Source organism: Ornithodoros turicata, chromosome 1 (assembly GCF_037126465.1).
Source record: "Ornithodoros turicata isolate Travis chromosome 1, ASM3712646v1, whole genome shotgun sequence".
In the NCBI taxonomy this organism is placed as follows: Eukaryota; Metazoa; Arthropoda; class Arachnida; order Ixodida; family Argasidae; genus Ornithodoros; species Ornithodoros turicata.
In genome coordinates this window covers 161,664,054-161,795,973 of record NC_088201.1, presented here as the reverse complement: position 1 = coordinate 161,795,973, position 131,920 = coordinate 161,664,054, and the positions used below count along the sequence as shown (strand labels likewise).

Sequence of the window (131,920 nt, the reverse complement as noted above, 5' to 3'; positions counted from 1 at the left end):
ATAGTCAGAGCTCTTTGGCTGCACGCATAGCATACGTTTGTATGTGCTCAAACGTCGCCACGCCAGTACTGGACAGCTGTTTCGGCCTTATTTGGCCATCGTCAGCGTACGCAGGCAGTCAACGTTTGCGCAGCTGTCGCCAGAAGGTTACGTAGCCCGTGATTCCTCCCGTCATGGTGAGCTAACTCACGACTTAAAGCCCAGTGCAAAGCCAGTGAAGTATATTGTAAAAAAAATAGTCAGAGCTCTTTGGCTGCACGCATAGCATACGTTTGTAAGTTCTCAAACGTCGCCACGCCAGTACTGGACAGCTGTTTCGGCCTTATTTGGCCATCGTCAGCGTACGCAGGCAGTCAACGTTTGCGCAGCTGTCGCCAGAAGGTTACGTAGCCCGTGATTCCTCCCGTCATGGTGAGCTAACTCACGACTTAAAGCCCAGTGCAAAGCCAGTGAAGTATATTGTAAAAAAAATAGTCAGAGCTCTTTGGCTGCACGCATAGCATACGTTTGTAAGTTCTCAAACGTCGCCACGCCAGTACTGGACAGATGTTTCGGCCTTATTGGGCCATCGTCAGCGTACGCAGGCAGTCAACGTTTGCGCAGATGTCGCCAGAAGGTTACGTAGCCCGTGATTCCTCCCGTCATGGTGAGCTAACTCACGACTTAAAGCCCAGTGCAAAGCCAGTGAAGCATATTGTAAAAAAATAGTCAGACCTCTTTGGCTGCACGCATAGCATACGTTTGTAAGTGCCCAAACGTCGCCACGCCAGTACTGGACAGCTGTTTCGGCCTTATTGGGCCATCGTCAGCGTACGCAGGCAGTCAACGTTTGCGCAGATGTCGCCAGAAGGTTACGTAGCCCGTGATTCCTCCCGTCATGGTGAGCTAACTCACGACTTAAAGCCCAGTGCAAAGCCAGTGAAGTATATTGTAAAAAAATAGTCAGAGCTCTTTGGCTGCACGCATAGCATACGTTTGTAAGTCCTCAAACGTCGCCACGCCAGTACTGGACAGCTGTTTCGGCCTTATTGGGCCATCGTCAGCGTACGCAGGCAGTCAACGTTTGCGCAGATGTCGCCAGAAGGTTACGTAGCCCGTGATTCCTCCCGTCATGGTGAGCTAACTCATGACTTAAAGCCCAGTGCAAAGCCAGTGAAGTATATTGTAAAAAAATAGTCAGAGCTCTTTGGCTGCACGCATAGCATACGTTTGTAAGTGCTCAAACGTCGCCACGCCAGTACTGGACAGCTGTTTCGGCCTTATTGGGCCATCGTCAGCGTACGCAGGCAGTCAACGTTTGCGCAGATGTCGCCAGAAGGTTACGTAGCCCGTGATTCTCCCGTCATGGTGAGCTAACTCACGACTTAAAGCCCAGTGCAAAGCCAGTGAAGTATATTGTAAAAAAATAGTCAGAGCTCTTTGGCTGCACGCATAGCATACGTTTGTAAGTGCTCAAACGTCGCCACGCCAGTACTGGACAGCTGTTTCGGCCTTATTGGGCCATCGTCAGCGTACGCAGGCAGTCAACGTTTGCGCAGATGTCACCAGAAGGTTACGTAGCCCGTGATTCCTCCCGTCATGGTGAGCTAACTCACGACTTAAAGCCCAGTGCAAAGCCAGTGAAGTATATTGTAAAAAAATAGTCAGAGCTCTTTGGCTGCACGCATAGCATACGTTTGTAAGTGCTCAAACGTCGCCACGCCAGTACTGGACAGCTGTTTCGGCCTTATTGGGCCATCGTCAGCGTACGCAGGCAGTCAACGTTTGCGCAGATGTCGCCAGAAGGTTACGTAGCCCGTGATTCCTCCCGTCATGGTGAGCTAACTCACGACTTAAAGCCCAGTGCAAAGCCAGTGAAGTATATTGTAAAAAAATAGTCAGAGCTCTTTGGCTGCACGCATAGCATACGCTTATAAGTGCTCAAACGTCGCCACGCCAGTACTGGACAGCTGTTTCGGCCTTATTGGGCCATCGTCAGCGTACGCAGGCAGTCAACGTTTGCGCAGATATCGCCAGAAGGTTACGTAGCCCGTGATTCCTCCCGTCATGGTGAGCTAACTTACGACTTAAAGCCCAGTGCAAAGCCAGTGAAGTATATTGTAAAAAAATAGTCAGAGCTCTTTGGCTGCACGCATAGCATACGTTTGTAAGTGCTCAAACGTCGCCACGCCAGTACTGGACAGCTGTTTCGGCCTTATTGGGCCATCGTCAGCGTACGCAGGCAGTCAACGTTTGCGCAGATGTCGCCAGAAGGTTACGTAGCCCGTGATTCCTCCCGTCATGGTGAGCTAACTTACGACTTAAAGCCCAGTGCAAAGCCAGTGAAGTATATTGTAAAAAAATAGTCAGAGCTCTTTGGCTGCACGCATAGCATACGTTTGTAAGTGCTCAAACGTCGCCACGCCAGTACTGGACAGCTGTTTCGGCCTTATTGGGCCATCGTCAGCGTACGCAGGCAGTCAACGTTTGCGCAGATGTCGCCAGAAGGTTACGTAGCACGTGATTCCTCCCGTCGGGGTATATTCGACGTTTCGACAGCGGCGCTGTCTTCAAGAGGAGCTCCTGTTGAAGACAGCGCCGCTGTGGAAACGTCAAATACCCCCCTTAGTTTTTAATAAAGTCCCCCTTTTTTATTTTGTCCTGTAGAAGCACTGTCTCCACCTCTGATCCTTACTATATATATATATATATATGTATGTATAACTGAGTACAGATGGACGCGAAAACAAATAGACTACAAGTAATGAAGAGACTTGGGAGGCCGTATAAGGGTTAAAAACACTTGCTACCTTTATTACATTAATAATTAAGGGGGCGCTAGGAATAGATTTACAGTTAGGGGTCGACGTTTCGGCAGTCAGCGCTGCCTTCAACAGAACTAAACTTGGAAATAGGTGACAAGGGCTTATATACAAGGGAAAGGGGGAAAATGAGAGGGGAACAGTGCACGTGGAGCGGAGTTGGTGATGTTGCAGGAGCGTTGTTGCTAATGGTCCATTGAGCACTTGCAGGAGCGTTGGCTGTCTTCCAGGAGAGTACTCCTTGGTCGTCTGATAAACCTGAAAAGATAAGAGAGATACGGCAGAAAGAACGAAAGAGGGTCGGGGGACTTGGTCTAGGAGCTAAGGCTGCGAACTGTAGACAATACGCCGGGGTCTTCGTTTATCGTGGACTGGAATTTGTGGATTAGGAATGATTCACGCTGTTGCCTGCTACGGTCTGAGGGGAAACCAGATTGTAAGATGTACACGTGGATGTCCTTGAATGAGTGGCCGGTTTGATTGAAATGACGCGACACAGGGAGATTTGGTTTCTTTGTAATATCGGACCTGTGATTATTAAAACGAATTCGGAATGATGTTGTAGTTTGGCCGATATATTGTGCTTTGCATGCGTTGCATTCCAATAGATATACTACGTTGGATGAGTTGCAGTCAGAATATATGTATATATATATATATATATATATATAATATATATATATATATAAAGGCGGTGCAATTGTAGTAATCGACAAGAAAGACTATATAGAGGAAGGCCTACGCCTAGCTTGGACAGAATTTTACAAAGCCCTCGATGTTGATCCTACTGCGCAAACTACCGCCGATATTGTTAAGCACTTAAAAGATCTTAAAGCTAAGAAAATCATAGACGGCACCGTATACGATTACTTGCTTCCTAAGGGTACCAGACAAGGCAGGTTCTACATGCTTCCAAAAATTCACAAACCCGGAAACCCAGGCCGCCCAATAGTGTCATGCAATGGGACTGCTACAGAGAAACTCTCTAACTTTGTTGACTACCTACTGAAGGATATACCGCCGCAACTGCCTTCTTACATTAAAGGTCAGCTATGCCGATATCCCAAATAGTCGAAACGGTTGTGATATTCTGAAAGCCCACATCCAGCTCTCCCCAAAATGCACCTTCATTCTCTCAGTTCGGTACAGTACCATGTCAAAAAAATAGATAATTCATTCCGAAACACACATGGGCGCAGACATTTTTATGACGTAGATGCACCCGAACGGGCATTGTGACGTGTACGCGCCTTTGTACTTGTCAGTGGATTTCAGCTACGGCTTCTCACGGCTTCACGTATCTGTGCTTGAAGATGGCGGACAGCCGGGTTCTACCGTTCCGCGATAAGTAAACAGTGCAGCAGCTGCGAACTCATTCGCGAACCAACCTCTGTGCGATGTTGTGACTGGAATTCGTCGTTTGTGTTTTGTGAGCACGTACAATTTGTATCAAGTCGCGTCTGCGTTAGCCCCTTTACAGCACTTGCCCATTGTAGAGACTGACGTTTCGACAGCCGTGTTAGCAAGAAAATGCCGACAGCGTTTTATTCCTGCAGGAAAAAAATGTGCTATGTATTAGAGAAACCGCATACTGCTATGGCGCAAGTTTTACGTACGATTTCTCAATGTGCAACAGCGTCGACGATGGTATGTAACGATGAGAGACGTAAAACGAAATACAAATCACATTTTAAACTTTTTGTGAGATTCTGTGCATTTTCCAGAAGCTTTTTTGAATCACACACTCCCATGTCACGCTGCGTTGTGTGGCACACTACAAACTACTGCATTTTATGTCTAACATCTGTATATTGTTTTTAATGAGCACCGTCGCACAAAAACATGCACACGAAAGCTCCAGTAGCCATGTGGTTGCACATTATACAGACGCAAAAGAAGTACCAGAGCACATATTGCCTCTTAGAAATTGTGTTTTTAGAAATGTGGTGTCTGAAGAGTTAGGGCATAGCATAAATCCTAGAAATCAGGTGCACCTTATCCTTCTGTAGAGTGCTCTTTCAATTCACAATGCAGCCCATGGGGTGTAAAAGTGTAGAGGCAATTATGTGACTTGTCGTCCTGGGTGACATCACTGGCCAGCCTTGGAATTAATTCCGTGCTCAGGAATTATTGTACAAATCGCTTTGTATGTAGGACATGATAAGCAATACGTAAGTTGCAACCTCGTCTGCAGCATTCTCGATTGCCGCTTACCTTTACAGTTAGAGACACGTTACCAAACCATTTGCAAAGGGTACTCCTACAGGGTCCGCGTAACTTGATTTTTTTAGTTATAAGATTTATAAAAAAATAAGTATACAATAAGTAATATAAAATTTATATGAAATAAAAAATAAAATTTATAAAAATAAATGAAAAGGCTTCATGGAAGCAATCCGTTAGCATACCCATTGCACATAAAGTGCAATTATATATGCTTGGACATCATCTAATTAATCTTCTGAACCATATGTGTGGCTGCATACGAAATGTTTTAAGCACGTGCTCTACCTTCCTATTCCTACATGTGCACACGATTAACAGTGAATATATGTGAAGTGGCAAAAAGCAACGCTAGACTCTACCATCATTGTGCACCTTTAACTTTTCCGCATTTATGTCTGGTAAACAGGGAATATCTCACTAGAAAAGAAGACATTTGTGCATTGTTTGGCAAGCAAATAAATATATTTATTTACATTTTCCATCAATCAACAATGTTGTGACCTGGTGCAAATATTAATGTCAACAAGGAAAGTACTTACAAATTATTCCTATGTGCTCAAATGTAGATATGACAATTAGATTTTTGTACCTCAGCACAGCACAGTTTCAAAATTAACAAACTACACAGCATCAGCAATCTTAAAGTATCTCAAGTGGGGAATCACATAAAGCTCCAATAATAGACTGTGCAAACAAAGCTAAAAAAAAAAAGTACTTCAAGAAAAATCTGAATAATCGGTCGCCGTTGTGATATGTACTACTATGCACAGTTCATGAATGGAACATGTTACCTCATTGCATTGCCTCCATGTGAGCACTAGAACAGGCAGCTTTTTAGGTCGTTCTTTTCGTGTTTTTCTATTGTCTTTTTCGTTTTCTGTTTTTGCAATAGCAAGCATGGACAAAGTGAAACACAAGCAGCCAAGGGCAGGATGAGACATCTACAGTGCGACTGCTAGCTCTAAACTGATATATTTATTAGCAGACTCTGGAATATACACATATATGCTGTTAAGCAAATGACAATTTAACCAATAGAATAACAGACAAGAAAAAAGGTTATATATATCTCCCACTCTCCTCATTCTATTTTACAGGCAGCCCTAGTATCATTCTGAGTGTGCCCGTGCGTTCCCTTTGAGATAACGTATCTCGGAGAGAAGCTAATCCAAGAGTGGACTGCTGACACATGCAACTGTCTTGGATTTCTCAAACCATTTGTTATTTAACCGCTGCCTTGAGCTGTGTGTTCTGGAAATTTAGGCAGCATCCAGAGTTCCTGCAATGTGTTGCCATGTTTCTCGAGGGCATCAAAAGTCTGTCCTTGGCTGCCTGTGTTTCACTATGGCTCTCAGATACAAACTACCCCATTTCAACACAGTAGAAAACACAGATTTGTAAATAGCATCTGTTGATTGCACTGTACATACCCCCCATATAAAGGATCATAGTGGATACTACATCTTGTGCGAGAATGTCAGGAACACAAAAAAGCTAGATTTGAAACCACTCTTACGTCGTAGTAGTACTATTTGTGTGAAGCTACGCAATTCCTGTCCTGCAAATAATTTAAACCATATGGTTCATCTGCCAGCGATGATCCCCTGAAAAGCAATTCACACTTGGCGGGAACTACCGGTTCTGAAACCTATCCCTGACATGTGTAGCCATCAGGGAGGAAACCCAAGGGCTGCGGTGGAAAAGACAAACACACATGGGTTGTGTTCTCACTGTGTAAAAGCTGCTCTGGCTACTAAGAAGAACATATTCCAGATTAATATAACATGGCTTGACATGATACGCCGGCAAAAGCTAACCAATAAAATTAGTAGTTAAATGTACAATACGTAAGCACTTGCCATAACATGACAGTTTCCTTCCTGCATTCATGCGCTACCATTCAACCCACATAAGCAGTGTACTGATTTTTTTATAGCATTACACGTCGTTTCACAGAACTTGAACAAGATTATATAGCACACGATAAAAGTATAGTGAACATAATATGCAGAAAAAATGGCTAGGAAGCAAGCGAGCTGGTGAAGATGATGCATATGTAAAACCCCCGAGACTAGGGAACACAAAGGGACGTGTCTGTGTCTGTCCCTTCGTGTTCCCTAGTCTTGGGGTTTTACATCATGCTTAATGTGCAGCTTTCCATTCACGCTTAATGGCCGTAGCAGTAATGCATGAAGGCCACTGCTAAGTTGTGTTGAGAAACACCACTTTATGTTTTTCATGTCTAAATGAAACGTACCTGACCTGATCCAAATTAACCGTTCTGAGTCTGGAACACATAAAGAGAAAAACGCAACACACGCCACAACATTAACAGATAAGCAAATGAGCTGTGGCGAGCTCCACCTTGGGACAAAGTCAACAAGTAATTCACCAAAAGTCAATGAACGCCTGAAATGTAACATCTCTGACTGGTAGCAGGACGGTCCACGTTCAATTCCTGGTGCTAGCACTGACTGGCTTTTTCATGAATTATTTGTTGAAGTTTCGATGTGCTTGAGAACCATTCGCAACCATTGTATCCTCATGAGGTGATGAGGGTTTGTCATCCCGAAGAGACTCCCTTTCTGACATGTGTCCTTATGGATGCTCATCACTGCAGAAAAAAAAAAAAGAAAAAGCATTTAATGACAAGAAATGGATATTCGTATTTACTGTATAATGATTGTGCACAACAGAAAGAAGACTTTCGCACAGAAGGCTGTGCTTCTTCAGGTCTAACATCAAGTTACAAAATTCCAGAATATATGACATGTTGTAAGGTAGAGAATAAGTAGAGTTATTGAGTTGTCGAGTCGAGTTGAGGGGGGAGTTGTACCCCCTTTTATTTTATTATATATGATCGTATAATTATTTTTATGTCTGTACCAACCCTCGCTCTCTACATTACAACATGTTTTATATATTCTGGGATTTTGTAACTTCATGTTAGACATTAACAAGAGCAGCCTTGTGCACGAACGTCTCGTCTCATTAAAATTTAGATGCTCTCAACAGTCTTCTTTCTGTTGTGAATCTCTATCGCAGCATACCTGCACATTGCTGTTCTACGTACTGTGACTTTGCAGTAAGAGTATGGACTTTGGGTAAAAAGACTACACAGCACTGCTCAGGTATTTTTGCCTATCGAACACTATGTATGTATGCAGTATGCACACAGTATTTGTGCACCGGACCACTAAAAATGTAGTGAATGTGGCGTTGCCCACGGTAATGCACCAAGTTCAACACAATTATTGTAGAATCCAGGTATTTTAGCTTACATGTCAAGCCAGTACCACCCAGTGTGAAGTTGTGAAAAATAAATAGTTTCGATTTTTCTAAGCTCTCAGAACACAGACAGTGAATTAATAAGAGTAGACAATGTTAACATGAATTCTGGGCTATTCTTCAATTAAAGGTTCACAGATAGTAAAGGCACCTTCCTCAATGGACGTTGATGACACTGAAAATTCTAAAACGTTATCAGAGGCGACATCAGCTTCGGTGTGCCAAAGGATTGTATGTCCAACAGTAATCCAGCTAACAGTAACAAAAATGTGCAAAAGACAAATTAACTGAACTAATGTAACGTACCTTCTATATCAGACAGTGAAGCTTGTAACACCCCGTCCACAGGAACCAGTGTCCAGACAGCAAAAGTGCTTGAACTGGGAGATAGCAGCTAATCTGGATGGCGACCTTTGTTTTCCACCCTGAAAGCGCAGGTTGTAACTTTGAGGGCAGATTTAAAAGTGGTGTCAAGATGTCTGCATGCGACCGCACATGAAAAGTTGAACATAGGTGAATACTCAAATTATAACATCACATTGTCATACCTATTGGTGGAGGTAGACTGCAACTAACGTGTCAGCCATTTCTTCATGCACCAGATACAAGCCAGATCATGCTTCATTTCCGCCTTCAGCGTGCACCTGGTAATTCAGAAGTTAGATTATCAATACTATTGTGTTGCTAATCGTGGTTATATCAGAGTAAGCGCAGTCGGACAGCTGCACAATCGATTCATTAAGCTTGCTATTTTTTATATCTGAACCTCGACTTACCTTTTTTGCTCTCGTTTTTTGCCTTGATCCTCCGTGACACGTTCAAAACGTTGTGCGTGGGGCACCTGAGATTTTCATCAGACGATTTCGTGCCGAGATTCCAAAGTGCCTCTGGAGACGCGCGTAACCTATGATAACGTTCGTGGACGAAATCCTTGCAGTGGACATTAGCAGGCCCACTGTCCAGCCAAGAGCTTCGCACTTTCTGGCAGCTTATAATAGGTAACACTTGAATGCTCCGATTAATTGTTCTAACACCGTAGCACCCCGTCGTATCTTCGACAACTTCGCCGTGGCATATTACGTATCATATCGCTCCAGCCCATAAAAGGCAAGGTCAGGAACAAGGGAAGTGCCTTTCCAAACGACGCCGTGCCCAAAAAAAATTATTCACATGCTTTGTTTCCGGCTTAGCAACAACATACCAGCTGTTCGCTTATGGTACGATGCACAAAGGGACGAAACGGAAAGAAGCCAAGCGGCCAAGCCAAGAGTCCCATCCCAAGCCAAAGACAGATAAAACCGAGAGCAGTGACTGCGGTGCGCCCGTGCGCAGGGTTCTACGACGGTCTGACGGCCGGGTGTGGGAACTAAAAAAAAACTGTTTTCTAAAAAACTACGAACAGTTGGAGCAAGATATTTTGCACACATATTCAGTGTTCGGTAATGAACACACAGCGCGAGGTATCGCTCAGTTCTGCGGCACTTCAAAATCTGCATATCGACCTTTAAGAACACAACCCCATTTTCTCGAATTACAAACGGAGTGTGAACCTTCCCCTTCGAGCATATTAGTTACGCTAGACGGTGTCCCTCTCTCTACACCTCAACCATCCGCACGTCGACCGTATCCTCGCAGCAGAGGAGGCATTCCAAAATACTCAGGCCATGCATTTGACCCCATTGTTCTTTCCACTTTTCTCAATCTAATTTTCAAAAACAATGACTTTGAATTCGATGGCAAGCACTACTTACAAGTTAACGGAACGACCATGGGCATCAAGATCGCCGAGTTACGCCAACATTTTTATGGGATTCCTAGAAGAAACTTTTTTGTCCAAACGTGAGAAAAAGCCAACCTTCTACAACCGCTTCCTTGATGCCATTTTCATGATACGGCCGCATTCAGAGGACGACCTAAATGAATTTATTAACGACATCAACCAAGTTCACCCTTCCATCAAATTTACTCATTCATATTACACTGTAACAGTTATCTTTCTCGACGTTCAGGTGACATTAACCGACGGGGTCATCTCCACTGACCTCTACCGCAAACCTACGGACTCCCAACAGCAGTTTTCTTTTAACAGCTGCCACCTGTGCGATACTAAACTCGCTGTACCCTGTAGCCATGCGCTACGGTATGGACCCTATCTGTTCCGACAACGAAAACCGTATCTTTAGAGGAGGCCTCCGTTTGAATCTCGAAGCGCCTTTTACCGCCTTCTCACACTGATGAACCACCTACGAGAGCAACAACGAGGCACAATGGATGAAGCAGGGGGGGTGTCGAGCTCGCTCGAAAAAAGCGTTAGCTCAAGGGAGCTGCCATCCGTTGGTCATGGAAAGGAGTTGCCTTCCGTTGGCTGCTTCATTCCGCTAAGCTTGACGTGCTCGTTTTCCTAAATTCATCGTTTCATTTCATTGTTTCATTTATTTTTCATTTTATTGAAACATCTGTAGGAACCTGTACAACAGAGGGGTGGCCAAAAAGCAGCAAAAAAGCTGCTTGACTAGGGCACGTAACCTTTGTCACTCATCACTGATAGTTATCTGTTGCAAGTGACGATGATGCAAGTCGGGGGATAAAAACCGGCGTTACCCGAAAAGAGAGGGGCCCTTGCACGTGTCTCGCGCAAGCCAAAACACTTTATAATAATCCAATGGCATGAATGACAATGATGACAATAATGAAATGACATGTATGCAGATTAGCTGGGTCCCTCAAAATGGGCTTGAGAAACGAGAAGGTAGACAGGGTAATATAATCAAAACGACCATGAAAGTATTTCAGCAACACTTTTCATGTGTATTCCTATTGGGAGCTAAAGAAGAATCCAGATGCAATCAGAAGTGCTGAGCAGAAGGGAAATTTGTTAGCGATACGACATCTGCATCCCTGAAGGCAAATCATTATTTTGTGCATCTTGATACAGACCGGTGGTGGGGAAAGTGCTCGCCATTGTCGGCCTCAAAGCGGTGGGAAATGTCACGACTATCGCCCCTTGGGGAATGTTCTGATCTTCTAAGGGAACTGTGCCGGCATATGTCTGAAAGCGTCTCAGGAAAACCCAGGGAAAACCCCAGACAGTACAGCCGGCACCGAGATTCGAACCCGGTTACGTCCCAGCCTCGACGTGACACAGCCAGCACGCTAACCACTGCGCCACGCGAACGGGTATTGATAATGACCGACGCATGCCTTGTAGCATCTGGACCGCTTTCAAGGACGCGCAATGATGAGGGGGAGGGGGCGTTTGAATTTTGTGACGCAGTGTGACACTCGTAGCCGCCTGCTGTTTTTTTTTTTTTCGCTCTTTTTTTTTAGATTATCTGGCCTTTTTTAACCATGTCTTGGGAGATATTGCAAGTTCTTCGGGAGGTTATTGGGCGGTGCTGGGAAAAAATCTGTTGCCCTTATCGAATCAGTTTACGTAGATCAAAAGAAAAACAAAAACAAAATCAATAACAATCAATTACAACGAAGGTTATGGGACGCGCAATCCACACAGTGACGCGTCATATTTTTTTAAAGACAATAGCACAATAGCTTTCTTTTTTGCAGTTAATATTTCTGCACGACGTTCTGTTCTTTGATGACGTAAGCATCTGAACAATAATTGTTATTTTGTCTTTGTATACATTACGGTAAAATAAACACAGGCCCCATGAATGACATTCCGCTAGATATGGCCGCGAAGCAACTGTGGCTATGAGTGGCGAACCTCACTTTTTTTACAGAACTTGAAGTCCACCACGGATAAGCGCAGACTCAACCAAAACTATGCACGGTATCGCGACAGGAATAGTCGAAAAAAATTAGTAATAATTACGCTTTAGCGCCGCCTGCTTGATTTTCGCAAAGAATCGGGCGTGATCTTTGTGATAAGACGGTTATTTAGATTTCTTTTTGATAAGACGGTTATCACCAGCATCAAGGTCAACGCATAGGTACGAAAGGAAAAACAAGAGGCGGGAACACTTCCTCCTCTCCCAGCATTTTCCGTGCGCTCTTCTTTGCGACAATCAAGCAGGCGTGGCCAAAAGCGAAACTTTATTATTTTTTAGTCGATTTCTGTTGCGATGCTGTGCATAGTTTTTGTTGGGTCTCTGGCTGTCCGTGGAGGACTTCATATTTGTGTAAAAAAGTGAGGTTCACTTGGGAATTTTCAAAGTCCGATTGAAACAAATAAATTTCCGTCAAGTAAAAACGTGTCAAAAGCCTTCCTAAATAGCGGAAAAAGTTCCCAGAAGGCAATTGCCCAAAGTTCCACAATCCTCCGGCGAGTACGTCGCCAGTTATCATTTTTTATCACCTTAGGTGAAACACCCTGTATCTGTAGCTGAAAAATTTACGAGACTGTCACCGGAATGCGTATCAGGTTCTCCAAACACAAGATCAAGGTCAGGTGATGTTACTAGAAGGAGCTGCAGAATCTGAAAACGAACGATGCCCAGTCAATTACAAAATTAACAACAACAAGAAAAAAAAGCTATCATTTTATAGCACAGTAAGATTGACTTACATTTACACGTTTTCATGCACGCTTGATATGTGGCAAAATTATTGCCGTTTCCCCCACATCCTCCGTAGATAAATTTCAGGCAATCCAGAGATCTTGGATTGAAGTAGAACCTCGTGATTTTTGCCTTGCACGGGCCTTTAGCAGGAGCCATGTAGCAGGCATTGGGACGATCCGCTATTGGTACAAAGAAAATGAGGGGTCAAATAATGGAAGCAGCAATAGCTATATAGGGACCGTGCAGTAAAGTTTCGGAGGAGAGAAAGAAGCCGCACAGGAACGCCGCCAAACGAGCAGCGGCCGTGTTTTGTTCGGGACAATCGTCCACATTTCGTTTGCTTCCCTTATCTGCTTTTACCTGAGTGGCAGGGAAGTCGGCAGTAAGAAAAAGGACACATAGAGAGCGAGCGGACCACTGATCTCTATAGTAATAGTCTGGATAGCGGATTGAGGGTGCAACCGTACGGTCACCGCCGCCATCTTGCGAAGCTCAAAACATTGCCGTCCGCGACTCAGCTGCATAATCTGCATGCGCCTTTGCGTAGCATTTTTGTGGTGTCATGCCCGCCTGCTGTGGTTATGGGTGTACTGCCCGTACTGGCAAGATACCGGGGACGACATTTCACAAGTAAGTAACTTAGTTTTACTAATAAATGTGATTTATTAGTCCACGAGCGGGGCGACGAAACGTTGCTGTTGAAGCATGTGTGCGGCACTTTGTGACTCGTGTCTCAAGATCTAAACGTTAAACTTTAAGCAGTACGTTATCTGGATAGAGTCATTGTGATAGTCCAGACTTCCTGCAGTTCGCGGGTATGGTCTCGGCACGTAGCAGGCGTTGAAGTGGGCGTGTCAGGTGGGATCTACGGCTTAGTTTGTTTGTCACGGTATCGACGATTGCTTGCTTGGATCAGCCTTGTCATCCCTGCCGTAACTGATGGCATAAATTGTACAATGCAGGTTCCCTCACAGCCGCCCACAACATTTAAAAAAGTGTGTGGTGAATGTCAGGCGAAAGGACTGGACGCCGTCGAAGACATCACTGGTCTGCAGCAAACATTTTAAAGACAGGTGCTTCGACAGAACAGGGCAAACCGTTCGACTGAGGCCTGACGCTGTGCCCAACAAGTTCGACTTCCCAGAACACCTAAAGAAAGTAATAATGCATACGTCATATGTAGAGGCCGGATTTATATGCACTAAAAGCTGGTTGAACACACATGCACGAAAAATTCATTAATCTTGCTCAAAATATGCACCTCTAGAAATTCACTTGCATGCATTTAAAACACGCAACAAATTCACTGGGGCAAAAGTATATTACTTTATGCAGCGTACAAAAAGCATGCACAGTTGAAAGCATAGATCGAGAAGTTACCAGTCAAAATGAACTCCCTACGAAGTTACCATGTGAAAAATGTGACTAAGTTAACAACGAAGTTATTCAGCCTGAAACGTAACTCGCAGTTACGGAGTTACTTAAGAAAAAGAACGAGTTACTCCCACGTTACTTCGGACACAAAATAGCAGTGCAGCTACACTACACAGGTGCAGCTCGTGTGAGCAGTTGAGTTCGACCCTGAGTTGCCTGCGTTGAGTTTTCGCTGATGTCCAACAATGCGAACGCTTTGCATCTTATTCCCTGTGGGCACACAATGGTCCATTTCAATAGCAGCGGTTCTTACTTCTTGAACAGAATACTGTCATTGACTGAACATCACGTTTTATGACATAAAATGCCATGGAAGAACCGGAGAGAAAGCAAGAAAAGAAGTGGACGTGAGTGAAAAGCGAATTAAAAGTAACGTGGAACTTAGCTTAAGTTACTTTGGCAAAGTTACCTGAAAAAGAAATGAGTTCCTCTGAAAGTTATCACGGCACAAAAGTAGAGAGTTAAGTTATCAGTTACCAAAAAAAGGAACTTGGTTACAGTAATGAGTTGCCTCGAACTCTGGTTGAAACTGTGTATTTGCATGAAAGTCTAGCCTCTATGAATCATGTTCCCTAGTTAAGAGTTTCAAGCGATGGTTGATTATTGGAATCAGTACTGCATGAAGTGCACCTTAAAGCTGCAACTAGTCCAATATATGAAAACACTCCTGAATTATGCATTCATATGCAGTTAAAAGCCACTATCATATTGGATAGGACAGTACTAAGATGGGTAAAAGCATATAAAGGAAAAAGTATTGCACGAAAATTTTGCCTAACGTAGAAACTCGCATTAGTGGGACATACAAACACACCAGCCACATGTCTCTTTGGTGCGTTCCAGCATGTTTACTTTACTTAGAGACAATAAATAATTTTTCAACCTCGAATGTCTACTCTTTATTCTCCCTGCTTAAGTTTGCGACAATATATGTTTGAATGCAGCCCAAAGGAAAACAATGTGATCCGTCTGGTCAAAGAAGTTTCCCAGTGCTACAGCAGTATTGGACTGTACCACCTTGCCAAGGAATGTACAGAGAAGGTGACAGCCAGGCCTCATCTGCGAAAAAAATTGTCAAGGTTGATCATATTCAACAACCAGTAATGCACTCTGCCCACTTACCTGGTTGACTACTTCAAACTTGCTGTTGCAACTGGACTTGTGATACGTTGATATTGGAGCTTTCACCACAAGACCTTGCTACTTAGCCTTTTTATGACTTATTCACTCTACCTCTAGTCATTTTGAACTGTCTTTACCGCCATTTACTTCCCCAGTGCACATATTTCTAGTCGATATGTTTTTACCGTCATGTAGCCTTTATATCACATAATATCATTCTAGTCCTTTGGAAGTGCTTTAGTGCCGTTCGGCATTCCGTGTCATAACTAGACATATCTAAACTTCCTGTGCAAAGCATGATGTTTATACCCATGCATATTAAGATGGTTACATAAACAAATGTATCTAACATTCCCTGGCATTCCACACCCCCGAGCAGAAAGGAAATGGGAGAAACACGAGAAGCAACACGCTGACAGACGACAAAGGAAACGTAACACAACAAATACAACAGCACACAAAACCAGCAAATCACATAATCGAAGTTCAAAGTACAAAATTGGAACGACACGACCTCACACGAGTACAAAATAGGCAGGAAATAACATGTATGTGACGAGATTTCACACAAAAAACGTAAGGAATCCAATCACGAGGGATTTCTGCAGCGATCCGTGGCAAAATATTAGCGAAGCAGCAAGGGAAGCGCTCACAAACAGCAAAACTTGTCACAGCTTACATGCATTCCAATGGGCTGCAATGGCTCTTTTGAGCACCGCAATATGGCGGACGGTTGGCGTACCCTTTCCCGCGATACCCTCACCCATCCGCTATCCAGCCTTTATACATAGAGATCAGTGGAGCGGACAGTGTAAATTCTCGCACATGTGGTGCTGCCGCCACAGTGTTCGGCGCGCCGCCTGGAGAAGCGCACGTCCCTCTACGGGTTGTCACAACGAAGTCGGACCACACTTAGAAAGAAAAAAAAAAAAGTGAGACGAAGCGTTTTGCATTTGGCGTTTCTTGAGCGTTTGCGTTTTCTGAAACAACCTGGCCGACCTCAAGGGGAACTGTGCCGACATTCGCCTGAAAAGTTTGCCGGAAAAGCCAGGGAAACCCTCGGACAGCAAACCGGGTGGGAGGATTTGAACCCGCCACCTCTCAGTCTTCACTACGACCTTGGTTACCACCAACGGAGGGATGCAAGTAACAGATTAAAATTGCTCTTTCGTCTACACCGTGCGTAATCTTTTTATTGACGGAATAATGTTCTTTCTTTTACAACCACTTCTTTGACGTGATTTTTAAGAGAGCTTCGCAGACTGTAACCTAGAGAGAGAGAGAGAGAGAGGCCGATAAAAAACTAGACATGTGGGAATAGTAGCCGTAAAAGACGAAGCGTATACGAAGTGAATGGATATATAATCGAATCAGTTATGTAATACAGCATACGGATATTCGGGTGCATACACAATAGATGCGAGCGGATCATCATGCGATGCAGCGCTCACTTTGTTCCATGTCTCTATTCCGACGCTTTTGTGCTTAGAAGTGGAGCTTCCGTATGATTCGAATCCATTCGGTTTGGAAGATACATTACTTCGATGCGAAGTTGGAATACAGAACTACGCATTCGATTCGGAATTCGAAAAATCCGATTCTTCCCAAAGCTATAAAATAATGATAGCGTGACTCACCTGAAACCAAGCAAATAGTAAGAGCCACGAGAACGAATAGGTTCATTGTCACACGATGGCTTCGAAGCGTTTAACTCCGGATATCAGTTGTGTGAGTGTCTCGTGCACTTGGGTTTTTCCACGGTATCTGTACGCTGCAACAAACCTTGAAACAATACCGAGTTTCATATAGTGTGCCTGTGCATGTCGGGCGTTGTTATTGCAATTCTTGTGCGTGCATGCCAGCCATTTCCCTCCTTCCACAAAAGCTGCCACGGCCTTGGCCTCCGAGTTGAGAGTTGCACTGGCATGATTCTCGCCCAATGAACAGGTTTCGTGTTGTTTTATCGCCCGCTACAAGTTTCTTATTGACATTTTGGCTCCAATCATTATAATTAAAAAATGAACTAATCAATTTCACTTAATTAACTAATTAATTACAAAAGAAAAATAATCTGAGTTTCCTCGCACCACTGGTAACACTATACAGTCCGTCTTTTTGGTGTCCGATGAACCATTTTTTTAGAACTCTGGCTCATTTTTCGTGAAACACCCTGCATGAGAAATTCAGTTCATATTCTCGTTTTCAGATGAACAGATTATTTTCTCACTTTCTGTCTCGTGTCTATGTTTATAAATCGTTTCTGAGAACTTAATGCTCACTATAGCGGTTACGGCATCTCTAGGAAAATATATGCACGACTAAAATGTTACGTTGCAGATGTCCTCACTTTTCAGCATGCATTCTGCTAGGGAACATTATCTCACAGGAATATGCTACGACACCTTGACTCTGCGGCAGGGTTGGAGGGTGAAGTTTGGAGGCAGCATGTGACATAGTGTCTGTCCAATCGCAGGGCTGAGATAAAAGGGTATTCGTTGTTCGTTATGGCTCCCCGCATGGATCCACAAAAGAAACGGGGCGCTTCGTAACCTAGAGCCGTTTGCTGTAACCCCTTTTTTGGGAGAGGGTTCAATGAGCTCCCTCCATGGGATATAGGGGAAACTGGGACATTGGGAAGCTGCGCAGACTTCTGACCTGCTCGCATATCGTATTGTACAGTAAAAGGCAGTTGAAGGCACAGTAATTAAGGGGATGACACGTTTCGACGCCATTTTAGATAGACTACGTGCCCTTGACTATAGGCCGGCCCCAATGGTGCGTTTTTCTTGCGTAAATGCTGAGTTTCCACGCCCAGCGCGAAATTGTGTACATCGCAGCTGCTCGTATCGCGTGGTTCACTGCATCAGAGCAGGTTTCATATTTCACGCAGCAGTCAGTTCACGTTCCTCACTCATCTTTCTTAGAACATCATACGACGACCACCACCACCAGTCAGCTCACGGGCGCCCACAGCAACCAGCCAGGGCGCAGCAAGTCACTTCTGGTTCTGATCTAGCCTTCGACTTCGTTCTTTGGCAACGGCCGCTGTTACGAAGAAGCTGAAAGGACATCTCCAAGTACAACAACTTCAATTACAAAGGAACGCACACAAAAACAACAATTTCAGGACGGTAGAGGAAGGACTTCGTAAAGCACATACTCCAAACCCGCTGTCGACGCAGCAGCGGGATTTGCGCCCCATGCGGTTTGACAGGTGTATTTTTTCACGGTGCGTGGCCATGTAGAGTGCTATGCAGCGCGATATTCTCAGAAGCACGCACCATGCGGGCCGGCCTTATCGTTTCACCTAGTGGACGCCGGCAAAGAGAGAGTGATCAGCACTGCAAAGGCACGCATTCACATATGCAGCTGTCAGCCGTAATCATATTGATGTGCATCGGTATCAGCTCTTTCAGAGAAAAAGTACATTCTAAAAAAAAGAGTGATTTTACGCCTCTTGGGGACTAAATGCGTTGCCACTGAAAATAGTCCGTTTCAGGAGTAAATCCGCGGGAGTAAATGAATGTTACAGAGTTGAGACTGCATTTCACGTTCTGTTCTAAGAGTCCCACGTGCAAAATTCGTGTGCATGCATGAAAATACTTTGAATCAAACCGACAACAGTGATATATCGAGTGATATCAAAACCTTGCGACATAAATAGGGCACAATTTGCGAAGAAAGAAACGCTAACTGTTTCTGACATTGTATGGGCGGAAAAATTAAATTCTAAGTTGGCTGAGTTATAGAGCCTTATGACATCAAATTGACCAAGAGCACATACTTATGTAGACTGTTGCATTCGACTGTTGACCTCATCCCATAAACATTCATGTCGTTGTTTTTGTTGTTGTTGCATGCGGAAGACCATTCGCGAAGTTTAGTGACAATTTGCAGTCCTGGGGAATACATGTCGGGGTTAGGGGAATAAATGGGGAGTAACTGCAGTCTAGAAGAGTAAAAGCTGCAATTACTCCCCATTTATTTATTTTTTCTTAGTGTGTACTTGCGGTGGATGGCAATGTGACGGAACCGAAGGTCAGTCCTCCAAACATTTTTCCTGAAGCGATGCAGCAGCTCGTTGAGTGTCTTCTGTAAATGCACAATACCCGGATGCATCACGTGTACTAGACTTCCCAAGCAACTGAAGAAATCACGCTGGTGTACGCCTCTATGTGGTAATCAATCGATGAAAGGCTAAAACACCTTCCAACGAATTTTGTTATCTTTTATTTGTCTCCTTGATACCGATATGCTTACGAAATGGACGTTGGGATAATGGGACAATTGTCTGTGAGATATATGGAGCATTAAATTAGCCAGTCAGGGTGTGAAACATTCCCTCTCGGCAATAAGATATACCTCTGTTCCTGATAACGCAGACCTCGTTCGCAGAAAACAGTGTAATCTCTAGAGAGCCGATTCAACCCTTATCGTTCCCACAGCCTATGATTCTGATTATTTTATCGATGTCGTTTATGAATGCGGTTTCGGCTAGAAGGGATCAGAACTGCATCAGGAAGGAAGGGTTTCATGGATTCTATACGAGTGGTCATCGCGGCGCTGCTCCTTACAGGCTAGTGCATTTCATATCATACTGCTCGAATATTATTTTGGCTGTTAGCAGGGGCGGATTTAACACTTCCGTATGGGGGGGGGGACACTCAATGTTCGGCCTGACCACGTATACGCATAATTCATGTCAGGCGGGACCAGCAGCCACAGGCAAAAGGGTACACAGTAAACTTTTTTACACTTTTTTGGTGTAAATGGCTTGTCCCATGGCGCACACCTTTTTGGTGTTGCCTTTACACTCAAATGATGGGTGTTTTCTAATGCACCCTTTAGTTAAGTGTATTCCTAATAAAACACAGTTATAATGGGTGTTTAAAAACAAAAACACCCTTAAAATGGGAGTATTCTATTGAAAACACCTTTTATGATGGAATTCTTTGCTAGCGAATATTCCCTCGCAAATAGTGTAATAGGAGCTTCCGCGGCAGCATACCGACACCACTGGCCGAGACGTACAGTTCGACGTTCTTGCTTCTATGGCAAGCAGCACCGCGAACGCGGTAGACTTCCAGCCGTGGTTCCATCGTAGAACCTAAACCGGAGTGCAATGCGTCGCAGGCACGCACGAAACATACGCTTTTAGTATGCCGCACCAACCTGCCCAAGTTTGAACCCGATTTCATATGATACATACACACGGGCTACTTCAAAATTTTCCTCTTGTGCGACGAGCATAATCCACAGAAAGAACAGTTAGCTTGTTAGCACTGTGGGACCAAAGTGAATGCAGAGGCATAAAGAGACCTGCGGCACCCTCAGTAGCCTACATTGGCGTGTCGGATGTATCATATACTGAAATAAAATTTGTTGGGGCACGTTCGTTACATGTGATGGGGCGGGAAACGTTTGTAACGGTGGCGGGAATGTGTTTTTGCAATTAACACCCACGCTTGCAAAGAGTCAAAGGTATAAGCTAAATTTCTAACATCCCTCCCTGTCAAATACTGTGTTTTTAACTCAGGTTATCGTCTATAATGTGATTACTTGCTGAGCGGAGCTGTGAAACCAGCATAATTTTTCTCTCACGAAATAAAACACCATTTTTAACACCATACTCCCAATTCAAATGGGTGTAAAGAAGGTGCATTCGACGGAAAACACTTGTTTCAACACCCCACTTTACACCCTTAATGATCCACATTGGATAAGACGTGGTGTATGTCGATATTACACCTTTAGTAATGCACTTTTTGCACTCTTTGTGGAATAGAAAAGGGTGTTTTTATAAGAATACACCTTGTTTGAGCAAATAAAGGTGTAAAATGATTTACTGTGTATACTATGCAACAGGACTGCTTGGTAACGCCTTTCAGCGCGAACATTTTTATTTGCATTTCGTATCTCTTGGCAGACAAGAGAAAATGTAGAAATGACGTTACAAAAGAGAAAATTTAAATTAAAAATACAAACTGTTTGTTCCGCGTCACTAGGACAGATGGCGCATGCGACCAGAAACTAAAGGCCGATCAAAGCAGCGTGGTGGCATGTCTCCTTCGTGTGCCTTCAAAACTTTTGCTCGTTTAGACACCCCAGCCCGACAGAAGTGCAGCTATGACCAAACGGCTGAATAAGCAGGCTGCAGAGGGTATTAGCCGCAGGGATGAACCAAATAAAATTGAATGGTGCCTATTGTTAGGTGTTCCCTCTTTTCGAATGGACGCTTCAATTGTGTGTTATTACCTGGTGGCAGTGCTAAGCGTACATTCGGTACCCCGCAAATGACCTTCTCGTGTTGTGTCCTGCGATTGCGGTTCTCGGTTCTTTGGGCGCCGACTAGTGACAGGTCTTGTGCGGACAGTTAGGTGCGTCGCATTCACAATGGTTCAAGAAATCGTGGAACCCACAAAAACATAGGCCAGCAGAGATGCGATTTACGTGCATATGCACAATCCATTTTCATAACCTGAAGAAGCAGCCTCGAGAGCACTCACTGGTCGGTTAGTGCTCGCAAAGTAAGGAGAAGTCTTTGTGAGTCGCCGAGCACATCGACTGGTAGAACGCTACGTTCCCCAGCATATTGCGAAATAGTCACACTACAGTGGGTTTCACGCATCATGTCATTTGGACTTCATACAAAAACGATTGCATTACTTCATTACGAGCGATGTCCATGGACAGTTTGACATCGATTTTTCATTTCTGTCGAGAAGATGCGGGGTTGACTAGCCAAATTTCGAAGCTGAATTGAAGGAATTGAAGTTACTTCAAATAAACTGAAAGAAAAATGACTGCTGAAGATGACACATTTCTCTGTTGCACAGAAGCAATTGAACCTCTATTTTTCCGCTGAACCAAATGTGTATAAAGTGCAGACGACATGGGTCGTGAAAACCATTGCATTTTGATGTGGCGAGAGCGGCCTTGGTTTCATGGGAGATGGGGGGGGTGCCCCCCCTCCCTTCCCTCTAATCAGCCCCTGGCTGTATGAAAATGGGAACCTACTATCTAAAAAGCCATTATTCCAAATGCGAAAATGAAACACATTTGGTTATTTGGGTAGTGCCATCGACAGGTTTAACTCAGCTATGTGGCGTATCGTGGTATTCGTGACTGAGAGATAAGAGCCGATTTGTTCAGATTCTACCGTCGTGCTCTGGGATCATCTGACCGAATAAGAAATTGTGCTAGCACCCAACTCTAAGGAAGCTGCTACAGCTTCAGCCAGCGCGTAAAGTAATTGTTACTTGAGAGCCTCGAGATAATGAAAAGATGTCGTTTCGTCTTCCTTCCCCCCCCCCCCCCAGACTTCCGTAGCCAGTCTCCTTCACAATAGAGAGAGTGTCGGCATGAACGAAACGGGCGGCCAAATGCCTCACGTGTTCCACCTCAAGTGCTGATATTCGCACGCAGACCTCTTAGGGGTCAGATTATGCGTGTTGGGTGATGTGGGGTAGCACACAAGCGATACACAAGGGCTCAGTGTTGAAAAAGCGCGCATTTTCTGGCAAAGTTTGTTTATCAGATTGTGCTCATCCGCAGTCAAATCTCCCGGCGTCCTCTGGGATGTTGTGACGTTAGATCATTCAAGCACCTTTATTGGCCCAATAATGTCGGCTACTACAGCGTTGTAGCAACGCGACCGGTCGATTGTTCCGCGTCTAACCAGCGGCGGATTCAGAAAAACAGGGTGGGGTGGGGTTGGTTCAACCTCGCCAAAGCAGTAGGTTAAACATTATGCTCACTCTGCGCGCTCGCGTTACCAGAACGATGGATGCCGCGCGCTGCAACAGATATTGCGTGTGTTATACGGCGAAGTTCTGTTGACTGCTCATCGGATACCGCATTGCTTAAAAGTCGCAGTTCAGTCTGGGAATTCCTGTAGAAAAATATGCGTTGCTAGTGCTAAGGCTCCACGTTTAACCCACAATGTAGAACCTTTAGGTAACGCATTGCGGTGGCCGGAACAACAGGTCAATCAATTCCTAAAGGGAACGAAAGTTCACTTTAGTTCCCGAAAGTGATGGGTACGATATTTCCGGTTTCAAATAGATCACTCAGTTTAATCGGGACGGTATCGGAGTCGGTGGAGTAGCGATTTATGTAATGAGTGGAGCCAGCACTATGGCCACCCGTCACATATCCATGATGGTTTCCGAAGCTACGAATATGGGAGTCTAAACTTCTTTAGTACAGAAATCTAGATCATATATGTTTGGACATTTAGATGGTCTGTGCGGGTTAGGTTACCATTGGCTACATGAGGTGTCTTCTCATTGCAGTCTTCTAAAATACGGGCTCACCGCTCCTAAGGACACAGTGCTTTGCCTCCGATTACCTCACTGTGCATATTCGGAGCGTTGTCCAGTTTAATCCGTACCTAGCTAGTGCGGGATAACGTGATACTGCTATCGTTCTAATGGGGAATTTCAACTTGGACTCCACGGTAAATGACTTTTACACAACTTGAACTCCACGGTAAATGACTTTTACCCAACTTGGACTCCCCTCTTAATTCATAAACCTCTTGAAAGATTTTTATCGGTTAGACGTCGCGTTATCCAAAGCACGAACCACTCTCGGCGGATCCTACATGTATATGGTTTGCTTAGACATTTTGAATGATTCGGATTCAGTTACTGCATCTCGTACTCCTATCACCGCCCATTACTCGCGGTGTTTCCTAGTACCGCGCGTACGCTTCCAAGAAAGAATGAGTGAAATATTTCGATTGATTGACTGATTGATTATTTAAAAGAAAACCAGGGAAAAATAATGAAATATTTCGACAATGTCATGGGTGCATAACTTTTAACGGTTCAGCGCTTTCTGCACAGCTTCGTTACAGCGAGACAAAGCAGTGCCTCAAACGTTCACGTCGCATGTATCTTCCCCATCTCGGTAGAATGGCCATGCATTCGCTCAGTAGTTTACTCAGAACTTCCTCCTTGGGGGCTCTTGGGTTCCGCGGAAGGAGGAAAGGGGGCGAAGTAAGTCACACTATAAAGTCTAATCCATGTATTTCCATGCTATTTCCCCACAAATTGTGCACAAGGTCTCATTCAACGACAATGCTTCTCACGTTAACAGCAACCCACTTTTGTCCCGTGATGAATATTTTTATCGCGACTGACAAGTGCTTGTCATTATGGCGATAAACGCGCACAATCTTGCCCTTCCAATGACACGACTGTGATCCTGATTACGAATTCGGTAGACACTCTCGCTCGTGGCTGTTCCTTATCTTGTGGCACCCCCGCGACCAATGCAAGCGGATGAACAGGAATTTGAGCGCAAGGAAGTTGGGCGACAGAGCGCATCCTTGCACTGCTTCGCGCAAATTTGTAAACTGTTTTTAAAATTTGAAACTAGTTAATTACTCCAAAGATAATTGAAAGTCGATGCATTTTTTTACGGGTTTGGCACTTTCTCGGGGTTCCCATCGCTACGGCTCGGGCGCGAAAGCCCAGCGAAGCAAAATAAAGCTGGAAATTTATTCAATTCACGAGCGCATGAAACCCAAAAGCTGAGTGGTCAATTTGTGGCCGACGCATAAAGGATGCTAACAGACAAATAAATTTCCCGATATAATTACAGTTTTTGAATTATTCAGCCGGGAAATTTTCGTTAAACTCCCTGTATATCTGTCGAATCTGCAGCACATAATAACGAAACCAAATAAATGTATAATCTAGAATGCTCATGACTTTCATTTACTATACAGCCCCACAGATAGTCCTTATGACAAAATATTTGTTCATGCTATAGAAATTCTATTCCATTTCTGTAGAAATATGTCAAAAGAGTCAATAGAGATTATACTGGAATTTCTACAGATTTTATATGAAAAATTCTTTGGAACTGCTTTGGACAACTAATTGTCATTTGCGACAGACTTCCTTTTGACATTTCTCCAAAACATTTCAAAGGACATTTCTGCTCTGGACTTCCTTTAGACTTCATTTTGAAAGTCAGCGTGCTTTGCTTTGAACAGCTATTGAAAGTCATTTACTTTTCTTTTGACTACTTCCTCCCCCATGCACATACTACGTTGTCTCTGGTTGACTTGGCAACAAATTTAATTCAATTCGCTGTGAAGTATTGAGGGTCAGGAACGTAAAATAACATGTGAACAGGTGTACTGTATTGAGTCACTGCATTTTCGCAAGCATTGACGCGAGGCTTTCTTTGGTCTCCCGTAGGCTGGTGCTTGTCTACCTTCACCGTGTTCCTACAAGGAAAGCACAATTTTCACAATTTGTTTGAAAACATAGAATAGAATCCCTGAGTATATTCAAGTCTGTTCCTACCCCCATATGGGGACAAAGATGACCATTACAGTGCTAAATACTTGACACTTACAAACACTTCCATAAATTAATTATGCACCAGTTATGCTACTCCATCATTGTGACAAATAGTGGAATAAACAAGTCCTCCAACTGTATTATGCGTCCTCTCTAAAAATACGGCCGGTGTCAACCATTAAGTACGCGATTGAAATCCTTTGTACATGCTCGGAAAATAAAATGTTGAGCTGAGCGCAAACTCAGAACCACGTGCACTGCAGCTCCCTGCATGCAGCAGCTACAAATACTTTTTTTTATCTTATAGTTTTTATACTTTTATATGTTGAAATAAATAAAACATTAGAAGACTCACATGTAGCAACAATATAAGCGTCAATGCACCTTGTCGGAAATCCACTTGACGACGAATTTCTGTCCTCAAAAATCATCTACGCTTTGCAGTATTCGTAAACTCTCATCAACGTGCTGGAGGTTTTCGATCAGATAGACGTCCAGCATGCCCACATCCTGCCACTTCACACAAACAAAAATCCACTTGAAACGCTAAAAAAAAAAAAAAAGTAACTTACCAGAGAACCTGTAAATGGCGCCACGACGCTATCAAGTAAACATGGCAAAGAACAGGCGAGGAAGGAGTGGCTCGGCTTGGATTTGAAAGCAAACAATGTTGCCCGCCGTGATTCACTGTCACCAAGAACGAGGAATGGAGCAGGAAAGATACACGCTAAAAATTACAATATTGAAGAAAGAGGGGAAGAAAGACATCATAATTGTAATTAAGGGGATAATAATATAATTAATGGATGCGGAGACGCGAGCTTTTCCTTTTTTATAATGCAGCGCAAATAAATATGAAGTACGGCCTTTCAGGAGTGCTCGCCGATCTGCCTTTGTCAGGGGGGGGGGGGTATGTTTATCCACGTCTTCGTTGCGCTTCTTCTTGCATAAGCCCTGCAACAACGTGAGACTTGGTGGTCGTTTGAGCATATACTTGCAGAGGACTGGTCTTCAAAGAAATACGACCGTATTTCTGCCCGTGTGCACATCGTGCGTTTGGCAGGCTTGTTACACGAGATACATATATTGTGCAGCATCATAGCGTGACCGCAATGAACGACGTAGGAATGTTTCGCGACCATTCTGACCACATCTCTGGTCAGAAGATCGAGTGATCTGACCACATAAGTTATCTCGGTGTTATCCTGGATTGTAGTTTGTCGTGGAGGTTACAAATCAACAGTGTGGCTCGAAAATTGAGAAAGTCCTGCCATGCGCTGTTCTTGGTAAGACAGTGCTTTCCCTTGTATATCCTGAGACAGTTATATTTTGCCCTTTTCCAGTCCCATTTACTATACTGTATTACGACCTGGAGCAACACCTGGGTGACCTACCTTGATTGTTCATTCAAATTACAGAAGCGGGTCTTGAGAATAATAACTTATTCTGACCTTCGGACACACTCTGCTGGGCTCTTCTCTCAGCTTAGCATTGTGCCACTTCCGGACCTTGTGCGTGAACGATGCGCTCTTTTAATCCATTCAGTCATAACTAGGGAAGCACCATTCCAAAATGATATGTTCCGTGTTTCCACTAGAAACAATAGAAGTGTGGTATTGCATCAATATACGCTATTTCGTCCAAATAATGTATACGGTACGAGATTAATTGCGTCTTTTGGTCCTAGGATTTGGAATCAACTGCCAATTGAGCTCAAAAATAGTAGATTTTTTGTTAAAGACTTGGATCTCTGTTGTCTCACGACGTAAACACCCAAATATTGAGTTAAAGACTTGAGACCTTATATTGTTTCCACATCGTTGTATCTCGGTTGATATCAGGGCACCTGAATATTCTATGTTTCGTTCTTTAATTGCCGATTCTTAGCACACTACATATAATGGGTGTTCTTAACTAGCTATGCTATGGAATCCCTATTGTGGTGTCTGTTTTTTACTTGCATTTGTATTTTGAATTTGAATTTGAATAATCAAACAAACAAAGATTCGAACTGCATTCGTTCAACCATTCGTCGGTTATATGAAAGTGGTCATTAGAGTTGCCCCGCGCAAAAAGTGTTGGATGTAGTTTTGTAGTGTGTTGTTTATCTCGTAGAGCGCATCGCGGGATGTAGATCGAGAGCCCTTATACGTATTTTTTGCATGTTTACTTGAGTGTGCGCATTGCTCTATACCACACAGGCCATATTTCATTCATAATAGTTTCGCAAATAAACACGTACGGGTCGATCTCATAGTGCTTTTGAGCTAGGCATAGTGTCTTCAAATCAGGATATATGTATCCTGTTTGCTGGGCCGAACAGATGCAATTAAGGGTAGTGCAGCATTTCCCACTTCTTGAACCATGCTAACATTGCCAGAACAAGGAACATTACGCTGTGCTGTGTATTCCACACTCAGTTGTCTCGCGATGTAAACCCACCATTTATTATATTGTGTACTCCATATATTCAATTAGGCAACACTTCCCTTACCCGAATTTTTTTAAACATGTGTTTAAATTGCACAACTGCTACTCCAGTAACTTTGCCACCAAATTAGTCAGTGACAAACGGTATATGTACTTTATCACAAATTTAATAATCTTGGTGGAAATGGTTGATGCTGTCCTCTGCCTTTTACGGTGCACTTCGTAGCAAAATACACAGAGTCCAAATGTTTTCCTTGTCCACAAATGCCCTGTCAAAGTTGAAAGACCCTTATCAAAATGGGGAAGCCCGGGCTTGCTTGTCCAGAGAAACAAAAATGAAACTGCAGTGCTCAACGTAAATAACTGCATGCTGAGCAACTAAGGCTGGTGATGCCGAAGACCTAATATTTCTAGGTTAAAAGGAACAAAGGAGAAAAGACCACTGCGGCGTATTAATGTTGTTTCAAAAGTATAATACCACAAAATTTGTGAGAGTCAGTTGGTGTATTCAGTTATGTTGGCCACCTCCTGCACCAGTTTTTAATAAGGTTCAATTGCGTTGCTACCAACCAGGGCCTAAGCCTGACCTATGATCTAATAATAATAATAGTATCTATCTATGACCTATATGGACCTTCAACACTAGTTTGCTCTAGGTTTCACACGTGGCTTCTAGTGAAATTCGAAGCTGCTCTGTTGAGCTGACAGGAGACTTGCAGAGTAGAGAATTTTTTTATTTATATTTTCCAAAGAACATGTAAAAAACAATGTGCTGTACCAACTGTATTCAAAGAAATACAAATATACTTTGTTTTAGCTATGTGCATGTTACCAGATTACAGGTGACCGATGACACACAATGGGCGTCAAGGGTGAGAACACAAGAATACTACCACTGCGGGCACTGTCCTGAAATTCCAAGTCACCGTGTGCCAGAAGGCAATGACCACACACAGCCTAAGGATCATATTGAGCTCCTTCCATTATTCTTTTTATTGACAGCATGTCGGCTGCCATCCAGATCATGAAAGTGACCTTTATCGTTGAAAGAACGGTTCAGCAGTAAGCGAGCTGATGATAGTGTCCATGATGGCGAGACCTGAAGAGGAGATACAAGAAGGGACATACACAGACTATGCTGAGACATTGTGTATGTCCCTTCCTCTACCTCGTCTCAGGGTTTTTCGCTATGGACCTTCATGATGTTTCCTTCCGGAAACTTTACATATTTTTATGTAAAATTATGAAGGTACAACCAGGCGCTGTTAGCAATAATCACACTGTACTTTTCTTGAAACAAAATCCATAGAAGGTACACAGTCATCTTCAGCATTGCACACATCTATGGGACATGTTAATCACTTTGGAATGTCACAGACATGTCATGGAGGCCGGCACATGATTAGTTGTGTTGAACAGACAACTATTTGTCATATTTTAGGCACAAAAAAGCAGTTTTGGCACCTGCATGTTGAGACAGATGTATCTCTACATACTTTGCCGTGACACAAATATATCAAGCAACAAATGTACTCTCTACTTTATTATGGTTATTAGTCAACACTGCCAAGAATGTGGGAACACAGTCTTGTACCGCCTACACTCTTCAAAATTACCTTCACACATGACACATTGTAGGTCAACGAGACTGTAGAATGATGTCCCTCCAGAATGATGTCCTCCTCCCCATTGGCTCAAAACATTTTTCTACTACATTGCATAAGGTGAAGTTAGCACAAGAAACGTACCCATTCCTTTTTTGAGCAAATCAGTATTCAGAGCGTTACCATACTGTGGTGGGCCTGCAGTGCATTACATGGTACAGCACACACTGTAAAAATTTCACCGTAGAACATGTCCCCCGTTCTAATGACAGTCTTCTCCAGTTTTTCAAACTGCCATTTCCCACAGTGCTTTATGGTATGACACAGTATTTCTAAATCTTTACTGTAGTTTACCGGTTGTAACAGAAAAAGACACCGCTGTTTCCGATCACAGGACGCCAGCCATAAATGCTATACGGCAACAGTACAGCTGCTGTCTAGCAGTTGTTTGTATTTGTACATAGTATGGTTCATGGAGGGTAAATTTCATGGTTAAGATATTCTAACGTGAACAACTGTTAGATTACATGATGTAGAATGCTGTATAGTACTATTTATCATAGATTGAGAAGTTACCCGTCAAAAATAACTCGTTACAAGTTAAGTTACCGCGTGCTAATGTAACTAAGTTAATAACGAAGTTCTTCAGCATGAAATCTAACTCGCAGTTACTGAGTTACTTAACAAAAAGAACGAGTTACTTCCAAGTTACTCCGGACACAAAATAGCATTACGCAGAGTTAGACCTTGAGTTGCCTGCGGAGGAGTGCAACACGCTTAGATCGTTTTCCTTTATGCCCAACAATAGACCTCTCCCTGTTTGTAAATAAATGACGTCATAGTGTTCCACAGCGCCAAAATTTGGTAGAATTGAACTACGCTCGAAGCTAGAGGTGAACAAGGTCGCGCCCGAAAGCCACAGTCTTGAGGGGATTACGACATGACCCCTTGAATGGACGAGACCCTCGGTCCTTCTTTTCTTTCAATGGGAGACAGCGAACAAGTGTCCGTTCGTGGAACCCAGCCGTCCTTCCGCTTTGTTTCGGTTTCAGTCTGTCTACCCAATATGTCATGATGACGTTTCTCTGGTAGAGGTTTATTCGAACACTTTGCATCTTGCAAAACAGTAGCAGACGGAAAGAAATGTTACTGAAATATAAACAAAGCAACATGATCTTTGCACAGATTCCAACAACTAATTACTGAAAGTTGTCATGATGAGGTCATTATGGCTACCCCAAATAATAAGAATAATGGGACTTTACGTCGCGAGACAACTGCGATCAAGAGTGACCCACAGTGGTCAGGTATGTAGATTAACCACGTTTAATGTACTATCCCAAATCGTGACTGTCATATGTCTAACTGTCAATACTATGAGTTTTTGTATACCCAGGCAGCATGAGGTGGTTGGTACAAGTCTGTGCAATATTTATTTATTTATTTATTTATTTGGGAATGCTACTGGCCTCCTCTTGGAGGCCCAAGTAAGAGTGGAGCAAAGCAAGAGCAACAGCCATACAACAATACACTACAAATGATCCTGAAGGCGACACCAAATCAGCAACAGATCCAGACGATGTAACGCTGTCCGGAAGGCTGTTCTAATCAGTTATTGTCCACGGGAAAAAAGAAAATTTAAAAGAATAAATTCTACAACTAAACGATGTGTGATATAAAATTTACGTGCATTGTGTGTAACACGCTGAGCAGGAAACGAAATGTACTCGTCTGTGTTAACGTTTATTTTGTTGTGCGATATTAGGTACAGCATTTTTAGCCTTGTTTGCCTTGCGCCATCTTTCCAGCGTGTCCAGACCAGCCTGGGCATACTGATCAGAAACTGTGCTGTGTGGCGTGTACTGATTACAGATAAAACGTAATGTCCTCTTCTGGACAGACTCAATTTTTGAAATATTACGACCTGTAAAAACATCCCAAAGTGCGCTAGCGTACTCTAGAATTGGTCTCACATAAGCCTTATATGGCTTGTTAACTTAGTGTCCCACATGACATGTCTCGGGTTACGTTTTAAAAACCACAATTTACCCAGATCCTTGCGGACAATCTTATCTACATGCTTGTTCCACGACAGATCCTTCACTTTGGTAACACCCAAGTATCTGAAGCTTGTAACACTTGAAAGAATATGATTGTCAATTGAATAGTCAAACTGGAGCACTTTCTTTTTCTGCGTAGTGCTCATGAACACACATTTATCATGGTTCAGCACCATCTGCCAAGAAGCACACCGAGTAACAATTTTATGTAAGCATTCATTTAACATGATTATCACGGACGGATCGGATTTCAGTGTACAAAATACAATCCTCAGCAAAATGGCGACATTTAACCCGAATAGCCCTAGCGATATCGTTGATAAAAACTAGAAACAGGAGTGGTCCCAAAACAGAGCCTTAAGGCACCCCGGATAAGACAGCTACACGAAGAGTATGACTGGTTAATTTGTACAAAGTGTCTCCGATTGGAAAGGTAGTCCTTCAGCCACTTGATCAGAAGAGGGTTAGATAATAACTTGTCAAGTTTTAGTAATAATTTTGTATGAGAAACTCTGTCAAAGGCCCTGGACAGGTGGAGGATATTTCGTTATTCCACTCCTGGACCATCTTTCGTTTAGCTTTGTTTCAATAACAGAAAGTCTACCTTGAATATTTTCCAACACTTGGTCAGTGCTGGCTCTAGCAGACTGGATACTTCTTGTATCGTCAGCAGTTTGAGCCAGCAAATCAGTAAGCTGGATTGGATTCCATGTCCCCCGACAAAGAGAGTAGTCTATTTGCAAAGTCCACCACGTCTTGTGATAACATAAACAAAACATGTGGGCTTGGCACACGCAACAAGGTGAGGTTGTTCGATCTCATACCATACGTGTATCTATCACTGACCTGTATAACAAACAGCACCACACTAGGTGTCATGACCGACAGACTTTTGCCAAGCCCACTGGGATCGCAGCTTGCAGGCAAAGAAACAGCAAGACTTGGTGACGTAGACCAGGGTGCGTCAATTCCGTTTCCGAAAGCACTGGTGCAATGGGAACATCGCAGGTTGATTCCGCTGATAGTCCATGATAAAGCGTCGCACATGTTTGATGCTCTGATGCTCTTGATATGGATAAGACCTGTATAACAAACAGCACCACATTAGTAGATGGGTAGAAATCCAGCGAACCGGTAGAGATGGAGGAAGGGAGTTGCCTCAGGACAGAAGCCGCCGATATTTCGAACAGAGACTGTTCTTCTTCTGGGCACCGTCCTCATCATTGGCATGGTATTTAAAGGGTTAGGTGTGACGTGTTTAAAGGTTCATGCGAATTGTGGGTCAACAGCCCGGATGAAGAAAGGGTCCGTTTGCTGAAGACAACAATAATCAAAAGATATATACCCACATTAAACCGTCATCTTCGTGCTGCTCGGCGAACCAACGGGAACCGAAAATGCAAAAACGAAACCATTCGCTGTTCCATGCTCTGGTCTGTCGAGTTTCCTGATAATAAAGTGACGGACGAACGAACGACAGCGCACAAGTGAGTGATGTTAGAGAGTTAAGGCTTCTGTCCCACTCCTCTTGTGAAAACTGCCATGTTTGCCAAGAAATTGCGCCGCTCCTATTTGTCTGACGTTGGAAGTATTGATGTCGTAGGAAAGCATTTTTTCTATACAAATGTGCTACAGCGCCCTTTTGTTTATACATCGCTCAGCTGTTCTACGAGAAACATGACCATATTCTCATTTTTTGCTCATCTTTGTCAAGGTTTTACTCGAAGAAAAAAGAAAACAGCCCTATGTAGTTTTTTGCAGCGTTGTGTCCTGAGATCCACAAAGTGTGCCAAAGCGCCGTATTATTGATATTTGACATGGGTAATTTATGAACAATCGTAAGAAACCGTGAAAAATTGGATTTTTCAACTTGTCATTTCGGATTGTTCTAATGCTTGTCTGAAAGCAAAATCCGCACTGAAGAGAGACAATTATGCAGAGAACAAATCCTGAAATTTTCACCGTAATCGGAGTGTATCAAGGGAAGCCCGAATGCCTAAAGGCTACCCACTCACCGCCCAGCGAAACCGAAACCGATGGGCTGTGGCAAGCGAGATTTACCACGTAAGTTGGTAACCATGGTTTGTAAGTCCCAGCCTTCCCCCAGAGATGTCGTAGGCAAATACCGAAAGAAGACGTTTTGTGCTACAGCTATGGTGAGCTACCATACTACAGCTGTTTCTGCACTTTTCGTTGTCTTCGTTTTTTTTTTTTTTCATTTTCTGTCATGAACTTTCTGTGAATTATGCCGTTCATTTTCTTCATTCTTTGTTTTTAAATGTAGTGTATTGGTTTCATTGAACTGAACTCGGGAACTTGCTGTCAGTCACTGTAATCGACCGTCTGCGAACTTTCTTCCTTTTCAACCGTATTTATCTTGCTCGTGTTTCTATTATTATTTTTTTAGGCAAAATGCGAATGGTAGATACAAAAGGACGTAAACTCGCGAAATAAAAGTTCCTAAGCTCAATCCACATAGCAAACAATGCGCTTGGTGCCTTTCGCTCACCACAAAATCTGCCGTGCACTTTTGATTTCGATAAAGAAAAGTTATCGAAAGGATTAGCTTTTCAATATTATCAGCATATTTACTGGAATTAAGATGAATTAAATACGTAAGGGCAGATTACCACAAAGGTTCACACTAATAAGACTGCCTACCGCATACATCGTAATGTATGCGGTATATATCAATACCGCAATATTGATACCGCATACATTTTTCCGGCTTATATATTGGAGTGGTAATCAGGGCGTGTTGCTCGCCCATCTCAGAATCACAATATAATTGTTCTTATTCCTATCTTGCGTTTGTGTCTTGTTCGTAAAAGGTCTCTATTCGATGTCCGCACCCTCTAAGTTAATCCGCGCATAGTTTGTCTAGATGCAACCAACCCGATAATGTTCCGGAGTATAGCCACTTAGATGGTTGTCATACTAAATTTCAGGGAGATCTGAGCAGATTTTACGTTCCCAGATTATGAAAATACCGGAGCAAAAGCGAAGGAGGTCCCCATTTCCCCTGGATTCACATGTAAACATAGATGAAACTGAAGTTTGTTTTTTACTTATTTCAGCATGCCACAGCAGAATAGACCAATGAAAATCAGTTATTCAGGTATCGTGTTGCCACTGCTACACTAGAAAACATTCAAAGGGACAGCTGCTTACTTATATATTGATTTATCATTTGGTAACAGTAGATGTGCTTTAGGGCTGCTTCTGCAAGAGACACTACATACACAGCAATGTGTCAAAGGCGGCTGCAAACCTTTTGGAAGCATCCTTACTATTGCAGGCACATAACCATGACCAATCAATGACAGCTTTTCTGCATTGTACAAGCACATATATTCTGGAGATCCTCTCTTGAAAATTTCTGCTATTGACTCATTTATCGCAACAGCTTTGCATTCGTGAGCTTTTTGTTTATATTCAGACAATAAAGGCTATTTCCTAGTTCCACAAGGATTACTTTTTTCATAGAAGCGTGCCCTCTGGATATCCCGCTCAATTAGTTGTCAATGTCACATGAGAACATAAGTCAGCAATGGCGCACAGGAAAGAAAAAATCCTTGCTACATTCCACGTGCTGGCTCCGCTAAAATATCTGAGGTGGGGGGGGGGGATATATTTATTGAATGGAAAGGTCTATATCTGAGGTGTCTGAGACGTCGTACTGCAATATAGAGTTAAATTGCACAGGAATAAAGGGCAATGTGTACAGAAACTTTGAAGCTCCCATTGCACTGTGCTTAAAGTTGAAAATTAGATCAACTGCAATCAGTGCATACAGCACCTTCCAGATGAATATAACAAAACATACACTCTAAACCAGGTAACGCATATGTAACCGTTAAGTACCGCTTGGCCAAGAGGTACTTTTTTTTTAAATGTACCTCTTAAATTTGAGAGGTACACCCGCCCTCACATACTTTACATGCAACGTATATAGCGCACAGCGATTTAGGCCTGCCCGTCGGGGTGGTTCCCCTCCTCTAAGATATATTAACAGCCGCAGGAAGCTACGCTGTACGATAAATATCACAAACAAATACCTTTATTCGAAAATTACATCCATTTCAGGGGTGATGCTTGTCCATCGCAAGCGTGCATTGTCATGATGCACAAACGCCGAACACACGGGGCACAACGTATATGGATGAACGCTGACCATTGCATCTCTCCTTCACCATTGCAGCTGCTCTGTGGTCACGCTTCTTTATCTCTTCCACACCTTTGGATTGCTGTTCTCCCCGAACTTTTGTTTCTTCCGCAGAACGTAACACCAACCACAGATGATGATTGACTCATTTTTTCCCATTTACAACGTCGCCTGGACGTAACCTAGGAGAAAAAACAATTTTAAAAAATCCAGCAACCAAAATAGCTTGCCTGAAAAACATGCCTACTTGCTTGTGTAATCCAGGTATAAAGTGCAACCTAGGCTTCTCTAATTCACGCATCAATGTTCGTGCATGAAGCGCAGACTTCGTTGTCTCCGTCCCTCAGTCGTTGTGTCCAGCCTGCCGCTGTTCAGGACCACTGGGAATCAGAGCGAAGATGAACGAAAATGCGTCGTGCGGACGAATAATTACTTCATATATATATTTCGCACCTTAAATCTTGTAAGCGTCGAACGAATTTCTTGAAAGACCGAGCAGACTCGTCCTCGCTCCCCGACGTTTCAAAACAAACTGATTTGCCAGCGGTAGCAAGAAACGCATTCTTCCCAAACATGCGATCCCTCACGGTCACGGGTTCTAGTTATTGCACTTCTTTGATAGAATGATAGTGCTGATCCATTACGGCACTGCTGCATAAAGGAATTTATTGACTGGTATTCGGAACCACGCGAAATATTTTTGCAGCGCATGGAGATCGTTAGAAGGCGTTCGTACTCATGCGCTGGAAATACGCGGTGCACATTAGGTACAGCTGCTACCGCGCTTAAAATGTACCTAGCCGGTACGGATGGGTCTCGGAGCCCGTGTACCGCTTGAATTTCGCAGTGGTCGCGAACTGTACCTACAGGTTGAGGACTGTACCTCATGTGTACCGCTTGGCCCAGGTGCGGGTCTTCTTTCATGCGGTACATATCGGGTGCCGGATTTAGAGTGTAGACTACAGACTCATCAATAGATGGTATTGGCAATTATAATAAGTCAGCTGGTGCATCCAACATCAAAATGGGAATGCGGTTCTGCCATACTCCAGCATGAGCGCATGGATAAATTGTGCATGGCCACATGGCAGTTGTGAACTACTTAAATTAAAAGAAAGCTTGCCTTAATATGGGCACACATTTGTCCAGCCAGTGCAGCCGTTTATATCCACACTCAGCAAACAAACACGTGGAAGAACATGCACCCATGTTAACACTTGCTACCATTCTTTTACGTTATTGACAGCTGCCGTATGGCCGCATAGTTTATTACTGGGCTGATGTGTTCTGTATGGATATAGACGACAGTAGGAAAGAAAGGTAAACATGCACCCATGTTACACTAGCTCTCCTTCTTTTACGTTGTTGACAGCTGTCATATGGTCAGGGAGTTTATCCATGTGCTTATGTTTTCAGTGTGAATATAGCATAAACAAAAAAGTGTCCCTTTTGTGTCTCCTGAAGCTCAATGCTTTTCATTCAAGCAAAAATATATGCACGCTGTTCTGCATAATTTTTCTAAGCAGGACTGTTAATGATTGCTCGACGACACTGCAGGATTACGCTGGTGTGATCTGTGCACTCTCGTTGTGTAACCCCATATCCTGTACATGTAAATGTTAAGAATGGAAAAACACATCCCTGTGGAATCACGCCACATGGTTTATAATATACACCTGCATCCACATTGCAATTATGCTTCTATCTATTACTAATGCAACAATGCCTCTAATTCCGCTGTGTTGTGCATGTCTTCAACGTTTTCCGAATAGCTGAGTTCCAAAATAGTGAACCAAACCTGAAACTGAAATTGTGGAAGAAAGATACACAATCATAAAAAAATTAATAGAAATAATACAGAAAATTGTTGCTAAGATGCACCTGATTTCAAGTTGCATCCTTTTCTTTGTATGAGCTTATTTGCATTGCGTCCATTTTTCCACTGCAGATTTCCTCTTACGGTATGATACATATCAATACAGAAAGCGAGCAGACAATGATCAGTGCTGCTGCTTGCTGTGGCACTGCGATTTCATGCTAGAACGACCACCTCTAGGTGTGCCTTGCTGAGATATTCCACGGTGTTGTCTCTCAAGAAATAGCACAGCCTCTCAGCACAAAGGTATTCAGTCAACTACATAACCACACAGTGCAGAAATATTTTTGAAAATTGATATGTTGAAATTTTGAAAATTTTCAAATTTTTTTTGGGCCAGGCAGGCCCCAAATAGGATACAAAGATGTAAGCCTCGAACGCCCAGTTGCTGAGTTGCTTGCACTATCGTATGTCTTTCAGGATGTCTGCAATCTAGTAACGCATGGAAAACTAGGAATACTCTGAGAACTATTGCATGACTAGCAAACTTGTCGGGATTCGCGGCAGGTTGTATCAAGGCCGCCACGGGTTATCTCGAGCAACAGAAGTTATCAGTATGGCGGTGTCGTATTAGATTAGTCGCTCGCAGTCGGAGGGGACCACACACGTGCCAGAGTGAGGACGCTGGAGTGGCGCGATTGCCACGTTAAAAAGACTGGAGAAGAAAGAGCGGGGACATTGCCGGGAGGAGCTGGGGTCGGATTCACAAACGCGATCGTAAGTTACGCTAAGATGCGCTAAGACGTCGTAGCCTGCGACGCGCGTACGACGGCGTCGTAAGCGCGATTCACAAAGCTATCGTAGTGGAGAGGGTACCCCCTTTGACGAGGAAGAGGAAGTTGCTCGCTTCCTGTCACGTGCACCTCGGAGACAAACAGCCAAAGGGTGCGAGACCATGTATTCGCTACGTATTTTTCGTAGCTTTCGCTATGGTAACGATGACGAAAATTTGTGATCGCACCAATAGGAGTCGTCCCATTAGAGGAAGACGAAGTTGTTCGTCCCCAAATGTTTTGTTACTGCACGTGCTCTCGGTCTTTCGGTAGCCATAATGGATGCCATGCAATCACAGGCGAAACGCGTTCGATGACACAGCAAATATATTCCCAGTATGTTCGTCTCGGGGAGGGGGTGGGTGAGGGTGTTTTGTAAAGGCTGTGTGGCACTCAGTTTTGCAGCTTTTATGGCTTCTTTTGCCTTTCTTGCAGACAATTTGGAGGGGTGTTGGGGGTGTTTTAGCGGGGTGTAGGGGATGCTTGAAAAATCCCTGCGACCCGATTTTACGGAGCACAAAATTGAAGCATTTGTTGAAGGTTACCAAGCAAAAAAGTGCCTCAATGTCACTTCGGGGATGGTCTCGAAGGTTCTGTGGCAAAGTGCAATGCGTTCGTGCGTATTACGGAGTCTTTGTTTCCTGTCTCCAAATCCACCGCTGCCAAATAACGCCGCCATCTTACTTCGTAAGACTGCTCGGGAGCTCTCGCAGGATTCCGCCGTAAGCTGCGAAGATTTTGCGACGCGCGCCCTTCGTGAATCTACACTTCGTCGTAACTTTCCCCTACGACGGAGTTACGACAGATTCCGTCGCACGAGCTCTTTGTGAATCCGGCCCCAGGGTCACGGAACGGAGCCGAGCCAGCCTGCGGTTTGCATGGAATGGCAAAATAAACCATTGCTTTGTTCCTTACGATGTTGTCTGTACTTCCTCCGGGAGGGTGAACGGGTCGGGGACGACCCCGAGAGTGGGACTACCGTCCTTTGAGGGAGAGAAGGTAGAGAAGTTTCCACAAAATGGCACCCAACGTGGGGCCCGAGTCTGTTCACCTGGAGGATGTACGTTTGTTTTGGAAATGTTGTGGCATGGCGCCAGAGGATACGTCGATGCACTTTATGTTCTTTTCGGTTCCGCTCTTCGTGACCAGCGCTCTGCTGCCCGGGTTAGTCTTCAAATAAGGGTCGAGTTTTCCGCATGTACGCCGTCGCTCCAGGTAGCCTCTTCTGGCTCAATTTCGTAGTTGACCCGACGAAGACGACACTGAATGGTCCTGTGAACATCCTCAGTCATTTGATGCCTGTAGGTAGGGACTTCAGAAGAACCAGCTGACCTTTTCGAGAACGATATCCTTGCTACCATGGTCGAAGTAATGTCTTTGTTTTTCCTGTCAAGCAACCTTGACAAGTACATGGGTAACAACGCTGTTTAAGTTACATATTTAACCGTTGAACACTGCATGCATATCCACAGAGTGGACAGTGCGGAGTCTATGGCAGTTCTCATGCACATTCTGCTTCATCTCAAGTGCCTTTAGATGCAGATGACATTGGACTCGAATGCAGTATTTTTAATTCAGTGTCTTACTGCCTCGTTCACTCGACACTTAGTACTTCCGGTTCTAGGTACCCGGCGGTACACTTCAGATGCTGAAACAGTATTGCACAAAGCGGGGATGAGTTTGAGTGAGCACACGCGACAGACAGTAACGTTAAAAAGATGAAACAAAATATTGAACGTCGTGCAGGCTTGTTTCGCGAACCGCTGTCGAATATAATCAGAAACGCGACATGGGCACTCTTCAATGATTACGTGACAGGAATTTTAGGAAGAGGAAGCTTAATAAAAAGAAAGTTCTTCCAATGACATCAACACCAGAAGACATTTTGGCGCAACGGAGAGCATCAGTACACTCACGCAGACATAATCCGTAAGTCTTCCACCCTTATTTAAAGTGTACTCTCAGGTGACGCTGTAGATGATGCTTCTGTTTAAATGCGCACCGACAGACGGAGCACGGGTAGTTCCTCTGGCACTCGTGAACTGCTTCCGAATGTCTGTCCAGGGAGGCCTTCTGCGAAAATCCCCTGAAGCACACTTGGCAAACATAAGGTCTCTCTCCAGTGTGAATTCTCGTGTGCATTTTCACATTAGCCGTGTAATCACTGGAGTAGTGACAGAAGCTGCACCGGTGCCTCTTTGGAGCTCCGCCAAGTACGGGGCTGCGGTCAGAGCGGTTCACACCTGCGACAAAAAGAATGAATATGATGAAGTATGGCAACCAACACTCACACATTATACCAACGAATACATTGCTCAGTAACGACGAATACAAGTAGGAAAACAAGGCAGGAGCAACGGCACCTAGACAGAGAAAGCCTGCCTACTCGTCAACGTGACGTAACAACTAAGAGTCAGCCAATCAGGACCGTGTTTTCAACGGCCGCAGCCAACCACGAACGTGCTTTCACCGGTCGCAGCCGTGGGAACGAGCCGCCGACAGCAACTGTCGTCTGCGACTAATGAACGTCCCCGCGTACTAAATGATAAAACAAAATAAAGCGCAAAATGGTCCCATATTTTTCTCGAGGCTGACTTTCTGGAAAGCGTGTTGCACTTGGGGACAGGTTCAAATTTGCAGAGTTGGCTGCAATCATTTGCAAGCTCTTGAATCGGCAGACTGGCGAATTGCGCTTGCGCTAGCAGACGAGTTCTGACTACCTGTGTCCACGTAGCGAATGAGAGAGAGGAGACATTAAGCAGGCGTCTAGGTGTCTAGGTGGCGCTGACATGGGCGACAGTGACGAACTATGTGGCTTCATATTGCGCAATCTCTGCTCCACATTTCCCTTCCTCTTCCAGGGGTCAGAAGAAGAAAAGAAGGTACTGAGCTACAGCAAACATCAGACAAGTAACCGTAGCATCAGACAAAGGGTAGCTGGCCAAGAGCAACCACAAACAAACAAATATGTTCCTTTTCTTCAGACAGAAGAAAGCACAAGTGCAGAAATGGTTACGTTCACACTTGTCAATGTATCCGTAGGGTTCTTCGTTTTCGTGTTAAACCAGATTGTTCACGACAGTTCGCACCCGAACAAATTTTCAAGAATTCAAGTAGAACCCGATATCTACACCGAAATCCTTGCGGTCCTTCAACTTGTCGTTCTCGGTAAGCCGTCAGAAAAGTGAATCATAATATCAGCCAAGAGAGCTACTTGTGACAACCTATTTGTCCTCATTTTATGACCCCCTCCTGCAGGAGAAAAAGCACCAGCCTTTGTGGAGCTCGCGCAAGCGTTTGAATACCGCAATCATTCACTGCGCCAGTTCCCAGCAGAAATATAAAGATTATTGTTTCTCCTCTAAGTGTCACAGCAGTGGCTTGCTTCATGTGCATTTCATTTCACTCGAAGATTCCCCGACGACATATCAAACAGAGATCATAGCGTCCGATTTCTCCCCGAATTCTCGGCGTAAATAACACCTGATTCTTCCCCTAACGAATTTTTAAAAAATCGTCAAACTTGAAAACGAAGATGAATTCATTGTATCTTGCGCGCCGTCAGTTTCTCGTGAAACCCGTTATTTAAATTCAATTTCAATGAGTGCTTTTTCAAGTGCTGAATTTCAATTTCATTTCATGAGTGTATGACTCAGGGGGGGGGATTGCTAGGGGCTTTTCGGGGCCTTTTTTGGCAGGTGCTTTTCTTGGGGAGGGAAGAGAGATTCTAACTGTAGCACCTTCCTTGTAGCACTGCCACACAACTTCGACCCATTAAGGGGCGCCTATACTAAACAAAAATTGTGCCTGGAATGTGCAGGAGTCAGGATATACACAGCATATCAACCTCTCTTATACAGAAATATTAACCCCCCGCTCCCGTCACCGCACACCCTCGCGCACTCAAGCGACGTTTCATGTAATGGATAGCAGTTGTGCTATTCCCCACTTATTTGTGCTACAATATATGCTATAGTAACTATACAGTTGCATGTAGTTTTTTTTTCTTTTTTGTATATTTTTGTTTTTTAATTTTTGGTATTTGTGTCTAAGTTTAGTTTATGTAGTACTTGCGTTCGTTAGTTTTTGCTTTATCTCATGCTATGCGTATAGCTCTGGCAATTCGTTTACCCTAATTTAGATGCAGATGACATGCAATTTGAATGCAATATTTTTAATTCAGTATTTTGCTGTCCCGTTCACTAAAAGTTTAGTGTACCCGGAAGTACCCGGAGGTACAGTTGAGATGCTGACACAACATTGCGCACACAAAGCGGGGATGAGCTCTTCGAGTGAGCACACGTGACAAGCAGTAATGTAAAAACGACGCCGCCAAATATCTCTTGAACATCGCGCTGACGTGTTCCGCGAACCACTGTTGAATATACTAATCAGAAAAAGTGACACGGGCACTCATCAATGACCACGCGACAGATCATGCCCATACGAAAGGGGTACTAGGAACAGGAAGCTTAATCAGAAAAGTTCTTCCAATGGCGTCAACGCCAGAAGACATCTCGATGTAGAGGAGAGAGGCATCAGTGCACTCGCTCGGACTCAATCCGTTCCACATCATTTAATGTGCACCCTCTGGTGACGCCGTAAATGATCCTTCCGTTGGAACGCCCACCCGCAGACGGAGCACGCGAAGTTCCTCTGGTCCTCGTGCACCGCTTTGGAATGTCTGTCCAGGGTGTCCTTGGAGAAAAACGCGCACCCGCAGACGGAACACGTGAAGTTCCTCTGGCCCTTGTGGATGGCTACCAGATGTCTGTCCAGGAAGACCTTTTGCGAAAATCCTTTCGATCCTTCGATCCTTCTCCCCGATGTGTGTTCTCTCATGGACTCTGGAGCGAGCCTTGTAGTGACTGGAGTAATCGCAGAAACTGCACCGGTGCCTCCCTGGAGGCTCCTCGGCAGCAGGCGCAGGGGGCGTGCGGGCGTGGCGGCTCACACCTGCAGGAGGAAGGACGGACACGACTAAGTATGTCGACCAATGTCGTTTATGCGACAAATACAAGCAAGGGGGCGCGGGCAACGAGGCAGGGGCGACAGTCATGTGGTTGCATAATTGCGCAATGTTTGCTCTGCATACCTGTTCCTTACCTGCAACACACACACACACAGACACGTACAAGAAAAAAGAAGTAAATAAACCCAGGCCTGCTAAGTCGCATCACATGAGCGAGTTGAAAAAAATTCGGACACCCACGGTGTCATAGTGGGAACTTAAGAACAACGCTTTAACAGCCGCACTTCGCCCCCTGGTGATGAAACTCCCTCAGCCCTATCTTCATCATCAAGTAGAATCAACGTAGCTTTAAAGTTTCGTACTTTGTAGTTTAGCGATTCAACACAGAGTCCAGCATTATTCTTTTGAACGCTTTTTTTTAACTGTTGGGCTTTCAAAACTCTTTTTTTTTCTCAAACAGCCGTCAAAGGCGACACCAAAAGACACCGACGAAGGCAGGAAAAGATTCAAGTCTTGGACCACATGCCATCTAGACACTAAGGCCATTTGGAGCACTGTGTGGCCGGGGATTTTGTGCAGGATTCCATCTCAAAAACAGAGGAAAGGGGTTAAATCGCTGGGCTTTTAATGCTTTTTTTTTACTCTCCAGTACATGCTTTTTTGTATGTGGTGAGTGTGGGAGACCCTGGGTCGTGCTAAGAGGTTGGGGGCGGCGGAGAAAAAGTTGTGGTACATGATCAGGGCAAACAGCCTCGTCTTCATCCCTAATAGCCTGCCTTCACGACGCAGCAGGCTATCTTGAAGTAATAACAGTGCACTTGTTTTGCAAGTTCACACTTTATGCTGCCTTTACATAGTATGTGTGGTTCTCGGAGCAGCCGAGTTGGAGGAACAAGAACTCATTGCACCATGGCTAGAGATACGAAGCCCCGGGAAAAAAAAAACGGAAATTTTCGAAAAAAAAACTTTTTTTTCCTCGTCTCCAGAAAAATTGCCCAAAATTTTCAGGCGACAAAATTCAAAAATGTAAATTTCCGTGCCTTTGACGCATTCCAACCCGCCAACAGTACCTTAGCTGCCCCTAATCCGCCAGCAACCGCCAACTTAGAGCTCCGTCTGGCTGCTCCAAGCGATCGCCATCGCGTTCACACAATGTCAGAGTTCTTGTCGGGGTGGACGGGTTGCTCCAATTACCTATCGCTGAGTAGACAGCAGTCTCATGGGATGCTATGCTCTGGATTTATGCCTAGAGGGTGAACACTACTAAAGTTTCTAGCTCATTGTATGCTGTGGTTTGGCCGGCAATGCTTCGACTCAGCAGTAACCGTATTTGTTTCCATTTTTTTCCAATTTTTCGGAAAAAACCCGAAAGAAACCGTTTTTTTTTAGCCATTCAAAATTTCCGGAAATTTTGCATATCTAATCATGACATCAACACACATCAAACGAACAGTGAAAGCAGCACCCAAAGGCCAACGATAAAGTTCACATCCAGAGAACTGCCACAACTATGATGCTAAGGGTCATCTAAATAGTAGGGTAAAAGATTGGAAACATCTGCCTTACATAGTCTTATGTATCCGATGCATGCACACGTTTTTCACAAAGCAACTTTGACAAATACGTACATTGGTAACAACATCATTCACATCTCAACTATGGACACAGTGTACACATTTGCAGGGTCAAAAGGGACAGTTATGATGATGCATATTATGTGTGGCTTCTAGTGCGTTTCAGTGTAAATGATATTCAACGTAAATGTCCTTCTTGTTCCTTTTCTTTTTTCGCAACGCAATGTTTTACTAACTCGCTCACTCTGCAGTTAGTAATTCTTGAAGGTACTCTTCGGATGATACCAAAATTCTCGGACAATTCCCTGTTTCCTAGGTTTTCCAGGTTGGTAGACACCCTGATCCAGAGACTCGAACCCTAACGGCTGCATACCTCATGCGAGTGGTGCTGTGGTTGATCCTCCCGTACCAGTGCACTCCCGCAGACTGAGTAAGTGCGTCTCTTCTCTCTGTCCCGTTCCCAGTGCCAGTCCGTCATGCAAGGACAACAGCAACAAGCCCGGTTTTTCACTCCGAGTAGGTGCGGCTCCTCTGACGCTCGTGAACGCTTCTTGAATGCCCGTACAAGTTGCTCTGTTCCGAAAATCCCCTGAAGCACACTTTGCACACGTAGGGCCTCTCCCCGGTGTGAATCCTCTCGTGCTTCTTAACGTTGGGCGTGTGGTAACTTGAGTAACTGCAGAAGCGACACCGATGAGTCTCTTTCATCTGTCGCTTTCTTGGAGACTCCTCCTGTGTGACGAATGCGGGTCCGCAATGGGAGCCGTTAACACCTGTAAGACGGAGAAACAATGCTATTAAGTGGTAGGTACGGGCAGGGGCAAGAAAAAGAAGACGAAGCTACAGCAGATATCGGACAAGTAGCTGTAGACAAGGGGGGGGGGTACATGTTTATTCACACAAAAGGAGATGTCAGCCAGGCAAGTGCTGGCTTGGTACTCCTTAAAAAAAGAAAGAGAGGAAAGAAGAAAAAACAGGTGCGGGAGAAGCCGCGATGGGAACGATGTGCTGCGGGCGGTGAGGCTTGCCGCCTGTGCTTCAGAGGGCGGTCATCATTTCGGTTGCCTTAAGGTACTCGAAGAGTGCCTTGGTAACATCCCGTTGCCCAGGGCGCGGGACAGGCTCGAGGAGTGTAGCGAGCGAGAGGGGGTGGTGGCCCAAGGCTTTGAGGTGTCGGGCGAGGGCGGCACGGGGTGCCGAGAAAGTCAGGCACGTTAGCAGGAGGTCGGCTACGTCAGCGATGGCGCCGCAGGCATCGCGGTTTCCGTTGCCGCGTCCGCCCATCTTATGCAGGAGTGACGGAGTGTAGGCGACGTTAAGGCGGAAGCGATGGAGGAGAGTTTCCTCGGCCCTGGTAAGGTGTTGGGAGGGGTAAAATTGCATCGCGGGGTCGATGGCTCGAAGAAAGGTGTTGCATCGAATAGCGTCTGCAATGAAGTAGCGGGTTTCAGAGGCAGACCATCCACGGATTTTGAGGTGGCAAGCTGATGCCGTGAGCCGTAGGTTTGCGATGGGGCTGTCACAAATATGCGCGCGCCTTGCAGCAGCGTCGGCACGGGTATTCCCAGGGAGACCTATGTGGCTGGGAACCCACTGGAGCCAGACGGTATGACCGGAGGCGAGAACGGAGTTGTATGACGAGATAGTCATTGCGTGGAGGTCATTGATCGTCTGGGATCCGTGTGAACTAATGACCTTCAACGCTGCCTTACTATCTGTAAAGATGGACCAGTTTCCCTGTGGCGAGATGGAAATGTGCTCAAGCGCCGCGTACGCGGCAAAGAGTTCAGCCTCTGTGGATGACGTCTGGTTTGCAAGTTTAAAGGTGCGCTCGATGTCCTCGTGGGGCACATAAAATGCTGCGCTCGCTCTGTCAGGTACAACCGACCCGTCGGTGTAGTCTGCTAGCCGCTGGTCATATAGCGTGGAGAGATGCTCCAGGGCAAGCTGACGTGTGACAACGGAAGGAGTGTCATTCTTTCGCCCAAGGCCGAGGATAGTGGAGCACACGAAGGGCCGGTCGAGGGCCCGCAAAGGAGGGGCAAAGGACACGGTAGAAGAGAGCTGGGGCACAACCACCCGCAGGCGGTCGACAGCGCCATCAAAGGCAGATTCGGGGCAGTCACTTCCTATGAGTCGGAGATAGTGGAAGGGGGGCCGCGTTAGGATCCGCGTGTAGACTCGAAGGGTCTCCCAGTCACGCAGGATGTTTGCAGGGGGTTCACGCGCCTCCTCAAGGACTGAGTATGTTTCGGTCGTCTTAGGCAAGCCCAGACACACTCGAAGGCTGCGGGCCTGGATATTGAGGAGCTCACGCTCGCCTGTCCTACTCAGGCCGTGCAACACCGGGAGGCTGGAGCGCAGCAGGCCTGACACGAGGGAGTGGTGTACTCAGCGCAGGTCGTCACAGGACGGACCCCACGACAGGACGTCGTGGGGTCGCAGGACGTTCGCAAAGTTGGACGTCTTGGCCGAGAGTGCCTTGATGAGGTGGGACCATGACAGGTGTTTGTCAATGATTACGCCGAGATCTTTGCAGTGCGGCACGAATTGGAGAGGGGTTCCAGAGACATGAAGAAGGGTAGCGGGCTAATGACCGCCCGGTAAACGCCATACCGACTGTCTTGCTCGGGGAGACACGTAGTCCCCTATCGGCAAGGTATAACACGATGGTGTTGAGGGCGTCTTGTAGGCGATGTTGAATGGCGTCACGTCGCATGGCAGAGGTCTATATGCAAATGTCGTCAGCGTAAATTGTAATGTTGGTATGCTCAGACAAGTGCGTCGGGAGGGAAGCCATGATGAGGTTGAATAGGAGCGGACTTAACACACTGCCTTGCGGTACGCCGCGATGGACGGGGAACGGGGCTGCGTCACCTTGCGTGGTGCGCACAGATAGAGACCGATCCGACAGGAAGTCGCGGATCCACGCCGTCATGCGTGCCCCGACACCCGACTCTTGCAGCGTTGCGACAACCGCGCTGTGGAGGACGCTGTCATGGGCTTTCATGACGTCCAGGAAAACTGCGGCTGTGAGTTGGCCTTCAGACTGTGCTTGTTGAACGCTAGACACGACATCAACCACGTTGTCGATGGACGATCTTCCCTGCCGAAAGCTCGCCATGGCTTCGGGGAAGTACCTCGTGGTTTCAAAGTACCAGCTCAACCGTGCGTGAATCATGCGCTCCATGATCTTCGCCACACAGCTAGTGAGGGCTATCAGCCGAAAGAAGTATATGTCGTGAGGTGATTTTCCGGGTTTCAGGATGGGAACAACAACCGCCAGCTTCCACTCCTGGGGCACAGCGCACCAAGACTCGTTTAGTATCCGTAAAAGCAGCTGTCGTCCACGCAGCGGGAGGTTGTGGAGAGCCTTGTAGGTGACGAGATCTGCCCCGGGGGATGTGTGCATTGGTGAGCGACGCAAAGCCGATTCCAGTTACATTAGCGAGAACGGTTGATCCAGAGAGGGCTCAGTTGGTGGTTCCGGGACAACCGGGATGTCACGGGCTGACGCTGAGCCGTCGTGGGGTTGGGACGTACGTCTGCCGCAGTACTCCTCTGCCAGCTGTAATTCGGAGCGTCCTGTGGCCATGGAGAGTGATCGGAACGGGTCTCTCTGGGTAACAGGTTCGGCTAGTCCTCTGAGTACCATCCATATTCGGGACAGAGGTGTTCGCGGAGATAGGGAGGAAGCAAAGTTCCTCCAGTCACAAGGGGTAGTTAGCCAAGATGAGCCAAACAAACAGGCAATACGAAGGGAAGTGTCCTGTTCACTGTGATTGTTCGAAATATCGGTGGCTCTCGTCCTGAGGCTCTACCTTACCGGTTCGCTGCATCTCTACCCGTCTATACACAAAAAAAAATTCTTTTTTTCAGAGAGCAGGGGTGCAGGAATCGTTACGTTTGCACTTGTGATTGTACTCGCTGTAACTTGCATCCAGCAGTTTCTCGTGAAATCTCTTATTGACCCCTGAAACCCCTGAAACAGTCCTGTTGAAGGCAGCGCTGACTGCCGAAATGTCTACCCCTAACTGTAAATCTATTTCTAGTACCTCCCCTTAATCATTAATGTAATAAAAGTAGCGACTTTTTTAAATCCTTATACGGCTTCCCAAGTCTCTTCCTTACTTGTAGTTAGTTGTAGTACGGAGACTTGTAGTCTGTATATATACATACTACAGACTACAAGTATCTCTCACTATACGGAGTGGGCTGTGCGAATTCAGAATGTGGATTGCCGTTAATAAGTTCCTTCTGTTTATGCAGTTGTTGCATACACCACCAACTGTCCATTACCTGGGAACCGACACGTGTCTTCAGCAAGCCTTGTGCAATTCAACGCGCTCTACAATCATATCTGAGAAGAGCTACGAGCAACCACGTGGGTAACTTCACGTCATTTGCGAACTCATCAACAACCGTTTTGGCATCCAGCGCGGCACGGCAACACTGATACCTACAAGTGCATATAAAGGCGTCGACGGGTAAAGGACCGGCAGTGGGCTCTGCGAATCCAGAATGTGGATTGCCGTTAATAAGTTCCTTCTGTTTATGCAGGTGAGGAATAATGTCTCCTTGTCAAAATTTAAAACAAACAATAGATGTCTTCTGGATTTGCATTGCCCACTTTGTATCCGCTCAGTGGTTTCCTGTTTTCTGTATGCGAAACATGTCTGTCAGCTTGTTCTCGAAGAGTACGCCACTTCTGTTCGTCTGCTCGTTTTATCTGGCGACGTTGAACTTAATCCGGAACCCCCGAAGACAGATCCGCAGGTAAAACAGCTAGATACGATAGTGCAGTTGTTACACGAGCTCAAAGAGCGATCGACAACGCTTGAAAGAGGACAGGCTGAACTTTTGGCTACCGTGAAGTCGGTACAAGACGTGCAGACCGATATTACAGAAAAAATTTTCCAGATAAATACAAGACTGGCTACTGTTGAATCGAGAACGTCAATGGTAGAAGACTTAAAAACTGAAATAACGAGACTTCGTGCCGAGAATGTTTCTGTTAGAGCTAGTCTGACAGACCTGGAGGACAGATCAAGACGAAATAATCTCGTTGTTCATGGTGTACTGGACACTGGTGCTGAAAATTGGGCGGAATCTGAGAAGAAAGTCATAGACGTTATACAAGAGCAGTTCGGGCTAACCATAGAGACTGACAACATTGAACGTGCACATAGAATAGGGTCATATAAGCCTAACAGAATTCGCCCTATTATTGTCAAGTTCGCATCCTATAAAACACGTGATCTCATCCTGAAAAGCAAACCAAGGCAGGATGCAAGTACTGTCGCAGTCGTACCTGATTTTTCCCTACGCACACGCACTGCCCGAAGAAAGTTAGTCGAACACGGAAAAACTCTCAATGTTGCTTTTAAACTGCGTTACAACAAGCTATATGCAAATGGAAAGTGCTTTGTTTATGATGTAGAGTCAGACACCGTTCGAGAACTGGAATATAATAATGGTGAAAGGTCCACTGTCCATAGAGCACAACGCGACACTAGTCCTCTTGATGGTCAACCTTCTGTGTCTTGTCCGTCTGCGTCTGCACAAACATAGCAATTACGCACGCTTAGCCGGCATTCAAACAACGACCGTGTCTCAGTCTTGTACACGAACATTCGTAGCGTTATTAAGCACCGTGATGAATTTGCCCAATCATTGATTCCTCTGAGGTAGATATCATTGCTTTAACGGAGACGTGGCTGTCCTCCAAAATACGCAATAGTGAGTTGTTTCATTGTAAGAAAAACCACAATGTGTATCCTAATGACAGAGGGAATAGAACTGGTGGCGGAGTTCTGATTGCGGTGTCAACGCATTTTCAATCCCAGTTAATTGACATCCCATCTCCTTTAGAAATGGTTTGGGTAACCGTAGCCTGTAAGCACAGGAAGATCATAATTGGTTCATGCTACAGACCACCGTCGTATGGTAACAACTTTGTGAACCAATTACATGACGCATTAAATATGGTTGTGGCCCGCTTCCCTCGATTGCCTATCTTTCTTGTCGTAGATAATTATCCGTCCATTAACTGGGCAGCTCACGACACACAGTGTATGTCAACGTCAAATGAATGCTCCGATTTCCTAGAATTGTGTAAAATCTTTAACGTTACACAGTTGGTTACGAACCCTACCAGGATATCCCAGTCATGTTCGAACATTCTTGATCTGCTACTAACAACATGTCCTGATATTGTAAGTGACGTTTCGAATCTCGATGGACTCAGTGACCACTCTACGCTGCAATATTACATTAATATCTCAGTTGATCGTTATGAGCGTCGTAAAACTTTACGTAACTACAAGGGAGATAATTTTAGTGCTATAAATAATGAGTTATGCAACTATCTTGATGCTTACCTATCTAACTTTTCGTTGCGGTCCGTTGAAACTAATTGGTACTTATTTAAAAATAAGGTGCTGCAGTTGATCGACACTTACATCCCCAAAGTCTTTATTCGTACTCGCGCGCAGTCGCCCTGGTTCAATAGGACTTTAAAACGGTTGCGAAACCGGAAGAAACGGCTGTTCAGAGCAGCTAAGTTGTCTCGGAGTGCGTCGGGGTTCGAAGCCTATTATAATGCGCTGAATGACTACAGGTCCACATTGCGTGAAACGAAACGCAATTTTTTTGACACTACGTTGCCCGAAATGTTAAAACGAAACCCAACGCAATTTTGGAATGTTGTAAATAAGAGGGACGATATTGATATTTTACTGCGTAGTGTGGATGGCAACGCTATTCTTCCATCACAGTGTGCTGACACATTGAATCATGTGTTCTTAAACGCATTCTCATCTATACCATCCGGAGTTTTGCCACGGCTAAATTCACTAAACTACGTTGTCATGGATCCCATAACCATCGACGCTTGTGGTGTAATGAAGATTATCGCTAACCTGAAGCTGTCATCAAGTTGTGGCCAAGACAACATTAACTCGAAGTTCTTAAAAAACACAGCAACTTACCCCTCACTATTTCTTACTCGTATTTTCATGCAATCATTAGAGACGGGTTCCCTTCCTGGCGATTGGAAAATTGGAAAAATCGTCCCTTTGTTCAAGTCTGGTGATAGACACTGTCCTATAAATTACCGTCCAATCTCATTAACAAGTATTCCATGCAAGGTCATCGAGCACATAATTTACTCCCACGTTGCTCAGCACCTCGAATCCAATTGTTTTTTCCACCAAGGGCATCACGGATTTCGAAAGCATTATTCATGCGAAACGCAACTGGTTTCTTTTCTCAACGACCTTCATTCTGTCTTGGACCGTGGGTCTATAACGGACTGCATATTCATCGATATGTCGAAAGCCTTCGACAAGGTCAACCACTTGCATCTCCTCCACAAGCTAAGCACACTCAACATTGATAGCAATGTCCTGGCCTGGATTCGGGGTTTCCTAACGAACCGCCACCAGTACGTTATCGCTAACAATGCCACATCTAACCACGTTCCTGTTTTATCTGGTGTACCACAAGGGTCTGTACTTGGTCCTTTGCTCTTTCTTATCTACATTAACGACCTTCCTAAATCGTTTTCCTGCTCCGTTCGCCTCTACGCCGATGACTGTGTAATATACCAGGAAATAATGGGGCCCGTCCTGTGCTGACCTCCATCGTGTGCACTGCTCCCTGTTGCTTGGCGTTATGCGCTATAGCCTGCCTGTCCTTTATGGGCTCTCCAACACTCACGAGCGGGAACTGCTCAATATTCAAGCCAGAAGTCTCCGTCTCTGTTTGGGAGTGCCAAAGACAACGGAAACCTTCTCTGTTTTGGCGGAGGCACGCGAGCCATCGGTGCTTATTATTCGCGATAGTGTCGCCTTACACGCGTACACACGTTATCTTGCCCGCCATCCAGCCCATTACCTCTGTGACATTGCGCAACGTTATCCCGCATCTGCATTCGGTCAAGCTATTTGCCGTTTACGAAGCAACATCCCCTCAACTTCCGCCCGGACCTCCTTTGCGCCACCCATGAGGACACTTCACTACCCCACTGTACAAACGTCAATTCCGGCCCTTAGGAAAAAGAAGGTTGTGCCAACAGTTGTGGCCTGCCAACTGACCTTGTTCCACATCTACAGTCACCACCGGCATCGAACCCAAATATACACCGATGCTTCAGTCTCTCTAGTTGGGTCGTCTGCTGCCTTCTGCATCCCAGAGGATGGAGCTGAGCGCGGCTTCAAGCTCCCTCTTATGTCATGTGCTGAGGCCGAGGCATTCGCACTACTGGCCGCTTTGAGACATGTCTCCTCGTGTGCGCCCAGGGCCTGGTCGGTCCTCACCGACAGTAAAGTGGCTCTGGAGGCGCTGGCCTCTTACTCTGCCGCAGTCATCAGTGACACCTACACCACGATCATCGCCCTGCACTCTGAACTTGTATCACTGTGACACGAAGGGGTGTTCCAATGGATTCCGAGCCATGTCGGAATTTCAGGCAATGATCGTGCTGACGCTCTTGCTCGGCAAGCCCACGACACTGAGCAACCAACTGTCTTTCCCCTTGCGCACTCTATGTGCCAGCTGAAAATCCGCCGCTTCACTGCCAACCGCACACAGCTCTTTCAGCAAGAAGCTATACGAACCAATGCCTTCCTTAAATCCATTGACCCTTTAATGACATATGCTGTGTCTGGCCGCATCCAGCGCGTCGAGGAATCGCTGCTTCATCGGCTGCGGCTGAATGTGGCCCGAACTCCTCTCCTCCTATTTAAGATGAATCAGCACCCATCACCTTTTTGCCCAACGTGCAACGTAGAAGCCGATGTGCCACACGTTCTCATTGCCTGCCAGCGGTGCGAAGACCACCGATCGAGTCTCCGGCGCCGCCTTGCTCATCTAGGCTACCGAGAGCTTTCCCTCGCGGTGCTACTTCGCCCTACCCAGCACGCTGAAGTCACATCTGCGCTGACACGATTCCTTCGGGAATCTAAACTCCTGGGCATCCTCTGATGCGTCCTATGCGCAACGATTAGTGAAGGAGCAGTTTCTTCTGTATTTTTTGATAATTTTCTGTATCCCAGCTGTTTTCTTCTGTTGGCTTGAAAGCATTAGGGAATAGCAAGCCCACACCGTTGCTAACCTTTCCCTTCTCTTTTTCTTACTTTGTATTAAACATATCCCCCCCCCCCCAGGAAATAACTAGCACCTCTGACTCTCTCTGCCTACAATCCGATCTTCATAAATTATCAAGCTGGTGTTCTACTTCGCACATGGAAATAAATGTAGAAAAATGTAAGCACCTCAGGGTGGCTCGTAGTAACAACACTTGTCCGTCGTACACAATCGATAACATCGAAGTAGAAAGGGTTACAAATACTTAGGCGTGTATGTAACAACTAACCTGTCATGGGGCCACCACATCGAATACATTACTAATAACGCCACACGCACTTTGGGCTACATTAGACGTAATTTCAGCCTCGCACCAATTAATATAAAACTCACACTTTATCGAACATTAGTACTTCCGAAACTGGAATATGCCGCCTCTGTGTGGGACCCTGGACAATCATCGCTCATTGATCAACTGGAAAGACTGCAAAGCCGTGCTGCTCGTTTTATTCTCGGTAACTATACTCGCACAGCCAGTGTGACCCTGATGAAGTCAACTCTTAATCTATCCCCCTTATCACATCGCCGTCAAACAGCTCGTCTGTGCTTGTTCCACAAAATATATTACCACAATCAAGCTTTAAAACGTTTATTACTTACAAGTCCATCGTACACATAATCGAGAGTGGATCATCGACAAAAGGTCGGCGTCCCCTTTTGCGCTAAGAAAACCTATTTTGACTCATTTGTACCAAAGACATCACAACAATGGAACCATCTTCCTAGTCATATCACGTCCATCACTGATAGCGCACAGTTTAGAAAATCGCTGTTTGATCACTTTAATGTAATATAACCTGCATACCGGGTTTCCAGTAGAGTAGTGGTGATATTTGTTCATTCAGTATTATTGTTAATTCTTTTTTCTCCTTTTTTTTCTTTCATTGAACTTGTTTCTGTTCCACTAGTGTTTACCAGCTTTGTATTATCCTGCTCCCCTCTTTAATGCTGTAAAGCCCTGAGGGTACTCAAATAAATAAATAAATAAATATATATATATATATATATAGACTACAAGTAAGGAAGAGACTTGGGAAGCCGTATAAGGATTAAAAACAGTGTCTACTTTTATTACATTAATTATTAAGGGGGAGGTACTAGAAATAGATTTACAGTTAGGGGTCGACATTTCGGCAGTCAGCGCTGCCTTCAACAGGACTAAACTTGGAAATAGGTGACAAGGGCTTTGATACGACCAAGGAGAACTCTCCTGGAAGACAGCCAACGCCCCTACACTCTAAACCAGGTAACGCATATGTAACGGTTAAGTACCGCTTGGCCAAGAGGTAATTTTTTTTAATGTACCTCTTAAATTTAAGAGGTACACACGCCCTCACATGCGGTACATGAAACGGATAGCGCGCGGCGATTTAGGCCTACCCGTCGGGGTGGTTCCCTTCCTCTACGATATATTAACAGCCCCAGGAAGCTACGCTATACGATAAATATCACAAACAAATATATTTATTCGAAAATTACATCCATTTCAGGGGTAATGCTTGTCCATCGCGAGCGTGCATTATCATGATGCACAAACGCCGAACACACGGGGCACACAACGTATATGGATGAACGCTGACCACTGCATCTCTCCTTCACCATTGCAGCTGCTCTGTGGTCCACACCTTTGGATTGCTGTTATTCCCCAACTTCCGTTTCTTCCGCATAATGTAACACCAACCACAGAAGATGATTGACTCACCCATTCACGACATCGCCTGGACGTAACCTAGGAGAAAATACAATGTAAAAAAATCCAACAACCGAAATAGCTTTCCTGAAAAACATGCCTACTTGCTTGTGTAATCTAGGTATACAGTGCAATCTAGGCTCCTCTCATTCACGCATCAACCTTCGTGAATAAAGCTGAAAGTTCGTTGTCTCCGTCCCTCAGTCGTTGTGTCCAGCGCGCCGGTGATCAGGACCACTGGGAATCGGAGCGAAGACGAACGAAAATGCGTCGTGCGGACGAATAATTACTTCATAGATATAATACGCACCTTAAATGACTCCAATCTTGGAAGCGTCGAACGAGTTTCTTCAAAGACCGAGCAGACTTGTCCTCGCTCCCCGACGTTTCAAAACAAACTGATTTGCCAGCGGTTGCAAGAAACGGATTCTTGCCAAACGTGCGATCCCTCACGGTCACGGGTTCTAGTTATTGCACTCCTTTGATAGAATAATAGTGCTGATCCATTACGGCACTGCTGCATAAGGGAATTTATTGACTGGTATTCGGAATCACGCGAAATATTTTTGCAGCGCATGGAGATCGTGAGAAGGCGTTCGTACTCATGCGCGGGAAACACGCCTTACACATGAGGTACAGCTCTGCTAGAACGCGCTTAAAAGGTACCTAGCCGGTACGGATGGGTCTCGGAGCCCTTGTACCGCTTGAATTTCGCAGTGGTCACGAACTGTACCTGCTGGTTGAGGACTGTACATTATGTGTACCGCTAGGCCCAGATGAGGATCCTCTTTCATGCGGTACATATCGGATGCAGGATTTAGAGTGTACAAGTGCTCAATGGACGACCAGCAAGAATGCTCCTACGACATCACCACCGCCGCTCCACGTTTACTGTCCCCCCTCTCATTTCCCCCTTTTCCCTTGTATATAAGCCCTTGTCACCTATTCGCAAGTTTAGTCCTGTTGAAGGCAGCGCTGACTGCCGAAATGTTTGCCCTAACTGTAAATATATTTCTACTACTTCCCCCTTAATAATTAATGTAATACAAGTAGCAACTGTTTTTAGTCCTTATACGGCTTCCCAAGTCTCTTCATTACTTGTAGTCTATTTTTTTCGCATCCATCTGTACCCAATTATCCATACACACACACACATATATATATACGAATCAGACGATCAGAATCACGACGATCAGAAAGGAAACGAATAGGAAGAAAGTGTAGCTACACTTTCTTCCTTTTCGTTTCCTTTCTGTTGTTCTCTTTTTTTTTTCAGCAAAGTTTGAAGCAGCCCTCACCCTGCCCGGAATTTTCCCCAAAAGCGGACAGTGACCTACGGCGAATGACATCACCACCCGGACTTGGCCTTCTGGAATATTCCCGAATCTGGCCCACTGACAAACGCCGGTGGCGTGCCCGTACCGATGATAACGTCATGTACCAGACCTATTTAAGTAATGTGTAACCAGCTACGCATCTTTTGCCTGACGAAGACAGTGCCACTGTCGAAACGTCGACTCCTTGCCCATTTTACTTTTTAACGCCTATGTAAGAAACTAGTGTTTGTAACTTCCCTAAAATCTGTTTCCGCGTCTTTTTTTGAACTTCTATATATATATAATGTATAATATATAATTCACAGGCTTGCACTGTGGCATTGAGGAGTGCTCAGTCACCCTCCCAGGTGTATATCGCTCGCTGAGCGACCCCTGGTTGCCAATTCCGAACGATGCCCAGCTACCCAGAGCTGACGAGCTGCAGACACGGCGAAACACGTGTCCTCTGGTGCTGTGGCATCGTTCCATGAGTATATATATATATATATATATATATATATATATATATAAGCAGGAAAAATCAGAAGACGACAAAGAGCTTACAGGAAAACACAAAGGGGAGTTTATTAAGACATATAGGGATAGGGGTCGACGTTTCGGCAGTCAGCGCTGCCTTCGACGGGACCGTCGAAGTCCCGTTTCCGAAGGGACAGTCCCGTCGAAGGCAGCGCTGACTGCCGAAACGTCGACCCCTATCCCTATATGTCTTAATAAACTCCCCTTTGTGTTTTCCTGTAAGCTCTTTGTCGTCTTCTGATTTTTCCTGCTTATTTCATTCTCGTGGTCAACCGCCCTCCTAAGCTTCTAATCTATATATATATATATATATATATATATATATAAGTGAAATAATAAGACGGACTACAGATTACAGGAACGTTAACAAAAACTAATTTATTTAATGGGCAATTTAACACATATATTAAAAAAAAGAATGGTCGACGTTTCGACAGTGGCACATTCTTCGTCAGGACTTTTTTTAATATATGTGTTAAATTGCCCATTAAATAAATTAGTTTTTGTTAACGTTCCTGTAATCTGTAGTCCAAGTCTTATTATTTCACTTTTATTCAACTTCGTAGCCCTCTGATATATTAACCTATTTGTTCTATATATATATATATATATGATGATATATATATATATATATATAATGAGTATCTGTTTCTCTACGTGCAGCCATAGAAGCCATTTTAATCTGTAAGTTTGAATTTCAAACACGTCTAGCATCATTTACTTATTATTTTTTTGATGGCTTTTCCCCCCTTTTATATATATATATATATATATATATATATATATATGTTCAAATTAAGCTAACCAATGGAGTTTTAACGTCTGATCTGTTCCGTAAACCCACAGACTCTCAGCAGTATTTGTCATTCCATAGTTGTCATCCTCGCCACACGAAACTGGCCATTCCCTATAGTCAAGCCCTTCGGTATAGGAGAATCTGCTCGAATGACGACGATCTGGACAGAAATTTAGAACAGCTCAACAAACCTTTGTCGGTCGTCAGTATCCACCCGATATAGTTCAAGATGCTCTCAACAGAGCTCGCAAGGCAAACCGTCTAAGCTTACTGGAGAAGAGACAAAACAAATCAGAAAGTAATGCCGTGAACTTAACTGTAACATTCGCCGGAAATATCCCAAACATTAACAACATACTTAGCCGCCACCACAGTATCCTTCTCCAGTCAGAACGCACGAAAAACATATTTCCTAATCCACCACGTGTCGCTTACAGACGTACACGTAACTTACAAGATAGCTTGGTCCGCTCTAAAGTAGGCGAACCCACTAGCCATCCGGCGGGCTGTCATCCATGTAATGGCAGGAGATGCCAGATTTGCAAGTTAATGCAGACCGCACAAACGGTCAGAAGTACGAATTCCAACTTTACCGTCAAGATCAACGCAGACGTAGACTGTAACTCATGCAACGTTATCTATCTAATCCAATGCAACACATGCCGGGCCCAATACGTGGGTCAGACAAAAACTTCTTTCCGAATTAGATTCAACAATCACCGATCGGATGTTACCAAGAACCCTAATCTTCCAGTCTCACGCCATTTCAAACAACCAGAACATTCAATCAACGAAGCCTCAGTTTTTATTCTCCAGTCCAACTTTACCTCCGACCGCTCCCGGGAACAACGGGAATCTTACCTAATTTACAAATTCCCATCGGCCATTAACGAGGACCCTGGCATGCTGTCAACAATAAGAAGTCTAACAACCTAGATAAGACCCTGTTGCCTTTTCTCGTTTCAGGCAGATCAAAATCCCCACTGACCCACAAGGACGATGACCCCACTCCTGGACCTGACACAAAAACGCTCTGGAATTTCCCCAATTGACAACCGCCAGGTGGCGGGAATTTCCCCCAATCGACCACGTCATTCTCAAGCCCCTTATCAGCCTCGCGGCCACATTTAGCTCTTTTGTCCCGAAGAAGGCGGAGCTTCCGCCGTAACGTAGACATCCTCCCTAACTTTTATGATTTTTAAGTTTTAATAAACCCTTTTTTTGTTACTTCCCCTACTTTCGTCTTCTGTCTCCAACTCCAACTTCTCCTCCAACTCCAACTTCTCAAGATATATATATATATATATATATATATATATATATAGAAGTTCAAAAAAAGACGCGGAAACAGATTTTAGGGAAGTTAAAAACACTAGTTTATTACATGGGGAGACGTTAAAAAGTAAAATGGGCAAGGGGTCGACGTTTCGACAGTGGCACTGTCTTCGTCAGGACAAAAGATGCGTAGCTGATTACACATTTCTTAAATAGGTTTGCTACATGACGTCATAATCGGTACGGGCACGCCACTGGCGTTTGTCAGTGAGTCAGATTCGGGAATATTCCAGAAGGTCAAGTCCGGGTGGTGATGTCATTCGCCGTAGGTCACTGTCCGCTTTGGGGAAAATTCCGGGAAGGGTGAGCGCTGCTTCAAACTTTGCTGAAAAAAAAAAAGAAAGAAAGAAAAACAGAAGGGAAACGAAAAGGAGGAAAGTGTAGCTCATCTAGGCGGCCAAATTTGAATGAATACCATGAATGAATGAATACCATGAATGAATACCATGAATACCAATGAATACCAACTTTATCTGGACTTAGATAATTTCGCCCGCCGTCTACGCCTGAAGGAATACTTTCATGACAAACCTAAGTCAGATTCCAACCCATTTAAACCGCTATCCAACTTTACGCCAGAGGCAAACCGTGAAAAGGCTCTGGACATGTACATCCGTGCAGTTCAAAAAGATATCATTAACGCTTACAATAAATCATACAACAGCAAATCGAAGCCAAATCTAACGCCGGCTGAGCAGCGCAGCCTTTCTGAACTTCGGGACCGCAGTGACATAGTCATTAAAAAAGCTGATAAAGGTGGTGCAATCGTAGTAATGGACAAAGAAAACTACATTAACGAAGGTATCCGGCAATTATCGTGCGCATCGTTCTACAAACTCCTCGAGGCTGACCCTACAGAGGAAATTACGGCTTATATTATCCGCAGTCTAAAAGATCTAAAAGCAAGTAAAAAGATAGATTCCACCCTATACGATTATCTACTCCCCAAAGACCCCGCAGCGGGCAGGTTTTATATGCTCCCTAAAATCCATAAACCTGGAAATCCAGGGCGCCCAATAGTTTCATGCAACGGTACAGCTACCGAGAACATTTCAAGCTTTGTTGACCACCTTCTTAAAGATATACCTCCTAAACTACCATCCTACATTAAGGACACCAATCACTTTCTTCAAGTTCTAAGCGAATGTCAGCCTCCTTCTTCCAGTTTGCTAGTCACGCTAGACGTTTCCTCTCTATATACTAACATCCCCCACGAGGATGGCATTGCTGCAGCTGAAAGGGCATTTTCAAAATATTCTGATACCTCATACGATCCTTGTGTCCTATGCACATTTCTCAATCTTATTCTGAAAAATAACAACTTCGAATTTGACGGTAAGCACTACTTGCAAGTTCATGGCACGGCTATGGGTACAAAAATGGCACCTAACTATGCAAATATATTTATGGGAGCTCTAGAGGAAGAATTTCTGTCTAAGCGCCTGAAGAAGCCCACGCTTTACAAGCGGTTCCTCGACGACATCTTCATGGTGTGGCCACACTCAGAAGATGACCTAATCACATTTGTCAGCGACTTTAACAAAGCACATCCGGCCATCAAGTTCACCCATTCTTATTCCCCTTTAACTGTTAACTTTCTCGATGTCCAAGTAAAGTTAACCAACGGGGCCTTGTCCACAAACCTGTTCCGTAAACCTACGGACTCTTAACAGTATCTAGCATTTAACAGTTGTCACCCGCGTCATACTAAACTTGCCATCCCTTACAGCCAAGCACTTCGATACAGGCGCATCTGTTCCAGTGACGATGACTTGGACAGAAATCTAGCTCAACTTAGGGAAACATTCATCGGTCGTCAATTTCCACCTAGCTTAGTTGACGACGCTCTAAACAAAGCCCGCAAAGCAGATCGCAAATCCCTGTTCGAAAACCACAAACGCGTGTTAGATAATGGTTCCGTAAACCTCATCTTAACATTTAGCAGCAATATTCCAAGCGTTAACAATATACTAAACCGTCATCATAGTATCCTTCTCCAATCAGAGCGCGTGGGACAAATTTTCCCTCAGCCACCGCGGGTAACCTACAGGCGCGCGCGCAACCTGCACGATAATCTAGTTAGCTCTAAAGTTAGCAAAGCAGCGCATCCAGGAAACGGCTGTCACCCGTGCGATGGTCGAAGGTGTCAAATATGCAAATTAATGCAAAGCACCCAAGTACTTAAAAGTACTAATTCCAATTTTTCCGTCAAAATTAATGGTGACTTCGACTGTAATTCATCTAACGTCATTTATGTCATTCAGTGCGGCATGTGCCAAGCACAATACGTAGGTCAGACTAAAACATCATTTCGGATCAGGTTCAACAACCACCGATCTGACGTTACCAAAAAGCCAAACCTCCCGGTCTCTCGCCATTTCAAACAACCAGGTCATTCACTAAATAACGTGTCACTTTTTATTCTCCAGTCAAATTTTAGCTCAGATCGGTGCAGGGAACAACGCGAATCTTATCTCATTTACAAATTCCAATCAACCATTAACGAAGATCTGGGAGCACTTTCAACGGTAAGAAATTTGGCCGCCTAGATGAGCTACACTTTCCTCCTTTTCGTTTCCCTTCTGTTTTTCTTTCTTTCTTTTTTTTTTTTCAGCAAAGTTTGAAGCAGCGCTCACCCTTCCCGGAATTTTCCCCAAAGCGGACAGTGACCTACGGCGAATGACATCACCACCCGGACTTGACCTTCTGGAATATTCCCGAATCTGACTCACTGACAAACGCCAGTGGCGTGCCCGTACCGATTATGACGTCATGTAGCAAACCTATTTAAGAAATGTGTAATCAGCTACGCATCTTTTGTCCTGACGAAGACAGTGCCACTGTCGAAACGTCGACCCCTTGCCCATTTTACTTTTTAACGTCTCCCCATGTAATAAACTAGTGTTTTTAACTTCCCTAAAATCTGTTTCCGCGTCTTTTTTTGAACTTCTGTAAAACTTCGTGGCCGTTTGATAATCCTTTTACCTCACCCTATATATATATATATATATATCTTTATAATTCACTGGCTTGCACTGTGGCATTGAGGAGTGCTCGGTCACCCTCCCAGGTGTATATCGCTCGCTGAGTGACCCCTGGTTTGCCAATCCCGAACGATGCGCAGCTACCCAGGGCCGACGAGCCGCAAACACGGCGAAACACGTGTCCTCTGGTGCTGTCGCATCGTTCAATGAGTATCTGTTTCTCTACGTGCAGCCATAGAAGCCATCTTAACTGTAAGTTTGAATTTCAAACACGTCTAGCATCATTTACCTATTTTTTTAATGGCTTTCCCCCCTCTTTATATATATATATATATATATAAAAGTGAAATAATAAGACTTGGACTACAGATTACAGGAACGTTAACAAAAACTAATTTATTTAATGGGCAATTTAACACATAGATTAAAAAAAAGAAAAGAATGGTCGACGTTTCGACAGTGGCACTGTCTTCGTCAGGACAAAAGAGGTACAAGGGTTGCATATTGCTTAAATAGGTTTCCTGGGTGACGTCACAATCGGTGCAAGTATGCCATGTGGCAGTTGTCTGAGTCATATTCTGGAACATTCCGCAAGGTCAAGTCCGGGTGGTGATGTCATCTTTCTTGGGGAGCCAGCTCAGGGTGAGCTGTACTGAGGCCATAGCTGAAAAGAAAACAAAGGAAAATAAAAGGAAAAAAAATGGGAAAGTATATCCCATCTAGACGACCAGATTCCTTACTGTTGAAAGTACACCGGGATCTTCGTTAATGATTGATTGGAATTTGTAAATGAGGTAAGACTCGCGTTGTTCCCTGCCTCTATCGGAGCTAAAGTTTGATTGAAGAATAAAAAGGGCAACGTCATTTATTGAATGACCCGGCTGGTTGAAATGACGAGAAACAGGAAGATTTGGCTTTTTATTAACGTCCGACCGGTGGTTGTTGAACCTGATCCGAAAAGATGTTTTGGTTTGACCTACGTATTGTGCTTGACACGCGTTGCACTGAATGGCATAAATGACGTTGGATGAATTGCAGTCAAAGTCACCATGGATTTTGACGAAGAAATTAGAATTTGTGCTGTTAAGCACGTGGGCACTTCGCATTAGTTTGCATATTTGACATCTGCGGCCATTGCACGGGTGGCAGCCTGCCGTCGGACTTGTTGGTCGGTTGACTTTGGAGCTGACTAGATTATCGTGGAGGTTTTGCGAGCGCCTGTAGGTCACACGTGGCGGTTCCGGGAAGATTTGTCGCATGCGCTCTGACTGACAAAGAATACTGTGGTGGCGATTAAGTATACTGTTGATGTTGGAAACATTATTGTTGAATGTTACAACGAGGTTGACGGAACCACTGTCTGATTTGCGGTTGCGGTTTTGGAACAGAGCTTTGCGATCTGCCCTGCGGGCCTTCCTTATTGCGTCCTCAACTAAACTGGGTGGGAATTGGCGACTGATGAATGTTTGCTTGAGTTGGTTCAAATTTCTATCCAGATCACTGTCGCTGGAACAGATGCGTCTATAACGAAGTGCCTGGCTGTAGGGGATAGCAAGTTTAGTGTGCCGCGGGTGGCAACTCTTGAAAGCTAGGTACTGCTGGGAGTCCGTAGGTTTACGGAACAGGTCCGTAGTTAGGACCCCGTCCGTTAACTTTACCTGGACATCTAAGAAGTTAACAGTTAGAGCTGAGTAAGAATGGGTAAATTTGATAGACTGATGTGCTTGGTTAAAATTGTTAATGAATATATTGAGATCGTCCTCGGAATATGGCCAAACCATAAAGATGTCGTCCAGAAAACGCTTGTACAACGTCGGCTTTTTCTCGCATTGGAACAGAAATGCCTCCTCCAGATTACCCATAAAGATGTTTGCATAATTTGGTGCCATCTTAGTGCCCATAGCCGTGCCACTGACTTGCAAGTAATGTTTACCATCAAATTCAAAGTTGTTATTTTTCAGAATAAGGTTAAGGAATGTGAATAGAACACAAGGATCGTATGAGTTGTCCGAATATTTTAAAAACGCCCTTTGAGCTGCAGCAATGCCATCTTCGTGGGGGATGTTGGTATAGAGGGAAGAAACGTCTAGCGTGACCAGCAAACTTGAGGGAGGAGGTTGGCACTGACTTAATATTTCCAGGAAGTGATTTGTATCTTTAATGTAGGATGGAAGTTTTGGGGGTATATCTTTAAGAAGATAATCTACAAAGCTGGAAATATTTTCGGTAGCTGTACCGTTACACGAAACATTACATTACATTAAAGATACAAATCACTTCCTGGAAATATTAAGTCAGTGCCAACCTCCTCCCTCAAGTTTGCTGGTCACGCTAGACGTTTCTTCCCTCTATACCAACATCCCCCACGAAGATGGCATTGCTGCAGCTCAAAGGGCGTTTTTAAAATATTCGGACAACTCATACGATCCTTGTGTTCTATTCACATTCCTTAACCTTATTCTGAAAAATAGCAACTTTGAATTTGATGGTAAACATTACTTGCAAGTCAGTGGCACGGCTATGGGCACTAAGATGGCACCAAATTATGCAAACATCTTTATGGGTAATCTGGAGGAGGCATTTCTGTTCCAATGCGAGAAAAAGCCGACGTTGTACAAGCGTTTTCTGGACGACATCTTTATGGTTTGGCCATATTCTGAGGACGATCTCAATATATTCATTAACAATTTTAACCAAGCACATCAGTCTATCAAATTTACCCATTCTTACTCAGCTCTAACTGTTAACTTCTTAGATGTCCAGGTAAAGTTAACGGACGGGGTCCTAACTACGGACCTGTTCCGTAAACCTACGGACTCCCAGCAGTACCTAGCTTTCAAGAGTTGCCACCCGCGGCACACTAAACTTGCTATCCCCTACAGCCAGGCACTTCGTTATAGACGCATCTGTTCCAGCGACAGTGATCTGGATAGAAATTTGAACCAACTCAAGCAAACATTCATCAGTCGCCAATTCCCACCCAGTTTAGTTGAGGACGCAATAAGGAAGGCCCGCAGGGCAGATCGCAAAGCTCTGTTCCAAAACCGCAACCGCAAATCAGACAATGGTTCCGTCAACCTCGTTGTAACATTCAACAATAATGTTTCCAACATCAACAGTATACTTAATCGCCACCACAGTATTCTTTGTCAGTCAGAGCGCATGCGACAAATCTTCCCGGAACCGCCACGTGTGACCTACAGGCGCTCGCAAAACCTCCACGATAATCTAGTCAGCTCCAAAGTCAACCGACCAACAAGTCCGACGGCAGGCTGCCACCCGTGCAATGGCCTCAGATGTCAAATATGCAAACTAATGCGAAGTGCCCACGTGCTTAACAGCACAAATTCTAATTTCTTCGTCAAAATCCATGGTGACTTTGACTGCAATTCATCCAACGTCATTTATGCCATTCAGTGCAACGCGTGTCAAGCACAATACGTAGGTCAAACCAAAACATCTTTTCGGATCAGGTTCAACAACCACCGGTCGGACGTTAATAAAAAGCCAAATCTTCCTGTTTCTCGTCATTTCAACCAGCCGGGTCATTCAATAAATGACGTTGCCCTTTTTATTCTTCAATCAAACTTTAGCTCCGATAGAGGCAGGGAACAACGCGAGTCTTACCTCATTTACAAATTCCAATCAATCATTAACGAAGATCCCGGTGTACTTTCAACAGTAAGGAATCTGGTCGTCTAGATGGGATATACTTTCCCATTTTTTTCCTTTTATTTTCCTTTGTTTTCTTTTCAGCTATGGCCTCAGTACAGCTCACCCTGAGCTGGCTCCCCAAGAAAGATGACATCACCACCCGGACTTGACCTTGCGGAATGTTCCAGAATATGACTCAGACAACTGCCACGTGGCATACTTGCACCGATTGTGACGTCACCCAGGAAACCTATTTAATAGCGTCCTCGATAAACTTGCTCCGGGATTGCCCCGAAACCACAGTGGTGCATGGCGCTCTACACTGGCGGTGCCCTGGGCGGAGGCATTATCGAACATGAAGCTGCATTGCACTGGTGGATCTGATGGATACTAGCATGCGCTACCTAGAGATCTGTGCTCGTTGTGGCTCGTAGGCTGCGCGACCCGTAGCGAGAGGCACCTGGCGAGCGGCACCGATCGAATGCCATGCTGACGATGACTGTCTGCTGCTACTTGCACGGCTACATCTGGCTACTTGCCGCTTCCGCCTTCCTCCGTGCTTCCGGCAATCGCGATGCTTCTTGGGATTGCACTCTGGCGCTCGGCCGATTTTCTTGGTGTGGGTTCGGGGCAACTCAGTGCTGCACTGAACGGGTGCACTCCTTTAATCGAGGACGTTCAGTGCGCACCAGAGCAGTTTATCGAGGATGGCAAGCCGCACCAGGTCGCACCGGGGCGCACCGGTGCAGTTTATCGAGGACGCTATAAGCAATATGCAACCCTTGTACCTCTTTTGTCCTGACGAAGACAGTGCCACTGTCGAAACGTCGACCATTCTTTTTTTTAATCTATGTGTTAAATTGCCCATTAAATAAATTAGTTTTTGTTAACGTTCCTGTAATCTGTAGTCCAAGTCTTATTATTTCACTTTTATTCAACTTCGTAGCCGTCTGATATATTAACCTATTTGTTCTATATATATATACGTATATGTTTAAATAAAGGAATGCGGTTGACCACGAAAAATAAAGATATTGGATAAGGATCAAAAGTGGAGACAGTGCTTCCACAGGACAAGGTATAAAAGGGGAACTTTATTTAAAACTAAGAGGGGGTACTCGACGTTTCGACAGCAGCGCTGTCTTCAAGACAGCGCTGCTGTCTCTCTCTCTTACTCCCCTCTTACCACAGTGAAGACAGTGAAGTATACTAGGGAAAATTACTAGCTCCGTATACTGGCTCCGGCTATGTTTTTCTTACAGGGAAAACAATAGCCGGAGTTTGACTTACAAACATATGCTATACGCGTAGCCAAAGAGCTCCGGCTATTTTTTCCCCCTAGTATACTTCAGTGGCTTTGTACTAGGCTTTCAGTGGTGAGTTAGCCCACCCTGACGGGAGGAATCACGTGTTACGTGACCTTCTGATGCCATCCGCTCAAACGTTGCCTGCCTGCGTACTGCTGATGAGGCCCAAGAAGGCCAAATCAGCTGTCCAGTACTGGCATGGCGACGTTTGACTTACAAACTTATATATATATATATATATGTACGTTAAAGAGGTTAATATATCAGACGGCCGCGAAGTTGAATAAAAGTAAAATAACAAGACGCGCTCAACAGGTTACAGGAAAGTTAACAAAAACTTATTTATTTAATAGATAATTTAACATATAGATTATAATATGTTATGAAACGTTTAAAAGAACATGGACGTTTCGATAGTGGCACTGTCTTCGTCAGGACAAAAGAGGTACAAGGGTTCTACATTGCTTAAATCGGTTCGGTAAGTGACGTCACAATGGGTGCAAGTATGCCACGTGTAAGTTTTCCGTGAGTCATATTCTGGAACATTCCGCAGGGTCAAGTCCGGGTGGTGATGTCATTCTTCTTTGGGCGCCAACTAAGAGTGAACCGTACTGAGGCCTTAGCTGAAAAAAAAAGCGGAAAAATAAAAGGAAAAAAGGAAAGTATATCCCGTCTCGGCGACCAGATTCCTTACTGAGTACACCGGGATCTTGATTAATGATTGATTGGAATTTGTAGGTAATTGAGGTAAGACTCGCGTTGTTCCCTATCGCTATCGGATCTAAAGCTTAATTGGAGAATAAAAAGGGCGACATCATTTATTGAATGACCAGGCTGTTTGAAATGACGAGAAACAGGAAGGTTTATCTTTTTGTTAACGTCCGATCGGTGGTTGTTGAACCTGATCCGAAAAGATGTTTTGATTTGACCTAAGTGTTGTGCTTGACACGCGTTGTACTGAATGGCATAAATGGCGTTGGATGAATTAGGGTCAAAGTCACCATGAATTTTGACGAAGAAACTAGAATTTGTGCTCGTAAGCACGTGGGCACTTTGCATTAGTTTGCATATTTGACGTATGCGGCCATTGCACGGATGGCAGCCTGCTGTCGAAGTTGTTGGTCGGTTGACTTTGCAGCTGACTAGATTATCATGGAGGTTTTGCGTGCACCTGTGGGTCACACTTGGGGGTTCCGGGAAGATTTGTCCCATGCGCTCTGACTGACGAAGAATACTGTGTGTGGCGGTTAAGTATACCGTTGATGTTTGAAACATTATTTTCGACTGATGAATGTTTGCTTAAGTTGGTTCACATTTCTGTCCAGATCCCTGTCGCTGGAACAGATGCGTCTATAACGAAGTGCCTAGCTGTAAGAGACAGCTAGTTTAGCGTGCCACGGGTGGCAACTATTGTAAGCTAGGTAGTGCTGGGAGTCCGCACGCTTACGGAACAGCTCCGTAGTTAGGACCCCGTCCATTAACTTCACCTGGACATCCAGGAAGTCAGCAGTTAGAGCTGAGTAAAAATGGTTGAATTTGATAGCCGGGTGTGCCGGATGGTTAAAATCGCTAATGAATATATTGAGGTCGTCCTCCGAATATGGCCAAGCTATAAAGATATCGTCCAGAAAACGCTTGCACAACGTCGGCTTTTTCTCGCGTTGGAACAGATATGCCTCTTCCAGATCACCCATAAAAATGTTTGCATAATTTCGTGCCATCTTAGTGCCCATAGCCGTGCCACTGACTTGCAAGTAATGTTTGCCATCAAATTCAAAGTTGTTATTTTTCAGAATAAGGTTAAGGAACGTGAATAGAACAGAAGGATCGTATGAGTTGTTCGAATACTTGAAAAACGCCCTTTGAGCTGCAGCAATGCCATCTTCGTGGGGGATGTTGGTGTAAAGGGAAGAAACGTCTAGCGTGACCAGCAAACTTGAAGGAGGAGGTTGACACTGACTTAATACTTCCAGGAAATGATTTGTATCTTTAATGTGGGATGGATTTTTTTTTTGGGGGGGGTATATCTTTAAGAAGATAATCTACAAAGCTGGAAATATTTTCGGTAGCTGTACCGTGACACGAAACTATGGGGCGGCCTGGGTTCCCAGGTTAATGAATCTTGGGGAGCATGTAAAATCTGCCTGGCACGGAATCTCTAGCAAGTAAGTACTCGTACAGGGTGGAGTCTATCATTTTGCTGGTTTTCAGATCTTTCAGGTTACGGATAACATTCGCAGTGATCTGTTCGGTAGGGTCAGCTTCGAGGACTTTGTAAAATGATGTGCAAGATAACTGCCGAATACCCTGTTAATCCGTTTTGTTCATTACCACAATTGCACCACCTTTATCTGTTTTTTTTTATAACCAGATCATCACGTTTTTGAAGATCGGAAAGGCTACGGTGTTCAGCTGGCGATAAATTTGACTTTGATTTACGATTGGATGAATGGCTGTACGCTTAATAATATCATTTTGGACTGCGCGTACGTACATATCCAGGGCTTTATCACAGTTTTGCCGTCTGATGTAAAACTCGACGGCTGTTTGAAAGGGTTGGAGCCTGACTTGGGCTTGTCATGGGAGTATTACCTGAGGCGTAAGCGGTGGGCGAAGTTATCTAAATCTATGTGAAATTTATATTCATTTAACTTATTGTTGCTGGGACAATATCAGAGGCCATGGCTGAGTAAATACATTTCGGAATCAGTGAGACTATGGGATGACAAGTTAACGACATTATGAGACTTAGGGCATTCGAGATTGCCGGGATCAGTGGAGGCGCCGTCTTGATTTTGATTAATAATAGTGTGCTGGGCCTGTGATGACGTACTAGTAATTTGAACAATACTTATCGGGTGACCATCCTGAAATGTTGTTTCAGGATGGTCAAAGAACCCGGTCAGGTCTTTTGGCTGTCGCGGAGGCCTTGTTGCAGAAGTTCAAGGGTAGAACGCCGGGGGGCAGACTGGCTTTGGAACGGAATTCCTTCAGACCTGTTGTTGTGCCCTATATACATAGGGTAACCCACAACACGAAGAAGGTGGCCAACAAGTTCGGTGTTCCTTTGGTGTTCTCGGCCCCTTGGAAACTGGGAGCCCTTTGCCGGAAGGTCAACGGTCCTGCAGTTGATGTGAAGAGCTGTGGAAAAAAATATATGTCGCCTTACGAGGAATGTCGCGTAAGTGTCGTGTACGAAATTCCCCTCTCCTGTGGTAGAGTTTACATTGGACAGACAGGTAGATGCACCAATGATAGAGCTAGGGAGCATGAAAGATCGTTAAAAAGTATGGACAAATTGCACCTACCCACTCATTGTAAAAAATGCAAATGTACCCCCGATTTTAAATCAATAAGAATTCTGGGCAGGAGCAGAGATAAGTTTGCCCGTCAACTTTTGGAGGCCTCCTTTTTCGGAAAGAAAAGTTCTCTCTGTATCAGCGATACATCTATCTCGCTTGCCTCGGGTGAGAGGCGGTTACTTGAACAGGCGAAAAACTAGATTGTCTAGTAAAATTTTTAAGTTTTTTGGTTGTTCTTATCTACCTGCTTTTCCTTTTTTGCTCTTTCCTGTTTCCTTCCTGTAGCTGCGCACCCTTCAGTGCAGTAAAATTTAGTTGGAGTAAGCGCCCGTGTGTGTCTTATGTTCCTCCCGTGGTTGTCGTTTTCGCGCTGTTTTTTCCCGGTCTAGCAATGAATTACCAACCAGCCCAACAAAGCATTTTGTTGAGCTTTTTACGTTTACTGCAGTGCACGGCTTCTTCCCTGTTCTTAGCGAAGCGTGCTGAATCTGAGTTATGGTTGTCACCAAGAGCGGTTTTATCGCGAATAATTTTACCTTCGTGAGAAAATTGGCAGATAGCGTCATCACAATGGGGTAATAACGCATCGATTGACGCGGTAGAGGTATTGTTGAGAATCTCATTCCACTTATCTTGGTGTTGATTTTTGAGGGGGAGCGTGGGTTTAAGGTTGATAGCAAGTCCTTTGGGAATTTTGTGTTGCTTGTAGAGTTGCAGACTTTCACATAACTTGTCATAAAGTCGGAATGACACGTTTTGTATGTATATATGTATGAATATACAGGGTGTCTCAGTTAAATCCCCGGGCTAAATAATTCGCGAACGGGTGCACCAATCCAATAACTTTCTTTTTTACAAGTATCTGTCCGATACCGCCTACAGGCTACGCACCGTGTGAATGACTGGGAGGCGCGCATTATTTAATTAAAAATTCAAAAGTGTTTCGTGAAAAACAAATTCTAAAGCAGGGCGCCGTCGGCATTAAATTGGGTACTACCCATTTTGGGACCTTTAGTGGACACCTTTTCAATAAAAATCTGCCACCGAAGCGGGTCATTTGTTGCAGTAATTAATTGGTTTCGGTTTACATATTTTTGTCGCGGCTGGTCGCGGTTAAGAGCAAAAGGACGCTCTTCCACTCCCTTATCCACCAATGAATTACGTGTTCTTGAGCTTACTTTGCAACGGGGAGTGCAGAAGAAAAAGTAACAGCGTCATAAAGGCTTCGCCAGTCCACCACCCCGCGTATCTGAGTGATATGCACCCTTTCTCTGTTATGATCGTACGGACGAAACATAGTTTATCGCATAGTACCTTGATATCACATGCTTTCCACTAACACAGCACTGGCCCCAATTTTTTCTTCAGCACTCCCCGTTGCGAAGTAAGCTCAAGAACACGGAATTCATTGGTGGATAAGGGAGTGGAAGAGCGTGCTTTTGCGCTTCACCGCCACCAGCCGCGACAAAAATATGTAAACCGAAACTAATTAATTACTGCAACAAATGACCCGCTTGGGTGGCACATTTTTATCGAAAAGGTGTCCACTGAAGGTCCCAAAAGGGGTAGTACCTATTTTAATGCCGACGGCGCCCTGATTTAGAAGTTATGTTTTTCACGAAACTCATTTGCATTTTGATTTAAATAATGAGCGCCCGCCACTCATTCACACGGTGCGCAGCTTGTAGGTAGTATCGGACAGATACTTGTAAAAAAGAAAGTTCTTCGATTGGTGCACCCGTTCGTGAATTATTTAGCCCGGGGATTTAACTGAGACACCCTGTATATTCATATACAAAACGTGTCATTCTGACTTGATAAAAAAAGGGGGCGACGGAAAAATACAAGGTAAACGGCATTTGTGTGGCAACTAAATTTGGCACTTTGCAAAAATATTTATTTGATTTTAATTAAAAGAAACTGAATTACTTTAATTGAACTCTAAAATTTCCGAAGTCAACCTATGGTGTCTTTTATTTATTTATTTTTGCAGAATTCGAGAGCCCGTAGCGAACTTAGTCAGATCCACCAAGAAACCCGCTCGATATTGCAAATGGAACTGCCCAAAAAAAGTCCCGAAACTGAGGCTTCAAAGTTTCGGGTGTTCAACGGTGCACCAAGTCAGTCGCAAAGATGCACGGAGAGGAAAACATGGTCCTGCAAAAGAAGGCTGAGGCTGGCGATCGTGTTTCGATGGACAGCCGCAACGCGAGTGTGAGAAAAAGGTCCATTGCATTGGTGACTCATTTCTATCCAACTGCTTAGTGGTTCATACTTGTAGCTAGACAGCCAAGGCTCATTCAGAAGGCTCATTCATTGCTGAATATTACAAACCTTGAATAAAACAGCCTACATCAACATGCCGCCGCCTCCTGCTGTTCACGCTGCTCATAACCACAGTTGCTAATGAGAAATAAAAAAAAAACTGTCCAGGGTACGATGTACACATCTCAGAACACACTCTATCCACCCACACGAGTAAAGTTGCCTTCACCTGGTTGCATGCGTGTGTTAGGTGAAGCATACCCCTGTGAAGAAGATTAGGATCGTTTTTCCTACAGTGCGTGCTTTGCAGTTCAACATAAAAATTGATTTCAATGGCTCTCAAGCAGAATGGCAAAGAAAATCCACAAATGATGCTATGGAGTGAAGCGCGTTCATTCTTAAGAAGGAATTTTGTCACAGATAGTGCGCTCCAACGTGCCCACAAAAAAATAAAATAAAATAAAAAATAAACATTCAATCTGTATTAAACAGACCGCAAAAAAACTCATCGTGATGCCATGCAACGAAGCCCACACGCGTTGGAAATCAAAAAAGCTGAGCAGGAAGAAGCTCGTGATCGAGAAAACATCGATACTTGAAGCTGTGCAGAGAAGCTGGTTCGAGAGAAAAACAATTTGGATGTTGCTCGATCAAGAAACTTTATACAGCTGTGAAGCTTGGGCTCGATTTTGTTTTAGACAGCGTGCGTTGCACTTCAACATACGAAATTAACTAAATCAAGGAGAACGACAAAGCACAGTGGTGCTATGCGGTGAAGCTCAAGAATGTTTCTCGCAGTGACGCTCCAACGCTTATTAAACAAAGTGGTTGGTGCTATGCAGTGAAGCTTCGCAAGTGCTCAATCTCAAAAAGAAGACTGAACCAAAGCTAAGTACGGAGAAACACAATTTCACATTGCGTTCAGAGCTCTTCTGGGGAAAACATTTCCATCGTATATATTTCACGCAACACACCTCGCACACGCTCCTTCGAAACAGAGCCCAACTGGAAGCACCATTAGAAATATAAGATCAGGGTGATCACACAACGTCGAATTATGAACAAGTTCATCTCGGAAAAATGGGCTCACCTTAAGAGCATCACAGTTACAAATATCATGCACATAGATTCACAAACTTGTAACGCGACGCTGGACAGCAGGGCAGGGAAAGATTAATTTCGCTCGCGTGGACAGCTCACACCATTTTAGCGTGCACGCGCACACCTCACACGCCGTAGCTACATATATACAAACACAATTTTGAATACATGATCCGCGGATGGTAGCGACGCCCATGCGCCGATATAGACGTATCAAAATATCGCGCACCTTGTAGGTTAACAAACCTACCACCATGTGTACAAAGAATAGAAGAATGTCTACAACTTACCGTGCTGGGTGCCGGTCGCACAGAAAACTAGGTAGCCGGAGCACACGCGCGTAATATACCACTCCCCGTGCGTGCCCCCAACACGCTCAGTGGGACCATGTGTTGTATATCAATGCTCGCCTGTTTCCGCGTGGGTGTAAATACGTTTTCCGATAAACTGGGTCACCTTAAGGATGAGCCGACTGCATGCCATAATGTGTTCGAGCCACCTGTCTGAGCTGTTATATCTGAGCTTCCGCAGTTTGGGGTCATACAATGTGAAGCTGCGTTGGTGATATTGAAGGAGCATTGTTGTGCAACGTCACCAACGCCGCTGCACGTGTACTTGTGCCCTCTCCCCTTCCCCTTGTATATAAAACCTTGTCACCTAGTTTAGACCTGTTGAAGGCAGCGCTGACTGCCGAGACGTCGACCTGTAACTGTGAATCTATTTCTAGTAAGGTCCCCCCCCCCCCAATTATTAATGTGATAAAAGTAGCAACTGTGTTTAATCTTTCTAAGGCTTCCCAAGTCTCTTCATTACTTGTCTATTTTTTTCGGGCCCACCTGCACCCAGTAATCCATATATATATATATATATATATATATATATATATATATATATATATATATATATATATACAGGGTGTCCCACCGAAAGAGGGCCAGGGGCTAAAAAAAAACGGAGTGCTTTACACAAATGCAACCAACTGTACGTGTTGGCAGTTGTGTGGTCTATCAAAAAAAAATTCATCGCCCCTTGTCAATTAATTAGCGGTAATTAATTTTCCAACTTTTTAATCATCGGTTTTAGCTCTCAGATGTCAATGAGGAGGTTGTAGTAGATGTTGAAAGAGACACAACTGAAGTAGTTCGAGGTCGCTATGGCTTGTGGTTTCGTTTTTTCCCGAGCTTAAAAGTCCGGCAATCCAGCACGCGCGCGCGACCATTCCAGCGCCCTCCGGCGTACATTGACTTTGATATTAGCACTTGGAGACCATCCTTGGGCCACTTCACACAAGAGGGAGATATTTCACCTGTTTCACGGCACACCTATCAGAGTACACTGCAATCGTCGCGCGCGGGCGCCGAATTATGGGAAGCGCTCTGTGGAGCGCTCTATGACTGCACGCAGAGAAACAGATACTCATGGAACGATGCGACAACACCAGAGGACACGTGTTTCACCGTGTTTGCGGCTCGTCAGCCCTGGGTAGCTGCGCATCGTTCGGGATTGGCAAACAAGGGGTCACTCACCGGGGTAGCTCATGCAGCGGTGCTGTCGCATCGCTCCATTAGTATATATATATATATAAGTGAACAAAAATAGCAGATGCTCTTTGGCTGCACGTTGAACATATGTTTATAAGTCCCAAACGTTGCCACACCAGCACTGGACAGCTGTTTCGGCCTTATTGGGTCTTCATCAGCAATGCGTAGGTGGGCGATGTTTGAGCGAGTGGCGTCGGAAGGTCACGTGGAACGTGATGTCCTGCCGTCAGGGTGAGAAACTCACCTCTGAAAGCCCAGTGCGAAGCCAGTAAAGCATAGTGAAGAAAATTAGCAGAGGCTCTTTGGCTGCACGTTGAACATATGTTTATAAGTCCCAAACATCGCCACACCAGCATTGGACAGCTGTTTCGGCCTTATTGGGTCTTCATCAGCAATGCGTAGGTGGGCGATGTTTGAGCGAGTGGCGTCGGAAGGTCACGTGGAACGTGATGTCCTGCCGTTAGGGTGAGAAACTCACCTCTGAAAGCCCAGTGCGAAGCCAGTAAAGCATTAAGTGAAGAAAATTAGCAGAGGCTCTTTGGCTGGACGTTGAACATATGTTTATAAGTCCCAAACGTCGCCACACCAGCACTGGACAGCTGTTTCGGCCTTATTGGGTCTTCATCAGCAATGCGTAGGTGGGCGATGTTTGAGCGAGTGGCGTCGGAAGGTCACGTGGAACGTGATGTCCTGCCGTTAGGGTGAGAAACTCACCTCTGAAAGCCCAGTGCGAAGCCAGTAAAGCATTAAGTGAAGAAAATTAGCAGAGGCTCTTTGGCTGGACGTTGAACATATGTTTATAAGTCCCAAACGTCGCCACACCAGCACTGGACAGCTGTTTCGGCCTTATTGGGTCTTCATCAGCAATGCGTAGGTGGGCGATGTTTGAGCGAGTGGCGTCGGAAGGTCACGTGGAACGTGATGTCCTGCCGTCAGGGTGAGAAACTCACCTCTGAAAGCCCAGTGCGATGCCAGTAAAGTATTAAGTGAAGAAAATTAGCAGAGGCTCTTTGGCTGCACGTTGAACATATGTTTATAAGTCCCAAACGTCGCCACACCAGCACTGGACAGCTGTTTCGACCTTATTGGGCCTTCATCAGCAATGCGTAGGTGGGCGACGTTTGAGCGAGTGGCGTCGGAAGGTCACGTGGAACGTGACGTCCTGCCGTCAGGGTGAGAAACTCACCTCTGAAAGCACAATGCGAAGCCGCCATTTCAGGTGTTTATCAGGCTTTAGCGCAATGGTGCTCATATGCCTACATTCATCATTAATGGGGGGGGGGGGGATGTGACGTTGGGCCACAGGTCTTTGTTTTCATTCCTGTACATAGACACTAGAGGAAGGAACTTTAGTGACCGTCATACACTCCCCAAAAACATGTCATTCATACACGCAGTTACGCAATGGGCAAAGCCACATTTTTCCATGCATACTTCATTCATTCTTTCATTCATTCATGGCTATTGGTTTTGTTCCCGCCCCAGAAAAAAATAGAACGAAGTAAAAGGAAAAAAAAAAAAAACTCATTCGCTGGCTGGCTGTGTGCTTTACGCCGCGACAGTCGCCCCTCATTCACTGACTTGCGAAGCGTTACGCCTTCGCCGAGGCCAGTCTTTCACGCCATAAAAATTATAAAGGAATAAAAGAAGCGCACATTTACTGGCTTATGGGACTTACTCCGCGATAGGGGCCACTCTTTCATACTGCTACATGGGCTAAAACCGTTGCCTGGTACGCATTCAGGGTGGCTTTTCAGCCACCTTGCTCATGTGCTGGCTTGCGTGCTTTGCGCTGCGGTAGGGGCCACTCTATCATGCATACATCCGCGCACCATTCATACTGGAGTGATTTACGACGTTTGGTTCACCAGCTTTCCTGTTGTTTGACCTGCTTTTATATTGTTTCCTTTTTCCTTTTTACAAGAATCCCTTTGTTGGTACTCACTGCGTAATTTCAGCAGTGAGTGATGATCATGGTGTAATGAGTAGTGATTTCATGAGGGGTGATTGATGATGTGTGACGGTGATGAAGTAAAAGTAAGTAAAGGTGAGAGGATTAAAAATATAGGAGTTTAATGACATTAAAGATGCAACGATGCTTTGTGGTTGCTTTATGAGCAGACTGATGACGTGATGATGGTAGGTGAAGGCATGACGGATAGCGGTGAGTGATTATGTCCGCGAAATAAAGGATGAGGAGCCGTTGCCGCTAGGACGCCAAAGTAACCAAAAAAGAAACGGCCGGCGTAACGGAAATAAAGGAAACAAAAAGAGAGGGAAATGAAGAAAACAACCTGCCCAAAAGATGCCAAAATAACCATAAAGAAAACGGCGGGCGTAGCGTGTGGCGGACCCTGTGAGTTGCCAAAAGGACAAAAAATAATGTGGCAGGGTACGTAAACATTCGTAAAAGGAGGTGATATGTTGGTAGTTAAAAGGTTAAATAATAAAAATTGAGTTGAAACTTAATAAAAACTTCATCATTACGCAGCTCCAATAGAAGTGCTGGCTTCAGCCATTTTTCCATGAATTCTGAACTCTGCGTTTTCTTCTTTTCTCGCAGCTTTCAGCACCCATTTGAAGTGAGCTGGTGACCTTGACAAGAAAGCCGGCTGTATCTGGTGGGCTGCCTCCGTGCGCAACGCTACATCTCATCAACCATGTTTGGTAGGATACTTATTTCTACCAAAAGTAATATGACTTGCCTCTTTTTACAGGCGTTGCCTGGTGCGTCATCGAGGTAACGTATCATTTCATAGTTCAAGTTTCCGATGCTTAGTGTGTTTTTAACTTTTTCTTTTATAGGTCTCATGAAAGAGCACGTTGAGAAGAAGTGGTGGAGAGACTCCTTTCCTCCACAGAGGTTACATCTGTTTACGGTATGTTTCACGTTACGATGATAGTTTTGTCGTGGCAAGATACCGTGGGCGAATCGCCATGCAAACGTTTTCCTATTTCCGTCCAGGAATTCGGCGTTTATGTTAAGCCAGTTAGGACTCCTTCTCTAACCTGGAAGTCCTTTTTAGCTTCGAGAATCTTTATTATTTCCCTTGACGTCAGATTTATAACGCCTTCTTCGGGTTTACTTTTCTTCAGCTGCTTGTATACCTTTATCACATCACAGTAAAATTGCCTTACATGCGCCTCTCGTGGCTTCGTGTTATCTACTTTTCCTTCTGTTGTGATTAATCCGGCGCCAAAGGAATATCTCGAAAAATACCTTATCATAGGACTGTCGCATTCAATAGCCTTGAGATCCCATTTAACATGTTTTGTTTGCGTTAGAAGTTCGAGTTCACCAATGTGTAACCTCCGTTCTCTTTACTTTGTTTCATCCAACCCCTGGCTACGCGTTATTTTGATATCGTCTTTATCTGGTTTCAACACATCAGCAAGGTACTGCAGCTTTGATAAAAGATGTACTCGAGCCATCTGTATTCTTGCAAACAGTGAACATTTTATTTTCTTTAGTTGGTCAATCGCTGTTTTTATCTTGTTTATTTTCGTGCTCCAGTTTTGTTTGGAAGGGCCTTCGCTATTGAAAGTTATTCCCAGCACTTTTACCTCCTTTTTTACGGGCAACCCGTATATGCTATTTTTGTTGACACGTCTCAAATCGAACAGAATAATTTCACTCTTGTCTTTGCTTATTCGCGCACCACTTATCTGTTGATACGTTTCGCAGGCGTGTAAGATTTTTGCGACATGCTCAACGTTGTCAACAATTACCGCGACGTCATCGGGAAATGCCAGTACTGGTGTTGTCTTACCTACTGAAGGTAAGTGTATCCCGGTTGTTAATTTTTTATAAGTTGTATAAAAGGTTCCATAGAGATGATGAATAATGCTGCTGATAAAGGGCAACCCTGCCTCACTCCTCGTTTTATTCCAAATGGTTTCGTATTAAACCCGTTAACTGTCACTACGCCTTCACAGCCTTCATACAAGGTGCGTACCTTTTCGACTAGGTGATCATCGAAGTTCGCTTCTTTTAAGCATTGAAACAAGTAAGAGTGATCAACCCTGTTGAACGCCTTCTCGCTATCGACCGTGGCTAGTGCACCCGGGTTGTTTGACCTGTTTACCCAGTGCATGATATCCGTTAATGTTATTAGGTTTAACTGCGCAGAGCGGAATTGTATATTGGCACTCTGCGTGTCGCTAACGACGTCTACTAAGGAGTCTTGTATCCTATTTGCTCAGGCTTTTGTTATTATTTTATAATCTGTGTTTAGTAGGGACACTGGTCTCCAAGCTCTGATATATGTTTTCTTTTCAGTGTTCTTGCATATTAGCGTAATGCGGCTTCTTTTGAAAGAGTCCGGTAAGTGCTTTTTGTCGAACGCTTCATTTATCATTTTTGTGAAAGGTTTCGAGATTAAGTTCCAAAATCGTTTATAGAAGATCGGGGTTAACCCGTCTTCACCGGGTGTCTTTTTTTTTTCGTTTAACTGCGTTAGTGCGTTTTTTAATTCCTCTTCAGAAAAACGACCCCCATGCGTTCTCCTTGCCTTCCCCGCAAAGGAAATATGTTCGTCGATTAATAGTGTACTTTCCTTTCCGTAAAGTGATGCATAGAACTCTTCCACATAATCTTCTATGCTCTCCTGGGTTTTATATTCGTCTCCGTTACGGTGGTCAGTAAGGCTAAGTATTTCTTCCGTACATTCACCTAGGCTTTTATTCACTAGCCATTTACTGGCACAGTTCTCGAATTCCCGTTTTCCTGCTTTCAGCCGTAGTCTTACATCTCTTTTTTATCAGGCCTGTATGTTTTAATTTTAATCGTTGTATTGCTTCCTCAAATCCCGTACCAGTGTTCTATGACATCCTTAATAAGGCTATTGCGTCAGCAACCCTTCTAATTTCCAGCCTTCTCTCCCTCGCTAACGCCTTACCCCATTTTTTACAGATTTTTGCCCCCTCTTTTTTTTAAGTCGTCCCAGCTTCGTGGCGACAACTCCTCCGTTAGTCTTTCTGACAGGAGATTCTTAATTTCATCAATTACTCTTTCCTCATGTAACAACGTGGGGTTCAGCTTCCATGTGCCTTTCCCACGTATCTGTCTGCCATTTTTTCAGCAGCACGAGACTATGGCATGGTCCGATAGTGGAATAAATTGCACTTTCATAGATTCAAGGTTTTCAAGAACGTTTTCGCTAACGTATATTTTATCTAGTCGTGCCCGGTAGTTTGTACTTCTCCAGGTCATTTTGGGTCTGCCTGGGTGAGTCTTATGCCAGCCGTCAATGAGATTACATCTGTTTTTAAATTCCACTAGCCTTCTTGCCCCGTAAGTGATCTGTCTATTATCCCTGTCAGACGGCATGCTCGAAGGACTTCGGGGAATTTTCGTTCGCAAAAAATGACCTCTGACAGCCGTGTCAGACGCCAGCTCAAAGGACCTTTCTAAGAAATGACCATCAACGCGAAAGGAGGCCCCCAACAACATTTGAGGATCAGAAAGGAGCAATCTCGACAACAGTGTTATGCCATTGTACCCTCGCTACCTTCGCAGCTGAATGTAGGAAAACTTATAAAATGCGGATAATGGAGTGAAACTGTGTAAACGTATTTAGATCCTATTTAGAGAAGTGCATATGGCTTCTGCATCTCGATTTGTGGCGCACAGACCAACTTCAAATTTCCACAGCAGACAGGGAAAACGATACCGAAAAAGGGACCCGGTGAGGGCAGTCAGTTGAGGAGCACGCCTTTCCCGCCCGTCTGGCAGGCGCCCCCGAACAAAGGTCATTTGAGAGGCCGAAGGCCATTTCTCGCAATTGACACTTGAAATGCTGTATCACTAGGGTATTACTCTGGCTGGGTTTCTATCTGCGATTTCGTTCTCCACGCAATTAAAATCGCCTAATACTATTAACTTCCGTGGATCATTAACGTAATCATCTAGGTTTCCAAAGAAATATGTTTGTTCATGACTTCTCACTGGGGCGTATACATTCACAATCTTAATACCTGTTTTAAGTTTTACTGATAGGATTCTTCCACTATAGTCTCTTTCCATTCCTATCATCAGTTGCTTAGTACTTCCGAATAGTAATATGGCTGCCCCGCCGTGTTTGCCATTCGAGAAACTCCATGCACTCTTAACGTGTCTCGACAATTTTTTTATATATTGTACGCTATTTGCATACGTTTCCTGAGGCGCCAAGATGTCAATTTTATTTTCTTTCGGATGCATTTTTCTTTCGCTGTTTTTATCATCTGGTTTTGTTTTTCGTTTTGGCGAAAACCTCTAACATTTCACGTGGCTATTTTTACACAGCCGTCGTTCACCATCATGAAAGAGCAAATAAATTCTAATTATAAGAGCGACTGACATGTTAAGGGTAAGAAGTTTTTTTTTTCCTATAAGGTGTCTGGTAAGTATTCACCATTATCATCTGAAACAAGCGTATCAGCTGATGTGTCCCATGCCAGGCTTTGGTAGCTATCATCGTTTGAATCACTTGTGTTCAATTACGTCTGATCCAGCCCTGTTTGAGTTCGCGTTTGAATCTCAGCCTTATCGCTAGATTGTTCTGAGCTTCCTTCCTCGATGTTATCTGTCTTTTCCTTGAATTGTTTAGCCGCTGGCGACTTATCATCACTCTCTGATTCTGTTTCGCTTGAAAGTTGGGGCATGTGCTGGTAATTTTCAATGAAGGCGATCGTCGCTCCTATTGATGGCTTTTGCTTTGTTCCTTTTTGCTTTTTTCTACGTACTCTTTTCCTTATTGGCTTCGGTGTCCCCTGGCTGATTGCATATTCAACCGGGGCAGTTTCGCTTTCTTCACTGGTTATACCTCTAATAGGCTCAACGTCGCCCTCTGCCCTTGTAGTTGGGGCATTGCTTGCATATACTTCACCGCCTGCGGTACCCAAAGGTGCCTCCTCAAAAGTAAACTGCACCTTCTGTAAATCAAGCGGTTCTTCGATGATAGGCGGCCCACTTCGAGGTTCCTTCACTGGCAGTTGCCCCTCGTCTATATCAAGTGGGATAACAGGTGTTTTTTCTCTTTTTCCTGTTCATCGTTGTTGAAGGGTTTGCCGACACCTCGTCATTATCTCGTGGTCTAAGTAGGGGCCATGAATTTTCGTCGAGATGTAGTTCGTCACTAACGGGTTTTTCATTTGTCTGTTCATTACTTGTGCCATTGATTGGCACATCTTTGTGTTGTTCATTGTTGTCGATTTCATTTACGTTTTTGTTTCCGGTTTCAGGTGGTACCGCGACTTCATCCTCGAGATCTGTAGTGTCTGGAATGACGTCGAGTGCGGGCACCAGTACCTTCGGGTAGCCCAAGGCCACTGCAAAGGTCCTCTGCCTACACTCGGCTACCGGGTGATCGCCTCGACATCGCGGGCAGGGGTCAGTGGACGACGCGTGACCGAATATTCCACAACGTGTACATTTTGGTGTGTTGCAATTACTATTTAGATGACCCTGCCGTCCGAACTTCCGGCACACACGAGTGACTCCCTGGTACACGCACTGCACGAGAAAGCTGCGGTTCGCGACGTTGACCTTTAGGTAATTTGGGACGCTCTTTTCCATTTCCATGTAAACTTGAAAGATGCCACTCCCCCATTGCTTGTGCTTTTTATACCTGGCCTTTTCTACTTTTACAACTTTTCCATACTGGGCCAACGCACTTTCCAAGAAGCTACTGTGTTCATCTACAGGGTAGTAAAACACCGATATTCTAGTGGTTCGGTATCCCAAATAGTTCAGTCTATATTCTGTGCCTCTAACCACTATGGTAGGATCTTTTGCCAAGTCCTGGGCGATCTTTTCACTCTTTGTTTTAATTTCATAGCGGCCGAAGCCCTAGTGAGACACTCTTTCATAGTCCTCATACCTTCTCTTGGTTACAATGCCCCCGCGAGGTCATCAAGTACGACTCCTCGTGGTAGGGCAATAGTAAAAACCAGCGGCCTGACCGCCCTAATCTGGTTCATTTTAGTTTACTAGAGCGAAAAACGACTAGGAAAATAAATACGGAAAACTACTTACCGATTTACGTTGTTTAGTGGTGTTAATCCAGCGTCGTCAATCCGCTAGTAGCACTCTCTCCGCACACAACACGAAAACCGAGTCTTTTCTCGGAAAAACGCAGGTGGGCGGCTGTCGCGCCTAGCATGAGCAGCGCCAACAATTATCAAAAGGACGATAAGCACTCACATCTCTCCACTCGGAAAGTTGAACGAAGGGGAACCCAACAGATAAGCTACGCTTGAGATTTACGCGGCTCTTTGCTCATTGAAGATTACCCTACAACAATCCGAGGAAGCAGAGGTGGCATGATGGCAGTGCTTCCAGCAACGTACTCGGAGAGGAAGCCCAGTGCGAAGCCAGTAAAGTATTAAGTGAAGAAAATTAGCAAATACTCATTGGCTGCAACGTTGAACATATGTTTATAAGTCCTAAACGTCGCCGCACAAGCATTGGACAGCTGTTTCGGACTTAATGGGCCTTCATCAGCAATGCGTAGGTAGGCGACGTTTGAGCGAGTGGCGTGGGAAGGTCACGTGGAACGTGATGTTCTCCCGTCACGGTGAGAAACTCACCTCTGAAAGCCCAGTGCGAAGCAAGTAAAGTATTAAGTGGAAAAAATAGCAGAGGCTATTTGGCTGCACGTTGAACATATGTTTATAAGTCCCAAACGTCGCCACACCAGCATTGGACAGCTTTCACCGTGTTTGCGGCTCGTCAGCTGTGGGTAGCTGCGCATCGTTCGGAATTGGCAAACAAGGGGTCGCTCATAGTTTGCCAATTTCGAACGATGCGCAGCTACCCATACCGCAAACACGGCGAAACACGTGTCCTCTGGTGCCGTCGCATCGTTCCATGAGTATATATATATATATATATATATATATATATATATATATAAGTGAAGAAAAAACCTCCCCACTCTCCAAGGCCAAAATAAGGTTGTTGTTGTTGTTGTTCCCTTCATCATTCATTTATTCATTCGTTCATTTGTTTATTTTCGGGACTTCCTTTCGTGTTGAGCCACTGCGCAGTAAGATGGACGCGAAAGTTTTGGATGACGTATTATTTTTGCGCACGAGCGGAGATTTTTGAAACTTAAAGGCACGTATTTTCGCCACCTATAGAGACATCTACTGGCGGTGTATAAGACTCGTGACGAACTTTGCATTAAAGTCTTTAGCCTTTGTGTTTGATGTGGCTGTCTTTTTGCACCCATTATTTAACTAGAATATCTGACATGAAAAAGCCAAAACCAGACTGTACGAGTTCCGGTTGCAGCGTACAGACACCGTGGAAAAACCCAAGTACACGAGACACTCACACAAGTGATTATCCGGAGTTCAACGCTTCGAAGCCAACGTGTGACCATGAACCTACTCGTTGTCGTGGCTCTTATTATTTGCTTGGTTTCAGGTGAGCCACGATGTCTTGTTTGTAGGGCTTTGCGTATAATCGGATTTTTCGAATTCCGAACCAAATGCGTAATTCTGTACTCCAACTCCGAATCAAAGCAATGTATCTTCCAAACCGAATGGATTCGAATAATTCGGAAGCTCCACTCATAAGCACAAAAACGTCATAATAGGGGTATGGAACAAAGTGAGTGCTGCATCGCATGATGGTCCGTACGCATCTGTTGTGTATGTATCCGCATATCCGCTCCTATGCTGTATACATAACTGATTCGATTATATAACTATTCACTTCGTATACGCTTCGTATTTTATGATTATTATTCTCGCTCGTCTAGTTTTTTCACTGTGTGTCTCTCTCTCTCTTCTGTCTGGGGAATGCTATCGAGCAATATCAGAGGTTAAATAACTTCGAAATCAGGGGCGTACCTAAGGACATTCCAAGTCCAACTAATGTTGCGAAAACAATTGCTGAAGCAGTAAAAGTGAATCCTGAAGACCATGATATCAAAGTATGTCATCGTGTCCCAACAAAACAGCCTACTCAGCACAATATAATTGTCCGCATGATTTCTCGTGCTAAAAGGGATTAACTTTTCCAAATGTCAAGGAAAGTGAAACTGACTTGTTCATCTTTGGGACTCCCTGGTGGTGATGTGAAGATATTTATTAATGAGCACTTCTCGCCTGCTGACAAGCAAGTATTAGGCGGTGCGGTAGCACATAAGAAAGAGGTGAACTGGAAACACCTTTGGACCCGCAAAGGGAAATCTACGCGAGAAAATCTGACTATTCTCCAGTTCTGCATATTAAAACAACAGAAGACATCGCTCTTATGACTTAGGGTGTTCGTGACGATGTGAAGCCTCGGAATTTGTTCTCCATCTTCCTTGCAAGACCTTCACGAGAATTATTTACCGTCTGCTTTTTCTTATTTTCATTTAAATGACCGAAGTTTAAATAAACATTATGATGATCTATCCATATTACTTACGGCACTATCAGGATAACAATCTTCGGTTTATCCGAAACATGGTTAAAAAAGGATACTGAGCAGTACTTTTCGTTTAGTGGTTACCACCTGGAATGCTCGAATCGTGTGTTGGGGCTCCACGGCGGCGTTGCCCTACTTATTGATGATTCCTTGACTTATCATTTATTTCGTGGTACGTTAAAGGCCCTTGGGCACTACATAACGGACGGCGGACACAGCACATATAAGAACACACTATGTACATACTATGTGGGTTAACATGGGTTATATAAATAAATTTTTACAAAGACACAAAAGGTACAGACTTCAGCTACACACTGTTCTTCCATTGTCCCCTATGATGAGTGCGGTGACTGCTTTTTTTTTAATTCTAAAGGATCATGAAGCACTGCAATGTTACGAGGTAAATCATTCCAACATTTCGCTATGTAACAACCAAACGAGTTAAGGAAGAAATCATGTTGGCAATGTGTTAGTTCAACCTTGTAGTCATGATCCAGTCGTGCAGAGATAAACGCCGCATTTCTTAAAAGGTCTCTGCTTAAGATTGTGTTGTGGAAGACCTTATGAAAGAGACAGAGACTGGATACTTTCCTACGTAAATCTAATGTTGGGATATCAATAGACGACTTCATTGTTGTTATACTACTATATGGAGAAAAATTATTTAAAATGAATCGAACTGCGCGGTTCTGCACCGCCTCAACTGCACAAGAGAGGTTGGAGTGGTAAGGACTCCAGATCCCGGAAATAACGGACCGGAAAAAACGGTCGCGGAAGAAAGGGTCCCGGAAAGAAGGGTCCCACTGGCAAAAGGCGAAAAAAAAAAAAAAGGTCCCGCAGGCATGGAATGGTGTTGCTCGCTTGTGCACAAGAGCACATCTTTGGTGTGACAGATGATGCTCCTCAGACAGAGATAGTTATTATGTTTTGTGAATACGGTGTTTTATTTGCTCTTTATTTTTTTTTCTTGCTTTGAATTGCCTAGTTGTAGGACCTGACTACCCCGCTTGACTAAAATTCCTACCCCAAAGTCGGCAATAACTCGATCGGTAGCTGGCTTCGGGTAGTAGCTTCGGTTGGCGCTTACACTTGACGTCATTCACTTTTCCGGCTTTGGCCGGAGTTCTTAGACCTAGGTCAGTGAACTTTTTGTCTGTGTAACCTACTCTAGCCTAAGCATGGTACTGGTGAAAAGCTTTCTGTCCTTCGGTTAGCGCTTACACTTGACGTTATTCTCTTTTCCGGCTTTGGTCGGAGTTCTTTTTGTCTGTGTAATCTACTCTATCCTAGGCGTGGTCAGGAGGAGGCCTCGAATAAAAGTATGCTGGTTATACCAGTGGGGTGTTTACTGAAAAAAAAATACTAATAATGATAACTACAAGGAAAGGTCAGCCACGTGCGAAGCCGGTTTGCTACTCCTTAAACACAGAAAAGAACACGGGAGTGACAATAAATAACTTGTTTCAGCACTAGTTCATAGACTGTTCATCCACGGTATGCATGAATGTACTAAGAGTATTCAGAAGAATGTGCAGGGGAAAGAAAATAACGGCTGGGTCCGGTACCAATTTTTCCTGTCTTACTATAGCAGTGTGACATGTAATTGCCCGCTGTTGTTGTTCTTGAATAAATGCAAGCGTATTTGTGCACTAATGTCATCTGTCCCGCACCGATCGAGTTACTGCCAACTTTGGAGTAGCAATCAAGCGGGGTAGTCATGTCCTACTACTACGCAATTCACTACTCAATTTATAATTTGTAATGTATTGAATGTCTAAATAAAGCACTTATCTATCTAAAAATTCAAAGCAAAAACAAGAAAGAGTAAAATAAAACACCGTGTTCACAAAATATAATACATATATCACTGTCACACCAAAGATGTGTGTTTAAGCGATGGCAAAGCTATATCGCCTGCCTGCGGGACCATTTTTTCCGCCTTGTGCCAGCGGGACCCTTCTTTCCGGGACCGTTTTTTCCGGATCCCGTATGGGCCTGATGAAGCTCGTGTAGGCAGCTTTTTTTGTATAGGTGGACAAGAACGAAGGTTGCGGCGAAGATACCCAAGGGAGCGGTTAGCTTTCGCTGTGATGTATGTAACGTGCTCAGTCCAAGTCATGTCACAAGTGAGGTGGACGCCAAGATATTTGTAGGTCTTTACATGTTGTAGTTCACAGTGTCCGAGGTTGTACGGGTGATTTAAGCTTGAACGGCGAGAGAATGACAAAACCGTACACTTCTCGGAATTAACAGGGAGTTGCCAGGCCGTGCACCATTGAAAAATTTTCTGAAGGTCGGACTGTAGTAATTGGATGTCAGAGAAATTAGTAATTGGGTGGTATATAACGCAGTCGTCTGCAGACAGTCTCGCCCTACACGATAGATCACAAGGCAGGTCATTGATGTAAATCAAGAAAAGGAGTGGACCAATTACCGAACCCTGAGGAATACCAGAAGCTACATGAGCGAGACTGGAGGTGGTACCATTTGCAACGACATACTGCATTTGAGAGATGACATAAACCGAGGCTGAGATTTATGTGAAACTTTATTCATCGAAGAAAGGGAGTTGCCTCAGGACAGAAGCCGCCGATATTTCGAACAGAGACTGTTCTTCTTCTGGGCACCGTCCTCATCATTGGCGTGGTATTTAAAGGGTTAGGTGTGACGTGTTTAAAGGTTCATGCGAATTGTGGGTCAACAGCCCGGAGGGAAGAAAGGGTCCATACGGGCTTCTACGGCCGCCCAAGCAGCACAATGTACTGAAAGTAAAGTGCAATAGGGGTGGTCGGTATTCGTCTTATCAGAGTACTTCAGTTTCACGAGCCTGTTCAAGACCATCCGCCTACCCGTCCACCCCTATTGCACTCGACTTTCAGTACATTTTGCTGCTTGGGCGGAGTGAATGGCTGCTTTGTTAGAGTGTGGAGGGGATTATGACCAGCTCCGGTGGCGCAGCGGTAACGCGTGCGCTTGGAGACTGGGAGGTCCGCGGTTCGAATCCGCGGGCCGGCTGTGCCGTCTGGGGTTTTTCCTGGGTTTCCCTCAGATGTGTAATAGGCGTATGCCGGCACACTTCCCCTGAAGTCGGCCCATGGACGCAGCTATCCTCCCCCCGAGCGGATTCCGCTCGGTCTTCCACTTCACCCTTTCCTCTCCTCCTCTCCACCACCTTTCCCTTCCCGAGAAACATGCCGCCTAATCAGGCAGGCAGACCTCTCGGGTTCCTCCCAACGACACTCCTCCTCCTCCTCCTGGAGGGGATTATGTGAACGTAGTGATCTAAGCTACAGACCGGTTACAGAAAAATGGAAGGTTCACGAACACGTGGACGAAACGGGACAACAGGCAAGAATTGGCAAGCATAGCGAAAGATAAGGAGGTTAGTGGTTACGTGGGGAAAAATTCCAGAACGAGCAAAGGATTTTTTAAAAATATATATTTGTAATACAAAGTTGTGGCATGCAATAAAGAGAGCAGAAAGCAGTGGCCATGCAGAACATAACAGATGATAATGAAGGTAGAAGGGAAAAGCATATTTTATTTGTGAAGTGTTTCTAGGGTACCTTGTGATTTGTTGATACCGGACGGGTGAAGAGCGTTGAACTTGTATATGAGATAAGACTCCCTATCACGTCTGTCACGTGTGGATCTAAACCCGGTTTCTAGAATATATAGTTTAATGTTGTCAAAATTGTGACCAGGAACGTTAAAGTGTTCGGCGACTGCTTTGGGGAGTTTGTTGGACGTGTCGGTTCTGTGTCCGGTAAGGCGGTTGTTCATTTGTTGGCCGGTTTCACCAATGTATTGCATAGAGCAGTCGCCGCATTCAATGCAGTATATGACATTGGAGCTTGTGCATGTGAATGCGTGGTTAACGGGGTGGGTGTAATTGCTCGCAGTGCTTTTGATGGAGTTAGCGTGTTGAACGTGCTTGCATGTTTTGCAGCGCGGGAGGTTGCAGGGTCGTGTTCCCGTGTACGGGGCGCTCGTTTTGCTGATTTTGGCATTGACCAAGGAGTCTGCCAGGTTTCTTGCGCGTCGGTATGTCACCTGTATGGGATTTGTGAATATGTTGCTAAGTCGGTCAGTGCTTTGGAGGAGGGGATCGTGCTTCTCTACCGGTTCGCTGGATTTCTACCCATCTTTATTCATCGAAGTTCCCTCTGAACGCTTCAGGAAAGAGTCATTGCTTTTCAGAGATAAGAACGTCATTATAGGTGTAATATATCGGTCGCCCCAGAGCAACATGAGTCACTTCCTGGAAAAATTAGATGCTACTCTTGATAGGCTTTTGGGGAACCACTATAACATCTTAATTATGAGTGACATAAATATCAATTTACTAGATAAAGGTCAGTTAACTCAATACCTAAATATATTGCTCGCCAATAGCTCTGACCAGTGGATTCAATGCCCTACTCGTACCCAAGTTCGACATACTGGTACCTTCATAGATCACATCCTCTGTAATAATAATAATAATAATAATAATAATAATAATAATAATAATAATAATAGTTTTTATTAGTGCCCAAGAACGGCCGCTAAGGCCATGGTGTTGGCGCACACAATACACATAACTCACAGTGGATACAATACAGACATAAACGCACAAATAATTATGTACAGACATATATATAATACATAGACAGTGGGATACTAGCAGAGGTACATTACAAACATAACAGATATACGTACTTACATATTTACAGACAAATATACCACGCAGTGCACGCGATGAAACATCAGCAACAAAACTGCATGACACGCATACGTACTTACATATTTACAGACAAGTATACCACGCAGTACATGCAATGAAATATCAGCAACAAAACTACAATACATAGATTACGCGCAGCACATAAGTAATAAGATGGAATGAGACGATATACTGTACAAAACAAAGGAAAGAATATCACGATTGAAAATTCACTGATGAAGGAAAGAAATAACGTCGCGTTTAAGGGATGCGCTTGAGGTGTGGAAAATATCACATGGGGGGGGGGGGGAAGCGAGTTGAGAAGAATTTTGCATCGGGTAATCGGATCGCTGGGGCAGAAGCGTTTAACGTAGAAGACTGGTGGATTACGAAAAGCCGCGCGAGGAATACAAAAGTTTAGGAGGGTCAGCAGGAGTGGCGAATCAACACGGGCATGGACACATTTGTACAGAAATAGGGCGTCGGCGATAGAGCGACGTGTGGCCAGTGGGTGAAGGTGAAAATATTGCAATAGTGTGTCATAGTCATACAATAACTTTTTTCGTAAAAAGCCATTGTGTATGATATGGAGCGCTCGTTCTTGTACAGCCTCAAGACGCTTTGTATCAGTACCTGAAAGTGCGTTCCAAGCAACAGAGGCATATTCAAGCCTAGGAAGAACATAGGACTTGTATAGTTTAACGAAGACAGCAGGAGTATGAAACTCCTTGCATGTATATGACAGGAGGCCCAGCGTGCGAAGAGCGGAAGACGGACCGCTGTGACATGTTCATGGAATAGAATAGCAGTTTGGCATCAAAAATAACTCCTAAATCTCGGATACTGTCAACACGACATATTTCAATGTCGGAGAAGTATCGAAACACTGAGATAATTGTGTTGCGTGTGAACGAGACAACCTTCGTCTTTGCGCTGTTAATTTTGAGACCGTTGGCACTGCACCATGACAGTATATTGGATATATCTGCCTGTAGCTGTAAGCAGTCGGAAACCGAAGAGATCACTTTCATTAATTTGAAATCATCCGCATACTGAAGTAAAGTAGAATGTTTGAGGCAGGATGACATGTCATTCACAAAAATATTAAAAAGCAGGGGACCTAGGTTGGATCCCTGAGGAACCCCAGATGTGGGGACATATGTAGGGTTGGGATCCCGGGATCCCGACGTCCCGGGATCCCGGGATCCCGGACGATTTCTCGGTCCCGAAATCCCGGGATTTTCTGACCAAAAATCCCGGGATTTCGGGATCTTAAAGCTCCCATTATGGCTTGGCATTGCTGGTGTAATGCAAGAGGTAGCTTGATGAAAACAATGGCTCCGTAGATTCGCTCTTTGAAGCTTTCGTCCGCGAAAAGTAGCCACGGCACAGCAAAAGCTCTCATCCGTTGCGCCGGCGAGGGGCCGGTCAGCGCACGGGGTCCCTCTGTCTTGAACTGGTGGCAACAGTCGCACCGGCGTCCGACTGTCTCGCCGACACAATCCGAGCGTCCGTGTGGTGCCTACATTGCCACTAAATGGTTGAAGCGTGACAATGTCCGCCGTTCGCTTCTTCGAAGTTCCGTCGAAGTGCAGTGACAGTAGCAGTGTATGGTTCTACTACTTACGTGCAGAAGATGGACAATCGGCGAAATGTAAGAGATGCGACAGGGTGTTAAAGACTCTCGGTGCCTCGACGAAAGGTCTCCATACGCATCTGCTGCAACATCATATAAACCTTCGAGTGAGGCCTGCAAACGAAGACGCCACAAAAGGAAGCCTTCCATCGACATCGAAGGTACCCAAATATTCTTCACCAACGCTTGATTCGTTTCTGGCGAGCGCGAGCACTTCGATTGAATATAGGGTAGCACGGATGGCCGCCAAGTGTGGGTTATCGTTTCATGTGATTGCTTCGTCAGAAGACATACGTGATGGCATGCGCGCTCTTGGACTGAAGTTCCCTAAGGATAAAAAAACTGTCCGTCAGTACACAATGAACTTCTACATTCAGATAAAAGATGTGTGCAAGCAGGACCTGAAGAATGAGCTCGAAGCAGGGCGTAAACTTGCCCTGACATTAGACGAATGGACGTCGGTCAGGAACCGTAGATACATGAACATCAATGTTCATACCGCTGGTGCAAAATTCAGGAGCGGTGTTTGCTCTTGGAGTTTGGGACTCGTAAGGATCAGGTGCGCGATGCCGGCAGAACAATGCGTGGACGCCATTCGTAACAGGCTGCTGGATTTCGGCGTCACCCTCGGCACAGATGTCGTCGGCCTTACCACAGACGGAGCGTCGGTAATGGTTAAGGTTGGAAAAATTTTGGAGCCGTTGCAGCACCAATTATGCATGGCGCATGGATTCCATCTAGCAGTCACTGATGCCTTATACGCTTTGCCGGCGAACATGTCTCGCGCGGATGAAGAGGAAAAAAGTAGTAGTTCGGAGTCGGAAACAGACGAAGAACTTGATGGTATGAGTATAATGGATGACGCAGTAGAGGTCCGGTCACCCACTCACAGGGATGATTGCATCCGGGACATCATTAATAACGTCCGTGCGGAGATCATGCGCTTCAAGCGATCTCCGAAAAGCAACGACATCTTGCAAGCTCACATCACTCAAGATCATGGCAAGGAACAGGTGTTAGTTTTGGATTGTAAAACGAGATGGAATTCGCTTCTTGCGATGCTTGAGCGCTACCTGAAAGTACGCGACAGCGTCAGGAAAGCGCTAATTGACATAGGATCGAGAAGTGAACTTTCGGACTCAGACATCGCGTGCATAACTAGCGTAGTCGCGTGCTTGAAGCCCGTCCACCTTGCTGTTGAGGCACTTTGTCGTCGCGATGCCCACCTTCTGTCAGCAGACGCCACAATCAAATTTGTGTTCGAATGTCTAAATGAACAGGAGGGTGCTTTTTCGCGGCTACTGAAGGAAAATATCAGAACACGCTTATGTCAACGCCGCACGATGGCATCTACGGTTCTGCAGATACTGCAGGACCCCTCTTACGGCTATCACGTCGAACGTCTTCTCGACTCGTCTTTCAGGACCGTCACCTCCGACGCTCTCCGCATATTTCTTACAAAAGTCATACAGCGTAATGAACGCCGGGAAGAATCTACAACAAGACTGTCTGCTTCGCCTGTCGAGCGAGAGATAGACGATATCCAGGAAGCAACTGCAGCAGTGTCAGATCCTCATGACCTCAAGAAAAAGTTGGACAATGCAATAATGATGGCATCGGCGTCGAGTGAACGGACTGGGGCATCATCACCCAATCGCTGCACAGTGGAATCCCGCCTCCGGAAAGAAATCGGACTGTTTCGGCATGGTGGAGGAAGAGGAGCCCTTCTAGAAGAGGCAAATCTCTACCTCCGATCCATTGTCCCGACCAGCGTGGAGTCCGAAAGGATTTTCAGCTCGGCAGGAAATCTTTGCACAAAGATTCGGTCACGGCTTGACGACAGTACCTTGGACGCTCTGTGTTTCCTGAGGCCGTTTTTTGAGCAACGAGGCAGTGGTGATAGTGCTAAAGACTGAGACTTCAGGGCTGCTTTGCTTGCGCGTGAAAGTGTTGTTTGTGGAACCTTAAAAAACCTGGAGACCAATGCGGGCAATAAAATTAACAAGCTGTTCCTTTCGTATAGCGTTAGAGAGGGCCTGCAATGTGTCATTGGACGTACGGGCTATTGCCGAAAAGGGAATTGCACAAAATCCCGGTCCCGTCCCGGGATCCCGGGATTACGATTTTCGAATCCCGAAATCCCGGGATAGCAAAAAGGCGTCGGGATTCCCTACCCTAGACATATGCATCTGAGTACGCGCCCGAGACAAAAACAGAACAGGAACGCTGACTTGAATACGACTCGAAGAGTGCAAAAAGCGGGTCAGAAACACCGGATGTACGTAGCTTATCTAGTAGGACGCGATCAGTATCAATCTGACCGCGAGCACTGACGACAGGGGCAACGGAGGACATGAAGGATACCAAATTTTTTACCGTAGATCTGCCTGTCATGAAGCCATGTTGAGAGTCAACGAGCTTGCGTTTGAAGAACGACGACAAGTGTGTATATATGATGTGCTCAAACGCTTTGGAAGGCGCACATAGAATACTGATCGGTCTGTAGTTGGTCGCAATGTGCCGGTCTCCTGACTTGTGGATAGGAATCACAACGGATGACTTCCAGTGACTAGGGAAATTATTGCATCTCAGAGACAAGTTATAAATAAACGATAGTACAGGTGTAACAATATCAGAGTAAGCTTTCAGAAAAATAGCTGGAATTCCATCGGGGCCGGGTGTTGTTGTGTGTTTCAACCTGCGGATCGCGTCGCTTACATCACTCTCAGTGATAACAAATGTGGGCAAATCATCAGTGTACGGTGCGGTCTTGAAATCAGCGCAAGCAGTAGTGTTACTGGTACCGTCGTACACTGAACTAAACTGCGCAGCAAACATCTTTGCAACGGTTGGAGGGTCAGAATACAAGCCGTGACCGTCACTGAGGGAAGGCGACATGACCGGACCGCGTTTCTGAAGTTTGTGCCACTTCCAGAAGTTACGAGGATTATCATTTACATTCGCTTCGACGGTGCTCAAGTGCAACCTGCGGTCGTGCACAACGGCTTTTTTTAAACGTGCGAGAAAAATAACAAATTGTTCGTAGTCAGCCGCGTTCCCATGTTTTTTATACCTCCTGTGAACATACTTTTTCTTACTGAGATAGCGACGCGATTCAGGGGAAAACCAGTGTGGGTACTTTGAACGACGAGGTGTATACTGCGGAACATACTTAGTAATGCTGTCAACAAAAATTTCGGTAAAGCGAGATACGGCGTCGTTGGGGCCAGAACAGCTAAGTACAGACGAGAAATCACACGAATCAAGATGATGATAGAGGCCGACATAGTCGCCTCTATTGAAAGCCAACCTGGAGGACTGGGGACGCGTGACATCGGCCCGTACGTGTGGGAGTACAATGGACAGAGGGGGGTGATAACCATCAATAGGAACGATAGGCGAGAGAGCGCGCTCGACAGAGGCACTGAAGTTTGAAAAACATAAGTCCAGCGTGTAACCGTCCTTGTTAGGGACATTATTCAGTTGCACGAGCTGATGAAAGTGAGCAAAGTCAAGAAGTGAATGGCAGAAACGGACTGAGCAGGAGCTATGCGCTGTTACGTTATTGCTAATAAAGTCGACACCAGGAGCATGGAAGTCACCCAAAATTAATATTTTACATTGTAGTCGAATTAATTTTTCTCCCAGAAGTAGGAAGTACCTTTCAAGGGCATCTGGGCTAAATCCAGGGTGAAAGTAGTGCACGCCTATTAGTATCCGGTCATTGCCACTGAGGATGAGCTCAACCCAAACACAATCGGGCACTAGCTCAAGATCGGAACGACGGCGACAGCTATAACGGGACCGGCAATAAGCGAACCGCCACCCCTTTGGGCTTGCGCCTCACAACGGTCGGACCTAAAGACAGTGTAATATTCTGGAAAACACGAGCAACTTGGTATGCCTGGCCACAGCCACGTCTCAGTCAAACAAAGGACATCAAAATCAAGATCAATTACATTGTGGAAGCACTCAACGTTTTTCGTACGAAGGCCGCGGACATTCTGATAATATACGGTGCAGTCAAACACATTATTACTATCGTTATGCAGGTACTGCATCGTGTTGAGGGGAGGTGGCTGCGTCATCGCGGAGAGCCGCTTGAATCATGGTAGGTCGGAGAACGCCAGAAAATTCACGGAATAGACAGTCGCTTGGCCAGACGTTCTCATCTAGCAACTTCATGATGTCGGCGTCACTGCAAGTAACGTGGAATGACGCATAGGCCGGGCTGCGGGTAATCAACTTGGTGCACACGGGAGACACTACACCTACACTGTCTCGCAAGTAGGACGCGACGTCTTCAGGACTAGTCGACGGAGAGGTATAAGTTCTGGATCGTCTGCAATAATATGGAGCAGCATTTCGACCTGTAATTGGTCAGATGCCTCAAAGACTCGGTGGATCTTCATGTATGTGCAGGTCCCATTAATGGCCAGGCTCCGTTTTAGTAAACGGCGCATTCAGACACGAGGATAGGGCGACATCTTGTGTGTACAAGGTGCACAACGATAATTAGCCGAGGCTGGCCATATGTTTATTTATCTATTTACATACCCTCAAGGCATTCGGCAATGAAGATGGGAGCGGGTTTATCAAAGAAAAACACAAATAGAGTCAACGAGACAGTACAGGTAATGATAAAAACGGCATGAGATAAGTGGCATGAAGCAACACTATTGAAAGGATGATGATGATGATGATTCAGGTTTTCTTGGCATAAGCAACAAAGGCCATAATGCGCCAAGACAATGATATGGAAAGTACTAGTTAAAAATATAGTGATTCAGCTAAGATGAAATTGAACAGTTAGAGAATAAAAGGACATAAAGCTAAAACTACAATGCGTTTAAAACACCAACATCTTCAAATAAACTAAACACCCGTTCAAAGGGTAGAAGAGTCTCATCCCTCAGCAAAAGGGATGGGTGTAGAGGTGTGTGGTATGTGTAGAGCTCGTGGAAATGGTGAAGTCGGTGTGTTTCATGTGATGGGAGGGGGGACATGTAATAAGCATGTGGAGGACAGACTTCATCTCGTCGCATCAAGTGCAATGTGGAGCCTCTTCATTGCAGAGGAGGTGACTGTGGGTCAAATGAGTGTGCCCAATTCTCGGCCTGGCAGAAACAACTTCATCAAGACGACTGTTAAAAATCTGTGTCGGTTTTACAATGGTGGGCTTAACCAGGTGAAGTTTGTTGCTATGTAGTGTATTCCAGTGCTGCTGCATTCTGCTATTTATGGCCCTCATGAGTGTAGGTCGGAGGTCTTGGGACGGTACATCAAAAGGATTCACCTCAGATGAAAGAGCAGCTGTAGCAGCTGCATCAACGAGTTTATTCCCGAGTATACCAACATGACTGGGTACCCAGCAGAATGTTAAAGAGAGACCCTTTTTAATTACCTTACCAGCAAGGCAATGTGCCTTCTGCACAAGGAGGTTTTTGGACATCACTATGTTGCCTATTGCTTGAAAAGGGCTCAGAGAATCTTTGTAAATGACTGACGACATGGTGTGACTTTCTAAGATGTAGTTCATTTCGAGGATTATTCCGTATACTTCGGCATTAAAAACTGAGAGCATGTGTGGTCGACGATATGACTGTGTGAGTCCATCGGTTACCACTGCGCATGAGACTGAGGTGCGTGTTTTGGAACCGTCAGTGTAAAAAGATCTGTGTTGCCCAAGACTTTCTTTAGGGGACTCAAACTCCTGCTGGAGCACAACAGGTGGTGTGTTCTGTTTCTTAAACATAGTCAGGGAGCTATTGAAACATGGAGGTGATTGCCATGGCGGGACCCTAGGACTAGCCTCTACTCTGGTGAAATCATTATGTGGGAAACTGTAATCCTCACATCCCTGAAGAACACGCATGCTAAATGGGGGAACAGTGCTGGGCTTATTAAGAAACAGCTGCTTGAAGCGCGTGCCTCGAACGCAGGTAATAGCTGGGTTATTGGGATAACCTCTTACCCTCAAAGAGTACGAAACAGATAAGTAAAATCTACTTCTTTCGAGTGACCATTCGTTGCTCTCAACATAACAACAACAGAAACAACAGCTCTCAACAACAGAAAAGCCTCTCCAGAGGCTTTTCACTGGCGACGTCCGGAAAGCACCAGTTATCAAACGCAGTCCCTGATGATGTACTGGGTCTAAAATCTTCAGGACAGATTTCCACGCAGACCCAAAAACAACACATCCATAGTCCATTCTAGACAGCAATGTGGACACATAGACCCTGTGCAGGTTGTCACGATCTGCTCCCCAAGATTTGTGGGACAGCATCTTCAATAGGTTAAGTGACTTAATGCATTTTGTTTTAAGGCTCTTGATGTGGGGTAAGAAAGTGAGCTTGCTATCAAAGCTGACCCCCTGAAATTTGTGTTCACCCCTAACAGCAAGGTCCTGTCCGTTCAGCCCCGGTGTCGGGAACTTGGCGCCCCCATCGCCCGGCAGCAGCCGCAGTAGCCCCCTCCTGCACTCACGGTTGGGTCGCCGCAGGAGGGAGACCCCCACGTATAGCTGTGCATGGCTGTCTCGTGTCTGGGGAAAGGGGGATCTTGGCGGTTGAGTGGACCCGGAGGTTGTTTAGGACCCTTCGGGGCCCCTTCGGGAAAGCAACACACCGCTTTGGCCCCTGCTTCCCATAGTCGGGTGGTCCTGGAAGGCCCGGCCAGGATTATTCAGCTAGTCGCCATCTCACCTTTCATTGCTTTTTCTTTCTCCTCTCCCTTCACTATCTTCTTTTTCCTCTCTTCACCTTCTTTGGCGGCAAGGGTCAACCTTGGGCAGTTCTTTCAATTTCCGTTGATGCTGCACTTGGGTATAGTGCAGAAGGATGTGTTAGTGTGCAGAGCACGTTCCCTTGGTTGGGGTCGGTGGTGGCCGACACACCTACTGCACTGAATGGAAAACCAAAATATATGGATAACGAAAACTCCAAAAAAAAACTGATCGGCACCTGAAAAGGAGCCGCACCGAAAGGCTTACGCAGAATTTTCTTGACCGTACCCCAGGTCCCTGGTTCCCCAAGTTTCTTGTCATTCAGTCAAATGAAGGCGGAAAATCACTGACAAAAATCTCCCCTTTTGCCGTGGCAAAGGAGCTGGAAAAAGTCATAGGAAAATCATATAAGGCAAAATAACTGAACACTGGGGACATTCAGGTTGAAGTTCAGAACCAACGACAAAGCACTGCATTGCAAACATTGAAAAACATTGGGGATGTTGCTGTAACTGTTACCACACATCGTACACTGAACATGACGAAGGGCGTGATCTCGGAGGACGAGCTGATCGAATGTACAGAGGCTGAGATTCAAGAGGGTTTGAGTGAGCAAGGCGTAATATGCGCAAAACGAATCACGATCAGAAGGGACGGCAAGGAAATTGCCACAAAACACATTATTCTGTCCTTCAAACTGCACACGATACCCACTAACATAAAGGCAGGTTACCTGAGTTGTAATGTCAGACCCTACGTGCCAAATCCGAGGCGTTGTTTCAAATGCCAGCGTTCTGGGCACAGCTCACTTGCATGTCGCGGACATCTGACATGTCCAAAGTGCGCTGGCAAAGACCACACAGGAGAGTCTTGCAGTAATGAATACCGTTGTGCTAACTGCCAAGGTAACCATCCAGTATACTCAAGATCATCTACCTCAAGATCTACCTCAAGATCTCCCACGCTGGAAAGATGAGAAAGAAGTAATCAGAATCAAAACAGAGCAGAATATTTCCTATAAAGCGGCTAGAACGCAACACGAATTTCAAAAGAAAGGCAGTTTCTCCGAAGTGGTGCGCAGGGGAGTGGCACCACAGAGGAAATCCGTGGAGACTCAAACCTGCTCGCAGGTTATTGAGCCTCCACCCCACACTCCCCAAGAGGAAGCTGGGGGCACTCAGGTGTCTCCAGCTGCGACGGAGGTCAGCCGTCCAACTGGCCAAAAAAGAAGCAACCACGGCTCTTTCTAAAGCCGATGGTCTGCAGTCGATTTGGGACGGAGGCGTGACAACCCCCACCCAAAAAAGCACTCAGAGCATGGAGGTTGATGATGACGACAGAATGTCGCAAAAGTCATCATCAAGCCTCCCTGAAATGCATCCAAGAGAAAAACGAGAAAAAGGCAGAGGAAGAGGTGTAAAGACAGGTGAACCACAGAAGCCACCCCCGCGAAGGGTCCAACCGCCTAAATGAAACAAGTGTTACTTAGTCGGCATAACCAAGTGCTGCGCTTCGTTTTCTTTCTTCTTGGAATAAGCGCGTCTATCAACCACTTCCTCCAATGGAGTTGCCGAGGTTTGTTTTCAAACTTAGATGATGTAAATGATCTTTTCGATACCTATAATGCAGCATGCTTTTGTCTACAGGAAACTTATTTGAATACTACCTCTCCAACTCCTTTACGTAGACACAACACATTCCGAAAGGATCGAAATGACACGAATCGTTCATCTGGAGGTGTGGCGATTGTCACACGAGCGTCTATTCCAGCCAAGGCAGTTAACCTCAACACACAGTTGGAGGCTGTAGCAGTGCAGGTGTGCCTGGACAGAGTAATCACTGTCTGCTCCGTTTATCTACCCCCAACAGCATCCATCACGCAAAACGACATAGAAGATCTATGTAGCCAACTTCAAAATCCTTTCATTCTTTTAGGCGATTTTAACGCGCACAACCCACTCTGGGGTAGTACAAGGACCGACTGTCGGGGAAAGATGATAGAAAAGGTCTTGCTATCATCTTCCATCTGTCTTTTGAATACAGGGTCACCTACGTACGTACATTCTGCTACACAATCTTTCTCGGCATTAGATCTGTCTTTATGTAGTCCATCTCTTTTTGGAGATTTAGAGTGGTCAGTAAAAGAAAATCCAATGGGAAGTGATCATTTTCCAGTGGTATTGGAGTATCTGCCTCAAGTAGGTATCTTGACGTGTCCCCCTAGATGGAAACTGGAACAAGCCGACTGGAAGACTTTTTCTGAGAAATGCGACTTGTCTTTAATCCCTGTTGATAGGATGACAACTGACGAAGCAAACGATGTCATAACTAATGTCATCCTTGACGCAGCAACACAATGCATTCCTGAAACTTCTGGTCGCTTGCCTAAGCGACCAAAGCCCTGGTGGAACAAGGAGTGTGAAGAAACACGAAAATCTCAAAATCGTGCGTGGGGTAGATTTCGAAGATACCCCACCAGTGAAAAGCTTGTTCTCTTTAAAAAGGCGAGAGCCAAAGCAAGGTGGACGCGCAAGCAAGCCAAGCGGTCCTCTTGGCAGAGCTTCGTTTCATCCCAGTCTTCCAATTTTCCTTCTAAACTTATTTGGGATCGCCTTCATAAGATCAGAGGTGTACACATGAACCGCGCTACCCCTCTTTTAGTAGTGAATGGTCAGCCATGTGAAAGCCTACAGGAACAAGCCGACGTTCTCGGTGAGCATTTTGAAAGCGTTTCCTCTTCCTGCAACTACACCAGTGAGTTCCTTAAATTAAAGAGTCGTGCAGAGAAGAGGAAAATTCCAATGCATTCTGGAGACAATCTTATGTATAATCAACCTTTCACGAAAATAGAGCTTCATCGTTCCTTAAAGTGTACAAAAGCAACTTCACCAGGCCCAGACAGGGTGATGTAATGTTGAGTCATCTGTCTGATGCATCTAAAGAGGTTTTACTCAAGTTTTTTAACCAAGTTTGGACCCAGTGTGCATTACCCTCAGCCTGGAAAATTTCAACTGTAATTCCTCTGTTAAAACCCGGAAAGGAACCTTCAAGCCCGTCCAGTTACCGACCAATCGCTCTCACGAGCTGCATTGGCAAAACGATTGAGCGTATGGTCAATGCTCGACTTGTCCATTTCCTAGAGGAAAAGAAGTGCCTCTCAGAACTACAGTGTGGTTTTCGCGTTGGACGTTCCACAACAGACCACCTCGTTCGAGTGGAAACAATTATTCGTGAAGCGTTCGTCCGAAGACAACACTGCCAGTCAGTATTTTTTGATCTTGAAAGGGCATATGACACCACTTGGCGGTATGGCATTCTACAAGATCTATACTCTTTCGGAATCAGGGGGCGCCTTCTTAGGTGTATAACAAACTCCCTTCAAAGCAGGACATTCCGAGTACGGCTTGGAATGATACTATCCCGTCCTTTCATCCAAGAAAACGGGGTGCCGCAGGGATCTGTCCTTAGCGTCACTCTGTTTCTCGTGAAAATCAATTCAGTAGCTAGCATAATTCTACCTTCCATGTCTTATTCATTGTACGTGGATGACATTCAGATTTCCTTCTCTTCCACGAATCTAGCAACATGTGAGCGACAGGTGCAGCTAGCTTTAAATAAACTTACCAAATGGTCTCTCGAGAATGGGTTCAAGTTCTCACATGACAAAACCGTATGTGTTCACTTCTCGAGGGTCAGAGGGCTGTTTCCTTCACCTACTCTTAAGCTGAACGGACAGGACCTTGCTGTTAGGGGTGAACACAAATTTCTTGGGGCCATCTTTGATAGCAAGCTCACTTTCTTACCCCACATCAAGATCCTTAAAACAAAATGCATGAAGTCACTTAACCTGTTGAAGGTGCTGTCCCACAACTCTTGGGGAGCAGATCGTGATACCCTGCACAGGGTTTATGTGTCCACAGTGCTGCCTAGAATGGACTATGGATGTGTTGTTTTTGGGTCTGCGCGGAAATCTGTCCTGAAGATTTTAGACCCAGTACATCATCAGGGACTGCGTTTGATAGCTGGTGCTTTCCGCACGTCGCCAGTGGAAAGCCTCTATGTCGAGAGCAACGAAAGGTCACTCGAAAGAAGGAGGTTTTACTTATCTGTTTCGTACTCCTTGAGGGTAAGAGGTTATCCCAATAACCCAGTTATTACCTGCATTGGAGGCACGCGCTTCAAGCAGCTGTTTCTTAATAAGCCCAGCACTGTTCCCCCATTTAGCATGCGTGTTCTTCAGGGATGTGAGGATTACAGTTTCCCACATAATGATTTCACCAGAGTAGAGGCTAGTCCTAGGGTCCCGCCGTGGCAATCACCTCCATGTTTCAATAGCTCCCTGACCATGTTTAAGAAACAGAACACACCACCTGTTGTGCTCCAGCAGGAGTTTGAGTCCCCTAAAGAAAGTCTTGGGCAACACAGATCTTTTTACACTGACGGTTCCAAAACACGCACCTCAGTCTCATGCGCAGTGGTAACCGATGGACTCACACAGTCATATCGTCGACCACACATGCTCTCAGTTTTTAATGCCGAAGTATACGGAATAATCCTCGAAATGAACTACATCTTAGAAAGTCACACCATGTCGTCAGTCATTTACACAGATTCTCTGAGCCCTTTTCAAGCAATAGGCAACATAGTGATGTCCAAAAACCTCCTTGTGCAGAAGGCACAGTGCCTTGCTGGTAAGGTAATTAAAAAGGGTCTCTCTTTAACATTCTGCTGGGTACCCAGTCATGTTGGTACACTCGGGAATAAACTCGTTGATGCAGCTGCTACAGCTGCTCTTTCATCTGAGGTGAATCCTTTTGATGTACCGTCCCAAGACCTCCGACCTACACATGAGGGCCATGAATAGCAGAATGCAGCAGCACTGGAATACACTACACAGCAACAAACTTCACCTGGTTAAGCCCACCATTGTTAAACAGACACAGATTTTTAACAGTCGTCTTCATGAAGTTGTTTCGGCCAGGTTGAGAATTGGGCACACTCATTTGACCCACAGTCACCTCCTCTGCAATGAAGAGGCTCCACATTGCACTCGATGCGACGAGATAAAGTCTGTCCTCCACATGCTTATTACATGTCCATCACATGAAACATACAGACTTCACCATTTCCATGAGCTCTACACATACCACACACCTCTACATCCATCCCTTTTACTGGGGGATGAGGCTCCTCTGCCATTTGAACGGGTGTTTAGTTTCTTTGAAGACGTTGGTGTTTTAAACGCATTGTAGTTTTAGCTTCATGTCCTTTTATTCTCTAACTGTACAGTTTTATCTTAGCTGAATCGCTATACTTTTAACCAGTACTTTCCTTATCATTGTCTTGGCGCATTATGGCCTTCGTTACTTATGCGCCAAGAAAACCTGAATCATCATCATCATGTCCGTTCAGCTTAAGAGTATGTGAAGGAAACAGCCCTCTGACCCTTGAGGAGTGAACACATACGGTTTTGTCATGTGAGAACTTGAACCCATTCTCGAGAGACCATTTGGTAAGTTTATTTAAAGCTAGCTGCACCTGTCGCTCACATGTTGCTAGATTCGTGGAAGAGAAGGAAATCTGAATGTCATCCACGTACAATGAATAAGACATGGAAGGTAGAATTATGCTAGCTACTGAATTGATTTTCACGAGAAACAGAGTGACGCTAAGGACAGATCCCTGCGGCACCCCGTTTTCTTGGATGAAAGGACGGGATAGTATCATTCCAAGCCGTACTCGGAATGTCCTGCTTTGAAGGAAGTTTGTTATACACCTAAGAAAGCGCCCCCTGATTCCGTAAGAGTATAGATCTTGTAGAATGCCATACCGTCAAGCGGTGTCATACGCCCTTTCAAGATAAAAAAATACTGACAGGCAGTGTTGTATTCGGACGAACGCTTCACGAATCATTGTTTCCACGCGAACGAGGTGGTCTGTTGTGGAACGTCCAGCGCGAAAACCACACTATAGTTCAGAAAGGCATTTATTTTCCTCTAGGAAATGGAGGAGTCAAGCATTGACCATACGCTCGAACGTTTTGCTAATGCAGCTTGTGAGAGCGATTGGTCGATAACTGGCCGGGCTTCAAGGTTCCTTTCCGGATTTTAACAGATGAATTGCAGTTGAAATTTTCCAGGCTGAGGGTAATCACAGTGGGTGGAAACTTGGTTAAAAAATTTGAGTAAAACCTCTTTAGATACATCAGACAGACGACTCAACATAGAATACATCACCCTGTCTGGGCCTGGTGAAGTTGCTTTTGTACGCTTTAAGGAACGATGAAGCTCTATTTTCGTGAAAGGTTGATTATACATAAGATTGTCTCCAGAATGCAGTGGAATTTTCCTCTTCTCCGCACTACTCTTTAATTTAAGAAACTGACTGGTTTAGTTCCAGGAAGAGGAAACGCTTTCAAAATGCTCACCGAGAACGTTGGCTTGTTCCTGTAGGCTTTCACATGGCTGACCATTCACTGCTGAAAGAGGGGTAGCGCGGCTCATGTGTACACCTCTGATCTGATGAAGGCGATCCCAAATAAGTTTAGAAGGAGAATTTGAAGACAGCCATGATACAATGCTCTGCCAAGAGGACCGCTTTGCTTGCTTGCGCGTCCACCTTGCTTTGGCTCTAGCCTCTTTAAAGAGAACAAGGTTTTCACTGGTGGGGTATCTTCGAAATCTACCCCATGCACGATTTTGAGATTTCCGTGTTTCTTCGCACAACTTGTTCCACCAGGGTTTTGGTCGCTTAGGCAAACGACCAGAAGTTTCAGGAATACATTGCGTTCCTGAGTCAAGGATGACATTGGTTATGACATCGTTTGCTTCGTCAGTTGTCATCCTATCAACAGGGATTAAAGACAGGTCACGTTTCTCAGAAAAAGTCTTCCAGTTGGCTTGTTCAAGTTTCCATCTAGGGGGACACGTCAGGATACCTACTTGAGGCAGATACTTCTATACCACTGGAAAATGATCACTTCCCATTTGATTTTCTTTTGCTGACCACTCTAAAACTCCAAAAAAAGATGGACTACATAAAGACAGATCTAATGCCGAGAAAGATTGTGTAGCGGAATGTACGTACGTAGGTTGCCCTGTATTCAAAAGACAGATGGAAGATGATAGCAAGACTTTTTCCCCGACAGTCGGTCCTTATACTACCCCAGAGTCGGTTGCGCGCGTTAAAATCGCCTAAAAGAATGAAAGGATTTTGAAGTTGGCTGCATAGATCTTTTATGTCGTTTTGCGTGATTGGTGCTGTTGGCGGTATATAAACGGAGCAGACAGTGATTACTCTGTCCAGGCACACCTGCTCTGCTACAGCCTCCAAATGTTTGTTGAAGTTAACTGCCTTGGCTGGAATAGACGCTCGTGTGACAATCGCAACACATCCAGATGAACGATTCGTGTCATTTCGATCCTTTCGGAATATGTTGTGTCTACGTAAAGGAGTTGGAGAGGTAGTATTCAAATAAGTTTCCTGGAGGCAAAAGCATGCTCCATTATAGGTATCGAAAATATCATTTACGTCATCTAGGTTTGAAAACAAACCACGGCAATTCCATTGGAGGAAGTGGTTCAGAGTCGCGCTTATTCCAAGAAGAAACATAACGAAGCCCAGCACTTGGTTATGCCGACTAAGTAACACTTGTTTCATTTTGGGGGGTTGGACCCTTCGCGGGGGTGGCTGGTTCACCTGTCTTTATACCTCTTCCTCTGCCTTTTTCTTGTTTCTCTTTTGCGTGCATATCAGGGAGGCTTGATGATGACCTTTGTGACATTCTGTCGTCATCATCAACCTCCATACTTTGAGGGCCTTTTTGGGAGGGGTCTTTCACGCCTCCATCCCAAATCGACTGCAGCCCATCAGCTTTAGAAGAAGCCGTGGCTGCTTCTATTTGGTCAGTTGGACGGCTGACTTCCGTTGCAGCAGGAGACACCTGAGTGCCCCCAGCTTCTTCTTGGGGAGTGTGGGGTGGAGGCTCAATAACCTGCGAGCAGGTTTGAGTCTCCACGGATTTCCTGTGTGGTGCCACTCCCCTGTGCACCACTTCGGAGGAAGGTCCTTTTATTTGGAATTCATATTGTGCCTTCGCAGCTCGTAGGAAATATTCTGTATGGTTTTTATCTTTATGATTTCTTTTTCCAGCGCGGGCATGACCGAGAATACACTGGGTGATTGCCGTGACAGTTGGCACAACGGTACTCACTGCTGCAAGTATCTGGTGAATGGTCTTTGCCAGAACACCTTGGGCAAGCCACATGTCCACGACACACAACCGAACTGTGTCCAAAATGCTGGCACTTAAAGCAATGTCTTGGATTTAGTATGTATGGGCGCACGTTACAACTGAGGTAACCGGCTTTTATGTTTGAAGGTAATGTATGCAGTTGAAAGGAAAGAATGATGTGCTTGGTTGGGATTTTCTTACCATCCCTCCTCGTGATGATCCGTTTTGCAGAGACCGCGCCCTGCTCACTCAGGCCATCTTCCATCTCAGATTCCGTGCAGCCAAGAAGTTCATCTTCAGTCATGACACCTTTAGTTATATTCAGTGTACGATGCACTGTAATGCTCACAAGTACGTCTCCGATGTTCGAGAGTGTTTGCAGTGCCGTGCTTTGTTGTTTGTTGTGTACTTCTACCTGGATATCGCCAGCATTCAGTTTTCTTGCATGGTAAGATTTTTCTGATGACTTTATCAACCTCCGTCGCCACAACAAAAGGAGGTATTTTTGCTAGTGGCTTTCCCTCTTCCTTAGACTTAATGATTAGGAACTTCAGGAACCAGTGGTCTGCAGACAGGTCAGGCTGGTTCCGTTCAGGTCTCTCGGTGCGGCTCCGTTTTAGGCGCCGACCAGTTTTTTTAGGGTGTTGGTTATCCATATAAAGAGATACTAATATTCAGTACAGCAGGTGTGTCGCCCACCATGGAGCCCAACTTAGGGAACGTGCCCTGCACGCTAACACCTACCTCAGCACTATACCCAAGCCCAGGTTCTGGAGAGTGAAATGACTGCCCAAGGTTGACCCTTGCCGCCAAAGAAGGTGAAGGGAAGAAAAAGAAGATAGTGAAGAGTGGAGAAAGAAAAAGTAATGAAAGGGGAGATGGCGACTAGCTGAATAGTCCTGGCCGGGCCTTCCAGGACCACCTTTCTATGGGAAGCAGGGGCCAAATTGGTGTGTTGCTTTCTCAGAGGGGCCCCGAAACGTCCAAAACAACCTCTGGGTCCCCCTTTCCCCAGACACGGGAAAGCCACGCACAGCTATACGTGGGGGTCTCTCTCCTGCGGCGACCCAACCGTGAGTGCAGGAGGGGGCTACTGCGGCTGCTGCCGGGCGGTGGGGGCGCCAAGTTCCCGACGCCGGGCTAATGAAACGAAAAGAGATCGAAAGGGAATGATGTGCTCTAAATGAAGAATGTTACATAGGCATTTCTTGAACTCCTTCCTCTCTGCGATGTTTGTAATGGATCTGAGCCAGCCGTTCCACTCCGCAGACGTCCGTGGCATGAATGATTCATGAAATGATCTAGTTGAACTCGTTATGACTTTCTGCTTATGGTCAACACGGGGAGAGACGTAAAAGGGATGAGTAATTAATGAGAGCTTCAGTACATCGTTACGATAAAAAATTCTGGAACAAGCACAAGCGCACCATTTTGCAGCGAACAGACAGACCTCTGAAGGCTTGAAAACTCGAACTTGTGTTGATAGCATTCATTCACCAGGCAGGCCTCCCCCGATCGGTATCAATCCAGTTTCGTCGGGTGCGCTTCAGACATCGTCCATTACGTCGCTAGTACAACGTCTGGTCAGGAATCATTAGAGATAATACGGCGCGCATCAAGAAAAGCGGCTAATGCCGTCCACATTTGCGTCCTCAATTATCATGATTCTGCAATACATCCATTACCTCCAGCACTTTGACGTTTAGTGGACGGGCCGTACACTTCAAACACCAACCTCATATACCTGTATCGACATTATAAGAATTGTTAGTCATGAAACGTTGTATACCACAGGAACAGACATTTCCACTTCGCAATTCCATAAATCTTGTCTTCACTGCCCATCAGCAATGCTGTGCAAGCTCGAAGTGTAAAGAAGAGAAATTACTACATTAAAATTTTGCGTTTTATTGTTACACAAATGTTCAACACATTAGCTGCCTGTACATCAAAATCTTGATGTACAGAGAGTATGACTCAAGCCCATGAGAATATGCCACTAGCGAAGCCGAAATCTCCTTTGCATGTTTCCTTCTTATCAATCCGTCAATCAATGTGTCTCGATGTTAAATGTGCGTCGACGTATTTCCCTCTTCGTACTGCATGCTCACATCACAGTTGGGAAAATACAGTTACATCATAGCTGCGATACCACAACACCTCCGCAGTGGTCGGTACCGTAAGTGATTTGCACTCCCCAAGCAGCACAATGCACTGAAAGTTCAAGTACATACGTGTGGCTGCAAGGTGCCTTATCAGTGGAGTGCGTCATTTCGCAGAACTGACTGTGAAGACAGATAATAGGTAGTTTTAGGGCGAATTCCAGTGGTCATTTCAAGGCAACAGGCCTAGGGCTCGGAAATTGCTAGGTTGGCGCCCGAGCAGGATCACGTGGCCTTTGCCACCCGAACATGAGTGCCAGGAATCAAGCGGTTTTAGTCTCTTGGATCACGCTATGGGCACCGCGGTTGCCTGTCTTCAGGTTCCGTCGTCTGTTGAACCACGTGAACTTCGACGTGTTGGGCCAATAGGAGCACTCCCCACCGTTGCAGCGCGGATGTGACGACACCGGATATAGGTGGGCTACCCGCTGCTCGATCGTTTCGAGGCCGGGCGGAAAAAGTGCTAGCTGTCAAATTCCTGGCGTTCGCAGTGCGCCACGTGAACATGCGAGATCTGGCAAAACTGGCGAGAACAGGCGGGACATGGCAAAAAGAGTTGCCACGAAATGACCTCCCGAATTCGCCATTAGGAAAACGTACAAGCTTCACGAAAATGTTTCGGAAAACATGATAAACCAATCGCATGATTCGTTTGGAGTGGATGACATCACATGGATGATGTATGATTGACAGAAATCGATAGGGAGTCGGAATTAGAGGAACCTTGCGATTTCCCAGAGCTCCCTGACCCTGCTCTACCCGGACACACGTATGGACTCGCGCTTTCAGCACAGCACATTTCAGCACATTGCACTGATTGGGTGAGTTCACAGGTTAAGTTTCATTCCAGAGGAAACATCGGGTTAGCTTGTGCAGCTCTAAGCGTGTTTAAGCACACCCCAATAACTCTACGAAAACTATACGATAAATGAAGTCATGAAATCGAAACTTCGCAATGGGTCATCCGCTTCGAAGAAGGACGATTGGCTTATCATGTTTTCGGAGCTGTTATCGTGAACACCTTCCCATGCACTAAAACTCGCTATTGTTTCAAGGTTTGTTGCAGCATACAGATACCGTGGAAAACCCCATATGCACGAGACACTCACACAAGTGATTTCCGGAGTTCAATGCTTCGAAGGCAACGTATGACCATGGGCCTATTCGTTGTCATGGCTCTTACTATTTGCTTGGTTTCAGGTGAGCCACGTTGTCTTTTTTGGGGGCTTTGCATATAATCGGATTTTTCGAATTCCGAATCGAATGCGTAATTCTGTATTCCAACTTCGAATCGAAACAATGTATCTTACGAATCGAATGGATTCGAATCATTCCGAAGCTCCACTTCAAACCACAAAAGCTAGAGGTAATAATAGGGTATTCAACAAAGTGATTGCTGCATCGCATGATGATCCGCACGCATCTATTGTGTATGCATCCGCTCATCCGTACCTATGCTGTATAGCCACCGTTGCATCACGGCGCTAACACGGAATGAAAACGGCCTTATCTTGCGGAATGTCATTCATGGGCTCCGTGTTTATTTGACCTTACTGCATACAAAGACAAGAGAACAATTATTGTCTAGATGCTTACGTCATCAAAGAACAGAACGTCGTGCAGAAATATTAACTGCAAAAAAAAAAGCTATTGTCTTTTAAAAATATGATGCGTCACGGTGTGGATTGCGCGTCACATAACCTTCGTTGTAATTGATTGTTATTGATTTTCTTTGTGTTTTTCTTTTGATCTGCGTAAACTGATTCGATGACGGCAACAGAGTTTTTCCAGGCACCGCCCAATAACCTCCCAAAGAACTTGCAGTATCTCCCAAAACACGGTTCAAAAAGGCCAGATAATCTTGTGGCGGCTTGTAGCGCCATCGGTGCCTGGCTCAAGGAAGAAGACACCATCTCGCGCACACGGCCGCGGGCTTTTCCCGGTTCCATTAAAAAAACATCTTCACTTCTCGCTTGATCCTGGTCTCTTGTGGTCGCTCAGCTCCTGTCTTAGCTCCCACAATTGGTGACCCGAACGTGATTTCGTCCGCACCTTCTACCATCACTAGTCAGCCATGGCTCAATCCCCAACCCCACCAGTTTCTCAACAGCACGGCCTTCCTCCCCAGGTCACTGTCACAGAACTGAAACTGCCGAGTTTCTGGGCAAATGATCAGGCACTCTGGTTCATCCTCGTAGAAGCCGAATTCACCAAACGGCACATTACCAGCCAACAGTCAACGTACAACCATGTCCTGACATCCCTTACTGCCCCCATCATAGCTGAGGTACGCGACATTGTCGTTACACCTCCTGATACCAACCCTTACGACACCCTCAAGACGCAGCTCATTAAACGCCTCTCCGAGTGCCTACAACAGAGATTGCGGCAGTTGCTCACCACTGAAGAATTAGGCGCAACGACCGCGCCCTTCCCGTTACCGTTCCCCTAATCGCACCCATTACCAACTTTGCTGGTACCACGCACGCTTCGGCAAGGCCGCCACGAAGTGCCAAGAACCCTGTATATTTAAGGGAAGCCCGGGCACCGGCACCTAGACGCGATCGCCGTTGCTGGTCCTCACCAAGGTCGCCTATTTTTCAGCATTGATCACCTGTCCAAAGTCTCCTTCCTCGTGGATTCCGGTGCCGAAGTCAGCATCATCCCTCCTTCACCAACTGACCTCCGCCGCACCTCATCCGGCCCTTCCCTTCAAGCTGCCAACAAGACCCCCATCACCACGTATGAGAACGTAGTCTTACCCTCAACCTCGGCCTGCGACGCACATTCCGCTGGATATTTCTGATCGCTAATGTCACTCACCCAATCCTCGGAGCAGATTTCCTAAGCCATTTCAACCTTGCCGTCAACATGCGCCACCGGGCGTTGCTCGACGAAGCCACAACGCTCCGTGTCACGGGCGTTGCTACCCGCATACCATCGTCCGGAATTCACGTCCTGCGCCCGTCCGCCCCAGCACCGTACGACTCCATCCTCGTCGACTTTCCAGACATCACATCCCCATCCAATGACTTGAAACCCATCAAGCACAGCGTCTTCCATCACGTCGAGACCACCGGCCCCCCTGTGTTCACTCGACCTAGACGCCTCGCACCGGAGAAGCTCGAGATTGCGCGCTCCGAGTTCCAGCACATGCTTGACCTCGAAATCGTCAGACGATCATCCAGCAGTTGGGCGTCAGCGCTTCATATGGTCCCCAAAAAGACCGGGGACTGGAGACCATGCGGAGATTACCGCGCACTTAATCGAGTCACTATTCCTGATTGATACCCCATTCCCCATATTCACGACTTCGCGGCTTTCCTCCACGGATCAACCACCTTCTCAAAGATAGACCTTGTGAAAGCATATCACCAAATCCCCATGCATCCCGACAGTATCGCGAAGACTGCCATCACTACGCCTTTTGGCCTTTTTGAGTACCTCCGCATGCCCTTCGGTCTCAGGAATGCCGCGCAGTCCTTTCAGTGTTTCGTCGACGAAGTTATCCGAGGCCTCCCAAACTGCCTCGCGTACATCGATGACATCTTGGTCGCGAGCCGAACCCCAGAAGATCATTCCCAACACCTTCGTGAGCTCTTCACCAGGCTGCAGCAGTATGGACTCATCATTAATCGCGGGAAGTGTCTCTTCGGCATACAAGAACTGGAGTTCCTCGGTCTCCTTGTTTCCCAAGACGGCATCCGCCCTCTTCCAACTAAAGTTCAGGCTGTCCGTGAGTTTCCGCTGCCCTCAACACAGAAGAAGCTGCGGGAATTTCTCGGTATGATAAATTTTTACCGGCGTTTCATTCCGAACTGTGCTACCACCATGCAACCGCTGAACGCCCTCCTCTCCGCGAAAGCCAATCCGTCAGCCAAAATTAACTGGGCAGCCCACACGCTGGCGTCCTTCAATACTCTCAAGACCTCTCTGGCGGACGCCGCCCTCCTCACCCACCCGCTTCCTGATGCTCCCACCAATGTCCTTGTCGACGCCTCCAACACCGCCGTGGGAGCTGTCCTACAGCAAGAGATTAGAGGCGCCTGGACGCCTCTCGCCTTTTTTTCGAAGTCCCTCCGATGTGCCGAGCAGAAATAGCACCTTCGGCCGGGAGCTTCTCGCGATCTATCTGGCAATAAGGCACTTCTCCTACTTCTTGGAAGGCCGCCAATTCCACGTGGTGACCGACCACAAGCCACTCACCTACGCCATACACGCCAACCGCCCTACGGCCACACCCCGTGAGGTTCGACAGCTCGCATACATAGCCGAATTTACGACTGACATCCGCCACATTACGGGAGCCCAAAACGCCGCAGCTGACGCCCTCTCCCGCGCTCACATTGCGTCTGTCTCGCAGTTACCACCTACCGTCGACTTTTCCGCGCTGGCAGCGGCGCAAACTGATGACCCACTGCTGCAACAACTCCGCTCTGGCTCATCCTTGGACATTCAAGATGTCCACACCCCCTATGCGGACACTACACTCTAAATCAGGTAACGCATATGTAACGGTTAAGTACCGCTTGGCCAAGAGGTACATTTTTTAAAAAATGTACATCTTAAAATTAAGAGGTACATGCGCCCTCACATGCGGTACATGTAACGGATAGCGCGCAGCGATTTAGGCCTACCCGTCGGGGTGGTTCCCCTCCTCCACGATATATTAACAGCCCGAGGAAGCTACGCTGCACGATAAATATAACAAACAAATACCTTTATTCGAAAATTATATCCATTTCAGGATTGATGCTTGTCCATCGCGAGCGTGCATTGTCATGATGCACAAACGCGGAACACACGGGGCACAACGTATATGGATGAACGATGACCACTGCGTCTCTCCTAAACCACTGCAGCTGCTCTGTGGTCACGCTTCTTTATCTCTTCCACACCTTTGGATAGCTGTTCTTCCCCGACTTCCGTTTCTTCCGCAGAACGTAACACCAACCACAGTAGACGATTGACTCACCCATTTACGACATCGCTTCACGTAACCTAGTAGAAAATACAATGTAAAAAAAATCCAACAACCGAAATAGCTTGCCTGAAAAACATGCCTACTTGCTTGTGTAATCCAGGTGTAAAATGCACTCTCGGCTCCTCTAATTCACGCATCAACGTTCGTGCATCAAGCACAAAGTTCGTTGTCTCCGTCCCTCAGTCGTTGTGTCCAGCCTGCCGGTGATCAGGACCACTGGGAATCAGAGCGAAGATGAACGAAAATGCGTCGTGAAGACGAATAATTACTTCAGAGATATAATACGCACCTTAAATGACTTCAATCTTGAACGCGCCGAATGAATTTCTTCGAAGACCGAGCAGACTCGTCCTCGCTCCCCGACGTTTCAAAACAAACTGCTTTGCAGCGGTTGCAAGAAACGAATTATTCCCAAACATGCGATCCCTCACGGTCATGGGTTCTAGTTATTGCACTTCTTTGACAGAATGATAGTGCTCATCCATTACGGCACTGCTGCATAAGGGAATTAATAGACTGGTATTCGGAATCACACGAAATATTTTTGCAGCGCATGGATATCGTGAGAAGGCGTTCGTACTCATGCGCCGGAAACACGCGGTACACATGAGGTACAGCTGCTATAGATCGCGCTTAAAAGGTACCTAGCTGGTACGGATGGGTCTCGGAGCCCTTGTACCGTTTGAATTTCGCAGTGGTCGCGGACTGTACCTGCTGGTTGAGGACTGCACCTCATGTGTACCGCCTGGCCCAGGTGCGGGTCCTCTTTCATGCGGTACATATCGGGTGTCGGATTTAGAGTGTACCCTTGCTTGTGACACCTCCACTGGCTCCCCACGTCCATATGTGCCCGAGCAATTTCGTTTTCCCATCCTCAAAATGCTTCATGCACCTTCTCACCCAGGAATTCGTGCCACTCAGCGTCTTGCTTGCCAACGCTTCATTTGGCCTCAAATCAACTCTGACATCCGGCGCTGGACTCGCTCTTGCCTGGCTTGCCAGCGAGCAAAAATCGGCAGACACACAGTCACCCCTGTACAAGCCTTTGTGCCTCCCTCTCATCGCTTCCAACATGTCCACGTGGACATTGTCGGGCCACTGCCCCCTTCTCGTGGTTTCCGGTATCTATTTACCTCCATCGATCGCTACACGCGCTGGCCAGAAGCGCGACCTATCCAGGACATTACAGCGGACACCGTTGCCCGAACCTTCCTCTCATTATGGGTCTCCCGATTCCGAGTTCCCGAAACCGTCACGTCGGACCGAGGCCGCCAATTCGAGTCAAAGCTGTTCAACGACGTCCTCAGATTGCTTGGCTCGACGAGGCACAGGACCACCGCGTACCACCCTTCCAGTAACGGCATCGTTGAGCGCCTCCATGGGCAAATTAAGACTTCGCTCCGCGCGCAAGCCGACCCAACTCTTTGGGTGGACAACATTCCACTGGTACTCCTCGGCCTTCGCGCCGCTCTCAAGACTGACTTACACTGCTCCTCAGCTGAGCTCGTCTATGGTACCACCCTCCATCTCCCCGGCGCTTTCTTCGCTACTCGTCAAGCCGCTCCTGTTAGTACTGACACCTTTCTGCGACAGCTGCGTGACACTTTCCGTGACATCCGTCCGGTCCCCCGCGTCTCTCTTCGGCTCCCTCCCCTTCCATACACAAGGACATCGACAAGGCATCTCATGTATTCATCCGCCAAGACGGCATGCGTTCCTCTCTCCAGCCTCCGTACCTTGGCCCTTACAAAGTGCTCAGGCGCGCCTCAAAATTCTTCACCCTCGACATCGCTGGCGGCGAAGACACCGTCTCTTTGGACCGCCTCAAACCTGCCTATCTCGACGCCCATGACCACCACCTCCACAGTGCCAGCTTCCCCGACCAGCCGAGTAACAAATCTGACGCCCCTGTCCCACGCCACGTCCACTGGTCTCCCCACTTGGTCCGAACCACTCCGTGACTGGCCGGGGGAGTGTCTGTGGCGGCTTGTAGCGCCATCGGTGCCTGGCTCAAGGAAGAAGACAGCATCTCGCGCACACGGCCGCGGGCTTTTCCCGGTTCCATTAAAAAAACATCTTCACTTCTCGCTTGATCCTGGTCTCTTGTGGTCGCTCCTGTCTTAGCTCCCACAATCTAAAGAAGAAAAAAAAAAGAGCGAAAAAATCTGAAAAGTGCAGCAGCTACGAGTGTCACACTGCATCACAAAATTCAAACACCCCTCCCCCACCCTTCAAGATGTAAATCCTGCACAAATCCTTGATTGTATCATTGCACGTCCTTGGAAGGAGCGGTCCACATGCTACAAGGCATACGCCGGTCATTATCAATGGCTGTTCGCGTGGCGCGGCGGCTAGCGTGCTGACCGTGTCACGTCGAGGCTGGGACATAACCGGGTTCGAATCTCGGTGCCGGGTGTGCTGTCAGGGGTTTTCCATGGGTTTTCCTCAGACGCTTTCAGACATATGTCGGCACAGTTCCCTTAGAAGATTAGAACATTCCCCGCGAGTCGTGACATTGCCCACCGCTTTGAGGCCGACAATGGCGAGCCATTTCCCCAACACCAGTCTGTATCAAATTGCACAAAATAATGATTTGCCTTGAAAGATGCAGATCTCTATCTCTAAACAAGTTCCCTTCTGCTCTGCACTTCTGATTGCATCTGGATTCTTTTTTTAGCTCCCAAAAACGAAACGTTGAACTCGACATGAAAAGTGTAGCTGAAATACTCTCATGGACATTTTAATTATACGATGGGTGTTCAAGTCAAACCGGGACTTTCTGTCTCCTGAGTGTACAAATGACTCGCGCTACTTCTTTTTGGTCATTTTCTCACGCGACAGGCCTCCGCGTTCACCACGTGGTGGTCCAAAGTTTGTGCAAAACAGAAGACACGTGCTGGACAAGATGGCCGACAACGAGGTGAGCGCGCACATCGAACAGCGAATTGCCATGAAGTTTCTCGTGAATGAAGGCGCAAAGTCATCTGAAATTCACAGAAGATTTCAGGCTCAGTATGGCCACGATACACTTAGCCGCAACAAAGCGTTTGGGTGGTGCAAACGATTCTGAGACTGCCGTACATCAGTGCAGGACGACCCCAGCCGGGGCGGCTCAGAACCCATTCTCAGAGTTCCTGAGAACATCCAACTTGTGGAGCGCCTGATCCTCAAGGACCGACGGATAACATGTCTCGATATCAATAGTGCATATAGTGCGATCAATAGTGCATATTACTGCCAAATCCTCAGTGGTGTGCATATGGCGCTGAAGCAAAATCGGCCGGGCCTCATCACCAAAGGAGTCCTCCTCCTACAGGACAATGCACGCCCGCATACCGCACATCTCACGACACGCACCTTACAGGAACTTGGCTGGGAGTTGCTGCCACATCACCCTTACAGTCCAGACTTCGCCCCCAGCGATTTCCATCTATTCGGGCCACTGAAGGCGTTCCTTGGGGCCCGGCTGCGACGACGAGGTCGAGAATGCGGTCCGACCATGGTTGCTACGCGCGGGTAAGGATTTCTACGCTGCTGGCATCCAAGCCCTCGTGAAACGCTGGGACAAGTGCATTAGTGCAGCTGGACATTACGTGGAAAAATAAAACTAATTTCTCGCTTGTAAGTTCATTTTACTTTTGCAAAACATGAAAAGTCTCGGTTGACTTGAATGCCCCTCGTATTACCTGTCTACCGTTTCGTTTCTGAAGCCGATTTGAGGACCAGCTAATCTGTATACATGCCATTTCGTTATTGTTATCATTTTCATTCGTGCCATTTGATTATTATAAAGTGTTTTGGGTTGCGCGAGACACATGCAAGGGCCCGGTGTTTTCGGGTAAAACCGGTTTTCATCCCCCGATTTGCATCATCGTCACTTAAAGGGACTATGAAATTTCCCGAACCCCCATACTTTTTTTCGCTGGAAACTGTTCTTCCCGCCGACAGACTAATATGCCACACATTTTTCCGGACGAAATCGCTCCACTCTGTGAGGAGCGCGCGCTCGAAATCTCACTTCCGCGTTCCTCCTCTCCCGCGCACATTCTCCCGTCGATGGTGTAACTGTACGGACCGCACTTCTCTTCCCCGTTACGTCACCGGTGTTGCGCAAGGTCAAGTAATGCTGCGAGCGCGCTGTGGCTGGCGCCGTTTAGTCGCACATAGAAGGTCACAAGGTCACTGGTCGCGTCTGAGGGTTGAAGGTTGAAGTTGGAGTATTACGTTTTCTTGGTTGCAGGCGTTCGGATACACGCTATAATGAACAGCTTTTTGCGTGTGAATCGTTTGCTACAGTTGAGCTGGCAAGTATGACGTGTGAGCTGTGCGCAGTGGCGTATCTAGAGTGTGGCAGGTGTGGACAGGTGCCATGGGCGCCAGGTGAACAGGGGCGCCATTATGTGGTCGGGTGTGACTGTGCCAGGTCGGGCACTCAACCTGGCACATTCATAAATGATCTAAAGCACCCGCCATTAGAGAGGTTGTAGTGTGAAACCTAGTGCGGACCACACGAAAACGCATCCCCAAGGACATCATGTTAACCATGTTGCCATGGGCGCAGGTAGCTCTAGATACGCCACTGGCTGTACGTTTTCATCGAATGTATTCGTCCTCTGCTCTGCGGACGTTCACAACAAGGAACTCAAGTACCTCCGTGGCTTTGAGAGTTTTGCTGGCGAGTTACGTGGGCCTCTAGCGATTCACCGCAACGTGTATTGGTTATATCGCCGTCACCAATGGAAAGTGTCTGGTGGTTGCTTGACGTTGCAGTTATATTTACGTCAGTTGCAGTTATGTTTACGTGTTGGCAATCTGACAACAAAGGAAGTGCGTTGTAAACTGCGACAGTGACATTTGGAAGATGCCCCCTTTGTTGCTCGATTTGTTTGCACAAATTATCGTAAAAGACTGGGTGGTCTAATGCTTTGTTTTACTTTGTTTCAACTGGTGTTTTTCGTCGTCATTACTGTTGTTATTCAAAGCAGCTTCGCGCTTCAGGCGATTTTGATTTACTCTGCATTTATTGTTCTACAGATGGCTGTATTTTCTTCCGTCGAATGACTTCTTGTTTGCCTAAGATTCTGTTTCATGCAAAAATGTATTTATGAGCACGTCACGTATTCTGTATTCAATGTTGAGCACGTCGTAAATCTGGATATTCAGCATTGCCAACCAGCATGCCTACAAAACTCAGCTTAGCGTATTGTGTAAGAGTATTCTGCACATCGTCACTGCACATCTGATAAGTGTTTGTCGTTTAACAAATTTATTGTTCAGCCAGGTTTCCAATACTGTGTAATACATCCCTAAGACTGGGGGACACAATCTCACGACACCAGTTCGCCTGCTCCATGCCCTCTTATATTATTGTGTTACGTAAGCTTGAAGTCACCAGTTGAGGTAACTGGAAAGAAGCAGAAAAAAAACAGTACTGACGTAGCATGCCCAATATTTTGCAATTAGAAAAACGACACGTAATTGGTACTATTTCAAGTAAATTGCTTGTTGGTCTTCTGGCAGAAATCTGCTTTCTTTGTGAAAGAACTGTTCCATTTGCCACTGGGACAGAGTCCTCACTATGCAGGCTCCTCCGAGGGTGTGGACACACTTGTATGTGCGTCAAGGCCGAGGGCATCAGGCTGAAAAGCTTAAATGTCGACATTTAGCTCAAATAGTACAATAACTAAGACCTAACATCTACATATGCACATTATATGCTATACATGCATAATTTTTATCTTTAATAGAACACAGGATATGTTCTATTTTACACTGTCACACCTCATCTAAGAACTGTATTGGTGAGAGAGGCGGTACCCGAGACGGGGAGGAAGGGGGGGGGGACTGTATTGGCGCCAGTGTTACCAGCAAATAAGGGCTGAAGTAGCTGCACGGCCTTGCAGGATGCCCAGAGCAAGTTGAACTGGTTGAACACAGCAGTACACCGGTATAATAATGGTTGGTAGGGTTATTTTTTGGTAATGTGAAACAAAGCGCAGACTTGTAGCAGGAACAAAATCGCATGAGGACATAGTGCATCAAAGGTAGGTTCCTTTTATTTAGAGGTGACCTGCAGAGCACTTGCTGGAGTTGCCCTGGCATGTTACCCTGGTGAAAGACTTCAGCTGCCATTCACATGGGCCAGTTCCGGTGAATGCAAATGATGTAATCTAACCGAGCAATCATTATAAGATAAGGAATGTAAACAAGAAAATGTCCCCCTCAATATCATATTTGTGCACATGATAAAGCAAACTGTAAATCAAATGACAAAAAAGGTAAAAAAAACTTGTGAACAATATACAGAGCCCGAATGGTAGGCAAGACACTGCATTAAAGAGGATTCTGGAAAGAGGGTGCACAGGCATTTGTCTGCAAAAGAACGGATACGTGTGTTCAACATATTACATAAATATTCTGTTGAAGTATGATTTCTAAGATCATGCTAAACGAAGTGTATTTTTTTCAACAGTGCACCACCTGAGTTTAGGGACTAGATTCGGTAACTTCTATTTTCTTTTTTTTTACTCTCTCGGTGCCGTAAGCGGCGGCAAGGTTCAGAGTCACGCAGATGAGAATTAACCCAACCACGCAATTCTGAAATCTATGATAGCATTTGAACCACACGGACTTAGAGACCTTTGTTAGCCCCAATAACGAAAATTACTCACACCGTTGCACCATTTAGGTGGATGTTCTTTCCCCGGTGTGGACAGGTTGCTACACCTTGACTCAGACGACACTGAGCTCGTTATCCAGTACGTTGAAGAGATTCAGCGTACCCTTCGTAAATTCGATCATGCAAATGTCCGCTAAAAACGCGAGCAGTCGATGGCACCACATCGTCGTTCCACTCCGGCGGTCCGATTGCTTCGTGGCATCAAAAGCTGTCCGTCTCGTCACTGGGAAGCATGAGACATTGGATACCAGGCGAGTATTGGTGTAAATTAGGGCAACCAACTATCCAACATCGTCTCGGCATGTCGACGAAAACCACAGGATGCGACTGCGATAAATTGCGACCATCGCGCGGAAGCTGCCGTCATGGAGATTGCCACTCCCGATGAACGCATACGCGGGATCCTACGGCGCATGCCCCTGGCGGGATCTTTCGGCTCGGCCACACGTCACGATGACGTGTTGCCGAGCCGGCCGTGGTCGCGTCAAGTTGTCCGCTGTGTCTCCACTCGGCAGCTTGCCACGGCGCGGCGCCAGCTGTCCTCCGTTCGCCGCTCCGTTTAAATTCGCTCTCGAGAATACTCCTCGTGTGATGATGGTAAAATTTTGGTTCTAGACTCGGAAAAAGGTCTACTTTCTGATGCAAACGAGAAAAAAATCATTTCACAGTTCCTTTAAAAACCCGTAAATAAACTTGGAACAGTGCCAATTCAGCCATTAATAAGGGCACTGAAGGACTCTAACCACTGGAGATGCACAGACAGCAGTTCCGCACCTTTTGCCAACCTAAATTGCGAGAAGTGCTCTTTTTTATTTCCTACCCCGAAGTCTACTTTTTCAGCAGATAACGCCCGGTTTTACCCTGGTTTACCGGGTTCTGGAATAAAACCTGATCTTAGCGCCCATTTTCAAAAAAAAAACAGAAAACCTGAAAACACAGGGCCATAAAAGTCCAGCGGCGGTACGGACAAAACAAAAACACCTACATTGTTGAGATTAAAGGTAACCAGTCAGGTTTGAAGTGCCGTGGTCAGTACAAAACGTTCTTATATTCCAGAATGTTGCGCACAGCACGGCAGCCTCAACTATCGCGTGAACAAGCAAGGTCCTTGAGAAGCAGGAGCCGTACGAGGAGAACCTTCAACACGGAGTTATCGATCGATGCATCATTCATCTGCACACTGACATCACTAGCGCTATTATCATTAAATATTGCTGCCATTCTACTATATGCTTTCATTTTTAATGCGTTAGCATTGGGATTCAAAATAGAAAAAGCTGTATGTACGTGTGTGATGGTGTGTCGGCGTACGAGATGGTGAAGCCTCACCGAGACAGAGGTATAAGTGGACATGTAAAGGGCATTTAAGAGGATAAATGTAAATGGAAGTAAATGACATCGAAGTAGTTGAAGGTAACTAAGAGTAAGAGCAATTAAAAGCAACTATTAATTAAGGGCATTTAAAGCAACAAAAGTTGAGTTTCAAGGTAACGAATTTAAGATAAATGCAATTTAAGAGAAAGATTAAGTGAAATTAAAGATTACCGAAAGTAACCGCTAGTTACCGAAGGTAATTAAGCGTAATGAAAGGTAAATAACGTCAATTAAAAAGAAAGTGACGGTAATTAAAGCGAGTAAATCAAATTAAAGGGTAATTCAAAGTAATTGAGGCTACTTAAAGGATAATTAAATGGTCAGAAGTCAAGTATAGACCGGAGGTGGACAACCAGAAGAAAGGGGAGACCGGAAATCAAGAACCAGAAGTGGATACCAAAAGTCAAGTATAGACGGGAAATGGACAACCGGAAGTCGGATTTAGACCGGAAGTGGATACCCGGAGCCAAGTATGGACCGGAAAAGGCGCATCATGCCAACGCATTTCTCTCGCATTTACCGCCAAATCACCACTAAATTTTTATTTCTACTAGTCAATCTCAAAGCTATGGCGCCAGGGAGGAAAGCTTGGAGCAGACTCCTCTAAGCACTAGCTACATCGCAGTCACCCGGCACAGAAGAAGCGATCTATCAAAAAATACGTACTGATCTTGGTACAGCAAGCATGTGGTCAGCCGGCTGCACGTTGCCTATTTGTTTCTCGCTAGTATCGGTATATGGTGTACGATCCCGTTATGTAGGGTCTCACTTTTCGGGCAGAATGCGCATCCAGGACTCGGGGGTGGGAGGAAGTTGGGTGTTATTCTTAGATCTGTAATTCGTGGTGGAATCGGGTGCAACTGATATATTCGTGTGCTATCCGGCAAGCGACTCGCAGTTAAAGTGCATACATTAGTCTAACATGCATACCTTGCGATTTATAGTAACATCTCTACTTGTTCTTACATCAACAACAAATTTATTTCACGATAATGAATGGGGAATTTCATCGCCAGGAGCGACACTCTACCCCATTGCTGGTGATGACGTGAGGGACGAAATAATGTTATTTGCATAGTTTATTATTGCAGTGAAATAGTATCTACATATCCATTCGTGCAAATTGCACCCAAGTACTGTAAATGATGCACCGGCCTCGGTGGCTCAGTCGGTAGCGTGTTCGCCTTCTGATCCCGAGATCGCGGGTTTGAACCCGGCCGAGGATGCCAGCAACTTGGTGGCAGGGTACAAGTTGCTTATACACGCCGTCTTCCTGAGGGACGTTAAATACGGGGTCCATGTGAGCTTTCATCGCACGTTAAAGGACTGAAAAGTGAAAAATAACCCCCATATTTTTGCCCACTATCGTGCACAACATCATTGTTTGATGACACACTGAAAGCATTACTTCTCAGTTCGGCATATTTTTTACGTATAAATATTTTGAAGATTGCCGGAACATGGACGGTGCTGCCAACGAACGGCGAAAAAGAGCAACTTGGGTTTCGAGTCCAGGGCTCCCAGAGGTTGGCCAACCCTTACCACGTGAGAGTTAACTTTGTAGAGAACAAAGTTGACGCACACTATCTTACAGCTCAGCGCCATTTAAAAAATGACGCTCGCTGCCATAGTGTCTACATTAATAAAGCGTTAATGAAGCACTCATCTACTCCGCCGCTCCCGCCGCTACGAACTACGATCCGCAACGCCATCTGCTAGGCGTTTATTGTGGTTTATTGTCTACGTCGTGGGTGATCATGCTGGTGGCGCGAATCAGAAAATGGAAGTGAATGATATGTCTGTGGCTGCTGTGTCATGTATTCGAGAGACCGACTGGCGTAGTTTTGGTGTTCGGGGATGCAAAAATCATATTCGTTCATCTGCGACGACGGGCGTTTCCTACCACAAGATTCCACAGGAGAGTTCGCGAAAACGAATATGGTTCCAAGCACTCTGCGAATTGCGAAGACGTCCGAAGCAAGCTGCCATTCAGTAACCAGTGATTTTGCTTCATCGAGGTGACGAGTTCAACACAACCTCTTAGGTATGTGCAGATGTCACGCATGTATAAATTATATTATAGCAATTCCATTTAATTATGTTATCCTACTTGTCCCGTACTCAGCATTGTCAACATCAACAAATTTGATTTTAGGGGTCTTTCAGTGAAGTGGCGCCAGACTGCTGCGTGTGTGTGATCCAGGTACTCAAGTTGACATGACAGAAATAGCTGAAAGCAGGTATGCAAAGTGCACAGATAGAATCACTAGATCTGTTACGTGTTGCAGACTTCGTGACATTTTTGGCGTCTTTGGGCTGGTGCAGAACATTAGTATGACACCAACAGCACACTCTAAAATCTGTACCTCTTAAAACACCCTTTTATGAGGTACATTTTTGCAAAAACGTACCCTTTATTTTATGCAGTACGGAATCGCCTAAGAGGTACAGCACTTTTAAGGTACTGCCGTCTAACAGGTACCCCCGTATAAAGGGTACAGCCGTCTAACAGGTACAGCCATTTTAGATGTACAGCTGTCTAACAGGTACGCCAGTGTATGAGGTACTGCCGTCTAACAGGTACGCCCGTCTAAGAGGTACGCCCGTCTAAGAGGTACTGCCGTCTAGGAGGTACAACCGTCTAAGAGGTACGCCCGTCTAAGAGGTACGCCCGTCTAAGAGGTACGCCCGTCTAAGAGGTACGCCCGTCTAAGGGGTACGCCCGTCTAAGAGGTACTGCCGTCTAACAGGTACGCTAAGAGGTACAGCCGTCTAAGAGGTACAGCCGTCTAAGAGGTACGCCCGTCTAAGGGGTACAGTTGTCCAAGAAGTATACAGTCCACATACAACGGAGAGGAACATGTTTGTGATGACATAATCCGACGTGACGTATCGCATACACAGCAAAATGCACGACGCGCATCATGTATTGTGCGTTTACGCTTTGGTATCAGTAGTGGTAATACACACTCGCCGAAGTGTGCATCTGTAACATACGCGAAGGTGACCAACGTGTTGCAAGCACATGCGGGACAAACACAAAAGGCGATCTAAATACTGAACCGCTCTTTATTTGACCTTCAGCGATTTCAGCAGCTCCGAAAGCTGTGACTTTCTGTACGGCTTCGAGAATTCCTTGTCACCCACAAAATATATTTGTTGGAGGCCTAACAACTGATCAAGAGCAGCTGGGTATGTCACGTTTTTTTACGTAGTAAACTGTCAAGCAGCAGAGCAGCGCAAACTCAAGCATGCCCGACGGTTCTAGCTGCACAGCCTCTGCGTCACTACACCAAACAACGCTCTCCTGTCCGAAAAAGAGTTTCGTTCCCGGAGAGACTACCTCTTCGGCGACGATCTGGAGAGGAACGCCGCAATTAGTTCGTGTTTGTGCCTTCCAAAAGGATTGTCTCAAACAAAGGAAGCAGTCCACATACCGTTGATATCAGGTCATACTTCGATTTTTTTTTACGTAAAAATACGTCCGCACCGACGAACGTCGGCGATTCTTTTTCCTTCGTGGCTGAAAAAGCCGCCAGGATGTTGGTCATCTCCACCATTGCTTGATCAAAGCTTTTGCGGAATCTTACGTCGAATTCCAGTATCAGCTGAGAAACGAATGAAGTTTAGATATTAGAGATAAAACTACACTGTCGGCTTGAGCAGTAACAGCACAGCAAAACTGATAATTTCGCTTGATTTATTTCGAGAATAATTAGTGTTGACAAACTACATTACTAACATGACAAACTACATCGCTACGCCGCTAAGTGAAGACGTCATTCTGAACCATAGGTGTTTTGCCGACTGGCTACTCTTGGTGCCTGACTTTTCAGCAAAGCAATGTATCAAGGCCATCGGATTTCGCTCAAGTATAGAATTATAATTTTATTCCTTACCCGGAGAGCAGGATTCGAAAGAATCTATTGCAGGTGGCCATGCCATGGGGTAGTAGTGTTCGTTAATTGACTGACGGGAGGTACATTGGCGCGCGGACTTGTCTTAACCAGCGGAGCGTGTATCATCGGGCGCTGATAGGCAGCTGGAAAGAGGTTGGGATGATCCACTATCGCCTTGAAGGGAGGGTCGGTACACACAGCGGATGAGTTCGCGTTTCGACATCTCCGTTGTGGATCACCCAATCTCGTTTCCAGCTGTCTATCAGCGCCCGATGACACGCGCTCCGCTGGTTAAGGCAAGTGTACGCGCCACTGTATCTACATCGAATCCATATTTCAGCACTACAACTGAGACGATAACCTTCAGCATTAGATAAGCCTGAAATAATACACTGACGTGGAACACTTTTACGTTGTTACAAACCTCAATACAACCGCATACGTAATATGGCAAGCTACCGTTCACTACGCTCACCCTACACATGCACGTTTTTGGAAACGGCATAGACGAAGTTGTAGGGGAAATGAACAACGTTAAAGAGCAACTTACCATGAGCAGGTACACCTTCCCAGCCTTTCCATGTCTCTTAACCGGTCACTTAACCGTGCGAAGACGGCGGCTTCCTGATCACAAATACCCTTCACACGCGGACGCGGCTGCACTTATAACGTATGTTTCTTCCGTAGGTATCAAAGGTTCGATTCGCTAGATATCAGGCAAGATAAACAAAAAAAACAAGACACTGACCCGCCTGACCTCATGAAACCACTGGAAGGTGTGGCTTGTCGGTTCGTCGACAGCTTATCTGTTCCGGAATGTTGTTTTTCTTTTAGTTTTTATGTTGGCCAAAAGAAAACCTGCCTCCTTCACGAACACACGGAGTGAGTTCAATCTCTATTTTATCAATGTAAATACCCAATAAGCAATAAAGATCCCATATACAGAACGTCATTTTCCTTGCTCACTGTCTAGCCTGTGTTCGTAATATACTTGAAGCAGACGCAGACAATTTAAACAGTACCACAGTTGAGGCTCTTTAGCTGACGACATACACAGGAAACGTTTAATCATCTGCCGTGAATGAAACCATCATAGTTGTAAATCAACAGCTAATCCTTATCTCCGAGTCCGTGCGATGTATGCATTATCTGACTGCATCAAACCCTTTGGGGCTTTACTTGAACGCAAGAAGTGCTGAAAGCACAATAAGATTTTGCGCAAGAGGTACTGCTTTATACGGTACAAGACACGGTACCTCATAAACTGACCGTGTACCCCATGAATATGCTTGTACCTCATACATACAAAGTGAAATCCTTTGTCTAGCCCAGTACCTCTTAAAGCAACTGCGGAAAAGCACTGATGTACCTGATATTTACCAGGTACAGCTCGATATAAGGTACGTTATAAGGTACCGATTTTAGAGTGCAGGAGAAGGAACCGATGAGAACAAACTAGCTTCTTTGAAGGGTAGAGGACTACTTCCTGTTGAGGTACAGTTATGACAATGGAACGTTAATTAATTTTCTGGAGATGCATCCTCTGCACTTGAATGCCCACTGAAACAGCGAAAGTTCATTGCATTTGAAGCCCCCGTACTGGAATTGTTCAAAGCACGTCGCTGCTGCAGTGGGCCACACAAGACTACATCATATTGGTCGTAAATTTGCAGAGTTCCCCTATCTCGGACACAACGGTCATTTCTCTTTATTGCTTTCTCAATCCTACCTTCTCCTAGATTAAGGTGGTCCTGCGCTGCATGGGCACTGCTTATGCTTTTTCTACTTATGCTTTCAGTTCCTTGTTCTGTTGAATAAATCTTCAATTGAGAGTTTGCAGCCATCACGCTGTCTACTGTTTGCCCCTCGTCTATATTGATGTGCTATAACGATACCGTTATAGCACATCAATATAGACGAGGGGCAAACAGTAGACAGCGTGATGGCTGCAAACTATATACAGCTATACAGCACATCAACATGCCGCCAACTTACCAACAACAACCAAACAACCTTGCCTAGTCCTACTTTTGGACAGAAACTACACGATGTGGTAGCACCCATATACATAAAATTTTAGTCGACGGAGATTTTCTGTTTTTGTACAGCCTTCACTGTACATTTCGTTTGTCTTGCTTAGCACGCGTGAAGAAAAGTTCTCATCTTCATGAAGATGACAGGTCATTGTTGGATCTATCTGCAGCATTATTGTTCCTGTAATTTTCTCATCAACAAGAGCATACAAAAATGCACACATGGTGAAAGATAACTTGCTTGTTAAATTCAAAAGGGAAAGACAAAACTATTTATACTTCTCTTGTTTATTTTGTTGCAGGTTTTACAACTCTATCAACTACATCAAAACATCAGAGGGCAAGAAGTCCTACTCTGTTTCCTAAATGTCTGGACAATAAAAAAGAAAGATATAGTTTGAGGTGCGACAAAATGTTGCTTCTGCTCTTATATTATATTTCAATTAAATGTTACGATGCATTTGTCGTGTACACTGAAGCCAGTTGCAGTTTGCGGGGCAGTTCAGATGTATTTTACAAAAGTACATCTCAATTACAGTAACAGAGAACTCATGCCATTTATGGCTTATTATGGCTTATTTCACCATTTTTGACTATTATGCACACCAATGCTGCATGGTTGAGTTTGTACCCAGATACGAAGGGTTGATAATACTTGAAGTTAGCCCTCAAGTCCTTCTTTACAAATGTTAGTTGGTGACGTGATAATGAATTAGTTACAAGTACTCCTTTTAGTAAAACAGAGTTAATCAAGTGTTAAATCCCAATCTTGGTTCAAATATTAATTGGCATTTGGAAACATGGTCAATGAGAAGTAGATTAAAAGGCTCTGAACAAAGTTCAGCTGAATGACACTGATGAAAATTATCTTATTTACTGATCATATATGCAAGACATTAGTATAACCTACAAATACAGATTACTTAACCCTCAGGATCACTTAGCCTCCAGGTAACTTAACCCTCCAGGAACGAACTAATAATCATGCTGTGACAGCAAAGAAAATGCAACGAGAAAGACTTGCAGCAAGCAAGAAATGAAAATTTGCTGACATCAACATTTCTACAAGTCTGCGCACTGATGGGAAAGCATCCCAAATAGCAAGCACGACGTAGATCGAGATCCAGTGGAGTACTTTCTATTGTATTTTCTCGGAGCACCCCATATCCTTCTTGTGAATGGCCGACATGTGATATAACGGAATTACCTGCAGAAATAAGGATTTTCCGTCCAGTTTGCCGTTCAAGTAGCGTGTAAAGACCACACGGCGCTATCGGGTATGTAGCAATGCTCTTCAGTTTCTCGATGTATGTCAAAGACACTTGCAGTACTTCGGTGCCAAGGCACAGTATTTCGAAATATTCGTTAGTTCTGATCCAATTGTCTGTCCGCTTTCCATGCGCATTATCTACCTCTTGGCAGCAAAAACCGTGGTATCCGTCGGTTTGCATTTCACACATGAACATCTGCACGACGAAAAAAACAGCGCTTGTTTCGGCTTACACAAGTGCTTCTCCCTGATACATGGAAATTTCACAAAGCAGTCGATGTTCATGGCACGATGAGCTACTGGTGAAGACGAATGTGACTCCGGTTAATCTCTGGACGAGGAATCTTCTACTGCGAAGCACACACCAGTGGCACACACTTTCCAGCACGCTAACGCACGAACAGAAGTTCTGTGAACGACAGTTCTCGAATGCGGAATTCCAGCGCACTCATGTTCAAGAGGCTCGACATTCTCGGCGTAAAAAGTGGTCACAAGTGTCCACTACCATTTTCCTTTTCGCCGGATTAGCGACCGGAAGCACGCGTATTACATGCGTCCTCGACAGATGGCGCGGGGTGATGCAATTGTTGACAGACTGTTCGGTTTCCTACTAGGTCCCTGGACATGCAATTATGGAAAATTTGATCACAGAAAAACTACAGCGATTTCAGCGGAGTTCTTTGATATTTGAACTTTTGAAGGCTCAAGCTTTTTGCTGAACATAAAGTTTCGATAGGTTTGTATTCACTTTTCGGTCCCTTTAAAGAACCCTCAGCTGGGCAAAGGCAACCCACAGACCGACTGCTGTGGCGTGGCTCCAGTTGTCTCGCGACGTAAACCCTCATAAACCCCCGATTATTATTATTATTGTAAATAATACTTGGCAGAGGCAACATGACCTTGAGTCTGAGGGCGATGACGATGCATGCAGGACGGACGAAGGAACATACACTTCGCCCAGAGGTAATATAGGAGGGCTCTAGAGAACAGACATGCCGCGCCGTGAATGAGATTCTCCTATCCCCGAGTGGTGACCGCCCAGGCGCAGTCATCCGCTGGTCATGGACTGTGTTAGCGGACGAATTTCTGACCCCTAAATACAGCCGAGCTGCTCCGTTTGTTACCAACCCTGTGCAGTCACGCGGGATAACAAACGGCGAAACGGGCCGATGGAGGGAACGGGACGTCCAGGGAAGAAAGCGAGGCAAGCCACGTAATTGCGTTGAGTACGTACGACGCTTTCGGGTGCGTGCAGAGCTGAGTAGTGCTATCAGTAGAGAGGTTTAGTACATCGTACGTTATCGATATTGCGCACATAAAAGATAGCTTTGTTGGTTCTGCGCAATGCGCAAAGCTCCCTTTCTCTTATGGGCATTAACAATCAACGCAATCCCTTACGTACGTAAAGTTGATAGCGTACGCTGAACTAAAACTCTCTAGTATCACAACATAAACGTTGTCATATCAAATGTGAATCTTATCTTATATGTTATATATCTTATATATCTTACCTGTGAGATCCTTTGCGACACTGCCAACCCTTTGCTTTTCACCGGCACGGATGAACATGTTCACCGCCAATGACGTGTTGAAGCGGCGTTTGTATCCTTTGCGAGCGAAATCAATAAATCGTAACGAATATAGGCATGTACGTATTTCCGTAGATAACAG

General features: G+C 45.4%; 1 protein-coding gene and 3 long non-coding RNA genes across 5 annotated transcripts; 1 reads left to right on the top strand and 3 right to left on the bottom strand.

Annotated features, from left to right (window-relative positions):
• Positions 1-7,616: 7,616 nt before the first annotated feature.
• Positions 7,617-9,230, bottom strand: LOC135372163 (uncharacterized). The gene is made up of 3 exons (XR_010415851.1): positions 8,864-9,230; positions 8,622-8,794; positions 7,617-7,641 (listed from the first exon to the last, which is right to left on the bottom strand). It is a non-coding gene; the product is annotated as an uncharacterized LOC135372163 (long non-coding RNA).
• A 2,837-nt stretch (positions 9,231-12,067) lies between these two features.
• Positions 12,068-17,167, bottom strand: LOC135378726 (uncharacterized). The gene is made up of 3 exons (XR_010418559.1): positions 17,029-17,167; positions 12,841-13,014; positions 12,068-12,751 (listed from the first exon to the last, which is right to left on the bottom strand). It is a non-coding gene; the product is annotated as an uncharacterized LOC135378726 (long non-coding RNA).
• Positions 17,168-19,874: 2,707 nt separating this feature from the next.
• LOC135378723 (uncharacterized) lies at positions 19,875-85,331 on the top strand. The gene is made up of 7 exons (XM_064611812.1): positions 19,875-19,967; positions 45,481-45,594; positions 49,434-49,724; positions 78,703-79,018; positions 79,825-79,918; positions 80,419-80,463; positions 83,364-85,331. The coding sequence occupies exons 4-7, from the start codon at positions 78,911-78,913 to the stop codon at positions 83,438-83,440; spliced, it is 324 nt and encodes a 107-aa protein (XP_064467882.1). The 5' UTR covers positions 19,875-19,967; positions 45,481-45,594; positions 49,434-49,724; positions 78,703-78,910; the 3' UTR covers positions 83,441-85,331.
• Positions 40,173-84,288, bottom strand: LOC135378724 (uncharacterized). Of its 2 annotated transcripts, XR_010418557.1 has the most exons (4): positions 84,157-84,288; positions 45,538-45,937; positions 42,838-43,574; positions 40,173-40,861 (listed from the first exon to the last, which is right to left on the bottom strand). It is a non-coding gene; the product is annotated as an uncharacterized LOC135378724 (long non-coding RNA). The 2 variants fall into 2 exon arrangements; XR_010418556.1 differs by lacking the exon at positions 40,173-40,861 and having other exon boundaries at positions 42,772-43,574.
• Positions 85,332-131,920: the final 46,589 nt, after the last annotated feature.

Coding starts and splice junctions, on each gene's coding strand:
- LOC135378723 (XM_064611812.1), top strand. CDS start 78,911: ATGCTTAGTGTGTTTTTAACTTTTTCTTTTATAGGTCTCATGAAAGAG. Junction 79,019..79,824: donor AGAGGTTACATCTGTTTACG/GTATGTTTCACG, acceptor TACGTTTCGCAG/GCGTGTAAGATTTTTGCGAC. Junction 79,919..80,418: donor TGTTGTCTTACCTACTGAAG/GTAAGTGTATCC, acceptor TTTTCTTTTCAG/TGTTCTTGCATATTAGCGTA.